Here is a 124,654-nt window from a genome sequence, read left to right as displayed (position 1 = left end):
CATCCCGAGCTTCCAGCCTGCTGCAATCTCCTAGAGAAAGGAAAGCTGTGGAAGAGGAGATAATGTCACTGTCAGTTTTAATCAAGACTGTAATTTGCCATGTGCATTTTAGCTCTTTAATGGAGCTCTAATTGTAACTGCTCTCCAGCTCTGATCCTCCCCAGCTGGCCTCTAGCAACCACTGTATGAGCAGTGCAGATGTCTAACCATAGGCATCCAGTGTCATTTCAGGTGCCCTAGGGTATCCAAGGCACAGGGCTAGCAGATATGGCATGGGATATAAGTTACTATACCATATGACATCTAAAATGCCACCAGACATCTGTTTCCAGGCACCTGACTTGCTCCCTAAAATATTCTCTGTTGACCCAGTGTACTCAGGAGTTACTCCAAGATCTGCTCTCCGATGCATGGCTGTATTTCCCCTTTCCCCCTCCCTCATGTCAGTTAATGTCCTCACTTGATCTAACCCTCATTCTATGCAAAAGCTACTTTTTTCACCTGAAAAAATTCTAAGCTCTAAAATAAGCTTTGGACTCAATCTTAAAAAGGAAATGTGGTTATTACAAGAGGCTTTCAAAAACTTGTAAAAATGCAACAAAAGTTGTTAATTATGAAGCATGGGATTCTAGTACACTATCTTAAAATTATTCCCTGAACAGCTATTTGATAATCAATATTTTGCATTAATATAGTGCTTATTGCTCCAAAACTCAATTAACATTTGTCAATGAAGTAAGCTATACAGCACCTGCAGGAACCAACTTAATATTCACCTACTTCATATGGGTATTATTAAATAGTTTGTAAATAATTATATTATGATCTTCAAAGATGTTTCATATTATTATAAGTTTATTCTATTAGATATTTAAAGATTATTGCATCCATTTTACTCAAGGCAAATGGAGTCAAAGGAAACTGAAAATGAAAGAGGCAGACCATCCTGGTGAAGTAGCAGAGAAATATACAGCAAGCATGTGTGCCAGCTGGCTGGAGAAGTTACACACGTGCCAGGCAGGTACACGTTATGTGAACACAGAAGCTGCAGATGCTCTCTGAGGATTCGTGATGTGCTGCTGAAATGGGATGCTGGTGGTGAAGATTTAAAAATGCTGACATCTGCTAAAAGGGCTAGTTCAGATTATACAATTCTGAAATGTAGAAATACCTAAATCTGATACCATGGTAACTTGGAAGAACAGTTCTTACAACTTATTTTCCAGCTGTCTACAAACATGAAAAACAAGCTGCTTCAGATATTATCTTGTTTTCTTTATTTGCCAAAACTCTATTCATATCTTCATCTCATCTTTATTTGACTGCATAATTTTTCAAGACCACCATATGTCTTTGAGTATTCTCTAAACATTTTTTTTCTCCTCAAAATATAGTTATTCAGGCCCTTACCTATACCTTCACTGAGACATAGCCACCACACGCAAAAGACAATACTAGAAGCACCACAGGGAATTCTGAATTTACTATCTGTAATTTTAATCCATGAATTTATAGCTTGTAAGAGGGTGTCAGAAGTATCTGGGATAATTATAAGATAATCCGCATTTACTTTGACAAGAAAAAATACCACCCACACTACAACTAACAATAGCCCAGCCAGCTCGTAAGAAATCATTGTTGAGTGTAGCTGTCCTCACAAATTGCCACCTTTATTACAGCAGGGCGTTGGAGAAGTTCACACAGAACTAGGCACATTTCACTGCCTGCCGCCAGTATCCTGGATCCTTTCAGCATCTCATTTCAGATGGGATCCAGAGCAGATCCTACAATGCTTACACTGATGCATATCTTGTTTAAGAACATGGGCTGTGCAACCATACTCATAGCTGGATCTCACCTGGATGCCAGTTACTGGCAGTCATGACATGCTGTTGTACCGTCTTGAAGAAGCAGCAGGAATTTCCTTTCAGATAGAATTTCATCAATTATACCTCTTACATTCCTGTTAGCAACAAGACCCAGGCCATTAGTTATACGAAGTTTTCAAATGGTTCTGCATTTTTTTAACTGCTTTTTTTTTTTTGTCATTTCCAGGATGTATCCATTATTCCACTTGACAATTAAGAGTGTCCAGAATATAGGTTTTAGTACTTATCCTGCGATATCTTCAAGGGACTGGACACTACATTTATGCCTGCCCACTTCCAAAGGTAACTTTCTATCATATTTCCAGTGTTTTAAGGAACATAACTGTTCAACTTCAAAAAAAGAAATTGTGCGAACAGACTTTCTGAACAGGTGAGCCACAACATAGCCCAGCCCTTGAAAACTTTAGAAAAAAATTCTCCTTGCTTATTTACTGTTATGAAGTGGCCATCTGAAAGAAAACAAAAAGATTCCTGAAAACTGATGGGGAAGAGGAAAGAGTAATTTTGTTGCTCTATGAAACCTTGGCACCACCACATCTTGCTTACAAGAGGGACAGGTCTGTACACCTCAAGAAGAATATAACAAAATTGGGGAAGGTAAAGAGAAGGGCAGACACAATGACCAACAGGGTGGAATAGTGCCATATTAAGAGAGACTAAAATGGCTTGGGCTCTTCCACCTGTAGAGAAGGTGGCTGAGAAAAGGTATGATCAAGGCTTACAAAATCATAAAGGCAGTGGCTAAGGTGAATACGAAGCTGTTATTTATCAGATCTTACAATACTAGAACGAAGGTGCACACAGTGAGACTAATCGGGCATTGCTAACAGCCAAAAGACAGTACCTTTTTTCACAGCAGGTAATTAATGTCTGCAACTCCCTACCACAGGCTGTACTAAAGGCAATAGTCAGCAGGTTCAAAAAGAAACTAGTCAAACTGGGTAACAGGTCTATAAACACCTAAAAAAAGAGAATAGGCATGGAATCATCATCTAACATCTCTAATTGATGCCCACTCATAATTATGGATGCTTGGGAGTACGAGATGAACAGACTGTGGGCTTTCATGCTGGTCCCTGAACAGAGCATCCCTTACTGCCATGGACAGGGAGTAGTGGGCTGGATGAACCTCTGTTCTGGTCCAGCAGGACACTCCTTACGTTCAAGATTCCTTGGATATGCTGGTTTGCAGAATATAGACAGAATTCAGATTTCAAACTGATTCTAATTCACTCAAAACACATTAAAGGGATCTACCTGTAATCCACAAGGGCAAAGCTCACCTCCAGGAGCAACTAAGATAAAAAGTTATAAAAATAATTAATGCCTTAAATCATTATATGACTCTCCATTGGAACTGTTAAAGGTAAAATGGATTTTTAAAAAAAAAAAAGGACATGCTGAATTTATTTTTTGTTGACAACTCTCCATCCTATATTCCTGTAAAATTGTCAACAAATTAAAGTTTTTATATAGCTTTTCTTATTCCTTCAGTTTCTTAGCTCTCGAATGACAAGCATTTTAAAGCAATTAATTATGTGTGATGATTGTTATCTGACATTTGTTCTATCAGGTAAGTATCAAGTGTAGAATTATAAGCTCATTTTCTTCTTCCTGCATTTTGTATGTAAACGTAGTTTATTAAAGTGATTCTGTCCTACACAGGCTCCTTTCCCCTTGAATGCAGTATTTCTTAACTGTTTAGGAAAAACTAAATACATTAGGTCCCCTTTGCCTCAAAAAGAGTTCTGTTGATTTCCTTTGTACTAACAGTAAATGTATAACAGACCCCAGCTCAGGTCAACACTGCACAAGCCCTAGTAGATTCTCAAGCTTTTTTAGTACTATGGATATACCAGCTCATAACTGGTTTCTTTCATTCCTGACTTTGTGAACTGCTTCACCCTCCATCCATGATCACATAACACCTAACGGACTATGTTGGAATTTGCTTATGTAGAAAAGTTATGCCTATCACTCTGTTTTTAGCTGCCTTGTAATGAAACACAGCAGCATGAAAGAAAGGATGAGCCTACACAGAGGCCCTGGTCAGCACTGCATGAACAGGCACAAAGCAGAGCAAACACGGAGAATTGCTCAGCAGGTGAGAGCTCAGCTCAGACCTCACCTGGGCCCAGCGTCTCCACAGTTCCTCAGTGCTACAAAACAATTTGAAAAACATTCTCTCATAACTGTGCTAACAAGATTTTGGTAGAAAAACATTTAAAAATAGCTTTAATAAAATCATTGCCAAATTACACTGTGTTTCAACAGCAAATGTTTAAACGTGCTGCTGGAAACTGATGTACAGATGGTGAGGGGAATGTACAGAGTATTACAGCAGCTACACTACAAACTTTACGCTGCAAGTATGTGAGTTTTCTATTCATGCTGCATTAGCTTCTACCAGCCTGAACCAGAGATAGGGTCCCACAGTGCTAGAAACTCTGAATATCACATTGAAAAAGACTGTCTCTTGCTGAAGAAAACTGAGAAGCCAGCGGTGCATCCCTCTCAGAATAACCCAGGAGACAGGACAGCAGCCAGATCAAGCCTCAGTCTTCCCAGTCAGTGCTACAGAAAATACTGCCTTTCCCCACCCCGAAAGCCACAGTGCAGAGCAGCAGAAAACCTGCAAGGGTTTAAAAGATGCTCACCTCCAGGAGGAAGGGAACAGCATGGAGTTTCTGCCAGAGACTGTGGGTGTAGCATGGCTTGGACTCCCTGCCAGAAGTAAGGGTGGGCAGTGGTGGGTCTGTGGGAGAGAGCAGTATGCAGACAGCGGGGCAGCAAGAGGACTGGGTGCCTGGCAGCAGGGACAGCCACCCACAGAGTGCCCTAAAGGGCCTGGAGAGACTATGCAAAGTCCTTCAAAATAAGAACTGCCTTCTGAGGAAGGGAAGCTCTCTGGCAGTGTGGCAGGAGACAAAGCAGCTCAAGCAGAAGAATGGTAATTGCTTCCACTATCAAGCAACTGGAAGAAAGATCCAGGCAACTACACAAGACCACTTTCAAGGCAATCAGGTCGTGACTTCTTTCAGATGAGGACACTAAATGAGACACAGGAATCAGTAACAGACAAATGTTCCTTAATCCTAGAGTCTCCAAGACAACAACCTGCAAAATTTAGACTATTCTTAGCTCGATATACCTGTGACCCTTTTGATGGTCCTAATAAGCACCCTGAAGTACAGCTTCCTCTAACTACTGGAGAATATGGTTTATATCTTTTGAGACATGGATGAGGATGGTTTCTTTGAGGAAGAACTGATTGATGGCAGAGGAGGACAGGTCCCCTCTAATGTGATAGAGGTTTCAAAGGATGACATGACAACAACTGAGCCTCCAGAACCAAGTGAGCTCTTGCAGAATGCAGATCACAAAGTGAGATTTTTCAGCAGAAGCGTTAGCAATGGAGGAAAAAGGGACGGTCTTGACAAAGCAATCTGTGTCATTTTGTTGGCTGATAGACTAGGAGACACAGAGATTCCTTGTAATCATGCAGCAGTACCTTATCCAAGAAATCTCACTGTAATCAAACAATTTGCAAGAAGTATTATTATTGGCCAGGAGCCTCCACTTGTGCTAGCTGTGTGGGAGGAGGTGCAGAACTATAACACTTATGTAGATACCAAATGTAGTTTACAGAGCCAGAACGTGAGATTTAGCTCAGAGACTCAAGCAGGGATTGAAGACTTGGATTTAAAAAAAAATCAGACCTTATTGCTTATTCTTACTTATTGCTAGATGTCTTAGTAGTAGTCTATAACCCCCTCCTCTAACATAATTGATCCCCTCTGTGATTAGAAGAAATAGTATTTCTTTCCAACATTCAGTCATTTGCTAGACTTCTGTAATGAGGAAAGAAAAAAAAAAAAAAAAGAAAAAGAAACACTTGCTGTTAAAGTAGTGCGGCCCACGCCGAAAGCAAACAGTTCCCAGGGACCGCCCGGAGAAGTGCAGCTGAACCCACGCGATGGCAGCAGAGCCCACGGAACGCGACTGGCCGGGCACCGCTAAACACCGCTTCTGTCCTCAACGGCTCCAGGGCTGCCTTCGGTGTATTTTAAAAACAACTGTAATAAAAACATTTGCTTTTCATCTATGTGTTACATTACTTTTTGTATTTCTCACAGCTGCAATAATCTGAGCAGTAATCAGATTTCTGGTTTACCAGAAGTGATTTTTTCTTTTAGTTTATGCACATCTTTATATCTGCCTCCAGTTTGGAAAAGCTTGTTTAAAAGCAAGCCTCAGTTTTGAGCCAAACTTGACTTTCTAGTGTTCATTCCTCAGACAAGTCTATTTAGGAATACTTCATTACAGAAATGTTACTGTACTTAAAAGGTTAATTTTGGTTTGTTTTGGGTTTTTTTGTTTGTTTGTTTGTTTCAGTGTGGTTGTTTTTTGTGTTTTTGCTTGTTTTTGTTTGTTTGTTTTTTAATACCTGCAATGTTACAATGAAATATCTAAACTTGAACACAATGGAAGGGTCCAGATTACAAGACTCAAGGCACTTAAAAGCAAAAGTGAAGCTCTTTTTACAGCAAAAACTCTAGAGAGATTTTTTCCAGTCCATAAAACACTCTGATACTTCCCCCTGCTACTATAAAGTATGTTTCACTGTGACTGAAAAGTTTAAATTTCACTGCCCTAATTCAAAAAAAGGTGTAGAGACATTATCTTTTACCACAATAAACTTTACTAAAGATAGTATGAGCTCAAGCGATATAAAGGGTTGAGGGAACAATCAAAAGGCTGTTTCTCTAGTTGTTTAGATAGAAGTTTGGGAACCAACAGATAAAGGAATAATCTAGTGGCCTAGAGCTAGGAAGGGTCCTGAGGTTGCGCTTGGTGAAGTCAGGGTGGAAGAACAGCGAGGGCAGTATCAGGGACAGCTTGGAGGTGGCTTCTGTGAGATTTTCAGGGAAGCCACAGGGACGGCTGGAGCTGACATGTTTAGCAGCAGCCGCTGGGAAGGAGGGAGGGCATTGTACAGTGGCTGAAAGCCTGGATCAGCCATAACCTTATGGATCATCAGCCACAAATCAGGTTAGATACCAGCTTGCAGCAACTAGTAGGAAAGTGAGCCAGGCTCTATTCTGTCGAGTATTAGCTACTCACTGGGCTGCCTGCCATTGTGGAGGGCACATCGTGGCTCATCAGACAGAGATCACACAGAGCGGTGCTGAGCCAGGCTGAAACAGAAAGTAATACAGTAATAGATGTAACACTGGACTTTTCTGTGGCATCATAAATATCCCTAAGTACAGTTGTCTTGGATATCACCATCCACACGTGACCTGCAAATTAGGCAGACGAAGGACAAAGATGATATCACTTAGCAATGGACTTCAAGGGTGTTGAAAGGATAACTGGCAGGTCTTACACCCCAGGAGGTGTTGCTTTTAATTAAAACAACTGAGATTTCCTCAAGATGCACAAAGCCAGGCTAGTCAAAAGGACTCAAAATACTACAAAAGCAACTGCCTGTTCACAGGGAGATGGCATTAGATGACTGATTATTATTTTAATGTCTAATTTCTATGTTTAAATAGGCCCATAAACCCCCAATTTTATATTAAAGGGATATTTCATTCACATCCAGGTTTTAACTTGAAGAACTATAGAGGGGTAATAGAATGAGCCAGAATGCTGAACATAGTTTTTAATAAGTCAACTTTGAAGAAAGGCATCACCTCTCAGGAACCACACTTCCTGCACAAAATTAGAGAAAATAGTCCAGACTTCTGAGTTGAGGCTTTGCCAATAGCTGTGCCCCCAAGACTAGATTCCCTTATTGTACAGGCTGTGAGCTTCTGAGCATAGGCTCAGGCCGGGGTGAAATTCAGGCTTCGAGCACACAGGTATGCAAAATGACTGGTGGATGAGTGGCTCTGCCAGGCACGTGCAGAGCAGTTCACAGGGTGGTCCACCAGGTAACCCCAGAAAATGGAGCCAGAACACTTGGCTTCCCTCGCTGCAAGAAATACTCTTTTAGAGCAAAGCTGACACAGGCTGGAGATGCACCAATAGGTGCCCTTCCCAAGCAAGGCTTGCAATGCTCCTCTGTTCTTAGCTCAGTTACCTCCGCACACATTTGATGGAACAGATTCTGTGGAACAACATAGCATTGAGCCAAGTCTAGTTTTATTAGACTTCAGTATTTCAAAAACCCTAATATTCTTCTAACCAATGAAAAGCAGGAGTGTCATCCACTTGAAGGGGATATATTTTGCTATGACTTTTAGCCCTGACCTTTCCTGCACAGCACATTTCATTCTTATGACCCAAGCACAACTGGTGCTTGCTATTTAAGCTGTCACATCCCTGCAGAAGGAAGAAGCAGGGCTGGCATTAGCGACTTGCTGCTTATTCATAGAGTCATGCATGTGACAAGACGACAGATTCCAAAAGTAGGCTCCAGCCCTTGAGGCTGGCACATTTAAAGCATGCTGCTTGACAAAAAGATTCATCTGTATTAGACATGCACCTTCTTCATCATGTTCCACAGATATGTCTTCACCCCTTGGCACCCACAGGTGAAGATGTGATGAATGTGGTTTGGCAGGGAAGGTTTAGAATTGGGATCTTCTTATGATAAATCACTAAAGAAAATCATTCCTTATGTCACTTATTCCCCCACCATATGACCAAAAGTATATCCCCAGCCAAAATGCTGGCACCCTCCATTATATAATGGGTTCACTTCTGGTTACATGCTAAGGGACAAATGCCTTCAGCCCATGCCTCCATGGGTGCCTGTCCAGTCACAGGAAAGCCCATCCTTTCATGTATTAAGAGATTAACAGATATGACGGTTGAACCACAAGTGGACTTTTGTCCACATGATGGAGAAAGCAGGAGAGTGAGCCAGAGGAATTGTTCTGCTACCTTGGAGCTAGCTCCCAGTCCGTGGTTCTTCACACTCACTTTACTGAAAAGATCTTTTCTAAAATAGGCGGAATAACCGTGTTTCTCACTCGGTTATTGACTGTCCCTCCTGCATTCCCCCATTCAGCTACCCTTCAGAAAAATAGAGAAGTGGCAGGAACATTGCTAGTGCAAGAGATAACTATCAACTTCTGCTGTCACTTCTTCTCATAGTTCACAGAAATTCAATTATTAAAAATTCAAGAATACTCTATATTTTAGGTCACCTTCATTTCTGTTTCTTCATCACTAAATGTGTCATAATTTTCCCTCAGATCACACTAGTAACTTAGTTCAGAAAGCTCCAGCACAACAGGGTTTATAACAGATCTGTGAAACTTGAGGACCAAAAAGTTGCCCTAGTTTTTAACTAATGCTATACATCCCAAGATATAAGCACATGAAGAAAGTTCTTAATGTTTTGAATAATCAAATAACAAAGTAGGAAACACATCTGAGTTTTAAAACAAACTCATCACACATTACTGATGCTCTCTGAAAGGGCTCCCGTGTGATAAAAAACATAGTAAAGACAAAAATATTTTTTCATCAACATTTACATTGCATTCTATATTGCAAAATACCCCTCCAAATTCTAACAGAAATCACTATTACTTACCTTACCCTGCTAAAGAAAGACAAAGAATCCAGGGAGAACAGAGCTTCCATGGCTTATGGCTTTTAGAAATTACCTGCCAAGTGTGTAATTTTAAAGTGATTGTCTTCCATTAGGGCTACAATAAACAGCATGGTGGAAAATTCAATCTGATTAGCTTTTCTAATGAGCTGCAGGAGGTTGTGGAGGCCAGAGCAGAAGAATCTTAAACATTTCATCACTGATTACAAACCTGCCTCTGAATTAATCAGATAATGAAGTGCATAGATTTAATGAACCTAATGCTGATCAACAAATTATCAGTGATCCTTGTAGATTTTTAGCAGGCTAAACACCTTTTTTCTAAGATTTCCTAAAGCAGGAAGGTTACAAAAAGTAAGTGCTCTATATGTTGTTTTTTATGCAATAACCAGTAAATGTAAACTTTATAATTTACACAATTATTTAATTTACTCACAATGTGTTCAAGTTCCTGTTGGGTCTCCAGGAGGGCTGTTGTTATCACAGATGCAATTTAATTGAGACAGCAGCAATTAAAAAGATGAGCTAAACCCTGAAAACTCTTAACTACAATCTCACTGGAACAAATGAAGGTCTTATTCTGTAAATGAGAGCAGAACAGGTTTGAGATATTGCCAATGTACTATGTGCAAGCCCAAATTTCTAAATGCAGACTATCCCTTTTGGTAGAACTACTCACAGCTACCATTCAAACTGCACCTGCCCTGACCAGGTGTCCACTCTGCATTTTTCCCTGTTCCAGCCATTACTTTTCCCTCCATGTTTCATTCATGTTGCTAGAGTTTAATGATGTACTTCCATTCTGCAACAGAAAAATTGGCCATAGCACTCCAAAGCAGTTGTATCTAGCTGGGCAAGAGAACAAAACAAATAAATGCTGTTGGTACACAACACTGTTTAAATTTCAGCAACTCCAGTGCTCCCTATGTGGGACCTTTGCTGTGGCTGATCAGCCTGATACCTATTTCTTGTGAGACAGAGATCTTGGGCTGGCTTTGAGGCACAGAGAGGTTTCACTTGCTGTTTCTTCTGAGTTTTGGAACACTCTGCTCTTGGGTTTTCTTTTCATTTTCTGCTTAGTCACCAACTTAATACTCACTGAAAGATCAAAGCCATTACCGTTAAAATCTAATATACTGCTCTTGGCTACTGCCAGAATCAGGCTATGGACTAGATAGACCTTTGCTCTGATCCAGTATGGCAGGTCTTATGTTCTTATTATGACTTAAAATTTACTTTCCCCAAAGGGATGTGCTTGTAGAAGTCCATCTGTCAAGTGATTCATGAGAAGTGGACATAAAAGAGAACTGAATATGACTAACTGAATACATTAAAAAATTTAAATGAATATTCCTGGCAAATGAATACTTGGAAGATCTTAAATAAAAACACTAAGAACTTGAATTTGTCACCTCTCTAGTGTCTGTTTTGCATTTTAAACGATTGCACCTTTGATGAAACATTTTTTTAACATTATGTATTGCCTTTTTCTTATAAAAACATATGTGGCTTTTCCTTTCTATCTCAGTTGTTTCGGATTAAAGAAGAAGAGGCAATTACAGCAATATCAAAGAAAGAGACAGAAGCAATCTCATGGATCAAATTATTATCTCACTGAAATCCAGGGGCCTGTTACTTGCAAATACAACCAGACCAGGATTCATCCTCAGTGCTTGGAACAGTGGCAAATTCGTTTTAATCCTCATGCATTACTCATCTGTGCTCAGTATGATTTATCCTGCAATGTTAGGTTTTTGGTATTTGTCTGAATGGCTTTTAATAAAGATAGCTCTGGAAATCAAAGATACTCTGAATAAAAATGCTAAACTCCATTTGTAAAGTGAATTTTGTATGAAATTTCATTTTTACTTTAATTACTGACTTCAAATGTTCAGAGCCACTGTGAAAGTAGAGCTGATTGATAGACTACTTGAAAATACTTTCTACAACAATCTTTGTTATCAAGGAGTGGAAATAAGCTCAATTTTATGGCAATAACCATTTTATAGATTATTCTGAACATCAGTGTGTATGCTTTCAAGTGGTGGCATGCATGTGTTGTAAATACGGTATCTTTATGATTCTGATAGGGCATAATCAGAAAAGATCAGCCAAGCCAATAGATATGTGACTGCATCTAGAGGTGGAACAGCATAACACTGACACTCATATGAAATAATCTCATTTTTCTGCCAACTGCAGACAAAGCATTATTCACTGTGGTTTTGAGGATGACACGTGTCTCTAAAATGTCTTTTTCTAAGCACAATTTCAAACATCAACTGTCTCATTGCTTTGGAGTTTTCATGACAGGCTTCATTTATAATGTTAGCAAACAGGACGCTGGAGCATCAGCAAGCTTTTCAAAACCCCTAAAAGAATAGGAATTCTGCTGGATGCCATCCTAAGTGAAATGGAAGGATGGTGACATCCAAAAATAAACAAAGATGAAAACTGTGAAGTGCTTCACATCCCACTCTCTGCTGGCGATGCTCAGCTTTTCTGGATATCAAGCCCTACACATGTAAACTGAAAATAACCCAGAGAACCAAATTAACAAACCTGAGAGCCAAAAAGTAAAAATTAATTTAACTGTGTTATTCATGGTAGATTCAGAATATTACTATTTGTTTACCAAAGAGAAATTAATCTGAAACATTTCTCACTGGAATTTGCACACTTTGGAATGGTTTCTTGCCGTACTGACTTACCTATTCTCCCCCACGTCTCTTCACAGGAATTCTGTCATGGATGTGAAACAGCTTTTAAAAACCCCACAATTAATTGGTTATTTATCAACATAAAATACTTGAAGATTTGTGGTAGAACCTCTGAATTTCCGAAGTATTTTTAATATTGAAACTATGACTAGCATTTATATTTGTTGTGTCTGACGCCGTTTATTCTCATTCTAGATCACTTGAGGATATTTGATTAACTAATTTCTAGTTATTTTGGGGTAGTCCATGAAGGCTGAGGCCACTCGTAGGAAGTCCATTAATAAGCCACCAAGACCTCACCAGTTTCATGAGGCGAAGATACATACAGAAATAGGAGATTGTGTTTATCTTCTGCAAATCATAGAACGGACTGTGTCTAAATTCAGGCTCAAGGAGGCAGTTTGGGTTTATTTATTTGTTTTTGCTTTCTGTCTTCTTCTTGAGAGGAAAAGCAATGGCAGCTATATGTATTCAAATCTTAGTCTCACCGAGTTTTTTCTTTAATTTTAGGGAGGCTAGATTTGGTCATGAAACTTCAGTCTTCCCAACAGTACAATTTAAATAACTATTTTAGTACTAAACAATCAGCAAATTTTCTACAGACCTCTGTTGATTCTTCCACATATCCCCTCCTGTGAGTCACAAGTACTTCTGTCTGGGCATTTTTCAAAGACTTCTAAAAATGTAGGGCTGGATGGATCCTCAAGATACCAATGACCTGAGCAATCTGTAAGCTCTGATCAGCGGTGATTCTTGAGACACAAGCAGAGGTTTTGCATATCCCACCTACCTGTACAAACAGAGAAAGAGAGTGGGAGAAACAGGGTAATAAAAATAGTAGTTAGATCAGACCTGGAAAATGATTGGTTTAGTCTAAAAATTTTCCCTCTCTGGGATTCCCCATCTTCCCCTGATAACTTGTTCCACTGCTCAGTGTGCTATCCACACACTCAGAAAAGAAGCCCTACTATTTAACCTAATACCCCTTGCTGTAAATTAACCAACTATCTCTTATTCTATAGAACTATAGAAGTATAGAATATCTTGAGTTGGAAGGGACCCATAAGGATCATCAATTCTGTGTTAGTGAACCTAAGGAGTGACTGATTGACATATTAAAATATAAAATAAAACCACTATTTAAATTTTTGGACACTTGTAGCTTCCCTCATTACTTTTCTAAATGTAAGGAAAACAGTTCTCTTCAACCTTTCCTCCCAGGTCATGTTTCCTAAACATCTTATTGCTTTAGATCTCCCTCTCTTTCTCTCCCCCCTCCACTTGCTCTCCCCAGTTTTGCTCTTTTCAAACTGCAGACTCCAGAACTAGATACAGCAGCCTGGCTCAAGTCTCAGAAGCACTAAACTGAGCAGAGCAATCGCCCTCTGTTTCCATATGTGCTTTCTGCAGACACAGTCCGTCTGTGATAGATGACAACTCTTCATGCCATCCAGCTACTTACCCACTACATTCCTGGGCATTTATCTCATGGAGAACTGAAGTGTTGGCACAAGTAACCAAGAGGAAAAATCATTCTTGATTTTAAAGTTAATTAAATGGCTGAGAGTTAGCAAATCTCCATGTGTCCCAACCCTGAGTAGGCTCAGCATCATTCCAGCTGTGTACTATGGTAAGTGTAAGAAGGCAGTCCAGAGAAGTCTGTTTACTAGAGCATTATGATGGGTCAAAGAAAGTTCTTGGCAGGCTACATAAGCTCATGGGTCAGATGTTATGCAGTCCTGTTTTATGTCTTGTCTTTTATGTATGAAATTCTTGGGAAGTTCTTCAATAACAAAACTTCTGTAGTTCTACATGTTGTTCCAATGTTTGAAAGTCTACAGACTGAAAATCTAGGTGCATGCTTTTGTTTACAGATGCTTGAATTCACACATTTGCTATTGAAACTTACTGCCAGTAATTCCACTCCATTGAACAAATCCAACATTTCCACATGGCTCCCAAAGTCCTGCACCTCAAGGTCCTTCAGGGTGCATAGTTAAAATTGGATGGGAAGTCAGTAAATGATGCAGACAGATACTGCATTTATCTGTAAGAGTAGATCTTTAAACAACAGAAGATATGCAGAACACTAATGGATCAATGTATATTCTTTATATGAAGCTGAGAATGCAGGCAAGTCTATAAAGTTGGTTTTCTTTGTAATTCTCTCAATTTTTGCAGAACCCTGTAAAAAGCAACATCATAAATAGTGGTTGCTGATAGGAGAAAACCCCATTACCAAAGATTTAAACTGTGCAGGAGCAAGAACAACTTTCAGGTCAGTAATGGATTTTAATGAAATATTTTTATAATATCCATATGCTTTCAAAGTTGTAAAAACTTTTTTTTAATATCTGCAAGAAAATGAGAGGTTTGCATTTTCAAATACAGTGCAGGTGTATTAAGTTAGAGCAATGTAATGTAGGGCCAAGTCCAGCAGTCTTTGCTCAGTTCTTACTTTGTCAAAGCTTCCATAGGTCTCTGAATGAGTGTAAAGTGGGCAATGACTTCAGGATATGGCTTACAGATGGTGCTTCATCCAGAGGCTTCAAGCACAAACACACTTGTTAAGGTTACTATAGAATGAGTCTTTCGGTATGAATTCCCTTCATTAAAGGCTCAACGGTGTCCCTCATAAAATCAGTGGAAATTTTCCTACTGTCTTCAGAGAAAGCATTTTGGGGCATTCAATGGACATTCACAAGCAAAAGCTATTGCTACGGAAGTGTGTTAGACCTTGTGTGAGGCTTCAAATGGAGTAAGAATAGGATAGGATGGAACAGAATAAACAGAAATAGAATAGAAAAGAAGAAAGAGAGATGCTCTTTGGACAACGTAAGAGCAGTTTATAATAATAATAAATGCACGGAGAGGGCCAAATTCACTGCTGTCATCAGCTGCTCTGACTCTCTTAATTTAAATGAATGTCTGTTCTTTTACTCCAACCTGACCAGATCTCCTGGCCAAATACTTTTGAAAGCTTCCAGAATATCTAGTCACACAACTGAGGACTTGCTAGATTAACTGCTTGTACAAACTTGAGTGACCCAACTGCCACACGTTCACTAATCACTCGGGCCTGCTGGCACCCTGGACCTGTGGCTGCTTTTTCAGTCGTGCAGAACTGTGAAGGCTGCAAGTCAAAACCACTTTAGCTGAGCAAAGCGACTCGTATGCCATCTTTTGAATATATAGCTCTATAAATCTCAGTATGGCCTTTTGGACTGTACATTACTACAGAACTATGGGAAACCCCTTTTGGGAGAGAAGTGGCACAGTTGATATTTATCACTACAAAGTCTATTGCAACACACTGTCTCTTTCCTTTGAAATAAAAGCTTTTGAATTACAGATGATCAAATATATTCACACCCCAAGCGAAACCAGAATATTTCTGGCTTTCTGCCAGTATCGGCTTGGGTGTGAAATATTTGACATTTTGCATTAATTTTTTACAGTAATAAAAGCACTTTCTCAGCTAAAATTTCCTTTGCCATCCAGCAAGTGCCACTGGGCTTGCAGCTAGTTTAGACGCATACAAGTAAATCTATAGGTCCCATGACTGGAGAGAACCTGGAGAGTCCTGGGCATTGTGCCACATGACTGTTTATAGATGCCACCATGGGACAATCATTGACCACATCTAGAATTTGACAGATTAGCAACAAGCAATACTTTGGGATATATTTTAATAAAGGTAATTACATTAATCTATGCATGTGACCAATGAAGCAAGGAGGCTATACTGTCTGTGTGCAATGTGGCTGAGTTAGCACTGATACAGGCATCTTACCTCAGCATTTCCAAAATCTCTAGCTCTGCAACCTGAATGTTGCATTAACTTGTCTTCCTCTTTCATGTATTGACATTTCTTTCCTTTGGGGAAGTAGGCACAAGATTTTAACGAACTGAGAAAGAAAGTGTTAACCTTGTAAGAGGGATCAGTCTCAGAGTGAGTTCTGAGTTCATCTCTAACACCTGCGGCCATTTCAGATTTGCTGCTAACAGGGTAAGTATTCCTCTCTCCAGGAAACGAGGAGTCACCCCGTTAAACCCCGCTCTTGTACAGTTAGGGGAACAGAGGCTGGCGAATCTGCGAGGACCCGCAGAGCAGAGGCTGACAGAGTTCAGACTGTTGAGCTGCCCAGCTCCTGTTGAGACGCAGTGAGGGAACAGATCACACCGTCTCTGCAGGACCTAGGAGACATTCGCTTTCTCTTTTCTTCCTGAGAAAGCATAGCTGTCAGTCCTACTTCCAATGTCTGAACTAAATTGTCTTAGCTGTAATTAAATAGAAATAGAGAGGAAGAATAAATATTTCTTTTCCTGCTACAACAGTCACTTCTAGCATTCGATTCATCTCCGAGCAGAGATCTGTCACTTGGAACTTCACGGGACAGAAGGGATGCTGCCACTTGTGGGTCTGCATTTTTAAAAGGGAACATTTCTATGTATGAGGTTTAGACTCTCTTTCTGGCTCATTTGAAGACAGCCACCCTGGGCCTGATTGACAAAGGTATCAAGGCCCCTCAGGATGCAGACAGGAATCCAAGGCCCTTGAGTCATTTAAGCCTCTAAAGCCACGATTGGAACAGGATTTTTGTACTTAAACTGCTTAGAAATTTTTTTAATCCCTTCTGGACTTCTATCCTCTTCCCATAGGTACTTAAGTGCCATTGTGAATCAGGAATGGTTTCATTCTTCAAATGCTCTCTTTCCTGAAGGGAGTAAATAACTGGGTTTTGCCTCTTTACACAGGAAAAATTGCATCATGAGGCCCAGTCCTACAAGCTCTCCAAATTATGGGAGCTTCCCATATGGTCAGTGGACACTGTGAACAGCAGGACTGCAGTCTGCAAAAGTTTGGTGTTTGGAAGCTACCTAACTTCCACCTAACCCCCTTTTACAAATATATTTCTACCAAAAAAAAGGTAAAAAGAAAAAAAAGCACTTATATCTTAAAAGTGTTTAATTATATGTGAATGGATCTACATAGGCATCTGCTGGCCAGCAGAATTTCCTGCTCATTTATGATGTTAAGGGTTGGGATACATGACCCAGTGGGCAGGAAATTAGGCGCGCACACACACACACAAGTTTCCCTCTTTCTGCCTCACATAGAAATGGGATAAAGAAAAATTGGGGGGGAAGGGGAGGGAGCAAGGAGAGTGAGAGACAGAATGATCACAGTTGTTCCAGCTCTTCATTGCACAGTTTTTGCCAGCTGCCACCTCCAGCCATGCACGTTTCGCATGGGCTGAGGATGCTACAAGAGAGCTCCAGCCCGTGTGAACACCCATGCGCGTGTGATGCCCAAATGAGAACAAAAAGCACTGTGAAGCCCGTATATGCTCCACGCTGCCTGAAATGCTGAAAGCCACTTTTAGGAGACAATTTACAGAAAAATAAAAAAGTTTACAAACTGGTTTACGAGACAGTTAAGTGGTTCTTGAGGGGGGGTCTTTATAATTGAATTATGAGAACAAAAGAAATCTGAGGAGCAGGCAGAGGCCTTAAGGCCCAACATGCTTGACCTCATTTGGTTTAATTGCACTGCTGGCTCTCTCACTATAACCTTCACTTGGAGAACAGTCTCTGGAAATCATTTAAACTCCTTGCTTCAGTTGCCTTTGTTAGTGATTTAGTCAATAATTTTATTACCTCTTTGGTAAGATAGCTCTGAGTACCCCAGTCTTTAATTAAAAGCCTCTTAGGTTTGAATCTTTTAGCAATATGAACATATCTATCCAAGATCTTTATCAGAACCTCCCATAAATTTTATAACTTCCTCCTAGTCATCTTGAAGATGCTGTTTTCCATTGCGAACAAACCCAGCTCCCTTTGCATTGTCAATCTGTCAGGAGCACGGCGCAGAGCTGATGGCAAGCTGAGCTCTGCAGACCTTCTCAAGCGACAGTGCAGTGCCAGAGGGAGGGTGGCCAGGGCTGCAGACGTCATTCGGCAGGGAGATCGAAGAAGTGTCTGCAGCCAGGGCCAGATGGGGCCAACAGAGGTACTGCAGCACTGTTGAATCAGGATTTGGTCCTACCCCTGCCACCTTTAATACTATAGCCTGGGGCTAACAGAGCGCAGATGTTGCCTTCCTGTGTGCTGCCTGTCGTTATAGCAGCGTCGATGCCACAGTCCCCAAGACTTTTCCCTCTCTTTGTACATAACAAGTGTTAAAATTTGAGCAAGCCTTTCCTGGAAGTCTGCTTCCTGTTCCAGGGAGGAACAGCTCCTGTTTTTCAGGATGGTTTCTGTTCAGCCAGTGATCCCCCAGAATCACAAATTCAGTGCAACATTTTCAACTCCAAGCGATCTGAAAGCGAATGCTTGCAAAGCTGGAAACAGTCCTTACCCCGCTGCACATGGCTGTAGTGTTCAGTTTTCTGGGAGCAGAGCAAGGGGTAATAATGAAATGGGCACTATTAAGGCACTAAAACACCTGGTAACCTGAATCCATCAGGGCTTGGTCCTGCTGTGAGAGGGCTGCGGAGGGTGGCCTCCTTGGGAGCGTGTTTTGCAAACTTTTGGGTCTGATCCTGGCCTGTCTCGTGCTCTGAATCCTTGTGCAAAGTGGGCCCGCTGTGCTCCCTGAGCAGAGCTGCTAACCACTAACTGTAAGGATGGAGTTAGGCAAAGATATGAGCAGTGTTAAGTGGGTCGGGTCCATCCTGATGGTGTCAAGTAAGGCTGCCAGGGAAGCTCAAGTTGCAGAAGATACTAGAAGGCAGCACTTTTTTCACCTGTCCAGAGTGCTTCCAGCATCCTCCCAGCTCAGGATCCACCCAGGCAGACCCGCAGAGGGGCTCACGCAGGCTGCAGCACTCTGCAGCAGGCTGCTTTGGCTCCTCACGGCCTGCAGGGACCGGGAACGCTCAGCAGCTCCCTGCACAGGTTCTCCAGGGCTGGAGGAAGGCTCCTTGTACCTCCGTCCCCACATTGAATTTGAGAACAATCTGCTTCCTAACATCAGAAGTTCATCCAGCTCTCCCATAAAGAACCACCTGAGCATTAGTGTCAGCTGTAACGTTGTCCTCTAGCCCCAGGCTAAGTCACAACCTTTCTGCCTCAGTTTCCCTTTCTGCAAAATTAGGGTAATTGTGCTGGACACCTCAAAGGGGAGGGGGTTCAGAGAGATTAATGAGCTCTTTGTAAAGTGCTTTGAATATGAATGCTGCTACGGATAGTAAGTGCTAACTATCAATTATTAAGTGGGATTCAGGTTTCAGGATCTTTATAACAGGGAAAGGTTAAGCAAGTGTAATAGCAGAAGACATGTAATGAAATGCAGTACTGCCCTGTAGCACTGGCTATGAAAAGCTAATATCCACAGGAAAAATTCCAGCTCTGTGGCCTATGCAGAGTATTTTGCTTTGCTGCTATAATGATGACACTTAGAATTAGACCGACATAACCTAGAGAGCTCTGGGGACTCATCATCTCTGAGATTTCACTTAATTATTGGCAAACTCTGTCATTTAGTATCCCGAGCAGGCTGCGCTATGTATAACCAACACATCTAATTTGATTTCATCTTGAATTGCTCCTATGAGTGGTCTTGAATGGAACCGCATCTGGTATCTTGGCAACATCTCTTCTTCTCTTGGAGAGAGCTGTCCTTGAATCTATAAAATGCATCTCTTACGGTGGGGGGGGGGTGTGTGCATGCGTGCATGTGTTGGAGGGGATAAACCCTCTGAAAGCACACAAAGGGAGGCTTTGCTTACATGCACGTTTGATGTGTTTCGGTTTTTAATATTTTTTCCCAGATAAATAATATACATGAATCTTGGTATAAATCTTTTTTGAGTTAGGGCAGTGGATTTAAGAAGCACTCAGGCTACTTCACCCTTAATTGGAGCTTTCAAGAAGGGATTGGTTACTGGTCTGTATGGACAAAACATTATTGCCTTCCCCTCTCTATGATATACAATTAGAGTTGGGGGAGGATCAAGTGTACATTTCAAGGAGAAAAAAAATGGTAATCATAAAAGTATAGTCAGAAATTGGTTTTCTTGTGTAACCTGATGAGGTTCAGAATCTTCGCATGTGGGACATAAGGATCGCTCAGCTTCCCACTAACTCGAGATTTCTCCATCCAGCCGGCTCTAACTCCTGGCAGCTGGCTGGTGGAGAAGAAAACTCACCCCAACTTTCACGTACAGCATAGAAATGGGAGACAATTCACAACCCATTACCTTCATCAGGGCTTTGGATCTTGTACTTTACATGGGGATAAGCCCAGATAAATGAATGAGTGGTTTCCTCAGAGAAGATGTGCCTTCCACTGCTCTTATGGGGAAACACGGGGGTAATGTGCAGACAGAGTGTGTACATTCATGTGTGACACAATTTCAGTAACTTCTCTCAGTTTCTGTTAAGCCTTGACAAAATGACATTTTCTGAATTACAGGAACTTCATCTGCCACTTAAGACTTGTCCCCTTTTCCTATAGCAAACTTAAATCACTGGAGTTATTCCCGGTGCTGCAGTATCTTACTTGTCAGTAAGCCTCAATCCTGCAAAGTTGAAAGCACAAGGACTTTTTTCTATTTGTTTCCAGAGGTGGAGTATCTTGTAACATTTGAAATATAAACAGCTATAGAGACTACTCTCCTGTTGCGTCATAAATTGAACATACTTAGGAGTCACATTTTGGAAGAAGTATGGCTCTTTCAGCTATGAAAAACAGAGGTTCCTCAGGGAAGCTCAGGACAAAAATGAAGTAAGAACTCAGATTTATTTTTATGCTCTGTAACTCAGAAACTATCTGACACTTTTTTCATTCTTCTCTTGGTCATTCCCAGACTATCAAGTTAAAGTTTTAGTGGGACTAAAATATAAATTAGGATCCTGAACATTATCAACTACTTGGTAACTTGATTAACTACTTGCTTATTTGACAAACTGATATTCATACAACTTTTTTTTTTCCCACATGAGGATCCAGTCTTTTTCTATTCAAAAGAAATCTGTAGTTATTTTTTGCTTTAAAACCAGATCTTTTACCAGAATCTAGGATGGCACAAGCTGCCTATGTGCAACACATATTGTCTGTTTACCCCTTTACCTTTCCCTTACTCACAGTGAAAGCACACTAACACATGCATTTGTGAACATACTGTGTTTGAGTGATCAATGTACATTCATCAGCTCTAATAAAATGCTCAGTGCTTCCTGGATGTACAGGATATGAATCAGTTAATGTGAAGAAGATGACCACATAGCATCATCATTACAAAACTGTATTAGTGTTCTGCTGCCTGTGGAGCAGCTGTGGTGGTGTGTCACTCTGCACATTTCAACAGACTGAGCCAAAGAGAGGTAGATGAATGCAATCCTCTGCTCAGGCACGTAGGAGTTAATTATGCAAAGGTGTGATCTTTGATTGGTATTTTCTTCTGTAATTATATCCCTCACTCAAGAGGGCTTCTTTCTGACTGTTCCTCCAGTCAGAATGCTTTTAAGTACAGAGTGATAATTGCTATTGTTATTTGCACTGCAGGTTTGGTCAGATGGAGGAACTTTGTATGACCTTCCAAATAAACGGAGAAAAAAATGATGCTAACATCATGATATTTTGTGTGATTAATAAGGGAAGCAATGTTTGGAATCAGGATGGAGTTGGTAGTGTTGCTGGGAGATCTCTACGTAACCCCGCTGAGGTATGGTTCCTGCAGCCTGAGAGCTACACTGCGTGTGACGCTTCCAGTTCATGCATTGATTCCACTACATTTCAACAAAGTTGGACTAACTAGCAAAGAAAATTTTATAAGCATCTATGAGAATAAGTCGTGTCAGGATAAAACTAACCAGAACAAAGGGACTTATGCCTATTTTAAAGTATGAGTAGATCTGGCTTTAATTTTTTTTGAAAACTTTTGCTCAACACGGGCCTTCCTCCAACTTAAAGAATAAAATACAATTTTTGGTTACTTTTAGATTCAAACCATTGTGCTGGCACTGTGCAATGGAACAGGTTTTTTTTTTTTAAATTCCAGGGCAGTCTTTGATTAAAAAATATTGATGACTGCCAGACTAGACAATCTCTCAAGGTCTCTGCCAGCCTTATGGTTCTATGATTTGTCATCGGTCTGGAAAAGTCTCTGCTCTCATTCCTATCCACGTGGTTGCACTGTCTTCATTTTACACAAAGGAGTGGTGCCATAGAGAGGCTGAAGTAGCTTGCCAAGAATCAAAAAAGGGATCAGTGATCAAGTCTGTGCAGAAATCAGACTTCTTATTTTCCACTGTATAACGAAAGAGCATGGCCTCTGACGGAACTGCTCAGCTGTCAGATCTACCCCACAGAGCTACATTCCCTACAGCCCTTGGCGCCTGATCCTTCCAGTCAAATGTCAAACCCACAAACAATTGTTGTCATCAATTTCTTTAACATTTCTTCACCCTCCTTCCTCCTTCCCATCTCTTTCTTACTTCCATCTCTTCACATACCCACGACATCACCTGCATGCCCTCCCAGGCTCCCATTGCTGCTCTGTTCTCCGGGTCTGTGTTCCCATCACTTCCTTCCCAACAGCAGGAGTGAACACATCTGCAGAGGTGGGGAGAAGAACTGGAGACAGGTTTGACTTGTGGGAAGGGAGAATGGACTGAAGAAGGGGATCCAGGCTGTGCTGGCCATAAACTGGAGCATAAACTGAAGTTTGTGAAAACACTCATGGGAGAATTTAACACAGAATTACCAGGAAATGCCAAGAACGTTTCAGACTCCTTCCTCCCTGCCATCAGCAGGTATAACATGCCAGTGCTTATGACACTCAGAGCCACAAGACTGAAGAGTTCCCGTCCTTATTTAAATCAAACCTGCAATGACCCCTCTGTATTTTGCTTCCAAAGAAAATGAGGATTGTGCAGTCCTGTTGTTTGTCTGTTCCCTGATCCAGTAGTGTTTGAACTGGATGGCCAGTTTCAAGGAAAACTGTTTCAAAGCTATTAAGTTCCCATATGTTTCATGAAAGTGAGTGTCTGGACAGAACATGAAAGCTTTTGCCATAAAAAGTTCCTACGCCTCGTAACAAAGATCTGGAAGAGGACGTGCGGTTGCCCATCTTGCTATGAGTTAGACTCAAATGTATCTACATTTTCCTCAGGGAATGATTTTTGAGTCTGAATATGTCCTTGAAAACCTCTAGCAAGGGGATGCCTCAGCACCCCCTGGCAAACCCAGAGCTGCCACCTAAGCCTTGCCTTCCTCCACACACTGCTGCCGCATCAGCTTGGTACGGAAGACAGTTTTAGAGAAACGTAAATAAAGACGCTTAAAAGGAAAGAGAAAAAGGAAAATACTTCTGAGTAACAATGCCAGATATCAGCTCCGTATCCTGAGATAACTGCTTCAAAACACAGCAGCTGTCTATAAAGGCAGGCCCTTTCAAAATGTAAAAGACTATTTGGAAGAACCACTCCCAATAGTCCCATAAGCCCAGATCAAAACACAGCGGTGCTGGATGTTGCCGATTTGTTGCTGACAGTGCTTTGTGTCACTGTGCTCATTTAGGAACATGAGATGGAAAACACAGTCCTAATACCTACTTATCTCCAGTAGCCTCTGCTCCTTGTGTCATTTCATTTTTGGTATAAATCTACTCTACATGCCATATCCTTTTGTGAGAGGCAGGGACCTGGGGCTAAATGTATATAAGTATCACTGAGATGCGTCCCTTAGCCTTGAATCCAAGCGAGGAAGTATTACTCCATTTTGAAGTGCAGCGAGATAAGAGCACACAGCCAAATGCCATCTCCATTAACAGCCCTGCGAAAAGCATAATGGTGCACAAAGCACAAAGGCACTCGAGCCTGCAGTGCAGCAACCTCCCGCGCACTTGCAGGGCAGAAGACTGAAGCTCTGCAGCATCTCAGCGTGTTGCTAACCTGTACCATGGCTCCCAGCCCCAGGCCAGCCCTGGGCCCCTTTGGGAACCCAGCAGAGCACACTCCTAAACAAGGGCCAGGAGAAGGTGTCCTGGGCGACTGGGGCAAAGCTGCGTTGGGATCTCGCTCTGGGTTTGTGGTTCAAAGACTGGCCTGCTCGCCTTCCACTCACGCAGGGACATTCAGTGACAGAGGAAATCCTGATAGAAAATGAGCTTTCTGGGAAAAAAACAGAGACATTCACTGGCACGTTGCTCCCCCAATGTGTGCTTGGTTTGCCAGGGGAAAAAAACGATTGCTTGCCATATCCTCCAGCTCGTGGCTGTGGCTCCAACTGCAGTATTTCTGCCAGGTTTGCTGGCAGTGCCTACGAGCTAGGGATTGTATTTCAATATTTATTGAAAAGAAAGAATATAGGGAAGGGTAAAAAATCTGGTTTTAATGGGAAAGGAGAAGGCAAATGAGGAATCTGCAGTCTTTGCTTTCCTTTACATTTCTGTGCAACCTGGTCGCTTACTGGTTGATCTTCCCCTCTCTCTGCCATCCTGCCAGACCAGCTCATGTTGCCCTTCCAAACAAGCTGCTCCGCAAAGGAGGTTTAAAAATCCATCAGCACTCCCAGAAAGCATTCAGCAGTGCTGCTCAGTCACCCTGTGCCTGGACTGTGCTGTCCCTCATCCATAGCTTGTGCACTTTGATTCCAAGCTCCACGGCCCATAGCTGCCCCTAAATAATTAGGACTACTGAGGGGATTTAGTTCTGCCTTTCCCATTTCAGAGCTGTCCTTTTCTCTGCTTTCAACATCATATTTTATTTACTTTATGCTGAATACTCTGACCTTCCACCTTTCCAGGAAAGTTCCTTTAGGATTTTGCCAAACATGCCAGGGTAGGGCAGAGGCCGGGCAGGGAGGAAGGCAGGCATTGCACCTTCTTCCCAGCACCCGTGGCTCTGAAGTGTGCCAGCTCACAATAAATCTTCCTGCTGCTTGCCAGTGAGCTAACTGCCTCTCCACACTCAAACGTCACAACAAAGAGGCAAGAAAGACTTTGTTAAACATTTTGGGAAATAGGGTGCTATTTAGAAGTTAATCCCAAAGATTCAGGGAGGGTCTGAGCCAGCAGGAGGGTCTGGGAAAGTGGGTGGGAGACACGTGCTTACTTCTGAATCCAGCCTGAGTAACGTGGGGGCCTGGCTCCGTGTGCAGGACTGTGCTGCAGGATGGGGATGCACGTACGATCTCCATTCCACCTTGATGATTTTATGCCTGCAAGAAGAGCTGAAAAGCTTTCCTTCCCCTCGCCCACAGGAGAGAAGTGACAGGTATGAAACAAACCCCAGCTGACTTTGGGGAAATAAAGGCACTAAAAATCAGCTCTACATATGCTCCTTTGGCTTCAAATTTCAGTTAAAATGACTCTTTCTACCGATAGGTTTTGTTCTCGTTTAAGTGACAGCAATGTCTATTGGGCCAGTAGCTCAGATTGTGGCTCAGCCTCCCTGCACGAAGGCCTGTCCATCTTTTGCTGGGTGTTTAAGTTCTCAGGTTTTAAATTCTTGCAGGTGACTCAAGGAAATAAATCTGATTTAGTGACTTTTAAAAAAATTATTGCTTGTAAGAAACACAGACAGATTGCAAACAAAGGGCTGGTTCCTGCTCCTGTTGAAGGCATGGAGTTGAGGCACCAGAGTTCATTCCTGACTGCTTTAGGTTTTCAGGGACAAAGAATGAAGTAAGAGCCAGCTGTAAGGCCAAAAGCGAGTGCTGACTTGCTATCAGACCCTCATGATTACCTCTGAGGGGAGAAATGCAGCTTGTAAAAAAAATTATAAGAGGATAACTGCACCTTCTCCTTCATGAAAATGAGCAAATTCCAGCGTGCTTCTCCTGCCTGCTATGCGATTTGCTTCAGCTTCATTTCACATGCTGTCTCACACAATAGCCTCCAGGGATTCTCAGGGAAAAAAATTTAGCTGCCTCCCTTCTATACCCAACTCCTGCCTTCCTGCAACAAAATTATTTGCTGCTTTCCTAACAAACCAGCTTCAGTTGTCACTGTAGTTAAGGTTATGTCAACACTTCTATTATAAACTCCTCTTGTCAGGAATTTACAAGTTGGCTGTAAAAATTCCCTTTGCACTTAATTCTGGCATAGATGAAAAAGCCCCAGGAGCACATTAAAAAAAAATCAACATTTACGTATTAGATTTTAACACTTTCCAAGAAATGAAAATTTCAACACTAATGCAGACACTGTATCATAAGACAAAGACCTAAACCAATGGCTCCAGTCAGTGCATGAATCCTCTACTGAAATAAGTCACCTTGGAGTGCCCTGCATCCAGTGTTGCAAATATGGAAACGTCACTCTGAGTGCTACCACAGGAATAAGAACAAAACTGCCCTGAAAAAAACTAATCTACTTATACTGCAATAATTAAAATGCAAGCCATCCTGTTTATTGAGGGATACATCCTGTCTCTCATACCAAGAAGCTGAGTTTAATGTATGAAGGTTTCACGGGAGTTGAGGAAGGATTATTTTTATCTGTCTAAAATATTTATCTCACCTTCATCCTCATCTGAGCCCCTCATAATCACCAGCACATTTAGCTTTTCTGGTGCATTACTGCCGTTTATTTTCATTTCAGAAACAGAACAGTGATACGGAGAGACGTTAAATGATTTGCCCAAGGTCGCGGAGGACAAGCCTCTGCTCTGGGAAAGGCACCCACACCCATGCCTGGGATCCACCCCAGCAGACTCTCCATCCTCTCAAGGCTTGCTAAGGAGTATCAGCCATTTATCGTCCTTAATACAGCCCTGAGCCTGCAGCTTCTTCTGTCTTCCCTGGGCTACTACTTGGCAGGATTTAACAGTTATTAGCTTCATCCTCCCCCTCCACTTCCACCCTTGCTTTTTACAGGTTTAAGAGGAGCCTGAAAAGGTCTGGGTTTGGCTCTGGGGAAGCCTAGAAGCCCATGTATGGGCTTCCCAAATCCTTTGCCTATCAGAAATTTTGCTGCTTACAGGTTGAAACAGAGACAGGGCAGGATTTGCTGTGTACACAGAGGTGTGTGCTTTTGCATTTTGTCCAGTCCCATATTGAAACTAAGGAGTACATGGCATTAAGCTAAACTCTGAATATCTTGAGGAAAAAAAAGGGGAAGGCCAGGAGAAGGAAAAATAAGATACGGAACAGGCACACGTATTGTCGAGACAGTCTTTAGTTCATTTTCAAATGCTACAGGAAATCAACAACTGAAAGAATTTATAAATACTCCAGTCAGAACTAGTGCAGCTTCAATAAGACCACATTTTTAAAAGTATGATTCCAGCTCTCTAAACTCTTCCACATATTTAATGCATGCAAATATTTACACCCATGCGTATGACTTGGCTTACCTTTGCAAAGTTATGCTCATGTCTGCAGCATTGCAAGACACATTCTAAACAAAGACTCAATCTCTCTCTTTTACCTCCCTTTAACTCTACTAGTACATGGCCAAGGAACGCTGCTTACTCCAGTGACAGCTGAGGACAAGTAGTAACCCTGGGACAATCCAGGTCCAGTCTTGAGCAAACGATAGTGTAAGTGTGGAGAAAAAGGCACTGAACTCTGTGTAATAGAATCAGGCCCAAGAAGCACAAAAGGAATCTACAAAGCAAGATTTTCTGTAATATGGTCCATTGGCTTTTGATAATAAAAACCACATTGTAAATGGCCAAGAAATTAATCTTTAAAAGGCAGCTGTAGCCCATGTGTATTAACTATTTTTTCAAAGACATTTTCTCTGTATTTTTGTTACCTTCTTTAATACACATTTCCAGCCAGCAGAGATGTTATGCTCTGTGGGCGAAATTTAATATGCATTTTTAAAACATTTATAAATATGTATACACCCTATGGATTCACATGGCACTGTAGGAGCTGTGTTCTGGTCTGCCTTGAAATGAAGGCAGTCTTTAAAAAATAATTACAAATATACTAAGGTGTACGTTCAACACAATGCACGGGGATTTAGCCACATAAATTTCATTAGCGTTAATGAGAGGTGTGCAGCTAAAGCCCTGAATATCAAGACATCATGCATAAAGAAAAGCTTGTCTAATGATGTATTTACTTATTAAACCAGAACAGCTCTGAAGGGCATGCATGTTTATCTATTTTTATTTATTCCTTTTCAAAAGAAAAGAAATGAAATGCACACAGGCACGCACGCACACACACACATCTATATTCTGTAGAACACAGAATTTCTAAATTTTGATAAATTAATATATTGAAAAATCACTTAAAATGATTCTTCAGCTATTATTATTTTTTGCAACAGGCAAGATTAAAATGTCCCTTGAGGTCGCAAACCAGAAACACGCAAATAATTTGACTATGTGGCACAGCACTTTTGTGCTAGAATAAACAGGTGTGACAATAAAGGCAGTGATGGTACATTTTAGTAGAGTTGAGATTGTGACATGCCGTACTCAAAGCTGGGAAATTCTCAGTTCCCTTACCTCGTTTTCTCAGCTCTCACTTTCATATTTATAAAACTTCCTTCCTTTTCTCAACAGTGGGGCATGCAGAGGGCACACAGTCTGTGTTAAGGGAAAGCCCTGTTTTTAGTGCACATATGTGGGTCAGAAACAAGGTATTTCTCATCAGTTTTTTTAATTTCTGGATGTGAAAGAACGCATTTTATGTTAGTCGAACTACCCAAAGCAATTGTTTATTTTCTTCTCTAGTTTACAAGTGAGCTCCTTTGCTGAACAGATACAACATGCGTTTGCTGCCAAGTTCAGGGTCCGAAGATGTTTCTCCAATGTATCATTTGAACACTTCGATGCCATCTACTAGATCATTGTGTTATGGGGCCAAGTGAGGGCCAGCAGGGTAAAGGCAATTTATAACCCACATAGTGACATCAGTCTAACCTAGCAACCTCCCTAGCAACACTGCCAAAGCATCACAATGTGGCCCCTACAGCTCAGATGATATGAAGATAGTAGCATTGTTAGGGTGGGAGGTTGCCACTTTGGCCTAGCAACAAATAACAGCCTGACCTTGGGATCTATTGAAAGCTGAGAAGCCAAGCAGAACAGAGCGAGAACCACCAAATGAAAACCCACGGGTTCCTGCCTGTTTCTTTTATGTAACCTAAACAAATTCTTCAGATGAAAATATGGCAATGCTTCCAGACACACTGCATGCATATATATTCAACATTGCTTTTCCACATGGCTGGTTAAGAGCTGTACAGCTTTTACGTTGTAGTTTGGAAATCATAAAACCTGAGTGCAGAAAAAGGAAGAATATAGAAATCACTACAGCCAATTCAGAGCGGTGACAAACAGGTTGCATGTCGCTATCAAAATGCACCAATACGTGAGGGCTCACGCACGCAGGTATCGCACGTGGGAATCGGGGAGCTACAAACCTGCTGGGGTTTTGGTTCACTCAAGAAATCCAGCTGTAGCTGGCTTATATGCAGCATTTTGTCACTGAAAATAATGAAATGGATATAAATCACATTCCCCCCTCCCTTCTCTTGTTACCCATTCAAATGAGCCCCCTACACATGCCATTGTGCCAGTTCTCCACATGCAGCTGCTGAAGCAAGGTAACATTTCTCTCTCCCATATACACACCAAGTGTAGGGCATCCTCTAAAGACACTCTGGAGCTATAAGGTGTTGGACCTGACCTGCTTGATGTTTCCAGTTTCTAACGATGATCCCATACTCCTGGTGTTTGTAACTGAATACCACTTACAGCATCTTGACAGTTACAGTGATTCAAAGACAACTGAGAGAAACAAATGGGAAGTGTGGAAAAAGTAAGCGATGCATTCATTGCTGTGCAGGTGGCCCTGAATCACTGTGTGCTGCTGGAGGTTACGTGATGCTGAGCTTCCAGCTCAAAAAAATTCGGTCTCAAAAAAATATGTAACAATATTAGCCCGGCAGTTCCTATGTGAATCATAACCCCGGTAATTTCAAAGCTATCCTGTACAGCGACCACTTCTAAGACCAACCAGTGGGGTAATTCACCTCCCCCTCCCTGTTTGCTGCCTTTAAGCTACCAGCTGGCCAGTGCAGAGAAGCTCAAATTGCAGCTGCCTTCACCCTCTTTAGCATTCAAGATAAACAGATGACTTTGGTTTGCAGCAATAAAATATTGCACATATATTTTAAAAAATGTAATTTATTTTGCTAAGTGAAACACATTTGCATGTATATGTAGTTCTGCATGTGGGTGTGTGTATACACACACATTATATATAATTATATATATTTAAAAGGGGATTTTTTAGGTTTTTAATGCCTTCCATTTTGTGTCGTTTCCCCCTTGTATAACACTTGGTATCACTTTCAGTTTATAACTTCTCTTGAGAGAGGAGCCACAAGCCACAAACAGTCAATTGTCTACTTGCAGCAGACTTTAACAAAGGGACTGATAGAGCTGAACTGGAAATGGGATGTCTATACTGCAGGCACTGCTACAGTAACCACAACCGTCAGTTTGGTAACACAAAGTCAGGGGCAATTTATCTTATAAAACCTTAGTGCAAGTTTCATCACAGAATATAGCATCTGTCCATTAGACCTCTTTCTGTTTTCAGCCAAGACCATGACAAATTCAAAGACATTGTACAAAGTGTGTGAAAGTTGGTCCTCTTGCATGTTTGTTAAACGACAAGCTTTAAGTGCATTGAAAAATAGTGACGACTGGGAGAAACCTCTCGTGTTAGTGCCACTTCATCCACTCCATACTTTTTAAAACTGAAACTGGCCAGCTGGATTTTTTTAATACCTTGAATTTCCCATAACAGCCCTTGTTGGAGATGTGTGTCTAAGCGGAAGGGCACAGTGGTAACCGAAGCAGTATGCCTACCTCCCTACGATGCCGATCTGCTGGGATTCCCACTGACACCAACAAAAATGAAATTTCAGCTCCCCAAAGGGCTTCCCAGCCACTCTGCTCTGTCTCCTCCCGCTGCCATCCCTGCAGCACGGTCTCCTCAGAGGGTAACTTCCAGACTGTGAAAGAATGGAAGAAGAATGGGAACATGGATGAATTCTTACAAACTGACCATATGTCTTTCTCCATGTATTTCCTGCTAAGCTTCTTGGTAAACAGTGATAATCTTCCTCTAGCCCTAATGCTGGCCACAGTTTTCCTCTTGGAGAACTGCTGCACATCAGTAAGTGAGCCCTCTCTACCCATTTTCCATCTCATTTCCTTACCCCTTTGAACCACACTTCCTGAAGGAGGTAAGGGAGCGGAGTGTGGAAGTTACTCCTCCACGCAGGCCTGCCAGAGAACGAATGGTCACTACTAGCTGTCTGTCTTTTCCTTGGCACCATATTTTGCCAATCTGTGGAACATAATCAATCTGTGTGAAATACACTTGCTCATTTCCTCCTCCTTCCTCATCCCTCATCCCCTCTAAAACTCCATCCTGAGCTCTCACCAGTCCCAGCCATGGCGTGTGAAAGCTCCAGCTCCAGCTCCAGCTCCAGCTCCAGCTCTGACTGTCCTCTGCCCTCCCACTGCAAATTCAGCCCAGAGCAAGAGCCCAGTGTAATAAGTAACCTGAGGGAGATTCAATGGGACCCAACACTAGGAAAATGACTTGATTTCTCTGCTTACAAAATTCAGTGTAGTTCAGCATTTTCCCAGTTCTGAAACTAAGTAATTGAGGCAAATACCAGAGTCAGTCTCAGCTACTTACAGGAGACAAAAGACTCTTCCATTGATGTTCCAAGAACCAAGCAATACTTTAGATGATAGAGGTTAGGACTGCATTGCATGGATTTCTGTATGTGTGTAAATTTAACAACAGCCATGTTTTTCAAAAATGAAATCAGTGTTTAAAAATAAATACACCTTATTAAATACTTAAAACGCCTGTTCTTTCCTCTAGAGATCATGCATGACTAGCCTTGAGGCTGGGCCATCGCAACTAAAAGAAATGACTGATTTGATCAGCAGACCTTGATCTGAGCTTCAGGGAGCCGGTGGGGCTGCGGGAGAGTATAGCCAACTTGGGATGTTTGGATCTGGGTTTTGTTCCACCTGTTAAAGGGAGGATGCCAGATGCAGAATCTGAGATCCAGTTTATGTAGAGTTCATCTGTGTTCAATGTAAATTTAGGTGCCTCTTTGGTGTAAATCAGGGTAAAGCTCATACACAAGCGCTCGGGAAAACACAGGCTGACCCGAACACATTAATTCTTGCACAGGAGGGAAAAGGAAGTGGCCCTGCATTTGTGAGAGGAATGTAGCTATATATAAGGATCTCCAGTGCCTGCGGTTAATGCCAAGGTCAGCTCCAGCTGACACCCGTGCCTGAGGCTGTGGGGGAAGGGATGGCTGTACTCTGCAGCGAGGCCACAAGATGTCAGGAGACCGCTGCGGGGCTGCTGCGGGGCTGGGGCTGCTGCGGGGCTGCTGCTGCAGGGCTGCTGTGCTGCGGGGCTGCTGCTGCTGCTGCGGAGCTGGTGTGCTGCTGCGGGGCTGGGGCTGCTGCTGCTGCGGGGCTGGGGCTGCTGTGCTGCTCTGCTGCGGGGCCGCACTGCTACACTGGCAGGGCACTCAACATTGGGGCCCGGGAGCAGCCTGGAAGCTCCTGCCATCACTTTTCAGGCCAGCTCGCCTCTCCCCTGTGCCATCCTGCCTCCTTCCCTTGCCACGCCATTTCTTGAGGAAAAGGTGTGAGCAAGAAAATGAAGAATTCTCTCCCTTCTGATGGCTTTTCCCAAGTCCCCATTTCACAGCTTGCTAACTCCCTTGCCGTATATCTACATGCAGCTTTCTCTATTATATCTCACGTTATATAGTTAATTGTGTTCGTATTCTCCACAGGGTTCTTGGCAGTTACAGCATACTACGAGGTCACTGATTCTCCTCCGTGTTTTCAGAAACCCGCCTCACAGTCCCCCCACGTAAAACTGAGAACTAGTCATACGTGAGAAAACAGCAGTTTGCAAGAATGCTCATGATAAAAGGGTAAACAAGATCTTACACAGAACCGTGCCCGGGCTTGCGTCCAAACACATTGTGTTATATCTTTAATATAAAGGGATGTTTGTAATACGCATTTCATTCTCGCTGCATGCACTCTGCTAGTGAGTGCTCTAATCACCAGGCACTTGCTGGGTGCTATGCACAAATCCTGCAGGAACCTGCTGGTGGAATAAATCCTCTTCCCACACTTAAAAGTATACCCCTGTGCTAGTTTTTGCATGTCAAGCAGCCAGAGCACAGCTGTGCATGTTTCTAAACCAGCTATGGCCGTTCCATGTGGTTCGGTTCCAGCAGGTGGTATTTGGGGTGTACACGATTGCTGGGAAATTGCACCTAATTGCAATTCTTTAAAATATTCCTTCAGATCCAGTCTGGTCTGTAGCCAATATCTATCTGATAGATTGATGGAGCACTGTTCAAGTGACTCCCATTTTGTTGCTGCTGTCAGATCAAACCCAAAATGGTGTCCTAAGGAAACCTGCTGCATCCCTTGCCCTCTCACACCAACACACTGACACTTACTTGCCTATACTTGCAAAATGAAACTCTTTTATGGACAAGTAATTTTTTCCAAGTGCAAAGCTGGCATAAGTAGAGGATATGTGTAGCCAAGATTTGCACAGTGCACAAACTAAACTGGGAATTTCAGGGCACAGTCCTTTTGTTACTGTCATACCCTTGCTTTGTCTGTAAGCTACCGCTCATCTGAATCGGTAACTCTGATCCCTCTCTGCTTGCAGGTGTAAACAGAAACACAAGCCACTTACCTGCAAGGAAGACTCAGTCCCTTATTTTTCCACACTAGAAACTGTATCTGCCTATATGGAAAGTGCTGCAAAAGCTCAATGGCTTTAGACAACTTTCATCTTAAGATACTTTCTAGTGTATGTTAATGTCTGATTTCCCAAATGGTTACACCACTTCACACCAGTATACCTCCAGTGACTTTGGTGAGACCTGCTAACCTACATTACATGACAGCACCACTGGTGCCATGAAAGGATGAATCAGGGCCACTGAGTGTCTGGAAACTCTGCTGTGAAGCCAAAAGTGCTGTGTATTGCCATCTTTCATGAAACCTGGTGTTCTGCTCAGCAGTCTCGGCAGCAAGAGGTGTACTGTTTCTTCAGCACTGCATCACCTGTGTCATACAACTGCTTCTTCTTGGGTTACTTTTTCAAGGTGTGAAAAAAGCATTTAGAAAACACTACAATTGTCTGCTACTGTTACTAAAATATGAAAAACAGTTTTCTAAGTCTCCTGGCTGCTAACATCAGCTCTGGTCCAGCAGGCACCCCATCCTGTTCACTATCTTGTCTTGCTTCTGTACCCAAGTTACTGAGCTTCTGGATACTAAATGGATGCAATGAAGCCTCTCTTTTCACATTAAGTGGCATCTGCACACCCAGGTCTTGGGTGTCATGCTAAGATCTGAGAAAATCAAAAGACACTAGAGAAAAATGAAGAGTATTAACACAGTTAGGGTGATAGCTCGTTTGCCAGAGCAACATCAAGAAATACAACACACACACCAGCGTGTCTTGCTCCAGTTTCAGGAAGAGTCATTGCCATGGATGTTGAGGTGGCATGCAAAAATGTTAGATACCTTGAATGCAAAGCGCGGGTACTGGCATACAGGATATTTTTACTCATTGAACATTGAAACGTTCAGTTTGGTAGTGACTGGGAATTTTCATTCCACAGATTTTGAGTCACTATGTGAAATGACACGAAAACCACAAAGTTTATGTTCACATCAAAAAAAAAATACAAGCACAGATGGTACCTTGTCTTTCTGGTAGCGTCAGCTGGTTGAATGAGGATTAAGCAGGTAAGAAGGGTGAAACACAGGCTCCATGCGTGCCTCTCACAGAGCTCCACTGCTGGAACTGATTTCAACAGAACTAAGATTCTTTCTGAACAAGAAACAGTCCCGTGTTGTCCCCTACATGCCTACCCTCTCTGTCAGGGCTGAAGCTCATCAGTGGAGCAGCACGGGAATGCTTGCATCGTCACTCTGCATTTGGCACGTTGTAATTAGAAAATTTCCTGTTTTCAGCTCTGTCAACCTAGTGACCAGCTAGCAAGGCAGTTGTGAAAACGAGTTCTTTTGGAAAGCCGGTGTGGGGATGAGAGAAGGCAGGAAATTAATGAGCGATGAGCACTGAGTGCAGGTGGGGAAGGAGAATGTTTACATGTATGATCCTACAACCCGGTAAATCAAGTTTGCTGTTCAACTTGCTACTGTAACTGTGAATTCTGGGTTCAGCACGGGTGTGTAAGAATGAGTACAAGCTCAGCAGGACAAGGCTGCAAATTCTGAGCTTCTGTGCAATGGCTTTTACCCTGCATTTGATATCATAATCAAATAATCATATTTTAATGAGGGAATAAAGCATGAAGATTCTTTTTCTTGTGCTATTCTACACTGCTGCAAATTAAAGGAACACCAGGGAAGCAAGAATTACAGCCCTCTCTTTTAGGGATGGTGCACACTGCTTAATATACAGCTTGACTGTTTTGTCAGAGCCACTTCATTTGTATGATTTGCTCTGTAGCCCATGGCTCATAACAAAAAAACAGATGGCATTGGTTTTGTCATCGTGCCATCTCACTGGTGAGGGAAATACTAATGTATTTCACATTTTAGACTGAGTGTATATCAGGAAATTATGGTACTTTCGTTTTATCTTAACAGTGCGTTTCCCAGAACTATATGGAGAAAAGCTGCTAGATACCAACTGACACTCTCCTGTATTTTAAAAAGATTTGTAAGAAAGTAAAAATAATGATAACAAGAGTTGCTAGGTACAATTCTTGAGCATAATCTAATGTGAATTTGTTTTCTGTTATAAGTATTTGATTCTGTAAATATGGACCCCTGTTTCACCAGGTCTACAGTTTATATTCTGGGATACATTTTAGCTTCGTCCAAAAAAAAACTGCTTGGAGTTTGGTAAATTTATAGTTTTTTACAAAGTCAAGGAAGAAAGATGAAGTCTTAATAATCCTGACAATTAACTAAATTCTTGTATTTATTTCAACTAAGACCTTCCTTCCACTGAGCCGAGCTCTCAGCACACTGCACTGCACATCTCAGGCACTGCACCACCTTGTCGTCAGGACTGTCTTTTTCTTGCAGAGCTCTTAAAAAATGGATTCCAGCTTGAAGCAAAATTTCTGGTGACTAGTAACTACATGGTGATGGTATCTTGTCTGAAGTGAAAACTGAGGGCTGACTACTTGCAGGGCTGCAAGCAGGTGAAAAAATGACATTAATTTCAGTTAAGTTTAGTTCTATGTCCAGGATAAGACAAGGGAAAGAGACAGCAGATTTGGACAGCTGAATAAAACTTCCCTATAAATATTTGCAATTAGTCAAGAAAATTATTCTTATTACCCAGTAATATCTTGCTGTCATATATGACACTAAACGTTTGAATAAGTGAATTTTTGCACAGGGTAGAATGATTTAGCACTTCCTTGCTTTCTGGGAAAGTTTTTTAGCAAAACCAGAAGACTCAAGCTGAGTACTGGCATGATGGATCTTTTTAGAAATAAATGTTAAAAGAACCTGTGTTCCGCAAGTCCAACCCTTTCACAGGGAAACAAGGACAGCAATGTGTGAGGACTGCTACATGGTGCAGTGTGGTTTTGTACCTCACGTTGGCGGAAAAAACAAGTCGACGGCAGCACAATTTGTAAACCAATTACTGCTTCTGGAATTGATAGTCTCGCGCTGCTAACTGGGGGTCTAATGGAATTGGGTGTTTGACCGCAGCAATGGCCAAACAAGGACAGGCAGCAAATTAAGTGCTATCCTGAACAGCAAAGAAAATATTACATTTCTTGCTCTAAATTAGCAACACTGAAGTTTTTTATTTAGACTTCAAAGGCTTACATAGAGACCAAAGCAGTATGTTGCTCTGTGGTCAGTTTACATTTTAAAAAGTAACAATGCTAGATTGAAAAGAAAACAGAAAGTCACAGAATTTGCTCTTGCATGGAAAAGACCACAAACTCTGGGAGCGTTTGCCACTGTGCCATGTGACCGACCTTCCCCTGCCCGTGGATGGTGGATTATCGTCAAAACTATTTGGACACACGCATGTGACCTCACAAAAATGTGCACTAGCAAAAATATACTTTTTCTCAAGCCAAAAAGGGGAACAAAATTTTTCATAAGAGAGCCCTAAGCCTTGCTCTTGTGCTAGTGATTGGATTAGGTAATGACTGATTAGATGAGGTCATCACTTTCTATGTCATATATATACAGTATTTATGGAGAATTTGCTCATTCTAATTAACAGAGTAGAAATAGTTTCTTGACAAACTTCATTTTCCTGAAACTAAGAGCCTTGAATTTGTTCCACTTTTGATCTTTCTTCAGTGGCTATGTTTGCTTTACATTAAAATAACTTCTAACATTCCCATTAAGGATAATCCCTCCAGCAGCCACAGTATGACATTTCTATATTAATCTTTTAAGCATTTTAGAAAAGCAAGGTTTCATGTTTTAATAATCACAGTGTTTTTCTCCGAGGAGTTGTAAAAATTTATGGGGCCTTTCTATCCTATTTGACTTCTACATCTTTAGAGTTTGGTGCTAATGGCCCATTCAGCCTGCTTACTCTTTGACTCCTTTTTTATTTCTTTTTCATCTTCTTACAAAAGAAAAATTGCTTCCGTGCCTTATGCTGTTGCAGATGCTATTCAAGTGGTAAGTAATTTCAATCCAACTAGCTGAAAAAGCCCCACAGTTTACCCTCATCTTGGAATCACTTGGGGGTCTCCGCTGTAGACATGTGCATACAAACCCTTTAATTCTTAATTAAGAACAAAATATAGCCACTTGTTTAAAGCAGCAAAAGCAGCAACAACAATATACATACATGTATTTTTAACAGGTTATCAGCCCGTCTGAAAAAAAATACTTTTCCTGCTTTAATATTTTATCCCATTCTTGCTTTTTTAGCAGAAAAAGAAAAGTAATAGATTAACTATTTATGTTTATTATAATTTTAAGATTGCCATAAAAGTGGCTCTCCAGTGCCCCTGGGAGCATTCTTGTCCCACACTACTGACACTTTCTTCTATGCAGAGCCAGGAAAGCCATTGCAACTAATAAAAATCCAGCCACACAATCACAGTAACAAAACAAGCAAATTCCTCGTGCTATCACCGAGACCTCTCTCACTGCTCACGGCTTCACTTTCTGAGAGCCAACAAATCTCGTCCCTTTTGGACAAAGTAATTTCCAAAGTGGAGAGAAAACAATATGCCCACTTTAAATCAAGATTGCCTCTGTTGATTTCTGTTGCTGAAATCCCTGCAGAAGAGGAGATATAACGTCTCAACTAGGCAAGTCTCAAAGCATTTGTGGTTACAGAGAACAAAACCAATATTCTCTGTTCCAATGCAAATGGAAGACACTTAGTGGGATCAATTTCTTGTGAGATGTTTCACTCAAGAAATAGATTGATGTGATTGGCACAAACAGCATTACTGTCAGAAACAGGGTCTTACCCTTGCTGAAGCCACCACAAGTCAAGTCTCACCTGACTGCCCTGTAGAGGACCAAGAGGATCAAAAAGTTTTGCAGTGGCTTATATAGAAACAATAAGCTGTTTCTTGATACAGTCCACTGTGGCCCTGCAAAGAGCCTGGGACAGAGAGAATAAAGAACAGAGCAGTCAGCAGCACTTTGGAATAAGTTTGATAATGAAGGAGACAGGAGTTTCAGGGGCTGGGAACACTCACCAAGGAAACTGCAGTAACTAGAGAGGAGTGGGAAAATCTAGTTTCTCTTCCATATTCAGGACTGTAATCAAAGAGATAAGTGCCAAGAAGATCTGCAGCATCCAGAAATTGTCAGGGTTGTCTTGCCATAGCTTCCTCAGTGATCTTATCCTAAGACAAGTGTTTCATAACAGATTGAATGATAGCTAGAATGCACGTTTAAGAATAGACAAGGAAGAAGCAACCCTTTTCTGCACCAGAAGACTCCATGCCTATTTAAAAATAAAGGGCATGGTGGCAACTCAGTCACCACCACCAGAGTCAGCACTGCCTCAATGCCGCCGGCAGCCAGCAGGCAGATGGGTCTTCCCTCACTACAGCCTCTGTGATTTACTGCATGCACATAAAGCCTGAGTAACATGAGTGCCTCCTGTATGATTTATAGAGGCGTGGGTTGCTCATCTAAGCAGAGGAGTGGGATGCAGAAATGTTTGTGCTCTAACCAGTTTCTGACATGGGCTCCTGCGGCCCAAGGCACGTCATGTTGTTTCTCAGCCTCTGGGCAAGTTCTCAATTCTTAAAACAAACCCAAGCATTTTTTGATGTGCTGTTAAAAGTTCCAGGAGAATGGGGAGAGCTTGCAGAAGTGCTCAGCTGATCCACTCCAGTCCCCTTCCTTCCGTATATCCAGCTCTCCTCTCATTCAGCCCTCAAGAGCGAGTACTGCTGACTCGCTTGATATGAAAGAAGGTGCAACGATTTTCTTCAGGAGCCATCCCTTGTCTCCTGCCTCTGGGAGAGCAAATGCAGCATATCTGTTGTGCTTCATCTGTTTCACAACCACATAATTCTGGTCCTTCACTATTCCAGAATTTTCCTTTGGCCTTTGTTTGGCTGAGCACTTAGAAGAAAGATTTGCCCCTTTGCTTCTCTATTTGTACAGTTACAAGTGTAAAATTTATTGCTCTGTATCCTTCTCTCGTGTTTGTAAAGCCACTGAAAAATGTAATGTCCTAAATGCTGCATTTTTACTGACAAGCTAAAGGTATTTTTCAGCAAATATTGTTGATGATATATATTGTTTTGCTCTCTACATCAAGTTTGATCTTTAGTGCACGTTTTGGACAAGTAGACTATTACGTGGCAACACATCACACAGTTTGAAAATGTTACACCAAGGAGTGGGGCCAGCATCACAATTTATAACATCAAATTTGTCACCAGAAGTTAAGCAAAAGTTGAAGATATTTTGCTCTGATTCAGCCCAGAGTCCTGCTAGGGACCTCCTTAGCCTGTGAACACTACATGGGTGGTACTAGGTGGCCATTATGGTGTCCTTGGTGTTCCCAGTCAATGATACCTGTAGTTGCCTGTTCCTGCACCATCCTGTCACCCAGCATTGGTTAGAGCAGGCTAAAAGCTGCTGTAAATGACACTCTGGCCCAGGGGCAATAGCAGAGCACCAGGAATTCTGTCTTTATCTGAGTTTCTAGTATGTTGCTTTTTACATGCATTGTCCTTAAGCTAAAACAATGTGAGAACATTGCCAGAGATTTTGTGCCTCCAGAGAAATAGACGGAAAAAACCAATGCAAGTATTAAAAAGAGGAAGGAGAAGCAGAGGGTCTGCATTCCCATGCATAACCCCTAAACTGGTACTACAACTAGAAATCTGCAAGAAAGTGCCTCTCAGCCCTCAGTGCTGATACAGAAAACCATGAAACTAAATCGCCCCAAACATTCATAACCAGACTTCTGTCTGCTCCTGAAAAAAACCCCCAATCTGTTGTTCTTTGTCCTCTGAACTATAGTCACCTTGCATTACACGGTATGAAATGACTAGCCAGGCTTCCCTTTGTCATTGGTGTTAATCACAGAAGATGAATATGAACTGACCAATGGTGTTTATAACCTTGTTTAACAATGTCAGGCACTGGGCTGGAGTCTCCTCTCCCTTTCACCCATATCACTCCAGTGCCATCAGTGTAGTTATTTCAGATTTATACCAGCACCAGTGAAGTCAGACTCAAACAGAAAGGCACTTTTAGGATTAAAAAATCCAACAACACTTTTGAAAAATAAAAAGAATGAAAAGTATCAGAACCCAGTGAATTTCTTTGCTTTGCAGCTCAGGTGCACACAAAAGCCATTTTCCATGAAAACAGCATAGCGTATGCTAGAGTAGGAGAGGCTGGCGTCTGAAGCAGATCCCCTGCCAGCATAAAGCAAAGCATGTTTCACACCCATATATTTTCACTGGTACGTGAAAAATCACAGTAAATACAGTACACATTGGTACCAAACAACAAAATGTCTCTCTGATGGTAGAGAAACTTTTATCTTGAATCACCAGTGCCCTCCTGGCACTGCAACGTATTTATTTTTTAGCATTCAATGACCTTTGATACCAGTAACTACAGAGGGCTGCCAAGCTGCCCATGGGCAATTCCATGCCAGCCTTTATCTGCTTTCTATGCTGGGCAGTTTGAAAATGAGCTCTGCTTGTTTGTGAAGAGGTAGGTAGGAAGCTAGCAAACCCTATAGGGACTGTGCCGGAGTGTGGGAGTGTGTACGTGTATGTTATGTACATGCCTGTGTGTGTGACAGATTCTGAGGGCACCGATACTCAGTTAATACACACCTATGTATGTGTGCATGCAACCAAAGGAACTGTAGTTTCTTTCTCTTATACAATATAAAAAGTGGTATCTGCATGGCCATTGGCTTTAAAGGGCTGGGCTACATCAGCTGGGCTACAACATACCTAATATTCTGGTGTCCACTTTGTACGTAAATGAGCCTTTTTGTTGTCCTGTATCTTGTGATTATCTTCTCTACCACATTAATTAAAAACACTGCTGTGACCTGACCAAACCTGGAGTACTCCCCAGGCTTGTACTTTACCCTGGGCACTGCCAGCTTTGGGGAGTTTGCACAGCCCAGTTGCTCTACGACAGTTCCATGTTTTTCAGCTAAGTTCCCAGCTGCAGAGGCACGTGTCGCCCTGAGCTAGCTGTCCCAGCAATGACAGCGCATGGCCCATGCTCACCCAGATGTAACTCACAGAGAAAACGCCAAGTTAGGGAGGGAGGAAAAGGTGGCTTTTAGTTAGACCTCCACCAACTAAATCAAGCTAAAATTACCTATGCCCTTTGCTTAAGTGCCACTGCTTGGGAAGCAATCTCATTACGTGTGGCAAACACGTAAGCTTAAAAGCATTCAGCTAAAACCAATCCTTCTGCTGTCCACTGGACACCAACTGGCAACAAAGCTCCACATCGACACCGATCTGGCAACCTGTAGAGTTTGCCCTCTATTACATTTTGCTTCTATAAGCACAGCTATTATTGGAACTGCTTACTTGACCATATTGTATGCTTTACCTCCATCTGACAATAATTCATTCTTCCAGCTTGCAACATTAATTACTTATGCATACTATATACACTGCCACTCAAAGTACATATACACAAAGAAAGCAAAAAGAGTTTATGCACAGTTGAATTCAGTGTTTTTTTCCTATTATTTTTATCTAATGTGAGGACAAGAAGAGATTTTTAGGTTACCTGTACTTGCAAGTCAACACCAGAAATACTCAGAAATGTAGTATATTAACAAATACTGGCTGGCTCTGTGGGTTATTACAGACAATATAAAATATAGCTCAGTATCTCTACACTACCCAATAAGCAATAGAACCAAAACTTCACTTAAATATATATTTATGGATGGATGTGTGTGTACACACACATATACGTACTTACATGTAAACACAGAAAAATAAAAACAGGACCAAAAAAAGCTGGTCAAAATATACACATGCTTTTGATGATTAATAGTTTCCTATGTGTAACATTAGAAACATAAGACTGGAAGAGATCCTGGCACCTCAGAAATTCCCAGCCACTACCAGCAATGTATCGTACATCTGTCATACCCATGGATCTACATTAGTCTGTAAAGTAGTTGCAGTTTTCAGTTCTCTGCTCTTGTTGGAAAGTGAGTGTCTCTTACAATTACACTGGGCATCCTGATAGACTAATACGTGTCCTAATACCTGGGATGAGATCCTACACAACAACAGACATGAGGGTCCAGCAGTGCCTTCCTATTGCTACTGGAAGAGCCTTCTCTAGGATCACATTTGTCATTTCTATCACTGCCTCATGTACTCACGGTTCACAGTCATCCACAGACAAACATGCATTTTTTTTCCTTTTGGTAGTCATTTTTCTACCTTCAAGAGTCTATTTTTCTGCATAGGGTTCTTTGTAGTTAATAGAGAGACAGACACATCCACAGAACAGTTCCTCTTATCCTAAATTAAGAATCCAGAAGAGGCAGGATAGACCTTCATTCTCGAGGTATCTTCCTGTTTTCATTGGCTGCAAAGGAAGCCCTGACGACCAGCTTGAAGAAGACGCCTAATTTTCGATGGCTAATGGTGAAGTGCATCCCAAATGTATGTTTGGTTTTGTATGGAATTGGACCCCATTTCCATTGCTCATTGCTTTCACTGTCTTCCAGCTCACCAGCCGTGATACCCTGATCCTGTTAACGACACTGCCTCTTGATGTTTCATCAGAAAATGTCTTTAGGATACTCCAGCTTAAATGACAATAGATCATTATAGTGAATATTAAACAAGTTCAGTCTTGAATCACTAGTAATCTCTCTATCCCAACAGTAATCTATTGGCATCTCTTCTTCAGACAATTCCTTACGCATTTTACTGCTCTTGTACTAATCCCCATCTTCTTCATCTTAATTAATAACTTCCCATGTGGCATCATATCAAATGCTTGACTAAAATCCACATAGATTAGATCTACTACATTTCCCCTTGCTTAGAAAATCAGTTATCTCAGCAAATAAATAGTTCAGGATACTTGGCAAAACCAACGTTGTGGTTGCATTTTATCCTGTTTATCTTCTCTTTTGCTCTCACTTTCTTTTTTTTCTGGTTAACCATATTTTCCTTTAAAACTCTTCTGAAAGCCTGAAATGGTCTCAAAATCAATGAGCTCAGTGGCTACTTAGGTAACTTTCTAATAATTTTAAAAATAAAAGTATTATATCTACCCTTTTCAAATCATGGAAGAACAGCCTTCAAGTCAAAAATTTATTTCAAATCCTTGCTGTGAATCTGGTACTTGTTCCTTTGCAATTCTGGGATGGAAATTACCTGGTCTCCCTTGCTTGAAAATGTTGAGCTCTTTTAGATTTGCTTTCATCTTTACTGTGGTAATTTCCATTTTCATCCCCTCATTCCAACTAATCATGCCGGTTTTGCTCCCTTCTGCAACTTCATTCTTAATCTTAAAAGCTATAGCAAAGCTTTCATTTAGATTTAGGGTGCAAAAGTATTTTTATTCTTTTCCTTGTCCACACACTTCATATTAGCACCAGTTCTTTTCTGGTTCCCTGTTTATTTACATGGCTGAAGAAATGTTTCCTTTCTGTTTTAATTTCCTTCTGACATCTATTTCAGGTTATTTTCAGCAACTCTCACTTTATTCTCAGCACACATAGGTAGTGGTTTTGTTCATCACTTGTTTTCCTTTTTATTGCTCTCCCATAGTCCAGTGAAATTATGCCATTGCACAGACTCTATTAACTAATAGGGCAGACATAGTTAAATACAGATGTTTTGTAGATAGGTACAGAGTGAACATATTTGCAACGAAATTCACAGGCCAACAGAAATCAAAGATCTTGTTAAAATGGAAGCAATGTTTTTATCTGATTAGAGTTGCAAAACCCCTTGCATCAGCCCCGAGGATGCCAGAATGCCTAGCAAAAAGCTTCAGCTTGTAGCAATAAAAATATTGTATGTTTCTTCTCTTCCAAGGAAATTAAAACTTTCTATCACTAAGAACACAAGAGCAGCAGAAGTGTGCAAAACAGTACCTTGTACAAGCTCTAACTGATCAGCCTAATTTTTCCAACTGTTACCTTCTGTTTATTTTTCAATTGAGTTTCTAACCCCATGATTTTGAACAGAGCCCTTAAAATGCAAACCAGTGCAGAGCTGAGTGAATCTGTGAGCCACTGCAGCACAAAACTAGCTCTGAATTGGGGACTTTTGTGGCTACTTTTGATACTAAGGATTCAGATTACATTTACAGTTTCTGATTTTCCTTGATTACATATGATTTTCCTAAAAGATTGTATTGTGATTTCCAGCTGTGGAAAAATTATTTGTAGAATTTGTGCACTACCAAGTTTTGAATTAGTAAAAATAGGAGCAGATACGACAAATTAAGGTATCTTTACACAAAGATCAAAATCTAATGTTCATTATGTCCATCCACCAACTGCAGTCAAAAGACCGTAGACAACAGTGGGGGAACCAACTACTCCAGCTAATTACACAGGAGCTTTACTGAGGATAGTATATTCATGTATACAGCATTTGCAGCTAAGAGACAAAAGATTCTCAAAACCCATCTTAGCATAAAATTGGAGTCTCCTCCACAGACCCTTTGGAATCTGTTGGAAAAGACCTTCCAGACACATATGTCTGACTGTAGAGGGATATTTCTATTGAGGGCACAGTAAAATAACTTTTTAATTTCGTGAGCTATCACCAGCTGTTCTGTTACCATTCAAGCACAGTTTTCCTGGCTCACTGCAATGCCTCAGAGGATGCCTGTTTCAGCTCCAGTCTGATGTTTTAGTGACACTGTCAGGACCACCCCACTGGAGAGGCAATGACTGCAAACCTCTGCTAAGAAACTTTCTTTTTTTTAAATTATTTTTAGGGCTAAATCCTTTTTTATTCTTGAGGAGCAGTCTGGTTAGCCCTCGCCTTCACTTTGCTTTCAGACATACACCCTACACTGGCATTCTCTCCCCTGTATGTTTTGCTTAGTTCCTTGAATCATATTTTTTTTTCCTTTTCGCTTCAACTTTCCCACCCAGCTTCACCCATCAGTTTACTACTGTAAACAACTGTTTTGCCTGCTAGATGGCACTGGACATCCACTAGCGCTGGGACTGAAGGCAGGTGGCACTGAAGAGCTGTAGGGGCACATGGCCACCCTTTGGTCCTTATTCTATTTACTTTCTGCAATGGCATTTTCTTTGCTCAGATTACTTCATTCCTCTCCCACAGCATTGGCTTGCCACTATAACAATTCTACCCGTGTCCTCTTCCTTTTCTATGATGAGTTTAAACTTGCTATTAGCACAGCTATAAAGGACTGGAGCTGCTTCTGAACCCATCGCTTGGTTGAGAACGACTGAAAACAAACTGAAGCCCTGGAATTCCTCACAGTTGCAGCCACTGACTTGATCTGAGTCCTAAGTATTTTGCAAACAATAACTTATTTTGGGGGGATACAATTAATTAAACTTTTCTGCCTGAAAGCAGTATTACAGAGCTATTTGTGAATAGATACTAAGGGCTAATATACAAGGATGGTGGGAAATCTGCTCGTTCTTTGGATTCAGTTCTGAATTCTTCGTATGCTGTTAGGACAAAAATCTGTTCATCACGGCTGCCTTGGATGTGTTGTATTCAACATATTCATCAAGACACCGAGGAGGACGTTGAAGCTTTCATTTGTGTCTGCAGAGCACCCAGCACAATCCACTGCTGCTGTCCTGACTGTGCTCTTTTCAAAATAAATATTACAGAACACAGTAAAAAAAATTAGAAAACAAAGTTAATCACAAGTATCTGGCTGGAAATAAAAGAACCTCTTTCTTCCAAGTATCCACTAGCCCAAACCATCCTTCAGAATGTGCTTGTTGTGCCACAGCATTTGTAACCAGAGTGCCACCATTACCCTTCTAGTCCAGTCTTTCACCTGAGAATGCTGTTCTCTGCACCTGAGTAACGCGTTTGCTTTTCATGTACACGGGCACATGTTTCACCCAGTGCCAGACGTGCCCACAGTGGGTGTGATTTCTTGGAACTCGAGGGTGTACCCTCTGTTTGGATGGCAAGTTCTCTGGCTGTGGTTGCTTGGAGACATTATAGGTATCATGGTATCTGCCTTGCATGCCTGTAGATGTTTTCCAGGTAGGTGTGGTCATACTTCTACTTGGCTCATCAGATTCTCCACAGATGTCCACTGTTCTAGTGACAGCGCCAGGTCTAGCTTTCTCATTAATTCTTTTTCAACCTTACAATTATCATGTATACATGAAGCTGAATGCAGTGTTGCATCCTACCATATAATTTCTAGGTGCCAGACACCTAATTTCTATCTTTTTTTGTCTCCTCTCCACTGAGAATGTGTCTATCTCTCAGTTTCCTTAGGGATGCTCAGAACTGATCATCCCCAAACCTAGAGAAGATTCAAATAGAAGTAAAGCTTTTTGCAGACTAAATATTGTGGTGGCGTTTTAGGATTTCTCCCCTTCTTTCCAACCTTCTTCACTCCCTTCTCTCTCAAAAGTTATCACCTGCCTAGCAAAGTTGGCAGACAGACTGAAATCCTTCTGCCTCAAGACATTCCTGTGCAAAGCCTGGCACCTTCCTTCAAATGTCTGATGAAAGTGGGTTTGAACCAGTCTGTGAACTGGCAGGGGCACACACAGACTGGTCTGCTGACTGTTTCTAGGGCAGCAAGCTTCAGTAGAAGGAAGGAAGATTGAGGGCAGATGGTGGCATTGTTGAGGTCTTGAGATGCCACACAGAGATTCACAAAAGTGGGTCTTTCTAAACCCAAAAGTCTAAACCTGCCTGAAATAACTCCAGGATGCATTTTTGCCCTGTTTAGGTAACATAGCACACGGGCTTCTGTGTATTTGCTTACCAGTTCCTCTGGCACAGCATGAAGCAAATGGCTACCTACACCTCCCTGCCTATTTGCAAGGCCACTTAGCTTTAAGATACAGCTAAGAGCAGCACCACCAATCTTAAATTAACTTTCCCGGTGGGGGAAGAGTATTGAATTGATCCTTATCTACTTCACTGGGTCTTGTGCTGACAGTCAGGTTTGCTGTTCTCACCACTGTTAAAGTGTTCTGCTCTTTATTGGGTGTACTGTGAACAAACCACCAGTCCAGACCTTTCTGATATGGCTGTTGTGATTTGTCTTATCTTTATTTGCTCCTCAAGCCACTTTGGTAGGGCTGAAGAAAGCATCTCCTGCAAAAACTTTGAACTCTGGATGAGCAACTAGAAAATATCTTTATTATCAGGGAAGGAGAGCTTAGGCTGCAGCTGGGATCCAGCTGAAGTGCATGCGAACCGCAGGGATCTGCACAGGAAGTGGCTGAGAGAGTCGCCGGCGTGGAGGCTATTAGGGAATTCTTAGAGATGTGTTAAACGGTAGGCTCAGCTTCACTAATGAATCCCCTTGCTCAGGCTACAGAGAGTTTTGGTTATGGGTGGCTCTGAGGGCACAGAAGAAAATGTCATCTCACACTTGCAGCTCATACAGTGATTCCTACATGGGATAGTGGAAGAACTGCGCACAGTTACAATAAAAATGTTTATATGCATTGCTCCTGTTATTATAGATTAATTAGCTACTGAAGGAAGAAAGTGCTACAAGGGTATAATTCAGATTTCTGCACAGTTGTACTTTGTGGCAATAGTCAGTAAAATTAAGATGATATCAGTTCACTTAACATTTTACAAAATAATAGCTTGAGCTTGCAGGCTGTGCACACGCTTAGTGTAAGCATCTGAACAGCCCCTGCTTGCTCAGTGTGATTACTGATGTGCTTAAAGTTAAGCATGCATGAAAGTCTTTACAGGACCAGGGATGCAAAACAGCAATAACTTTCCCCCTCTATATACTTCCAATAGGTAAATAACTAAAAAAAAATGCACAAACCAAACCTTCAGATTTCTATGGATTCTATGGGTGCAAAGGCCATGTCTGCATCTGTGTCTTGAATGGTGCAAAATGCACTGTCAGTCCTTAACAAATAGACAGGAGTGATGAAAAGCTAATATGCAAATTGGGTTATACATGAGGATGTTTTCTTAATTTGTGTATAAAGCTCATTTCAGATTCCAATACATGTACAAGCTATAATCTATATAATTTCTCTTAACACACACTTGAGACCTCATCAGTGATGGGAGAAATAATCTTAACAAATGCCTTTTTCATTGCTCAAAACCTGGGAGGGAGCAGCAGTGTTTGGGTTGCCGGGAGGTAGTGGTCGGGCTCCGGGCTGGGTTTCGGGGTGTGGGTGGCAGGGAAGGGGGGGCGGCTCGGGGTGGGGGAAGCCCTGGTCCCTCGGTGGGAATTACCAGCTCCCGGTCCCTCTCCCAGCCCCGCCGCGGCAACATTTATTGCAAAAGCAGGAAATTGCTTATTACCAAACTAGCTGGCAAGGGAGCGGGAGCCGATGCTGTTCCACACTGGCACAGCACTTGCTTAGCTGCTGCTTTCCCTGCCTCTCCTTGTGCCGCTCTTTCTTTTTCTTCTCCCCCTCTTTCTCTCCTCTCTCCCTCTCTCTCTCCTCTTCTTTTTTTCATTTTGGCTTCTATTCAAATGTGGGTCAGGGGTGAGCGGCTCCCAACGTCACAAGCTTGCAAGATGGCGCTGGGAGGAAGGCTGTGAGATGAGGAACAGGCTGGTATAAACCGAGAGGACAGGAGAGGGAGAGGAGGAGGAGGAGGAGAGGGGAAGGGGAAGAAAAGCTGCTGCTCCAGATGCAATAAGAAGGTAACGCGGAGCGGGGCGCGGGCGCGGGCGGGGGCGCGGGGCCGCGCGTCCCGCTGGGGCGGCCGGGCGCTGCCGGGCTCCGCGGTGCAGCCCAGCCCCGCTCCCCCGCTCTTTATTTGCAGCCCCGGTTATTTGCCCATCTGCCCGGGTCCACTCGGGAGAGTCGCCGGGGTGGCGGGGGTGTCCCCTTGTTCCCTGCCCTGCAGCAGCCGTGCCCGGCACCGGCGGTAGTTCCATTGAAAAAAATGCAGATCATGTTCTTTCCCCTCTTGCCCCCCTCTCCCCGTGCCCCGGGCCCCCTCCCCTCGCCCGCCCGGCGCGCTGCCCCGTTGCTTTCGGGGCCGGGGCGTGCGTACGGTGTATTGGCCACCGTGCCTGCCTGGGGATTGCAAACGTTGGCTATTTGGTTGAAGCGGCTGGAAACTTTCCCCCTCCTCCCGTGCCATTTGTGCGTGTGTGTGTGTGTGTGTGCGCTGCCCCTTCCCCGGCGGCGGTGGGAGCGGGGCGGGGGGCCGCAGCTGCTGCCCGCCGGGGCTGGCCGGCGCGGGGGTGACCGCCGGGGCGGGCAGGCAGCCCCGGAGCAGCAGCCTTCTCCCCATCCCCACTCGCTCCCTGCAAGTGAGCCGTATTTTATTTTTTTTTCCCCCAAAGGAGGGAGCGGAGCCTCGGGGTGCCGGGGAGGCGTGTTTGTGCCGGGGATCCGGCCGCATTGTGGAGGAGAGGGGAGGGAAGGGGCTCCCGGGACTCGCATCGCCTCCTTCCCCCCCGCAGTCCATCCGCGGGGCTGCAAGGCGACGAGCCAGGCCGGCATCCCCCAGCCCCAGCGCCGGCCCCTGCCCCACCGGGCACCCCCTGCCCTACCGGGACCGCGGTGAACTTTTGCCCTGGCTCCCCCTTTCCCCGCCGCCCCCCTCGGCCGTTCGGGATCGCGGAGGGAAGGACCCGCCGGCATCGCTCGCTCTGCCCGTCGCTGCGGGTCTCTGGCTTTTGTTACGACACCGTCTCGGATGCAATGGACGGAGCGCAGGATCGCGCACCCTCCCGCGGCCGGGGGCTCGCAGGACCCTGCCCGCCCGGCTTTGTGCCCCGGAGGAAATGCCGCTTCCCCGGCCGCGCCAGCCGGGCGCAGAGCTGTCCACCCCGTTAAGAAAAAAAAAAAAAAAAGGAAAAAAATTGGATTGTCCGTCCAGGCTGGCAATATTGCTGCCGAGGCGCGTAACACGGTAATTCAGGGAGCCGGGAGCGCCGATCGCTGCCCGCGGCTGCCCGGTCCCGGGTGAACGGCGCGGCGGAGCCGGGCCGGGCTCTGCATCCTCAGCCGCGCCGGTGCCGGTGCCAGCTCGGCGGCGGGGGGAGCCGGGCTTTTTTGTTTATCTGGTTGCATTTAAAAGGAAAGCCAAGCCGGCGGGGGGAGCGGCGGGGGGAGGCTGTGTGCGCGGCCCCCTGCGCGGTGCGCGGCCCGGGGAGCCCCGCGGGCGCGCAGGGTGGCCGCGGTGCCCGCAGCGCCCTGCCTGCTCCCTGCCTGCTCCCGGCCCCTTTTGTATGGGGCGAGAGAAGTCAATCATTGACTTCTGCTTGGACTGGTCCCAGGTGGCAGCGGGCACCGGGGCGAGCGGGCGGCTCTCGGCGCGCCCCCCGCGCTCCCCGTTATCGCGGCCGCCAGCCGCGCTCCTCCCGGGCGCTCCGCGGCCGCTGGACACCGCGCCCGGCCCCGCCGCCGCCCGGGCGCTGCTCCCCGGCCGCTCGGCTGAACGCGTATTTACACACGGGGATCTGGTGACTCGAAACTTTCTGCTGCGAAATCCGCAGCCTTTGAAAACTGGGGCTGCCCCGGCGCTTCCAGAGGCGGGTAACGTCGCGTTTATCTGCGAGCGGGGCGGGTGTATACCTTTACATCACATTAATGAATTATATATGAAACCGAGTGTTTTAGCAGACGGCTACCGAAATCACCCTGGACGTTACTTAGTTGTTAGAATAAATCTCAGAGAGCAGCCAGAAACCAGTTAAGAACAGCATCAAAATTACATTCTGCTGATAAACTGTCCTTTCACCAAAACTGGTTTAAATTTGTTGCGGAATGCTGTTTATATTTGAATGGCTTCCATGTTTTTCCACAGATTAAAGGGGAAAACAATATGCAATAGTCACTTTCAATGGAAAATGTCAGAACTATGAGCAGATGTTTGCTGTGCTTGATAAATACAGTGTATGAACAACTAGTTATTCAAGATGACTTATTACTATTTTTTATGACTCAGAACTATTGTATATACTCCAGCAGCTCTGGAGAGAAAGCTGTAAATGACTCCTTAGGATTTCACAGCAAATCTACATGGAGAAAATCACATACGGAAAGAAAATTGACTTATTTCCACAACTGCAAGTGGCCTCCTTTTTGCGTCTTTTCATTAGCAATCTAATCCTAAAAGCATTAGGAGCAATTATTTGCAGTGGTGCCTGACATACTAGGTCTAATTATTTAAATCAGTTTAACTTTTGATGGTTGACCCATTAGGTCAAATCTGTGTGCCCTTTGTTATATTTATTAAAAAAAAAAAAAGGAGGGGAGGGGGGTCTTCAAACTTGCCACCTGCTACTGACATATCATTTTAGCTCCGGAGGAGATCAGCATTAAGAATAAGCAACCTCTTACATTTGTTACTTTCCATTCTATTACGGGTAAGGAAACCCCGCAGAAGTGCCTTGTTCTTTCGTGTCTAAAAGCCATTGCTTAATCATGGCAGACTTGCGTGGCCGCAGGGGTGTAAGCAGGAGGAATAGGAGAATCCGAGGATATAGCAGGTTTTTCTTGTGTCATGCTTCCTAATCTATGTGAAATGTAGACAAGATGCACATACATAAAAGGGATGATTTTTCAGTGTTTGGGGCAAAAGCTTCTTCCAAGGATGTGGGAGAGCTCTAAATCTTTAATGCATAAAGAAATAGCTCATGTTAGTATTCACATACGTTGCTGGGCAGAATGACTTATGGATGTGTAGATAGTAATAAGTATTGCAAGATGCTTGAAGCACTTGGTATCACGTGATACATCGTAGTGTCAGTGCTGAATTGTTTGGCAGAAGCCAATGTGTGACAAGCGGTGGGGGGAGAGAGAGAGAAAGAGAAGGTGAGAGGCCTTATTCCAGGAGGGTACATGTTCAGTTTACTTTGATTAGTTGTTTAAAACAACTAGAACGCAACCTAATGCTAATCAGTTGGCTGTGTAATAGATTGAAACTCCCCAAAACATCCACCGCAGCCCAAAATTGGTGGTCACAGCATGAAATTTGAAGTTGTGAACAGCAGATCTTGAAATGAGAGTTCTCGTTTTCTAGCATCTTTACAGCTTATAGTAATTAAGAACTGTCAAACATAAACTGTACGTTGTGTGTTCCTTTGACCTTGTATAGAAAATAGTATGTGGCTTTTCTTTGAGCTCCTGCTACCTTCTTTGTTGACAGATGTAGGGAAATAGGATAATGTTTGAAAATCGAGGTGCGTTTGCCTTCACATCAGAACTCCCGTTTGTGCTGACTGCAGCGTTTAACCCTCTCAACCAGCCTGGTGAACATATCGTAGCTTGATAGGTAGAGGTATTGGTATGACAAGGTTGTTATGTTTTCTCTACAGAAAACCGAGTTTCTCGTCCCCTAAACAAATCTGACTGATAAAGTGTATGAACAAAACTGCAGTTTCTGACAGCATCCGGAGAAGAACGTTGCCACAAAGCAGCATTTCAGTGCAGCAGCAAATGTGGTCTTGGGGTGGGAGAAAGCAGAATCACATTTGTGACATAGCCATTATATTGGCTGTATTGTGACAGGCGAAGCTCAATGGGAACGGGGACCATTCCAGCATCAGTGGACATGCCTGCCCTGCTGGGCTTGGAGAAAAATTAACAGGGCTCAGCTGTGGGGTTGCAACAACAGAGTGTTGACCCAACCATAAGCAGCAGCATATTTTTTAAAAAGCACAGATGATTTCTCCTTTGGTTTGGTGTGGACTGAACACCAGTGATTAAACCACTAGGGCTGCTTAAATTGGTTTTTATCTTGCTGTAGTATCAGGATCAAGGACAATGCATTGCAATAGAGATTTTGCTCTGCTGTGCAGTAGCTCATTGGCAAAGCGACTGCATTGGTTTGTTTAGGTCTTTTTAAATCATCAGTGACAGTGTGCTTAGTTCTCTCAAAAGCAGCAGAAACAATGTGAAAAAACAAGTGTTCCTGAGAGTTGTATTTTCTTGTTCAGTTAGCATCTCCAGGTTCCAACAGGATGCCAATTTTAAGCTGGGTTTCTTTCCTTGAAGTGTATGCGTATTACAAGCTAGCTGTCCAAACTTGTAAGTTACTCATGCTTCTTGTTTGTAATTCCTGGAAAGAAAATTCACCCTCCAGTGCTGGCTCCCACAAAACAAGGAAGAAATGAAACAGCGAGGTCAATCCTGAATTTTAAGCTGATACAAAATGGGTTGTTACAATAGCTGTAGGGAGGAGACTACAGCACTGCAATAGCTGTACCTGGTGTAAGTGACAGGTGGGAGAAATTTTGTTCTTTTTCATTTGTGTTTGGATGACGGCCCAGTGCTGGCCACAAACTGCAATCTAGGATTAATCCTCACATAGTGTTTTCTTTCTATATATCAGATTTCTCATTTTGTTAATGAGCACAGCCTCGCATGCACTTGAAATCAGCTGTTCTGCAGTGGAAGCAACAGGGTTTTGCATTATTGAAATGACGGCTCTCATGCTTTCCTAGAGCCCATATTGTTTGACCAGGGCGGAGGGTGATCCTTGTAATCACAGTCCTGAACAGGGATTCTAGTTACTGATTTTACTTAATGGAAGGGGGTGGGAAATCTAGTTTATCCAGGATCACATATGTACTATATCACATTTTCTGATGTGCACATTGTGGATTTGAAGGGGCCGAAGAGTGATCTTTTAAACAGAAAACCTCAAGCAGGCATTTGGAAATGGACCTATTGTGGGAAACCTCCTTCAGCACTGTCTCTCTTGCTAATGTAGAAAAGACAAACTGCTGAGCTGTCCTGCAGAAAGAGTCAGAAGACACATGCACTCACAGCTAAGCTGGGAGAGGAAGGGTCCTGGTCTTCAGCTGGCAATAAGAAGAGTTTAGAGAAGTGCAGGGAGTTCCCTGCTCGAAACTGTCATCAGGGACTGCTCTCCCAATAAAAACTGCTCTGAAAACAGGGTGTATTTCTTGCTTCTGTTGCTAAATGTTCTGAGAGATTCCATGCAGGAACTAGGAACGACTCCCTCTTGTTCTTCCAGCTTTGGATACTGGATGGAAAAACTTGCCAAAGCTGTCCCTGCCCAGGTTCTGGGTGGGAGGTAGAAAGCATTTCATGTAGGATGCCAGCCTGAGGCATTTGCTGTCCTTCAGTCCCTTGGGTAAAGGAAGAGGGGGTAGCTTTCAATAATGTATCAGATTGCCCTATCCACTCCCTTCCCCCACTGAACCAAACACTACGCAGATAAAATTGTCTTCAAATCAGTCTTTTGCCATGAGTTCTAAAAGAGACACACGACAGACTGACTGGGGAAGAGGCTCACATGGTAAAGAACCTTACTCTGCTCTTCGTGCTGGGCTAGTCCCATTCGATCCTGGACTAGTTTAAGATGACAGGGGTGTACAGCGGATTCCTTCCCCTAAATGTGTGCTCATTTCCCGTTGTATAAAGAACCATTCAGTGTGTGGATTCAGTTTTCCAGGAGTCGAATAAAGACACTGCCATGTAGGACTCCACTTACTGCATTTCCATGTGCTGCCAAGATGCCACCAGCCAGTTTGACAGTTTAGAAATATTTTCTCTTATCTGATAAATAGCAGAATAGAGTAATTTACATTGCCAGTTTTAACTGAGAATTGAAATCAGCCGACAAGAAAGCTTATTTTAAAGCTTGCTTGTTTGTCTATGTGGTAGTTACTCTCCAGCGGAAAGACTGGATCTCACTGGTTTGTATCTATTCAAACATGTTGACGTGCAACTGAAAATAACTTTAATATAAATTTGGTATTATTTTCTGTTAAGCAGGAGGACAGGGTTTAACACATTCAAGCTATGATTTAACATGCAAATCAGAAACAAAATTAATTTATTATGTTATTGTTTCTGAGAAATGTATCAAGCAACTTCTTATATAGCATTAAATTGAATGAAATGCTAAACCTGAGTATTTTGAAGTGTTAAATAAAAATAATTGGAAAATATTTTCTCATCAAAATACTGTCTGACAACCTCCTGAGATCCCTTCCTATGTGACTTATTCTGTGATTCTTATTCAGCTCCATTTTAAATGCAAAGCAAAGAAAATGTTCTTCGAGGAAAGGGGAACTGATTATTTTCTAGTTATGCTGCTCTTTCATGAGTTTAGAACTAGCAGATTAGTCTCTAACACCTAGTTTTAATTTGGAGGGAAGTAAGCTTCCCTGCCCTTCTGCCCCTCCTCAAATCTCAGTTGCTTTCTCCAGTCTGAAAGAACCAGTCATTGAACTAAAACCGAACAAACCATCCTCTCTGTCCCTTTACAAGAGGCTCCTGATGCAAAAGGTTAGTTAACTGCCCAGGATTGGATGAAACAATAAAGAAGTGGCTTTCTCTGTTTAGGGACTGACTTTCCTCAAAACTTCACTAGCAAACACATACAATTGAAGAACGACTTTTTTTTTAAACAAGACCTATTTAAAAGAAGGTTGGAAATTATGCCAGTGTATAGTGAGACTTGAACTTGTGCTGTTTTTATTTAATGTTGTTTCCCCTATCCCTGGAAGGTGCTTTGTTATTCCTAGTTTCTGTTTACCCTTATAAAGCATTCAGAATGGTCCTCATGTGGAACTTTTGGCATCAAACTTCTCGAGTCCTTGAAAAAGGCTCTTTGTTCGTTTTCTAGGCAGTTCAAATGCTCTTTGATAATGTGATATTAGTGACATGATTATGCCCAGTCTTCAAAGAAAAATGTGGATGTCCTTCTAGGCAGGAAAAATACCTACCAAAATTGTAGATGGCAGAGAATCCACTAAAAAATGTAAATGTGCGTGCACATCTATGAAGTGTACATAGCCAGAACTGTAATGCCTAAATGCTCAATAAAAGGAATTTTGGCATGAGAGAGAGAGTTGTCTTGTAATTCTTCAGATGTCAGCAGACTGATGTTTGGCTGAACGTGTTTTAAAACTAATGTAGCTTACGACTCGAAAAGTTTTACCCAGAAAACTTGGTTATAAGTACTTACTGTTATGAATTGGTGCAGTAGTTGAACGTATGCACACATTTAGTTCTTCTGGGTGAGCTTGTGGTCTAGGGAACTCTGGGTTCAGTTTCTATCACTGATTTAAATTTTCCATGCTATGGTCATGAAGGAAGTTAAGCAACTTAAGTTTTCTTCATGTTTAAAGTGTGGAGAATACAATGTCCTTGGTTTGTCTTGTATGTTTATCTTATAAATGCTCATCATATTTAAAAGTTTGCACAATGGGACCCTGACCTTAGCAAGGGCCTGTAAATGCTGTCATCATACACATAATTCTAATAAAGCTTCAAAATGGTAAAGTTGCCAAAGGACTAAAGCTATAGTATTACGCAAAACCCACAGTGGAGGAAGAAGAATAGAGAAGATTGCTCTCCAGTCCTTCAGAAATGCCACCTTTCTTAGTCCGCACTGTACTTTATCAAACAAGGCTTTCAAAATCCTAATGAAAATTGAAACATGCCAGCTATAAAAATTATTCACTTTTTGCTACAGCATTGAAAATATTAACGAGACTATATTCCCCTGCGGTGAACACTGGGTTTTTTTGGAAGGTCTGTTTTGCACTGCCAGTCTCTTCCTGGGAATAAAGAAACGCCTCTAAATAATCCCTTTCAGGATGCGCGGAGCAGCAGCTTGTATTTTTTTGTCTTTCCTCCCTGGGTTGCATGGTGCAGTGCCAGCATACCGCATGACACAACAGTCTTGGAAATTCTTGGAAAAGCACTTCCGTTTGCTCTAGGTAAAAATTGTGTTGGCAGCAAAACCGACTCTGCTGTTTACAAGCTGGCAGCATTCTTAAGTGAACTCCAAGAAAAGTAGTTTAATGTATGCGGTTCTGCATATCCATCCAAGATGCAGAGGTGTTTGAGACTGTTGGCCTCTTTTATGGGTGGTGCCTCTGGAAAAGGAATGTCTTGAGTATTTCCCCAAGCGTGGACCTCTTTTTTTTAGTAGTTGTAGTCAGCTGGCTTGTCCCAGTTGTGCTGGGTCTCCCAGTTTCTGATTGCTACTTGTAAATGATGGGTTTAATTGCCATAGTGATATTCCTTAGCTCCTGAGTGAAGGAAAAAGTGACCTGAGTGAGGGGAGAGGACTATAAGCTGTTATCTTCATTCTGACAATCTCTATTTTGGTGGCTAAAACAAAGAGTTGAGTATGAGAATTTGTTTGCCACGGATTTGTTGTTTGATTCTGGAAAAATAATTTAATCTGCCTGTACTGCCTGTACCTCTCTATCTCTACCTGTGTAAGGGCATGATATTTTGAAGATGGGCTGAATTTCCATTTGCAGTAAATAACAGTAGCAGCTCCTATTGTCCAATATTTCACCCTGTTAATGGTGCAAAAGGATTTCAAGCTGAATGCTCTACTAATAATTCAGTGCCTTGTAAGTGGAACCAAATGCAGAGAAAACTAGTACATTTGATAGTGCTGTAGTACTGGAAATCATGCTGTTATTTAAAAGCACATGGAGGTGTTAACTAACAACAGAGGACAGTCATGGAAGGAAAATATATTTTAAGGGTCCTGCTGGAAGAGTGATCATTGGAGTATGGAATTAAAATATTTGCCTATCCAGCAAAGAGATCCTTCCCACCCAAGGATATCAAAATGCTTTCATAATTAGTAACCTGTGACTTACAGCTGTGTCTCTGGCATCTTCATATAACCTTTTTTGAGATGTTTGTATGACTTTCTGAAAGCTGCACAGAGGTTCCTCCCTAACAGAACAGAAGCCATGGCCATAGCCAGACAAACCAGCTTCCACTCCCAGTAGACACAAATGACTGATTAAGCACCCCAGTTTCTCTCTTTCACTTGTCATTAATAAATAAACAAAATCTCCCCCTCCGTTCCAAATTTTGAGAGTTCATATGAAAGGGGACCTGGGCTACATGACACCAGCTGTACCGTCTCAAAAGACTTATCAGTAGTTTTCTACCTAATACCCAGAGCATCTAATACCATATGCCAGAGGCTTAGGATGTTCCCCATCCATGAACTGGTTGGACAAGAAAGGGGGGATGGAGTCCAGGTGAGTCCAAGCAAGTTTCCATTTGCATCTACTCTGCCATTATTCAGAATATTTGCCTATTTGTGCTTGCTTCCTCCATGGCTACACATGGACCTATGCTATCTCTGTGTTTGTCTAAAACAGCTTGGGTTGTACCCTCACCAAAAAGCAAAAAAAAAACCCCAAAGCACCCCCCCTAAACCTTCTTGGAGCAAAAGCAAAGCACATCCCCTTCTGAGGTGGAGGGGAAGCTGCTTCATTACAATGGCTTTGACCATCAAAAGTGGTGAGTGGGAGGGTATCTGACAGCGTTAGCTCTGTAGATTGACTGGCTGGGGTCACGTTTTTGTAAGTGAGAAGGTAGCAGCTGTCCTTTGTGGCATGCAGGACGCAGCATTTCAGGGGAACTTGCAGATTTTTTTTCCAGAAGAACCGCTCCATGCTGCGCCATGCTCTGTCCCACCCCTCCCTCTTCTGTGCCTTGGGAGGGGGGAAGGGGCTGGGTGCCCGTCAGGAATGCTTGCACTGGCATGGGGAAAGCAACACTGCTTCTACTAAACTTTCACATTACTGGAGACTAATCAGTCAAATTTGTTACTTTAATTTTGTTTTTGATTCCCAGTTTTTTAAATCTTCAAGGAAGAAAGGATGGCAGTATCTCAAGTGAAGTCAGTGTAATGCCAGGGTGTGGGATTTCCATAATTCATTGCCTGTCTTACTACTTTTTAACAAAAATGCTTGAAATTAAAGAAGTGGAGAAGTAGTATGAACATGGTGGTTTTGCAATAAAATAAAAAAATGAACAGCGCAAACTGATTGTTGGTCAGATCACAGCCTTCAGGGGAAACTGTCCTTAATAGATGTCATTGTAAGGGTAATGCTGCACTTGGCACCAAAAATTAGATTTAATGCCGTAAATGGAGATAAAGCACATTGCAGCTGACAATATACTTCCAGACGATGTCCCTGGCTAAAGGGCTTGCAATGCAAGGCACAAATAGGTGCAGTATAGATAACTGGCTGGGGGGGTCAGATTCTGCAAATGCTTACTCAGGCACTTTGCTTGAACTCCGTGTGACTGCTGGAGTAAGAGCTTGCACAATCCAGCCTGAGGAGTGAGGCTGGAGCCTTGTAGCTGTTGAGTAAAACAGAACTGCTTGGGGGTTTTATTTATTTTTCAAGTGCCTGGTGAGGCGGGCTTTAAGTAAATGCCCGCTTCCGACCCTGACTTGTATGCCTGTTTATTTGCTGTAATCACCTGTAACCTAGAATTGCAAAACTCCTGTGGATACACTACTGATGCCTTTGTAAAGTTTCCCTAGCAAGAATTCAACTGGATTTTAAAAGCGCATGCTTCTTTCAAAACGCTTAGCTATAAAGTTCAGCCCTGCCAGCCTGGTGGGCTGAGAACGTTTCGGAAAAGGTCAGAGGGCCACAGCGAATACTATGGGTCCAATTTCCCAGGCTGATTCGTTGCCTGAACGCTTTGAAGGGAGCGGAGCACCTGCAGATCCCCTTCTGGGGATTCCCTTAAAATGTGGGGAAGCCTCCAACAGGTGTGTGGAGCTGGCATGGCCTTGGCCCAAGGTGGGGAGAGGTGTGGCTGGGACACGTCTGAACCTGCACTTGGGCTGGAGCAGGGAATCAAAGAGGCTGCAAGTGGTAGCTGTTCTCAGCTCCTCTTGTTCCCCTGAGCGTCGGGAAGGGATGCTAACCTTCGGCAGGCAGAGTTCAGTGAGCTATTCTCCACTTTTCTGCAGCCTGTTAGGAGGTAGGCAGTGGGCAAGGGAGTTGCAGCTGCTTGTCCCCCTCTCTGAGAGGCAGCGGGTTGGCTGCCGGGGCAGATGCTGACTAATTGTATCAGGAAAGAAGTGGGAGGCGATAGAGCTGATTCAGATCCCTGGTTCAAAAACCCTGAGCCTGGCTGAATGAATGCCTGATTAATGTATTTTCTTCTCAGATTCATTTGCTTTGAGGTCACAGTTCAGAGGCTCAAGAGAAAACAGGCAAGACATTACGAGTCTCGCTGGATGCGTGTCACACGCTCACTGCCTAGGTGCTCTCCGTGTAAAAGGCTTTGACAAAGCGCAGTCCCAGATAGGCTGCGGTACTACCGTGTCAGAGAAGGCTCTGGCTGGGATGTCTGCTTGGGCAGGGGTTTGAATCTTTCTTTTAGGAGGCAGTTCAATGGCTGGCATTGAAAAGTTACTCCTTCTGATGGGTCATTGGATCTTCTTCATAAGACCTTTCTGGCTTATTTTAAAAACTTAATGTTTAAGGGATAAACAAAGCATTTCTTTTGCTTTCATTGAAACGAGTGTAAGCACTTCATCTGAGTAGGAAAGGAAAGCATTATTATTCATATAAAGTCAGTCTCTGCAGCGAATGACTGAACAAAAAACGTGCACTGGAAGAGTACATCAGTTCTACGGCGGGCAACAGACTTTTAAATTCTGTTCATCCCCAGAAGTCTTAGAGAATAATCTGTTTTCTCCCTCCTGCTTCTTGTCAGAGGATTTGGCAGAAAGAAATCTACCTCCTTCCCAATCTAGTTTTTAGAATGTATTTGCTCTTTAAGAACAAGTCAGCACAGTAATCCTGTTTCATGTTAACTGCTATGAAATATGGTGTTAACTTTTTAGCCCTATAATGGCAGGAAATGGGATTTAAGATTTTTTTCCTTGAGTATAGAAGAGTTTAGGAGCAGGATTTATAAAAAAAATTTCTTACAATCCTCTCTCTGAATCTATTTCCATAGACTAATCTTTCAATTAATCTCATTTGTCTATTATGCAATTTGGTGTATGATTTTAACCACGATAGTCTTTAAATGCAAGTTGACACTTCAGATCCCTGTGCTGGCTTCAACTCAGCCCATAGTGTCTGCTTATTTCGATTTATGCTTTGGTTATCTAACCTGTTGGATTCTTTGCTTCCTCCAGAATCCTCAGTTGTGCACATACTTGCTTTTTCCAACCACTTCTACATATTTGCTGTATCACTGTAATCTCTTCATTCTCTGGGCTGTGCCTGTTCCTATCTGTTTTCTCTGTCTCTTTCCGCACAAACTTTGCACCATATTTTGGGCTGTCTGTAAATGTAACAGCAATTTCTTCACTGTAAGCTACTCCAGAACTTCATAGAGTCATCAACGTCAAATAGTCTAGGGTTACATCCATGCAAGTGTTGGTGTAGCATCTGTTTGTGCATGAAGACTCTCTTCAGAATAAGATCTGTGTTTCAAAACTCTCTGCAATCATCCTTCCTATTATAATACTTGAAGGCCACTCAGCACAAATCTTTTTTTTCCTGATTTGTATAGAACTGATATCTCACTAAATAAGAAAGTATCATTGCAGATGCTTTTAGGGACAGGGAAAATGAGGAACATCTACTGTGACCTGCAGGAAAATCTTCTGGCTGTTCTACTGACAATGTCCTTCCGCTTCCCTTAGTATACTTTTTAATGTCTGATTAATTCTTCTGGAGCAGAAGAGTCATATGATAAAGTTCTAAGGCATACTCCAAAAGAGACAAACTTGAATGTGTTGCTGCTTTGTTTTGCTAGATACTACTGGCTACATTGAAGCCTCTGGTTGTACAATTCCCACTTGTTCTTGACCTCAAGTCTCCAGCCTATGTCAAAGTCTTGCTTTCCAGAACTGCATACCCTTATGTCTAGGGCAAACTTGTGACTGATGGAAGGTTTGATATCAAATGCTCTCAAATCCTGTTGAAATCAGTAGGTTGAGGGTGGTCATTGCTAAGATCAGGCCCAACAGCTAAGATGCCATTTGCAGATCGGGTCACTCGTGCAGCTGGGTCAGACAGCCTTGGAGAGAAGCAGTAGATGATAGTCTCATTCCCTGCCATGGACAGTCTTGAGCCTTCTCATTAAACTGATCATTATATATTATACACACACACATATGCACCCTTTCTCTAATTTAAATATATGTGAATAATACCAGACATGAGTGTTCCTGTGTGGAATAACTGAACTCAGTTACGCTTGGCATTCATTTACAAGAGGAAAAAATGGGGTTTGGTGCTTAGTGCTGAATAGCAGAGGCCAACTCATCAAGTTTTTTCCATTGCAAAAATGCTATGTCTGAGTCTCTTAAACAGTGTGTGTCTATAATAGACCCAGAGACATGACAGCACACGTGGAGCACATGAAGGGGAAGACACAGGACATGAATTTTTCTGCAGGTTTTAACAAAGCCAGAATCTTCCGTGCCCTCTCTGCTCTGCCACTCAGAACAAAAGCCCCGAGGGGGTTTGTTTCTAAAGTCATCTGAGAGCTGCCAGCACAAAATGAAAGCCCAAGGGTTTCTCCAGCCATTGAAGGGGCATCCACAGCCTATAAATGTGAAAATGCAACTGAGCTGCACTTTGAAAGTGAGAGGACAGCGGCTGGGCACAGTCACTGGGGAGTCACTGAACAGTCAAGACTGACACAATGTGGAACTCATGAACTTGTGCTTCAACAAGTCATTTTGTTTAACCAGTATGTGACTTACTGCATGCTGGTGGCTGTTGGGACCCACATCCTGAATGCTCCTCTACCGCCTTCCCTGTGTCTGTTCATAAATAGGCTCCCCTTTGGGAGGGGAAGGATACTTGATGTGGCACAAAGCCTGCTGGAAAATGCCAAGGTCACACTTCCTTTCACACCTGGGTGTGTGGGATGCCTGGCTCTAACAAGTAACATGAGTTTTCCTCTGCTGTCTTTTAAGAGGGACTGCCCACCTCTGTGTCTGGAGGCAAGGGTCTGCATGGCTTGTGTGAGGAGCAGCATGAGTCTGCTCCCGTTTCTGGCTCCATCATACAGATAGGCAAGCCTTGGAAGTGAGTGATGCTGTTGCTTTCCCCGGAGGCCTCAGCGTGCAGCTCACACTGAGCGTGCGGGGCAGAAAGCGCTGTAGGAGGGAGCTGGAGGGCTGCGTGGGCAACGCAGCAGTTCTTGCTCCAGCCCTTGGCTGTCAGAATCCCCCGCAGGCAGAGCTGCTGCATGGCCACCGTCATGGACAGTTGCACCTGATACGTGGGAGTTTCTTGGCACCTTGTGGATGTAGCTTCCCATTGATTTTTAGTGGAATTGATTTATAGAGCTATTTAATGGAATTGATTCTTTTTACAACTTTTTTCCCCTCTTAAAGACCAATTGTTTTTCTTGAGTGATGGCTACAAGTTTGTGTTTATGTATTAATATGCTCATGCACCCGCAGTCTCGACTATGTTCTTTCTACTCGCACTGCAAAAGAAAGTCCCAATCTCAAATGCCATCTTAAATTTTAATATTATATTTGATGTATGACCTGGAATAAATTAAATGTGCTAGAACTTGCAAGATGAAATCCTAGTGGTGGGTATAACCACAAAGCAGTGTTCTATTAAGCCAAGGACTGTCGAGAATGTCTGTTGTGGTTGTGTCTGGGTTACGAGTGGCTCCCTTTGGTTTAGTGTAGGTGGATATTTTTATTCTGCCTGGCTTGTGAACAAGGGCATGAAAATTCAGGATTTACCTACAAGAAGTGTAAGACTCTGCTGAGTTTTCCTTTACAAGCCCATAGGTAGGAACCACATTTTTATCCTAAAACCAATATTTTTATTGTACTTAATGTCTTTCATTGATTGTCACTCGAAAGTGGCTTGTATTAAGAAAATATGATATTCTGTACCTGGAGGAATACTATGAGAAAGGGTGAATATCATAATTCTCTGTTATTGTTTTGCACTTTGCAGGTCAGTTCTGTCAGTAAGTTTAACTTGCAAATTTGTGTTGTGGTTTTGGGCTTCTTTCTTATTTCCTTCCTTTCAGTCTGTCTTCTTTCAAGAAGCACCAAAATAAATTTGGGCAGGATCATAGCCTTGGGTGGGACTCCTGAGCAGATATTATGCCACCCAAACTTCCAGATCAGAAAGACTTAAACATGTGTGCTGAGGGCTTAGGATCCAGCTAACAACTGCCTGTCAGGATACAATGGAATAAATAATCTCTGAAATAGCCAGCACCCAAGTCATACAAGGTATTAGTAATCCAAAAGTACCTCCTTAAATGGCAATGTGAAACAAACAGGACATCAACCATCACCGTTGTTCTTTGCGATCCCTGTGTGAAATTTAGCGAAGCAATTTGGCAGCTGTATGTAGTACTAACTGGAGCTTCCAAGTGGTGGTCTGATGTAGCCCTAAGCATAGTACATTTGGGTAATCTAGTTATCAGCAGAGAAGTGACAGAGATAGAGTCAGCACTAGTCAACATCCTATTTGAATAGAATAGCTCTCAACTTCATGACTGCTTATCAAAACTTCCACCTTGGCCAGCTATAATCTGTAGCCATCTAAAAACTGTTGAGAATCCAGCAGGGCCCCCTACTGTGCATTTAACTTATACTGTGAGTTTAACAGGATGGCCAAGAATAATATTATTAGTATGCTGAATGTGCAACTGCTGAAGAAGTGGGTTGTACATGTGAACAAAGCTTAGCAGGAAAACTGTAGATGGTACATGCATGATGCAGAACAGATAATAGCAGTTTATCTCGTTGTCTTATATCTACAACTCTAAATGCCACATATCATTAATTTTGGAAAAGGACTCCAAATGTAAGCAAATTGCTCTGACCCAGATTTTAAACTGGTAAAGGAACTTGAATTCACATGCAAGACAATATGGGCCCTTTTGCAAAACATGGTATTTAAATGTGGCTTGCTTAGAGAAGCTTCCAGCAACAATCAGCCTTCACCATGCGTCCCAGAAGACAGCGAAGACTTTATTCAACATCTTAGTGATCCTAAGTGGCAGTCTTTGAGAGGGAAAACTGTATCATTACTTTGTAAATTAAACCTGCAGCAGTTGAATTATACTGTAGTTTTACAGAGGTGTTTTATATACCACAGCCACATTGTAAACTACATTTTGTTTGCTTGGCATTATACTAGTGATTTGTAGTCTGTCTCTGACAGACGTGTATGTGTCTCTCTCTAACCATCACATGCCCTAAGCAATTATGCAGAGTTAACAAAACCTAGAGAAGGCAACTGCTCTTATCTGTCTTGCCCCATGCCAAGTCTTTGCCTTCCAGTCTCTGCTGGGAAATAGTAGAAATTCCAGGCATTCTTTGGAAGGGAGAGGGTTAAGTTTAAAGAGAAGGGTATCTTGTCTTTCACCACTACTGGGGTGGAAAGATTTTAACTGTGCTTGCTCCCTAGAGGTGCTTCGTTATGGGTGTGATGATATGGCCTTGGCATGTCCTTGTGGGATAGGTTGGACATTAAGGATCTGTACTGCCAAGGTTCTTCCTTGTCATATGGACAGATTCTGGCATCATGATTCTCAGGACATGAGAAAAAGCATTTACATGAGAATATGAGATTTCATAGTTGGTGTTACGTAAATTGGTCTATAGCAAGGTCTTTATATAAAAACATTGTTTGGCTTAGGAACTGCAGAGCCCTAAGGCTGTTGCTGGGTGCTGTACAAGCACAATCTCTTCCCTGAAGAATGTCACAGTCTAAATGGACAATATAGGCAAAAGGTGAGAAAGGAAGCAGAGACATGAAGAGATGCATTATTCAGCCAAGGTGGTGTGACAGATGGAGAGAACTAGGAGAACCTAAATTCCATCAGCTCCAGTTTACTTTGCTACCAGAAGAGACCTCTGTTATTATAGCACTCTTTTTTGCATCCTTGCTCTTCCAACTAAATTAACTTTCCTTGCCTCAAGGACTGACACAGTCCCTGAACAGTCTTCTGGTGTATTTTAGCTATTCCAGAGAACTGGAACAACAAGCACACAAACAAGTTACTGCACACTGATGGATCATTGCTTACTCTCTGTATGTGAGGCTTTAGCTCATGGCAGTGAAAGGTAACCAGATAAAACAGCTTTGTGCCCAGGACAAAGCCAGCCACACAAGTAGAAGTTGCTTCTGGATTTGCACAGCTACAAGTGACTCTTGCTAGCTCTGGAGATACCTACCTTCTGTTTCCATTTCTGGGTTCCTGGTGCTGTGCACAAGCGGGTGTAAGGCTAGGCAGTGCTAATGCCACATCAGTCTGCCCTAGCTCCATTTTGGGCATGCATGTGCATCTTACCTGGACTGTGTCTGAGCTGTAGCCAGCTCCTGTTAAGTCATAGTAGTGTAAGTTGTTCTTGACTGTGCAACTTAAAAAGAGCAACATCTAAGTCCAACCAGACTGGCCACCTACTCTCAGAACACACCCCGTTTTTATGAGTCTCCTTGAGACAAAGTGGTAGTAAGAGGAAACAAATGCAACTTCTTGCTGCCCTGTACTCTGTGCTGGCTCCATAGGATGGTTTTATCAGAAAGCTCCTGTGGTTGCCCACTCTAATCTTGCTAGTGTTTTAAATTCCTTGCCAGACTCCTGCCTTAGTAAGAGTTCGAGGGATTGCATTTATGTAGTGCTTGGACTCGGAAAGCTATGAGATGGAAACAAATATTCTTGCTCCAGAAGATGGTAAACAGGACCATACAGTTACTTACTCTTTGTGTGTTGCCTTGGTAAATTTAAAGACTTCCGTGTATTAAATGATGCAATAGCAAATTCTTTACAAAAAATAAAATGCCTGTAATCAGATAATGGTTGCTCTGGTGCTAGCAGTAACATGGCATTCAATATCTCTTGGTTTGGCTTCTACAGTTCAGGGGTGAGGGGAACTGGAATGGTGTTTACTGAGCCAATAAACTTCTCACTAAACATAATTCATGGGCTCTAGCTGGCTAATAACCAGGACCTCAATGCTCTAACAGTTGGCCCCATACATTTTAAAACAAAGCTTTATTTGAAGTGAAAACTTTAAGAAAAATAAACTTTAGGATTTAGTGGCCTCTAATATTATCCGCCTCCACAAGCCATGGGAGATCTCATAACTAGAGAGTGCATTTTTACATATTTCTGTTGCAGTCTCTTTGACCAATGCTAAAAGACTGCTTGCTCCAGAGATTGCCTCAGCATCATTTTTTGTTTGTTGTTTTCAAACTTACAGGAATCCATACACTTCTTTTAAAATAGCACTGTGCAGGGATTTTTTTCCCTATTTATGTTCAAAAGGAGTTTCTGCTGACCATTTGAGTGCTCTAGGCAGTCAGCGTTTCTTCAGTTATAAGACTAAGGTGAAGAGCTGAAACAAGGCTTACTCTCTTTAAGACGGCATTTTAAAAATTATTTCCATAACCTTTCTTACAGTCCTAGTTTTTCTCTGGAGAGGAGCGATCTTCATCTGAACAAGTTTGTTTAAACACTTGCTAGGTTATGTAGCAGGATTTCCCTTCCTGTCCTCATGAATGCAGACCTGTGCTTCTGCAGGTTCACTCAAGGAGCGCTCCTCCTCAGAGCACTACAGAACTTAAGATTTGGATTGGTTTCAGATACCCATCATTTCCCTGTGTGTAGAATAGTATTCTTGTGTTCCGTGTTTGTTTAGTTTCTCATGAATGAAATTTAAATTCCTAAGGAATCCCTAGCAATTCTCAGAGGGGTGTGGGTGAGTGGTGGTTCTGCTCTCTGGTGCATGTGTAATTTGTACTGGAAGCAAAGTAGTTCATTTTTAAGGACCGGGAATCAGTTAATTTAGATCTTACCTTCTCTGGGAGACCTTGCCACTTTGTGCTTCATCTTCTTCCTTGGACAGATGAAGAAACAACGCTTGCCAGCCTCCTGTCAGATGCTTTGAAGTCTGTAGATGAAAGATACTGTATGAATGCAAAGTACTTGCCAGTTAATGTCAGCAAGTCATTTTGCTTGTACCTTGATGGAAAAAGCTTTATTGTAGGCTTACAATGAATGGATCTGCATATGCACCAGTAGTTCTTTCGCTTTTACTTAAGTCTTTTGGAGAATTATATTGACTACCTCTCAGAAAGACAGAGCGAGGTTAAATAACAAGCAATAAAGAGGAAATTTCTTGTCATGCAATACCTTAAAGATAATACGTAGTAATATTTTGAAAAGGAAAGAGAATAATGACTATGCACCCAGTCACAAGGAGTTTCTGCTAAATACTGTCTCCTTCTCTGTCTTTCAGGGATTATTTTCTGATGCAGAGCTAAGCCTAGTTCCATCAATGCATAGAGTAGTTCTATTATTACACACTGATTTGATAACATAATATAATTAGTGTCTTGGTCCATTGATGCAGACCTCTACTGTCCAAAACCAACATTAGGTTATGAAATCAATTCTCGTATTTGTTACAGTAATAAGTTAAAATAGTGTTATTTAGATACCACTTGTCTAAACTTAGATAAGTCATTCAACTGTATCTGTGTTTGCTTATCCACATTCTTCTTCTGCTTTTAGAAACCAGCGCAAGTTCACTAGTTAGGTGTAGGCTTTGGATTTCCTGGCTTTTCTTGTTTGGTGTGGCAAGGTCTTCCCTGCCAGTTACTTGTGTCTTGTCTGTGTGGCTCTGCCTCCCCTGCAGCAGATGGGCAGTAAGGAAACGAGGGCTCCAGTGGATAAATGCAGCAGCAGCAGCTGCTTTCAAGAAGGGTATCCATGAAGCAGGTCGCAAGTGAGATAGTGTCCGGGCAGCTAATCTGGGCAGATATCTACTAGCAATTTCTGCTGACACACAGATGGAGAGACCTGGAACTGAAGGCTAAACTGGCACAGAGCCAAAGTCAACAGAGAACAGAATTTTTAGGTAGAAAGGCAGGTCTAAGTTTCCCCAGATTACAGTTGTCTTGGAGAGCTTGGGAGCCTTCTGGCTCCAGAGAAGGAAGAAAGAGGCCTTGCCAAGTGCCTATTTCAAGTATAAATGCTATCCCAAGCCCCTAGTTCATAGGCTGATACAGCTATTTACTATCCTGCTTGAAGTGGGTTGACTTACTCAAAGGTTGCAGGGAATTGGTTTTGCATGTAAATTTTGATGTGTTTTGCTTTTTTTTAGCTCTAGAGGCACAGATCCTATAGGACAATGACTGATTTAGCTTGATGCTGAGGGACCGTTGTGTCTAGTGAGATCTGGGTTTTTTTTAAAGATCACATTTTGTATTAACTGGGGCTGCAGACCACAATTCTGCTTTGTCCCCTGGTTTTGTAACACATTTACTTGCATGGGAACATCCTGCTTCTTGCATGTGTGAGGACTTCCAGGGTGAGAGCTGGGCCCTGCTCAGCTTTGTTCCCAAATTCTGCAGTGGAACACAGGACTCTTTGAGAATGCAGAGGGCCAAGTTGTGCTGCTGTGTGCTCCTGGCGTGCTGCTGGCATGACTGTGCAGGGCCAGATGGAGAGGAAAGGCTATTTAACGGGGCCGTGTGTTATTGGAACTTGCCATCTAACATTCCTCGCTTTCCCCAGTGTGTTCTCCCCCTTCCAGGGTGGAATGCAGTAATTGCCATACCAGAAAGAAGCCATGATCTGTCTGTCTAATCTGGTATCCTTTCTCCAAGAGAGGCAAACACCAGATGCTTGAGGGAAAGGTACAAGAACTCCTAAAACAAACAACTATGGAATAACTTGCCCATAGAGGAAGTTAGTGGTTGGCTTATGCCTTAAGGCAAGAGAGTTTCTAGCCTCTACACGAGTGTTCTGTGTACCTGGGTATTCTCTATCATGTACAACATACTTGCACTTAAGCCATTCTTGATGACTCCCTGCCTCTTGAATCAGGGTCCAAGGAACTCCACAGGTCAGCTGCACCACTGCACACTGTGTTTGAGTGGTCCCCAGCCTTGAACTTCTGGAGGGACAGGGATAGCAAGGTGTGATACTGCTCCATAGTGTGTCGCTGATATCGTTGCCTGTAGACCAGTCAGCACTCTGGGCAGCTATCAATCATTCACACCTCCTGATTATTTTGTTTGCTAGTTTTGATTGTCTGCTGGCTTTTCTCTATTGCCTCTTGTCAGCAACCCCTGTTTCTTGTGCTAAAGACATAAACTGTGTTTGCCTGTGTGCTTTTTTCTGTAGTGCTCCATTTTGCATACCTCTGTCCTCTGCTCTCAGTCCCTTCTACCTCTACCTGTACAGAAGCCTTTCTACGCTGTACACGGCTTCGTGCTGTGTCTCATGTCTTCCCTGTGTGTTAGGCCTGATGAATGTACTAGACATTCCTGGTCTTTCAGTAGCTCCTCCTGGAGGGGGTCCTGAGAGACTGTGTTCCAGGTGGTATTACCAAATGACAGGGTTTACTCCTTCAGTAAAGTGTGATCTGAGCTCTTCCGTACTCCTCTCTTCTAAACACAAGAGCAGGAGGGTTGGCTCCATTGGTGCTCAATCAAGGCCACTACTAAGGGACCACTGAACCTCTATTGCAAGTCAAGATAAGAACTACTATCTAGCTCCCTCCCTCCTGGTGTTCTCCAGTGGCTAAATCTTTCATCACAAGGTGCACGTAAGAACGGCGTGTCCTGCCGCATAGGAACATTGCTGGTAACTGGTGTGAAATAGCCTCCAGCAAATGAAAGCAAGAGGGAGAGAGGTCTGGCTAGAAATAAGAAAGACATCAGGTGATAGCTTCATTCTCTGGTGCTGATGTAGAAGTCAATATTATGCAGGACCTGTGTTCACCTCAGGGACAAGGAAGGGGAGAGTGTTTTTTTAATTATGTATTGCTAATTCTTTCCCCACGAGCCAGCCTAGGATTTCCTTGCATTCTGAGGCAATGCTTTCATCTATCTCCTGTTTAACAATCTTGACTTGCTTGAGAAGTTGGTTTTCCTTCTTCTGGAAGATTGCATTGGAGCCAGAGTGTTGTTTACTTCATAGCTATAATAAAAATTCTTTATCCTTTTTTCCTTCCTCCCCTACTCAAAATGGGGTGGCATAGAAAGTAGCAGGTATTCTGTGGGGGAAGATCTTTTGGGTTCAGCCTATGATGTAGTAACGACAGTTACCAGACCACTCTCACTTCAAGCATTTGGTCAGTCTCCCTTGTGCTAGCTGGACTCCTATAGTCTATGGTTCTGATTTGCCACAAGCTCTCCCAGCAACCCTAGGTGAACTGAAGCGGAGAGGTTAAGCCTCTTTTCCTAAATGGCAGCTAGAAGTTTACCATTACTTGCCATTTCTCCTCTGTGAAATGATTTTTGCTGAGCTCTTTTGATGAAAAAATGTTGTGTCCGTGCAACTTGCTGAGTTGTGGTGTTGTATGGCCCTTGATGAAGCAGTAAGAGGTCTGTACTGCTTAGGTAAGCTGGAAAGTAATGCCATGAATGTTTCTTATGTGCTGTTGTCTTTTCCCATTTTTTATGATATATATTTTTAAACAACACATATGCTCTGGAGATTGAAACAAAAGGCAAATGAAGAGCCATATGTAGTTTTTTTTTAATGCAGCTTGAGATTTGTAGGCATGGATAATTAGAAAAATTGAATTTATAATTTTAGTCAGCTTATTTTTAAGTAGGGGGGAAAGGAACATTCTTTAGCATGGAAGTGGGGAGACTTCCTATGCCACATTCGACTCCAGCATAGCATGTAACTTCATCCTTTGTTCAACCCACTAATCTCTCCATGGGCATTCTTAGAATTAAAATGCTCTTAATTCAGTCAAATGAGATAAACCAAATTAAAGTTCCTTTTAATACTGAATGAGTGTGTCTGTATAGAGATATAATGTGGTTTAGCTAATTCACTTTAAATTCACAACTGTAGTTGATCTGAATTAAGTTTCCCAAGTCCTGCGTGTAAAGACCTCTTTATTTAGAAAAAGCTGCTCTTGTGGAAAGAGCAATGGACTCAGCCCTGTCCTGAGGCATTCTGGCGTGCAGCTAGCTTTTTCAGAGAGAGAGTTTCTGGGCATTAGCAAATTGTCTACCACATCCTTTTCTTCTCCTCTCAGAACACCTCTATGCCACCTCTTAATATTGAAGTTTCTGAGCCATTACTCTAAGTAACTTGCTCTGTTTTTATTTGCTGTGCAGCTGAGGAAACAATATTTCAGCAATTTGCATCATTTCAGAACAGGGAAAGTTAAACTCATCCTAAAACCAGCCATGAACATACCCTTTGATTTGAAAGGCCTGTCCAGTGGATGTTCACTGTCCAGGCCAGATATCGAGCAGGAAGCAGAATGTGGGCTCTCTACAATGGCAAAGGTTTGTGCAGTAAAACACAACTTGTGCTGCATTTAGATGGGAAAGCCAAACCATTAGCACAACTGTCTTCTAGGGTCAGAACTTGAGCTCAGAGATTTGCTCCTGGAAATATGTGCTTTTCTGCTTGGAAATGATCTTGTGGTCATGTTACACTTTCCTTATGAAAGGAGAAACTGATTACATGGGTCAAGTATAACCATTTAGAACAAACAGAGCTTAATGAAACTTGCTGCTTGGCAGATGCAAGGAGTGCTGGATCATGTGAACTTTGACTGCAAGTTTCTCCCAGTTCTGTTTACTGGACTGTTTTCTGACTCTTGCCCTAATGGGAAATTGTTCATAGAATCATTGCATTGTCTCATGGGCTGCTGTTTTTGCCAAAAGATCAGCTGGGGGGCATCAGTTGGCTTCCTCTAAAATTTTTCAGTTGTAATTCCCAGTATGTTGAACATGGATGTTATGAATAATTGGTAGGAGATAACAGAGCAAAAATTATTTTCTTTCAGTCCAACTTTGAGTTGGAGTACAGACGCAGATCGACACAGGGGAGGTGGTTTTCTGTGGGTCAGCTGATGAATTTGTGTTCCTTCCACCTGGCAAAGTCATGCCTGACATGCTGAAGTCTCCAGAAGCCCTGAAAGCATCATGCACTGTGCGTGTGTACTACAAATAAACTTTTAAAAACATAATTTAAAAACACCTCCGGCAAAGCACATGCTTAACTGAAACTTGCCTGGTGAAGGTTGACTCAGGGGTGTAGGAAGGAGATGGGGAAAGAGCAAGTGGGAGGAAATAAATGGAACCTGCTGTCAGAGAAAAGCCACTTGTTTGTAATTTTCAGGCTGTCCAAGCTCTTGGCATGTCAGCTTTGGGAGATCCCTAGTGACTTTCTGGATATTTGCCCTTGGCATGCATGTGTGTGCGTGAACTGAGAATTCAAGTACTAACAAAGCTGCATGAGCAGGTTTAGTCAACCTACTAGAAAAGGATCACATGTCTTGGAATTATGGTTGATTCTCCAGTTTTAGGAATCCAAATAGCTCCAGCTGACAGTCTCCAATTAATTAGACAGAATAATTTCAATAAGTCCTCTTAATGAATTTTCATGTGTTCAGCCTGCAATTTAGATAGCTGCATCCTTTTATTTTAAATGGACAATACTTCTGGTGTGCAGAGAAACAGAGGCTGTTTGGGGAGATGGAACTCTCTTAGGGTAAATTCCCCTGGTAGTATCTGTGTAGGTATATAATCTGGACTGCTGCTGTCTCAAAGCAGGGCTGGCTTACTTGTTTTTTAAAATGTATGAAAACATGATGCATCTTCGAGCAGGAAAAAGAAGCCTTCTACACCAAGGCCTCTTTAGATTAGCTGCTAAGGGGTTAAATGCATTGCCCAGTTCTGAGGAAGCCTGTTCCAAGGAGGGCATTGACTGGAATAAGGTTTTGCTGCAGACACATGCTGATGTGCTTGCAGCAAAGATTGCAGGCTTATCAGTGAAGATAAACACGCAAGGGCTTCCAAAACCGTGTGTCCCTGCCACTTGTTTGGGATCCTTTTTCAGAGACCAAGAGAAAATACAAGATCTTCTCCAAGATAGGTGCTACTTCGAAGAGGGCAGCCAGCAGAATTTGTAGGAACAGAGACCATGTATTACTGTGTGGTTTGGAACAGGTACAGGAGATATTAGTTTACCTGATTCAAAATAGTACTTGAGACCTTGCAGTATCATGTGGGGTTGGCTCTTTCCACTCAATGATCAGCCTTTTGCTGAGTGCCCAAACGCTGGACAATGCTGGGTTTTGTTGGCCTCACTTAGTTACTTGCCATAGGTAACTTCTGCATGTGGCTTTCTGCTGCCCAGCAATCTCCAGGCTTTACTACCCATTTGTTTGCCATTTCCCACAAATACTTTGAATGTTATTTTATTTTAATCCTGGTGCTGAGAGGAGGGGAATGGAGATAATGTTTCTTTAAAAGAATGGAATAAAAATGCACAGGATCAGCTACAGAATTTCTGGGCACAGAACAGACCTCTTGAGTTGCCTGCAAAAACAGTCACAATGGTAATATTAGGTATAATTACGGTATAGCCTTGTTAATAATACATTTTTCTTTATTTCCCTCTCTTCCTGCTTCTGTCACCAAACACTGCAAAGCAAGAGATGCAGAAATCAAGCACCTGGCTTCTTGAGGTCAAATTCCAAAAGTCTGCTTTGAAAAATGCAGAAATTATTCCAGATGGGTGAGGACTGGCACTTTCTTTCTGTCCAGGGAAGTCTGTGCCATTCTGAAATCTCAGCCTGGGTCCCTCTGTTTTGCCACCAAGTCTGATTGACACCTACATGTGTGTGGCCCTTTTACACAGGGGTGGACTTAAGTTTGAAAATCCGGACATTTTTGGACTGTGACAACAGTTGGTATGGTGTTTCAATCTGTATTTTAGTTTTTTTAAATTATATACATTATTTAAAAAGGGAGTGTAGCAACTTATTGCAAAAATCAGAGAGGAGAACAGTTTATAAAAACAATTTAAAAGTTTCTCTCGGTGGAGTGAGTCTTTGAATGTGGAAAGAGGGACTTGTACAATTTCAAAAAAATTCTCTTAAACTTGCAATGTGATAGATAAAGCCAGTTCTGAGAATGTGAAAATGTGGGCTCCATGTGCTAAAGCTATTTGAAAAGAGGTGTGAGTGAAGGGGCTGGGGTTGGTGTGAACGTCAGACTTCCTGCCTTCTGCACTTTCTGTGTCGCAGCTGTAGCACGTTCATAGTGTGGCACTTCTTTTAAAAGGGACTCTGAACTAACCCAGCCTTTCAGGAAAAGACTAGCTGCAGCCCGAAATTCGGGCCCATCGCAGGATGACAAGAGGAAGAGCTTTGTTACTAGCTTGTGTTTGATCTTAGCTGCCTTTTTTTCTGCTCTCAGTAGCATGCTAATGATACCTGTGGGAGGTGAAAAATGGGTGAATTCCTGCTAGGGTGCGGACAAGTTCGCAGTTTAGTTCTTGTCCTCTTCTTCCCCTCTGGTAAAAAATTTGGGGGCTGTCCCAGATACATAAAAAGGAACTTTTTCAGAGAATAATTTTCTGTCTTACATCTGCTGAGGACTCTGAATCAGAAAGGCAGTAAGCAGTTGACTCAGTTTGTTTTGTCTCCTGTCCCCCTTTCTTATGTTTAAAATTATGAGTATTTATGGGAAATGACTGGCTTGAAAGCCTAGGACAAGTCTGAGCTGCCCATAAGCCATTCCTTTGCTACAGTTCAGTTTTGCCTTGTTTATTTTAAAGTTTAATGCTGAAATGCCAAGTGCATCCTGAATTCCCATTCTGTTTCAAATGCCAGAGTTGCCAGTTTCACATTTCTTACATGTGATTCTCTACATACTACCCCACTCTCGGTATCAGAGAATCCAGCAGGGTGGGTAAGCTGCACCCTGGGTCAGAACAGGGTGATGGTGAAACAGAAGGGTGCCAAACATGGAGGCAAATATGCCCCAGTCTCTGCTGCTGCCCAGGGAGAGGGTCTGCAAGTCTGCGATAAGGAATGGAAAGAGACCGAAAGGGATGGGTGGGCCCCCAAAGGCAGCGATCTGGATGCCAAAATATCTTGCTCCAGCTTTGCAAGGAGCAGCATGCAAGTGCTTCAGAGGGAGGGCTAGCTGTGGTTTGTGGTTTAGGGAGTTGACACAAATAGTCTCTGGACCCTTTTTTATGGGCCTGCAAAGCAGTGTTCTGCCCGCGGAACGGGAGCCTGTCCTCCTTGGTGTAATCCTTTCTTGCTTAGCAGGTTCGAGGCTGTGCTCAGAGCAAGCAGTCATGGCTGTCTGTCAGAAAGGCTCCTAGTTTAAGAAGTAGGGTTTAGCATCCTACATAGTTTATGCTATGTTAGAGTTAGATTAGGATGGACATGTCTGTAATTAAACACTTGGGTTTGGGTTTCTGTTTTTAAACTCCTGTTGTAAACCAGCAGTAAGTACTGTGGCAGGCAACCTGTGACAATGTTTCTATGCCCAAGAACTGTATGGACTAGGCTATTTTTTCCTTCTTTCAGTAAGTGAACTGTGTAACTTTTTTTTTGGACAGAAAATACAGAACAGCATGTTGATCATTGCTGATCAAACTTCAGTTGCACCCAGGTATAACTAATAGCAGGTCTTACCTGGATTTACTTTCTCTCAATGCACGCAGCTTGTCACATGGAGGGGAAGTGAAATACTTCGACAATATATACAGCACAAACGCCTGGATGGAATAAGCAGAAACAAAGTGTGTCAGAGGGGAGAATGCAAATCTTTCAAATTCAATAAGAAAACACTTCCATAGTTCAAATACTTCATTCTGCATGAGAGGCTGATGCTGAACCTGATAAAAGTCATCCAGATGGAGAGAGATTGCTACCTAGTACTGAAATACCAGTGTGCCTGTTGACCTGTACTGTGCTCCCCGTACCTGGCAAAGCACTGGTTACGCTAATCTCCCAGTCTGCTTCCCTTCCAGTTGAGAGTTCTTCTGCAGTGATGACCAGAGGGAATCTTAGTGATACTACAAAGCAGCCTGTTTGCTTAAGAGGGCATATGTACATCTTTTAACAATCTGGTTGTGTACCTCCTTTGTGGGAGGATCCCTGACCTTATACAGAGAGGGACAAGTGCTAATTAACTTAATTCTGGGAACAGGAGGTGGTATGACCTTTTCCAAAGTGATTCTTTTGGGCTAGAGTTTACAGAGAGGTATTTGCTAGGACTGATGCCTGGGTTTGCTATAAAAACATTATTCATAGAAAGGTGTAAAATTCCCTGATGTGGCCGGGGGAAGAAATTAACGTCCCATCCCTCTGGTTTGGGTTCATGGTTCCTTGCCTACAAATTGTTGGCACTGTGGCCAGTTTTATGTTATTTAGTATGAAAATACAGTTATGTTTTCTGTCTTATCTTTTAGCACTGAACACAGCAAGAAGATCCAAGTTATTAGACCATTGTTTTGGCCACCACTCACTGTATGTTGTGAACATCCTGTCTTTTATTGGCACTCCAGGAGGTAATTCATTTCTGGGGTGTTTTTTTTTCTAGCTATCAAGATTTTGTCTGTCCTGAGCATCTTCCAAATTTCTCCCTCTTTTGCCAAAGAAGTGGTAAGGATTCTTAGTGCCATCTCTTTGCTGTACTCCCTCCGAGCAGCTCAGGGACACAATTGCAACCACCCTGAGTGTGCCTATGCTGTTTGATTTTTGTTCTTGCTACCAGCACTAAGCAATCAGTCCCAGTTGCCCCAGTGCAGACAAAACCAGAGGCAGCTACAGCACTGCCTTAACAGCAACTGCAGAAAGCAGAGCTTGAGATGTGCCTGAGGTGAGCAGGACAGAGGGTCATTGGTCTAACTCTGCCGAGGAAATGAAATGCAGCCCCCACGAAGGAGGCAAGTCGCTGAAGACCCCCTGGCTGGCCACGTGTCAGGCTCACAAAGCATCTAGGAAGCCCTGGCTGCTGAGAAGTGGGCAGAAAGCTCGACATGGGGTCTTACAGCTTGAGAGAGGTAAGAAGGCAGCTGATGAGACTGAATTTTCCTCAGGGAAAGAAGGATCTTTGGTCCCTGCTCCCTGTTGTCTTCTAATGTTTTTTAAAAAAACCCAACAAAGCAACTCTTCCTCATTCCCCACCACCACCCCCAAAAACAAAGCAGCACAGGTTTGCTGGACCCTAAGAGAAACAAATGCAAGCACCTCTTTGGAAAACACTCCTGAGGCCTGCGGCCATCCCGCATTCCTGAGGAGGCCGCGAGCCTCCTCCCCAGCGTGCCTGCCCAGCGGGGCGGCCGCTGCAGGGCTGCCCCTCGCGCTGCACCACCGTACCCGCTCAGAGCCCGACCAGGGGCCCAGGCCTCTCTCAGGCCTGTCTGTAGCTGTGTTTTGTGCTCGGGAGACGACTGCTCAGGAGAACAGCAGCAGCATCTTTGCCATGTGGCGTTTTCTGCCGTGTTCATACACAGGACGGCTCCGTGTCTGACGTGTTGCCAGACTGATCTATGAACACTGCGAAGCAAACAGTCTGCCACGTCCTCATCCTACTTCTTGTCACGGCATCGCCAGTAGAGCAGGAAGTTTTTCAGAAATGCAGCTAGGTAAGGGGTAGTTATTTAGATGAAAATGAAGGTAAAATCCCTATCTCCCAGTTGGTTTGACCCCTATTTACAAAGATCTAATAATGTGTGTATGTAGAAGAAATATCTACATGAGTGAAAATGTGCCCTGCTAATATTAAAAGGTACACTGTGGAATTTTGCCTAAGGATAAAATGTAATTTTAATTGAAGGCTGCTGTAACTTGATAGGGAATATCCACAACAGTCTTGAGGATCTACTTTAAAATATAGTTAAACACAGAGCCAACTCCCACCACTCTCTTAGAGCTACACGTCCTCTTTGATCCATCCATGGTGCTTACGATTCCCAAGAGACACGCATGCTGCCAGTAGCCAGAGCTTATTAATATTCAGATGATACCGTCCATCTGAAGATGTGTGCTTTGCAATTATTAATTAAAACAATTTCACAAACCCCTAAAATTTAGCTCCATTTCAGAGCTTACAAAACTGAGACCCAGAAAGTTTGTGTGTCCTTGCATGAGGCAGAATGAGATCAGGAACGTGGAAGCTTGCCTGCATGGACGCCTATTACGCTGTATTTCTTTATCTTTCCTTCACTGGTAACTTTTGAAAAGGCAGCACAGGTTTCCTTTGGCAATAAGATGCACCATGAGCCTGTGCTACCTAGGCAATACTGAGAAGAGGTGAGTGAAGGGAACCTACTCTTTCATTGTGGTTCTTCACAGAGCGTTTGCTTGCTTTTTAGAAAGCCTCTTTAAAAATACAACCTGGAAACGGCTTGTCAGCCCTGCAGAAAAGACCCTGAATGAATCTTCACTTGAACTGTTAAACCCTTCCCTAGCATACTGTATTTTAGTTCCCATATAAGAGTAGACAGAAGGGATGGTGGGTTATAATCCACGCCAGACGTGGGCTCTCTCCTCTGAGTCCTTCCTGGTGCATATGGAATGAAGGAGCTTGGCTCAGTGTGAGACTGATAACGGGAGGGAGGGCTTGCCATGCAATTAGACCAGTTCACTGTAAACACCTAAGTTGCACAAGCCGCTCAAACTTTGATCTTTTTGTTGTGGAAAAGAAATCTGAGACTGTGAAACCTACCCTCAGTCACAAACAAGGAGGTGGACATTACTCAAACCCAACTGTGGAAATGTAAATACAGGTACATGTGATCAAAATGGAGAAAGCACTTCTTCCTTCCCCATCCCTTGCTCCTGGCATACAGAGTCTGCTTTCACCAGGGGCTCCTATTCTGACTTGCCTAGCTCTGTTTGTGAGTGCAGGCCCCAGTCCCACACCTGAAACGCCCAAATCCAAATGCTCCCCAGTGCTGTCTGGGATAAGGTTTAAGCCACAGGTGCAATTAAGCTTTTAAGTGGTAAGCCTATTTGGTTAGGGGCACACCTAGAGCCTGCAACAAGCTGAGAGAAAAACGATCAGTCTTTCAAACTGACAGGCGGTTCCTGAAATACTGCTGGAAGGGTTAAGAAGAAGCTACAACATTCGTAATTCTCCTGGTATTTATTGTAAAAACTCTCTGAACAAGTTCTCTGTGGATGCATCTGGCTGCCCTAGTGAGGTGGGACTTGATTTTAATTACAAATCTGGTAATGGATTATCAAAATGATGGTGTTGCTAAGGCCCTGGGCACACTTTTCTTAGTTCTCTCTTCTTTTCCCTCTACCCCCTCCTTCCCAAATCTGCCCGAGCAAACACTGGAGCAAAAGGAGAAGTTTCACAAGAGTGTAGGCTGTTAGCTTGTGGTCTCTTTTCCTATCGGCATTTGGAGCTTTGATTAGATTTTTAGAGGAAAAATGTCATATAACAGGTTGTCTAGTAAAACACTGGTGAGTATTTTAAGATGCAAATGTTCATAGGCATTCAATGAGCGCATGAAAAATGCCGGATGTGAGACTTCAGTGATTCCTCGACATTCTGATTTCTTTGCACTGTGTCATAGCTTTGCTTTTATAATCATTAGGACAACATCAGAGACCTTTGCTTTGCATAGCCTTGAGTTCTTGGGCAAGGATTTAAAAGAGGAACATTAGGATGTGTTAGCGAACACGTCCTAATTAGTCTCTACCTTGGCTACCACATGCTCAGAGGCCATGAGCCTTACCTATGCTATGCCTCTCAAACGCCTTCAACAGCACAGCATTTTATCCTAGTCTAGGCAAAGTCTTAAGGGTTACGTTATCTAGTCAACTAATCGCTCCTTTTAGTGGGAAAACTGCTTTCCTTCAGGATTGTTTCTCTGCCTGCTTTTTCCTCCTTGCTGTCTCTTTTCTCCTCCTTCCCTTGCATACCTTCCCTGCAGCAACTCCTGTTCCATCTGCTGTAATGTAAGCATTAACTATTTAATTGCTGATTAGGAAAATCTCATCACTTGGGCTTTGGAACAATATTGGAGTGGGAACAGAGGAGTGGGAGGCAGAGGAAGATGTGCGTGTTCCCAGTTCTCTATCACAGGCTGACCTAGGAGGGCATTAGTCATTCTTGACGCCATGAGGGTGTTTAATGTCTCTTCAATCTAATGGGTAGAACAGTTGAATGGGATTTGGATGTAACTGAGTACTAGTCAACTGGCTATTTGACCTTGAGCGAGCTAGGCCTGGCCTTTCATCCCTTAAGTGGATAGAGGGCAAGTACTGTAGCTAAGTGCTTTGAGGTTCTTGAATGCAGAAAACATACTCATGCAAAGAACTGCTTGCTTTTCCTGTATAATAAAATACTGTGGGGTTTTGGAATTTTTTCTTTACGTTTCTGCACTAAGTTGCACAGAGTGAGATGAGAACCTGGAGGTCTGCAGTTCTCCAAGCAGTGAAAGCCCTTTTAGCTCCATGTTCCCAAGCAGCCGTATGGGGGCTTTTACCCAACGGACTTATTTCCTTGTGTGATGCAAATTCAGCTGGTGGCCCCCTTCTCTCCCCCTGGCATCAGCTATTCTAAGCACTCTCGCATTATCAGCAGTTTGGCTCCTCTTTGCACTTGCAGTACCTAGTTGCCACAGTCAGATGTAGTCTGTAGTATAATACTTGTGAAAATTCGGCAGACTCCTGGGGGACTGTGGGTGATGTGGGGAGAGAAGGTGTGCAGGTGGACTCTGCAACCCATGCCGTCAGTCTCTGCCCCAAGGATGTTTTGTGGCTAGTCATAATTGCCAGTTTCTCACTTGGTTTTGCAGGACCCTGAAAGTTGAGTTGGAGATGGGAATTGTACTGTTTCCTTTCTGTCATGAAAGAGAAAGGACTGAATATTCTGATAATTGGAGAACTAATGAAATGGCCATTGTAAAATACAAGAAAATGGTATTCTTAGCAATTAGCAAGGGAAAGCATTTTAGTCAGACTGAAACTATCTTCTCATTTGTATGGGGAGTTTATTGTTAGCAGATGTTTAATTTCCATAAGCAATTAATATGTGGACAGCTTAAAAATTATTTATATACATGTAAAAAACCCTTGTATTTTACTTCAGTCAGGGAGTAAGCACTCACACGATGTCTCCTCAAAGACCCCACAAAGACCAGAACTGGCATCTTGATACTTTCAAAGAATAGATGGGTCTACATGTAGGAGAGCACAGAGGAGAGGGTAAGTGTATATATGGGCAGGGAATGGAAATAAAGAAAAAAACACCTTTGAGGAAAGGCACAAGAAATGCCAATATACTTCTCATGCTGTCTGCCTTCATCACAAACAGCTCCCACCTCCTCTCCCCCATCCCCACTGCAAAAAAAACCACAAAAAACAAAAAAACCCCCCAAAAACAACAACCAAAACCCAATCCATTTAGAAAACATCCTTGCAGATCACGTGGCAGCTGGCAAAGGCTGCTAGCCCTTCTGCCAAAGACAGCTTAGGCTCCTGAAACAAAGCAAACTGGGTTGAAATTCTAGGCATTAAAAAACTAACGCAGCTGCCTCCCTGACATCCTGGGTCAGACTCTGATTTCAGTTTTGCTTCTGCTAGATCTTAGGTAATGTCATTGCTATGGTGTAACTGAAATGAGAACTGGGTCTGCTAATCTTGACATTGGGTCACTCATTGGTAATCCATTTGTTATCTCTGTTACATTTGTGGGAGCACACGCACCCACTCCCTTTAGACTGCAGTAATTTATTTGGCCTATTTTATGTCTGATGGTCACTTGAAACTGTACCTCTTGCCTGTCAGCAGCTGTAGTTGTTTTGCTAAGTGACTATCTAAAGTGAGACTTCCTTGTGCAAATGTGTATTTTAGACACTGTCACCAGAAATCCAGTGGTTCTCCTCTCTCCCTACCCCTCCCGTCCCCTTCAGCTGTTTAGATTTCAGGACACATGGCTTAAATGAACGTATGCTTGGAGTTTGCAAAATGGCTTGGATGACAGGAGAAATCGGATCACACAATGAGAGTTCAGAACCCAGCCACCAATTGGTACAACAGGAGTCTGCAACTCCCCTACGCTCATTATTGTCTCTGCATAACATCTAGCAATCTGAGTTTCTCACGTCCCCCTCTGAAAAATGGTAATGCAATTGAAATGAGCAGGCGGAGGAATGTCACCACCTCCCTCTGAGCGGCTGGGCTGTCAGCTCTGCTTTCTGTGGTACCCCCAAGGGCTGCGGGTATCGGGGTGGAGAAGGGCCTGCGCACCTTATTGTGCCTTCTTGCTTACGCTGGAGAATCTCCAGCTTATCCTGCCAGTGCAGTGACTGCATGTGGAGGAGGGGGAGAGGTGGTGTTGCAACCTCTGAGAAAATTAGTTGTCTCTATTTTATCTTTTGCAGCTGCAGCACTTTTTTTTCCCCCTCATCACCCGCCCCCCGCTCCCCGATGCGAGTGGTTTGTCTGAACCATATCCTTCAAAACCAGTTTTCTAAGCAGATTAGATGGGTAGCAGAGACAGCTATGCAATCAGGCAAAAATGTGCACTCAAGCCTTCATTTTGTGCCGTGGCCAGAGCAGTAAGTGTCTACCACCTGGATTTTTTTTTTCTTCATTCTCTCCCTTTCCTGTTATTCTGCAGTGCTGTGGTCTGTTGCTGTTGTAGATTGAAACGAAATGCTCATTCTGGTCCTTAATTATATCAAAAATAGGGAGGGGAAGGAAGCTGGGTTCCATGCTAATGCTCATTAACATGAAACATAAAGCATGCTCCCTGGCTGGCATGCTTCACCATGCAAAGTGACATTTGCTCCCTGTGAGCGTGTTGGAGGGTAATCTGGGGATTACTCTTGGGTCCTCCAACACCAATCCTCCCCTGACCGGTCTGGAAAACCAGCGTCTAAGTTTACTGCCTCTCTGAATTCAGTATACTCTCCTGGACTGCCACTGCGTGTGAATTTGGTCTCCTGCTGCCCCATATCTTTCAGTGCTCCCTATCAGCCTTGCTGCATGCTAGGAATCCGACAATAATGGTCTTCACCTGCTTTGAGATATCACGAGAACTCTTGAGCATCGGTGTTGGTTTCATGTCTGATCTTTTATAGGACAACGAGCTGAATTTAGGATTAAGCTCTACAGACGAGTTTGGAAACCTTACCGCTTTTTCACTGTGGGTGGAAAATGGGGATACGTTAGTGGCTGAGTGGCAGACCTGAGGAAAAGAGAGTTGAGTAAGCGTTGGCTTTCTTCCAAGAGAGGAAACGGAGGAAAGTGTCCCAGGAGCCATTTGTTGCTCCTCTGGAGGAGAGGAAGGAACCCAGAGCAAAGCAATCCAGAAATGCTTTTCCCTCTGAGTCTGGAGAAACACAGGGGATAAGAGAAGGAGGGAGAGAACTCGTATGAGAAAACTAGAAAAGAGAAGTTGGGGATTGAGGTTTGAGGGAAGAAGAGAGAAGGAGAGAAAATAAACCCTCTATTTTCCATATAAGGTATGGAGAACGAAAGAAAAGAGAAACTAACTTGAAGGTTTTAAGGGGTAAGAAAGAAGCTACTAGACGCCCGGGCAAACAAAGTTATATTTGAAATATTGATAGAAAACTGTGCTTTAACATGTTGGCACAACGCTCTTGATTATCTTCTGCTGGTCCCTCAAAAGTAAAGAATTACTCTGAGAAGAGGAAAAAAATTGCAAACAAAAGAAAGACTCAATCTTACTGACATAAAGAGGGTGAAAAAGTGGGTGGAAAGCTGGTTGGATGTGTCAACCACAAAAGCGGTGAGATATGATCATAGAGAATTCAGGTTTTAAAACACAAGGAAATCATGCAGAGATATTTTTCACACTGACTCGTAAACAGAGTCTTTGGTTGTGCAGCATTGCCAAATTTACCCTTGTTACAGGGGCAACTTACAGTAAGTTCCCACCAAAGCCATATGCCATCTGTTTGAATTACTGAGAGGAAAGGTTCATCTCCTTATTCCCCTTCTATTAGATGTGACAGATTAATGTCTTTGAGGGCAGATCACCGTTAGGCTAAATCTTTCTCTGGTTATGATTCCTTATAACTGTAAAACAGTCACAAGGTTATGGGGTTTAAAAAGAGAGGTTTATTGCAGTTTCCAACACTGAAACTGCAGGCTAAGTGTCTCTCCTTTTTCTTTTTTTCTAAAGTAAATCAAAACCATACATGCACATGCACTCTACCTTCTCTCAGATGTACAGACCTCGGAGTAAGAACACACATTACAAGAGAAGCATTATCGAGTCTACAGGAAAACTACTGAAATAGCTTTCTGGGAATACATCCTAATCCTCCCACTGAGTCCTCTCCACTTGTTTTAAGAGCTGCTTGTTGAGCATGAGTTGGTGGCACCCCTAACGTTTGGGGCAGAACTTGGAGCCTTCAGCAGCTCCACTAGCAGTTGCTTCTACCTGACTCCATGCCTTGGCTAGAAGCAATAAGGGATTGACCATTCAGACATCTGTTGCAAACCCTCCAGTTCAATGCTTGTCAGACTCTCTCTATGCTAGTCGTTATATTCGGTTGATGAACTCAATCCTACAGTCCTTGGATCACAACAGGAGCTATGCAGGAGGTGGAGGGGTGCCTATATTACTAGAATTTAAGTTCCTTGCTGGGGAAATTTCTGTAAGAGTGATCTTTCTTCACTGGGTTATTTTTAAGACAGTTTGTAAGAATGCGGCTGTGGTCAGTATGAGCCTGATTTGAGTTTTTCTTTGGAGTGGCTTTTTCAGGGAAAAACACTGTTTCTTTAAAATAGAAACTTTTTTCCTAGAAAAGCCCAATTCTAGATTTCTGATCACCTGTAAAATTAATAAACTAGCTTTTTACCAGAAATACTACATTGACCTGTCTATACTACCTGAATGGGAATACCTCTTTGCTTTGCTTTTCTTTAACTGGTCTGAAAGGCTTCACTCAGAATTGGTTCAAAACATTGTGTTGGATTCCAGGTAGTCGTCGGCTGCTCAGAGAGCTGTTGTCTGATGTACCTGTCCTCTTCTGCTAGACTCCAAGGGCCTTGGCCTTCCCATGTGGCATTACAGCTCTCCTGGAGACCGTGCTGTGCCATGGGACACCTCGGTGTGTGCTACGGGAACTGCCTTCCAGCCAGGCAGTCTGACCCAGAAGTGAGACCAGGGTTATAAACCGGCAGTGTCTGAGGCAATGCAACATTGTGGGAATAAAAGCAGTTCAATAGTGTACTGACTCAGAACACAATTTCTCGGGTCAGGTCACCAAACCAAAATGAGCCCACTTTGGTTTCAGTAATGTAAAAATATTCCATTTCAAATGACACAAAATGCACTGATGTTCACAAACAGGTTTCTTTCTTTCCTTTTTTTTTTTTTTAAACTTGTGAACTTCCGTTCCACAAAGACTCTCTAATTTCATTTTTTTTCCCCGAATTGGGATGAGAGCGAATGTTGAAATACTGGAATTTCTTCCTTCCTAGGGAGGAGGCAGCTGATGAGTATGAGCAGCCAGTTTCAGGGTTAGGACAGCTGACTCTGAAGACCTGTACACTGGAGCAGAGCAGGCGATGGTGGGGCAGATAGGTGATGGAGGGGAGGGGAACAGACAGGCAGGAGGAGAGAAGTAGGAGACAGGAATGAGAAGCAGCAATGAGGGCTAGAACAGAAGAATAAGCAGGAGAGAGCAGAGGTTTCTGCTTGGCTCCCTGGGCCATAGGAACTGTTAGGTATTTGTGCTGTGCTATCCTGTTGGCCGTGCCTAGTTCAGCACCTTCTGCTTTGCTGAGTGACCAGCAGACATGCAAGCTGGTGCTGCTCTGAGAGCTCCTGCATAGAGAGGACGAGAGCTGGGTGAGGTAGAGCTGGAAGTTCACACCAGTGCGCAACTAGGCAGTGCTGCATGGTTTCACTTCTGCTCACTGAGCAGTTGAGCGCTTTCGTGCTAACCAAATAGGGGTGAATGCAGGACCAAAAGATGAGTGTTTCTCAGTTCCCACGCAGGCTCTGAGCAGGGCACTGCAGCCCTTGCAAGTTAGGGAATCTCTCTGCCACTAAGTCTTTTTCTGTAAAGTGGAAAGAACAGGAATACTCTTTCCTGGTGTGACTGGGAAGAAGCACTAGTGACTGTTCCTAACACACTGCAGTGTTTATTATGCTGATGCTTTTATTATTTAACAAGTTTCTTAACTTTTTTTAAAAAAAATACTAAATTGATACACTCCATCCATCAGCAATGCCCTCCAGGAACAAGTAGCTAATTAGAGAGCAGGACTTGTGAAAAGACAAACCCGGGTTATGCACAGAACAGGTTTCTCCAGTATTTATTGCCTGCATTACTGGCCAAGCTTCCTTGTAAGTAATAGTCAAATAATCGGCCTGGGTCCTTTTGTGAATGGTTTGAGTCTGTGTGGTCCTCCTTTGTTAGAGCAGCTCATGGTTTCTGAACGCTTCTGCACCCCCTGTTCTGAACAGCAGAGCCTGGTGGCACCAGCTGCTTCTGCCTGGAACAAACATTTGCATGTGACATACATTTTGAAATTGGCTTTTTTTTTCTATTTGCTTTTCCTCATCCCCTCATTTTTCAGCCCTTCTTAAAACTCTAGAAATATTTAAAAGATTAATATATTTAGCTTTTGCTACAAGCATCTTTTAAACAAGTAAAGCTTGAAGAGGAAGGAGAAATCTTTCCTTCAGAAATAAAACAGCAGCCAGTGTTTGGAAATATTTTAACAATAGACCATATGGGAGTCTCAAACTATTAAGCTTTATTATTCAGAAGGCGGAAAATGTGGTTTGATATTCAATTGATATACAGCATAAATGAGAGCCGCAAACTCGGCTCCCTTGAGCTGGGATTCAGATGTTCTCTTGAATATAATAACTAACACTTTGGCCTAGTTCCACAGAATGCATCCAGCCTGCTGATCACAAGCCAAGAAACTGTAGGCTTTTTTTTTTCCCCTTCCTCTCTCTTCTCCAAAGTACTTTCCTCTCCTGCCAGCGTGAGCTTTTGGCCTGAATATAAATCTCCTGATATTAGATGTGTATAGAAAATGAGGAGGATGCTAATAGTGCACAGCAGTAGAGCTGTGTGTGTGTGCATGTGTGTTTGTTTTTCTTCTGCTTTAATGATAAGGTTTTCCCTCTGTGATGCGCTGTCAGGGGATTACGTTGGTCGTCCTAGGTGGGAGCTTCTTTGTTCCTGTTTCACTGTTTGTTTCTTAGTGCTGTGGGAGCAGGTGAACATCTTTTGGGGTTACTGTGAAGTGGTGCCAGAGACCACGAGAGTGTGGAATTTGTTGGAGAGAAAGACTGGAAGTGGTTTCAGTTTTTGTTTCCCCCCTGATTTGACTTGCATATATCTATAATTGCCCTTTCCCCTTTCTATCACATCCCTCAACTTCCTCTCCTACGGGGAAAAGAATCCCTAAAAGTTGCTTATAACATATTACATACATGGACTAAGATTGCCTATATGCAAAGGGAGACGGATAGTTACACAGATACTGTGATCAAGTAATGGCAGGCTGGGTCACCTGCTGGTTTTTGACACAGGATCCCTGATTCACTCCAGTACGGGATGGACCAGCTTTGTCAGTGTGAATGTGGGAGGTGTGGTATGGATAAGGAGTTGCAAGGACATAAGAAAAGGTCTCGTGGGTCTGGCAGTTGAATGCTGCCCCAAAATACTGAGTTCTGTGCTGTGCTTGTCGGAGAGCTCCTTTGAGATGCCAGTGTCATCCTTGGAAGTGACTGAACTATGGCCACTGAAACTTTCTGCCCTATGCCCCTCACCAGAACCCAACTGCCTGGGCACAGACCTCAGGCATGGAAAATCATGCAGATGGTGATATTTAACAGTCAGGTATACCAAATCAAGTCATACTCTGACAGCCTGGAAGCAACCTTAACAGTATGTTTTGTTTCTGTTCCCTCCCTATAACACATGCAACATGAGGTGGCTTTGTATATATTTTGAGTTGTAGGTGTTCAAGATTTTTCTCAGATTTTTGTGCTGCAGGACTTGACGCATATCTACAAGTAACTCCCCCCCCCCCCGCCCCGTTTTGTGACAGACATCCTCAGCTATATGGGATCCTATCTTTTGTAGCCTCTCAGAATCTGAAATCAACCAAAGAACCTTCTCTCTGGTCTGTGATTTCCCCTGAGTAGGCTAGGAGACTCCAGCATTAAGCTATCTGGCATTTTTCTCTAGAAGTGATGAGCCTGAGGAAAAGACTTTCACTTTACGTGTAAGTCCAGGAATGCCTATAATACAGAACACTGTAGAGAATATAAATTATGCACTCTGAATGTGAAGTTCAGTTTTGGCTTCTGTCTTCCCTCCGTTTCTCTTTTCAGTTGTTCATGATAGCTGAAATTTTCCATGTTTTTGTCTCAACCCACACACAAATTTTTTCCTTTGGGGAAAACTGGAGCAAAATCAATTTTAGTGCAATTTTTCAAGCCTCTTTGACTTGCACCTACATCTGTTTGGTGTGGGGGAGTGGAATTTTATCATAAAACGTTTGATTTATTTAATGTATTCAATAAGCATCCAAGATGTGCCAGGTACTTTCTCAGCCCTTTTTGGATGAGAAATCTTGCAAGCTCAGAACTTAATAAACAAAGAAGCTACAGAACTCAAAATTTCCATGCTGTTAAGGTCTCCCTATATCTAAGGAATAAACCAAGTTTGAATAAAGCAGATCCAGAGACTTGTAAAGCACAAAACGTCACATGCAGTACTGATGAGATCTAACACTATAGCAACAACTGTTGTTTTACATATTTCTTGATCCTGTTATCTGCCCAGTTTACAACAAACTCAGCTGAGATGTGTTCATGCAGCAGCTCTACTTTCATGGCAACTATGGGTCCATCTTTATTGATGAAGCCATTGCTATGATTGTATGACGCTGTGTAAAGGGCTCATCTAAACAGGGTCATTGATTCAGACCAAGGTAAGTTACAAATCTGAGCGGAAGAGCTATTCCCAATTAACTTCATCATCCTAACAAAGAGGTGATTGGGAATAGTCAATAAGGAATAGCTGTTCTGGAATAATCCCTTTTTAAGACAAACCCTTACTCTTTCTATAATTGCATTCTAGGAAGCTATTCTGTACTGAATCAGCATGGGATAGAGTGCCTAGAAGACGTTCAGACCAAGCACAGCTAGCGGTGAGTGGGGCAATATACCCTGGGATGCCCTATTGCAACTATTACGAGTGAGCAGAAGAATGGCAAAATTGGTTGCCTGTGCATCTCTCTAGAAGGCAACAGAAAGTATTATATCAAAATCACTGTACAAAGGGCTCTCTTTTAGCAGGGATGAAGTATGAGCTGCCTGTTACTGTCTGAGTATTAACCATGTTATGGACAGAATGCATGTTTCAACTTGTAACTGATTACAATTTGATTAAATGTTGGGGTGTGGAAGGACTTGTGTGCTTTTTTTCAGTGTGTATATTTACATTATTATGTGGGGAGCAATCAATTTATCAAACCCATCTGATTATTCAATAGTGGGGAAAGACAATTGGTTGGAGGAAAACTTGTATTGTTTCTAAGGTGGACAGAAAATTAGTTTAAAAGAAATTTGCACAATCTTTTTTTGAGGAGAACCTGCACTAACAAACTCATCAAATAAAGGAAAAGCCAATAATTTATAATGCCATGAAAATTTTCCTGCAGCATACGATTTTGTGCTTGACCTTGCCAAGGAGGACGGGCTGGAGTAGAGATGGTGCTCTTGTGCTTTAATGCATTGTAGTTGTGATATAGTTGCTGTTAATTCATAGTTCTCCTGACTTTTGGAATTCGTCCCTTCCCTTAAAAGGGAAGGTGGCAGCGTGGAGTGGAGAAGCTCCAACTGCAGCCCTTTGGATGTTAATCCACCCTGACTTTCTTAAGCCTCCTACTTAAATCATTATCTTAATGAATCACCATTGCTGCTATCTTCACTGCTAGACAGGAACATGCAAATTTTAAACACCCTGGGGGAAAGACCTTTTTGTCTGTAAAGTGCTCTGATACTTGCATTTAGATGTTGCCATGATAGGTACCTTGGATACTACTTTCTGCCTAACCCCATAGATAGATCATGGGGTATAGCGTATCCCCAGTGCACGCCTGCTAGGCGGCTCTCAGGGCTTGCCCCTGAGAGGAGCTGGATGTGATTCTGCTACTCACTGTAAGAAGCAGCTTTAGCTCAAGTGGTTGAAGCCAGATCGCTGTGTGGGTTTGTCATTCGTCTAACTGCCTGTTGGCTATGCTTTAGTTGCAAAATGACAAGGAGTTAAGAGAGTGAGGATAGGGGTCCTCCCTCAGTTCTGCAGCTGCCATGGTGACGTTGGGGCAAGTTTCTTCACCTCTTCACTTGACTTGTTTTCCCAGCACAAAGTATGCCATGCAAATGTTAATGTATCAACTAAATTTTCTCCCAAGTAGGTATCAAGAAATTTGATACAGCAGGAAAAATTACCAGCTTGCTAGAAAATCTTAAGAACATAGGTTTGAGGAAAAACTGAACATATCGAAGCAACTGCAAAGTATCTCCAAGACTTTCAGCATTGTATTGTCCAAATTTTTCTTTGAAGAGTCAAGTTGGCTAGGCATTGAGCTCTGCCCACTTTGAGCTCTCCCAGATAATCACTTGAGAAATGTTTACTTGTAGATGGTGGGTGTGGAGAGATCCATGTATAGCTGTTTCAGATGGCAAATCTTTGTGGTTATTTGCGATATGCAAATTGCAAATAACATATTGAGAGATTTGATTCCGTTATTCATTAAACCAAGAGCAGAGGAAGCTGTTTTATGCAAATGTCCTAGATGATAAGAAGTACTCTTCTCAAATTGCAAAGTAAATTCACCAATTGTCCGCTTTCTGTGGCTTAGAAGAAGAGCCCGTTCCCTTAATATGGGTAACTTTTCCTTACCAGTAATAGTTCTGCTTCTGGAACAATGGCAAGATAAATGCAGAAGATACCAGGTGAACAGAGATCCTCTAGTCTCAACTGGGAGAGGACTGTACTAACAGAACTGAGCTTAAATGCATTTTCTGCAATCACATCGTCAAGTCCTGCTGGGAGAGTTATGCCCATAAGCAGCCAGAACATCTATGCCAAGGAGAGCATCCTCATTCTTAGCTAAATCTTCTCTGAAACCAGTTGAGCTGGAACTAGCTGTTTTTAGACTAAGAAATGCATTTTCTTGGCTTGTGCTAAAGCTAAGTAACATGTTCTCAATGGGTTACCAAAGAAAGGGGATGTGAGCGAACAGTACGTGCTGACTTCTTGCAGCTCAAGGCCTGGACAGGAGTCCAGTGTGAGGCAGGAGATAATAACTGCTTCCTTACCTCTTTGTGCACACCTTCCTGGACAGCACCAAGTAGCTAGTCCTGTGCCTCAGACTCTTTTTCCTGCCTGCTGTAGCTCTGAACAGATTGCCACTTTCTTGCAATAGTGTTTAAGACACTTTTTGTGAACTGCTTTGCAATGATAATTTTTCTGCTCATTGTGAGCAGACTGTTGTGGTTTTGGTATTCAAGCTCCTGATCCCTTGCTGGATGGCAGCATTTTATAATACAGGGGGTAAATTAACTGTGGAAGCCATCCATTAGGTTCAGCACTTCAACAACAGTCAGACAAGGGATTTCGGAAGAAATACCAGAAGTGATTTTTGTGTGTGTGTGTGTATAAATACGTGGGGTGTGTGTATATATTGTGTGTATATTTCAAAAGAGACAATTGATGTGACTGACATTTGAGGCTGAGTGCAAAACTTAAACGCAACTTTTTCTCATTCCAGTCATGGAAAGTAACGGTGACGGGTGTGGGCAGGTCTCTGGCTGACTTTCTGAATCGCCTTTATGTCAGAGCTCCAGCGTGGGGTTTGGTGGGAATTTCTCATCCTATTGAGTAAAAGTGATGTTCTATCCCTCATTAGTTTCCTTAGGAAACATAAGGAAAGGGACTCTTGTCCCCAGCACTTAACACATCCAGTGTTATTTTTGCAGGCACTGTATGAAAAATGTTCAGAAAATGAGATATTCAGAAGGAAGGTTTAGATTTCAATATGCTGAACCGGCTTATGTTACTCGCCCAGCTTTTGTATGCTGTCTTATGTCATGGGTAGTAGTAGAGTTTTGTTGATGTACAAAGGTTTTTGTTCCTGTAGTTTGCTCATTCAAATTCAGAGGTTTGTAACTACGGAAGTAAAATGTGTCTGTGCTATTATTTTGTTAAGCTGTCTTGAGCTACTTGTGTTAACCACATGTTCGCAGGAGTCTCTGCTCAAATTACCTGCTTAGTGTAAATCTGGGCAGGTATGCTGAGATGCCATGTTTCAGCTCATAACTTCCTGTTTGCTGTTATCTTTCTCATGGTGTATTACAACTGCTTCCCAGAAATTCTGAAATTGGGGTCAAACAAACTGCTCTGATGTTTCTCCCAGCATTTGCTAATTTGGCAGTATTTGAGCTGCTACTGAGAAGCACAGAGAAACTGCAGCTGAGCGCTGTGACTGACAGTGCTGTTAGGAACAAGGGATGCACATAGCATTACCCAAGTAGATGGATTTTATCTGCAAACATATCTATCATTAATTTTAAGGGCTTTTGGAACCATGGTAGTTCAGCTAAAAGAGGGGAGATAAGCCAAGCAATTATATGGAGCAGCTATATGTGGTGAAGCACGTCCCTTGGGGTGAGCAGGAGCTCATGAGGCAGGGCAGTGAGTTGTGCATCACGGTGCCAAGTCTGCCTGATCCTTCAGGACAGACTCATTATATGGGGACACCTGGGAAACTTCTTAAGCTTATCCCAGCGAATATCCCAGTCTTAAGAAAGTTTTCTTGGTTGGTCAGTATAGATTTTAATGCAACAATGCACTTCTGGCTTGTTGGGGAGAACCATGTACTTCCTGCGTCTCTGGCTTGTGGGATTTCTCACTGGGTGTAGAGGTGAAAGAAAGTAGCTGTGAGCTCTGAGCGGCTGCAAGCTGCCATGCTTTGGGGGAGGACTTTGAGGGGGGGTGAAAAATGGCAGGGATTTGAAAGCTGTGAGTTTGATTGGCTTGAACTGGGTAAAAAAAATGAGAGGTCTGTGGCAACAGTTGTTGAGAGATTAAAAATTTCACCTGTCACCTCGGCGGGCTACTTAAGAGCACTATCTGAAGTGAGTCCCCAAAAAGTTCTTGCAGAGAGACTGATGGCCAACTGTGAGGAAATGCTACACTCCCTGAAGAATCAACGAAACCCTCTGGATGTTTATGCAAGCTGGTAAACCAGACAGAAACCATCAGTATGCTGCTATGTAAATTCACAGTGTGCCAGTTATCTTAAACACTATGCAATTCTGATTAGCGGGTAGGGAAGGTCCAGAGAAGGCCATCAAAGATGGGCCTCAGGTCAGTCAACGTGACTTCTCTCTTTGCCATAGAGAAGAGATGACTTATTACAGAAATAGCAGAGGTTTTACACTGCCATGAATGGGGTGGGGAAGGGGAGTAGGGAGTGATTCTTCACGGTTCTTGTGTTAACTAAATTGATTCAAAGCAGGCAAAGAGGAGGCACTATGTCAAGCAGCAGTTACCATGTGAAACTCATTGCCAAAGGGTGTTATGGATAGCAGAAGTCTAAACAGATTGAAAAATCGATGAAGGATAGATAAGTTCTTATTAAAAGTGATGGCCTGGATGCAACCTCTGGATCAGGAGATCTTTAACAATTGCACAGGGTATAAGAAGGGAAAAGACTGCCTGTGCTCTATTTCACTGCTTTTTGGCCCCATTATGGCTACTCCTGAGGAAGAGACAGAGCACTAGACATTTGCTCTTATAATATGGCTATTTTTATAGTTCAAAACTAGAAAGGAAACTAGCTACATGCAGTGCAGGGAACTAGTTTTGCCTTGTAGCCTACAAGTAATGTAAAGCACACTGAAATGAAGAGAATTAGGAGTCAAATGCCTCCTAATACCTTAAAAATGTGTGCGTTATAAAATGCCTCTGTAGCCTTCTTTCCTTAAAATTCTGACTTATGAAAAAGTTGAGCTTGTTAATGAAGCTGTGAGTCACTACAATGTTTCTAGTTATTTTTCTCACTTTCTGTGTTTGGTGCGACAGTCGGTTGGGTTGCCTGATAACGCCCCTAATGAGCTGGCTTAGGCATTTTAACTCGAGTAATAGTGACACTTTGGGCTGGAAGCCTCCATGGAAAGGACTGGGGAGCACAACAGGGAGGGAAGGAGTGGCAAGTCGGAAAGGAAGCTGAAGAGGAGGCACGATACTAAAATCTCTTGTATATGCATAAAAGCAGGAAAGTCTAATAGAGAGCAGGGCTTATAGTTGTGACTGCAGTGGCAACAGTCAGCTGGTATTTGGGAGGTGAAAAACTCAGTTTCACATTTTGCTAGACAATTGTACTGTAATACAGCAGTGCCTCCTGGCAGGGAAAGCAATGTAATGTAAAGCAATACAGCGTGGAAGAGCATTGGAGAGCTGTCAGAAGCTGAGTAGCTTGGAATGCTTCCACGTGAACCTGGGAGCAAGCAAGCTCGCTGCGGCGTGGCGTTCCCCTGCCCTGGGGAGGAGTAGGGACTGCAGCACGAGCGTGAATCACGCACCTTACAAACCACGCAGCTCAGCTCTCCGGAGGAGGGCTACAAAAGGCTTTTCTAGGCAAAATAGTGAGAGTTTCTTTCTTCTCTTGGGAGATTTCTCTTCCAGCTCATAGAGCCCTTTTGAGTTCATATACCAGGCAGCCCTGGGGCAAATGAGTTTGTACCTGTCAGCTGTCATTGCCTGGCACACCTGAGTACTCAAGGGCATAAGGCTGCCAAAGGGGTAGCAAAAGGCTGGAGCTCTCTAAAGTGCAGGCTGCAGGAAGGCTGCTGGGTCTGATCTGATTGGGCAAATAAGGAAGTAATGACTTTTTTTTTTTTTAACAGTTTGTATTTCCAGAGGGCTTTGGTGCATGGCATTGGCTTTTATTCTAGTTTTTAGATGTTGGATATACTTAGCAATCTTACTTGTGGTTTTTAACCCTCCTGCCTCTCCCTGCCCCCAGCGTTTTCCTCCCCTTCAAATCCTCTGCCTTACTCTACTACATATTGCTACTATAAATTGCTTGGGATGATGGGTCCTGCTTCTTACTTGGAGCCTCTGGATGCTATTAACAAGTAATTGCTGGAAAAACTTATTTAAACATCAAAACCTTACATAATTTTTTAAATTGCCCTTTGAGGTGGCTGAAATGCTACTGAAAGATTACTTTCCTTTAATACTGGACAAGGAACTTCGTTAGGTAAGGGAAATAGTATTCTTACTAGACTATTACTGAGGTACCAAGTTATCTTATCTTCCTTTTAAAGAAGGGATGAGTAGTTGTACTCCCCCTGCTTGCTTCTCCCTCCACACCAGCAAAACAACTGACGTTTATAGCAAGCAGCAAAGAGTTTTTATTGGCTTTATCCCTTCAACGCATCCAGATTTTCTTTTTTCAAAAACCTGTAAGAATGCAACAATTCATTCTGCATCTTTGCTATCTAGCTACAACTTGAAATCCAGCAATACTGGTAAATTACCTGGGGAGATTATCTCAACGTCCAAGCTACATATACGAGGGTTGTCCAGCATGATGTAGGACCTGGGCACTGTGTCTAATACACTACTACTTTTCCTGTTGTAATCACGTCAGTCGGATTACTGGACGGTTAACCTGCAGTCATGGATGAGCTTGAACAGGATCCTCCATCATTCAGAAACCAGTAGCTACATGCAAGATGCACCTCTCCAGGTTAAGACTGTTGTTACATTAGCTGAAGCGCAACAGGTCTTGCTCAAAATGTAACTGAGGTGTGTTCTGTCAGTGGCAATATGAGTCACCATTAGCAACCATCGGATAATCAGGTGAAATTTGGATTTATTTTACATACTGCAAACTGTTAGGCAGACCTCCTCACAGAATGAGTGTCTCCTGACTTTAAGAACAAATGGTTCATTTTGCTTTGACATCCATGCAGCCACAGGGACGCAGTAAATGTATTGACTTTTTATTCCTTTTCACTCTTTCATGTAAGTGTACAGACATTATTGCAAGAAAGCAGCATGTGAGCTCATAGCTGTGCCTCATCACTTAATGAAGCGTTTGCTGTAAAGAAATGACATGGACCTTCTGTGGAGGCTGTAGGAGCAGTAGCTAGGCTGCCCAGGTCTGAGCCCCAGCAGCCAAAAGGAAAGACTTAATTTCAGGTTTCCTAAGCTTGACAGGCAGCCAGGTCTGTGCTAGCAATTAAGGTATGAATTTTATAAATGGAAATGTTACCTTGGGAAGGAATAAACAAATAAGGAACTTAGCGCAGAAATGGTTTGAGAAATTTCCTGGGTTGTGAAGACAAACATGAATTTGGAAGTAGCATGAGAGGGTTTAATGAATACCTGTTTCTTCTACACTTTTCGCATAACATTGTGTCTGATCAGGTGAAGATCTGTCTTCTGTTCCTCTGCCATCTTCCTGATATCAAATTAAGATTTATCATTTTACATTTGGCACGTGTATTAAGATTTTCGGGGGAAAAAAGATTTCTCTCTAATATAAATTGCTAAACAAAATGTGGACAGACACAATCACAGCCTCTCAGGACGTATGCCACAGGATGGGAGGCAGAATGCGTATCGTAGGAAATTGATGCGTACTTCTTGCTTTTGTGGTGTGTGAGTGTTTCTCTTTCCCCATTGTTGTTTATTTCAGTTGGTGTCTCAGTAGTCTTTGTGAGGCATTTGTGGGAGATTGAGCAAAAGTCAAGTGCATCATAGATGTAGTGGCTAAAAGCTACTGAATCGAACAATCTTTTTAATACCTAGGAAAAAATACTTGCTTGAAATTACGATAGCTGCCTTAAACAATTTTCATAGATCTTAGTGCGTTTGGGTCTGTCTGTATTCTGGCACTACTTGTCTTCTGCCAAAGGTTTAAGGAAAGACAGAATGCTCAGCTCAGAAAGTCTGTCCCTAAGCATGAGGAACAAGAGTTTGTAAGGAAGTACTGGGCTTTTGATAGATGTAGCTGCTTTTGCAGGGAGACCTTGAGGCTGGTTTTGCCAAAATAATATTTTTTTAAAAAAAGTTGAGTTTATTTAATGCAGTAAAGGATTTCAGTTGAGAAAATAATGAAAGCTTAAGAAACTTAGGATGCTTTTTTTCCTTTTCTAAGCTGGTGAATAAGAACTAGACACAATGGGAGGCAAATATCTCATAGTTCTAGATTTTGAAGGACAAGGCAATGAGAATTCATTTTTAAATCATCAGTTACAGCTCACTTCTCTTAAAGAGTTTGTTTTAAATGTTAAATATGTTTGGACTTAAACATTTAGTATGCTTGGTAAGAAAATGAAGTCAGAAAATTTTCAACGGATGGTTACTTTTTGAATTTTCAGGCAGTGTGATTCAAATAAAAAAAATAAAATGTCTAATAAAACTCATTGGCTGTTTATTGAAATAATAAAAGGAGGAAAAATGTCATCTGGATAAATATATGTAAAATGGAATAAACATTTCGGCTGGAGATAGTGCAGCGCTCTGGTTAGCAAAAAAATAACACCAAATTGAGAGCAGACTATATTTACTTGCAAATCAATATGGCTTAGTAGTTACCAGTCACTGATCAGCCTTTTTGAAAATAACTAGAGTGTAAATGTAAAACAAGATTAAAATTGGTAGCTTTAAATTACTTTGATTTAAATCCACCCGTCCTTTACCATTGGATGCTATCTGAATAAATAAATAAGTAAAAGCACATTTAGCTGCTGGCATGGCAGTGCCATGGCTCTTCCTGTACTTGCTATGACGTGATACACAGACAAAGGAAACTCCCTCTGTGTGTTCATATATTAAGTCACTAACGTAACACTTGGTCACTTTTTTCCACCCCCTTCCTCTGTCTCTCATCTCCATTACCTTCCCCCAAAATTTAAATGGGCAAGTGAATTTTGAATTTGTCGTGGTTTACATACTTCTCAAGGTGTGTGAGCTGCCTCTGAAGATAAGTGCACCTGGCCTCCTACTTCCCTGTCTTCTGTATGTTTGGTACAAACTGAAGGAGAGCCCTAAAGAGGTTTTTCTTATTTTACTCCTGGTCACATGTTTGGTACCGTAACTTCTGTAAATTAAATTAATTATGACCTTAGAGGCAGACAGTCCAACAGTGAAATAGCTTGTAAATTATTTGAACTCTGAAATTCCACTGGTTAAAATTGTGTAAAACTTTCCAATAATTTGTTTATATATTATTTTAAGAAAAATACACCTTAATTATGAGTCTGGTTCCTCAGTAAAAAAGGATAGCTATCTGGTTAATCATTGCTATGCACTAGATCGCTAACTTAATGACAGTAGGAATTTTGCCATTTTCCCCCATAAAACTTCTTCAATTATATAACGAATGCATTTGGTTTAAGGGGATGCTGTCTAGGATTTTATGCCTCAAGACAGGCATGTCACAAAGTAGCTGTAGGTTGGTGAAGAACCTCTGTTGGATTAAATGCTTGCAAGTACTGACAAGAGTGGGAGTTGAGCATTTGGATGGAGGCCTGCACAGAGGCTCACAGGCAGCTCTGTTCTCAGCTAGTCCTACTTGAAACGAGTTATTTTGTTTAGCTCTCACCAAGAATTTCAGACTTTCTGAGTCTTCCAAGAAAATGCGCATGCTGCTGTCTCCCTATGGGAACACACAGCTCCATCTGGGCATACATAGAGGTTGCCTATAAGAAGACCTGTTATTCCCAAAGACTGAAAATTTTGCTGATGGAAAAATGAAGTGAATGATTGCACTCCGATTCTAAATGTGGGGATTTTATTTAGTGGCTTCTTAATTAATTGTTTCTGCATTAGATGCGTCACTAAGTGATTTGGTTTCAAGTTGCTCGAGAAAGGCGTGACAGTGTATGTTCTAAGATCTCATGACAAATATGTAAAGTTCAGTGCTCTTACCAGCCTGACTGCTAACTGGCCAGGAAGTCGCTAACACCGTGGCTGTCAAAGAATAAAGAAAATGTAAAGATGCTAAGTCTTGGTTATGGGAAACTGCTCAACATTTAAACTCCTGGTGTCTGAGAACATGGGGTGGCATTTGCAACAGATGTTTGCCTGGCAATCAAAGACCCAGTGTAATAAACAGTTGGTTAAAGAGTAAGAGTTCACCTGGTGGTTAATGCTGATTTTTATGGCTATGGACTTGAGACCTCTTGAAAATGAGAAATGCCAGCAGTATGAAGTGTACGTGTTTCTAGGGGTAGATGGATTTTGGGGTCCTGTTCATTTGTTTGAGAATGAAGTATCATGGAATGGCCTTATTCTGGATTCACTTGAACAGAGATGGCCAATGAGATGAACAGATGACTGGGATGTAGAGTATGTGAGAATTTCCCTTTGCTTCTGACCTGCCCTGGACTGATGAGTTGGGTTCATTGAACCCACTGTATCACCCAGCCCTTGAGGGTTTATAAAGCAGCGGTGGACTGAAAAAGCTCTACCTACGCCACTTCAGAAGAACGTTTAGCTTGGCACTGCGTTCATCCCTGATGGCTGCTTACGATGCCTGGGGGCATTTACCGTAGGGATGAACAGACAAACCTGATGTGTGTTCAAACCTGGAAATCTGAATTAATTAACCAGTAGAATAACTTACGGATGTGGTAGATTCCTCATAAATTCGACTTCTCATCAAGATTGGTGCGTGCATTCTTGCTCGTGCGCTCTCTCTCCCCTAAAAACTGCTGCCTGAATGCAACAATTGCTCACTGGAAAATGAAAGCTCTTGTGCTGTTACGGAGGAATAAGAAAGGAAGATCCTACAGGGCCCTGTGGTCCTCCACCTCGGAGTCCGTGCATGCTGGCCAGCAGCTTCACGCCCATCGGACCTCTGGCTCCCTGTTAAGTACTACAAGATGCTTTTCATTGGATGGGTGGCATGGGGGCAGTTCTTATTCATGCTGAAGAATACTTTTGTATTGTGATGCAGAGCTATAGCTCAACCAAGTAGCTCTTCTCTTTTTAGTATCTGTGCCAGTCATGAAGATATGACACAGAAAATGCCATTAATGCATTTGCTGCCCTAAAATTTTTCTTGTTGGCTCTTTCAGCTGCTTAGGCCATCAGCTAGTATCCTCCAAGGCTTAGTGAAGAATTAGGTTGAAATTGCCAAGGGGTGGCTCTTCCTGAGGTGACTTAGAGATGTATGAGGCCCACTCTCCTTTGTCCTTCCTTCATCCTGCACTAGCCATATCTGTCTTGTGCCCTGTCAGCATTTTCTGCTTGGGAATGGCTGAGTGGACTTTGCTCTGTTTTTATTTAAAGGAGATCTTCAGAGTGTCTGGCATAAATCGGTTGAGGATTTGCTGGCAATAAGTGCAGAGGAGGGAACGAAAACAATACTTGGAGCCCTTCATTCACTTTCTCGTTGCAGCGCCTTGTTCCTGCTCTTGGAGGTCTTTTGCTTGTCCCTAAATTGATTCAGCCCCCAGAGCACAAGTGCTTCGAAGCTGCAGTCGCAGGATTGCTGTCTGTCTCCAGAAAGTCATGCGGCAACGGGCTCTGCATGCTGTGGAGAGCAGCTCCCCCCGTCCAAGGAGTTACAGGATACTGCTGGGGGTAGCTACAGCTGGTCTGCACTGGTACTAATATAATCCCGCAGGACTGTATCCATGAGACACAAGTGTGACATGTGAGGTATTTAAGGAGACACACCTGTTCTAGGCACAGGCCCGGGCACTGCATGCCTTGGAAATGGACGGTTTTGGTGGAGCAGGAGACTCCCATTTCATCCACAGGACGGCTTTGCTTTCTTCTTTCTTCCCAGTTTCACATTATTTTATAATTCCCTAATATTATGCAATCCTGTGGCCTGTTAGCATCGGGCTGTTTCAAAGGCCGTGCTACTGTTTGCATTTGAACTTTTTTTACCTTAGTGTGTGATTCCAGAGTGATTAGCAGGAGAACAGCTTCTGGGCTGAGTGATGGTTTGGGTGTAACTGCTCCCAAGAAAGGGCAGAGAATTCGGAGAATGTCATCTATGTGCGGGGTTGGGTTTTTCCATCCTTTAGATAATTTAGATTTTATGTTGTGTTTACCTGTATTTTTATTATAAGGCCTCTGTCTTGCAATTTGGAGCAGTAAATCACATAAGGATATCATCTTACCAAATTTTGTGCAAAAAAAATTTGGCCCCTTTGGTGTGAAATCTCTGAGTCTCTTTCCCTCTCTTCTACTTCCTGTCTGCCCCCTACCCCAAAAATTGTTGTGAAATGGCTACTCTCCACACAGAAGAAAAAGCAAGCAAATACAAAATAAATCTAATGGTTGGGTCATATAAAGAAATTAACTTGCTTAGATTTTTATCTCTTTCTTAAGGTAATCTGACACTTGTTTGGCAGAAGATAATTTTTTTGCCATTGAAAGGGGATGTATTAAGACGGAGGAAAAAAATCGCAGTGTCTGTCATATGACTTGATTGCATCTGTCTGACTGTCTTGTCTTTCAAGTAGAATGGAAATTTTCTCTGAGTTGTTTTTTTATGTGCCTTTTTTTGATGTTAATGTGGAATCTCCTAGTTTGCTTTGGTCTCGCTCCACATGCCCCTTCTTTCCATGGATTCCTGATCTTGGTGAGGTTTTAAGTGCATGTTGGTTTGGGACAGTTACCCCAGGCTTGGGGCCAAGATTTCTGCTGTACCTGACTGATAGATTGTTGTGTGAAAATAGTAGCAACTGGACAGTCTTTCCCTCCCATCTGTATTTTGAATAGAATTTGCTAAGGAAGATCCAGTATGCCAATTGTTTGTAGAACTAATAATGACTGGTGGAAATAAGGAAGAGAGGGTGAGAGGCATGTTTTTTCCTCTGGGACATGGTTAGTTTGGACAGTTAGGTATTTAGGGGGGGAAGGTGGTTATTGTGACCTTCTATAACAGGTCTGAATTCTGAGTGGGGTGGACTGGAATAACCAGACCTTGAGGGGACAAGAGATTCTCCTTCTCAGAAATGAAATGTTGTTGGCAGGGGAGAAGATCCTGGGAATGGAGACTCCTCGGCTCCAGCTTCACCTGGCCCATGGTGTAGGCTCACTGTGAGCAGGTCGTTGACACTTATGGCAAAGGGATATAAATGCGAATCTTGTAATCCTAACCTGAAAGATGGCTGCAGTGTGGCAAGAGCCCCACGTGGGTGAGCAGAGGTGCTGACCAAAACCCACGGTCCTTTTTGGTTCCTGTATGCTGGCATTCACAGTTTGACCAGCCCCAAAGCCGCAAATCATTCTGCTTCCTTGTGGGCAGACTCATTTTTGTACATATGATGTGAAAATACCTTTGATTATGATATTAAGAAGCAGAATATCTCATTGTAAGGGAAGCATCACCCTCATCTAGCTGTGGTGCCTCCCAGGCTAGCTTTGTTATCTCTGCACTTCACCATATTCTGCTGCACAGACACAGCCTAAGGCAGACATGGCCCCACTATCCTTGCTAGCTGGTAATGGTGGACTCTCCCACCCCTGTCCCTACTGGATTCTCCCAGAGTTAATCAATTTCCAACGAAAAACTGAAGAGATTTATTGTGGGGATTTTTGAGGGGAGGTGGTTGGGTTTAGTGGGGTTTTTTGTTCCTTAACTGCACCCTGCAAAATGTCCTGGCTGAGTTGTTTCCAAATACTGGCATCTCTAGGGAAGGGGTTATAAATTGCTAATTTAAAGCCTGCAACAGGATAATTAACTAACCAGTTTGATGTAAATGGCTTAATGGGGCTTTACTAGCCCCTTTGAACTTAAAGTAGCACTAAAAAGTAAACTGTAAATACCTTCAAGGAAAGTACTGGCATGCTTGAATGTGGGGCTGCTTGGTTGTAAGGAGCAAGTCTGCTCGACTTGCCAGGAATCCAGTGGCCTGTGTGACAGCAAACATGTCAAGGGGGTGAGGGGACCAACCAGGCACCCCTTGGGGAAGGCTCTGCAGCTACCCCAGTTCTTCAGGAAGCACATAAACTCTTGATATATCAGGCTTTCAAACCTGCCCTGCTTGCTTTGGAAAAATTAAATCACAACCTCAGTTTAAATGCACCTGTAATGAATTTCATCAGGATTGAAGAAAAAAAAACCCTGAGGGGGAGGCAGCCACTGCAGTCCACCCTAATTTTCCTGGGGTTGTATTTGCATTAAGGTCTTTTGGCAAGTCCAGGCAGAAGCACTTATTACACTTTGTTTCAGAAGACCTCGTTACCCACTGAATCTGCTGAGACAACGTACTGCAGCCCTGCAGCAGATTCCAGTTTCCGATGCATCTTGGGGACTTTGGGGAGAACCTCTAAACTTTCATTCTTGCTGGGCTGTTCCAAAATTCCAAGGGCAGAAGTCAACAACTAGTAAGCATCTAGAAATGAAGATCACTACAAAGTGGAAGCATCTTGGGTAGTTAGGCATTGATCTCGCTTCTGACTATGCAAACTGGGGTGTCAGAGGGGAGAATTTCAGACCCAAAGGCACACAGGAGTATTCCCCTCTGTCCCTCCCTCTATGGGAGAGAAGCTCCTCCTGGTCCGAGTGCTGCTCTGCTCTATCTTTTCATTGCACATGCACCACGCAGTGCCAGCAATAATTCGCAAGAACTTTCTTCTCTTCATTGTTCCTCTGTCTCACCATCATCTTCCATCTATTGCCAGCAGCCTTCCTGGGTAGTGGAGGATGTTTTGGAGTTTGCAGCACAATCCTCAATAACTACCGTGACCTCTGACACATGGGATTTGGCTTTACAGCCAGCTTTGCTGATGAGTGTTCCTGGTCCTTGGCTGTGCTCTCCTCCCTGCTCTGTGGCACTACCCATGAAGACCATGAGGCTGTAAGGCTGAGCAGACCAGGATTAATGCAGGAAGAGGGCAAGACCTAACCTTTTCAGTGGCGGCCCTGACTTGGATGCTAAAACAGATCATGATGTCTCATCATCTGTAATGATGGATCTATTTCTCTGTGGTTTGTTTTTTTGTTTCTTTTTTTCCAGCTGGGAAAATAATGGGGAATAATGTACCACTGGCAACGTTAATGCTGGCTTTAGAAAAAAGAAACATAGAAGCACTGAGGTCTGCTGTAGAGGGCAATGATGCAGAAGTGCTACATCTTATTTTAAAAACCGTGTCTGACAAAGGATTCAGTCCTGCACTCTAATTCCGTTCAGATGCCTACGGGCTTATTGTATGCAAAGATCAAAATGCCCTACTGTGGCCTTTAGAAGAAGAGGTAATAATAACATGGCACTTCTTTGCTCCTACATGTTGACTGAAGAAGTTGGCACCATGGCACTACCTGCTTGCTGTGTGTGGGTGGGAGCACAGTGCAGGATTAATTTGGGGTTGATTGTGTTGGCAAGGATCTGTCAGCAGAGCTAGCCCAGCTGCCTGTGTTACGCTGTAGCTGTTAATCCTTCACTTTTATGAGCACTAACCTAGATCATGTATTTAAAAAAATTAAAAATGCATGCACTATTAGAGAGAGAGATACTCACAAGCAGGAGAGCTCTGTACCCAGGCAGTGTTGACGGCTGGAGACTCCCTTCGAGGAACGCCAGAACACCTTGGCATGCCAGCTTTGATATCTTGGCATCTGACTGGGAAATGCAAATACTCAATCTTAATCCACCATTCCCACATGCTGACATGTATCCAAGGGGAACTTCCGTGAATGTTGTTGTTATTCCCATATAATTCCAGCTGCTTCTTTGCTTCCCAGCACCACCCCACCATGTGTCCAACTGAGTGCAGTGTCTTCCAGGCCTTTTATGCCAGATCTTTTGGATTTGTTTCTCTCAGGGGGAGGCAAAAGGGTGCTAGGGTGCATGTGCAGCAGAGGAACAAACTCTGTGTGTGGAGGGGATGGGGTTGTTTTTAGGAGGCTTTTCTCTTTCTAATCCCCCCCCAACAAACTCTTGTGCAGATTTTTCGATTCCTCACTAAGTCCTTTAAATAACATGATAATTAAAAGCCAAAGGAACAAACCAAGCTTTTTCACACTTCTGAGGAAAATAAAAATTAAGTTAAAGCAAAAAGTGAATTGTAATAATTGCCCTTTCTTGCACATGTGAGATGGTCAGAGCTGGGGCTTCTTTCTGAAGTTCTGGTGTGCTTTACGTATCTTCTAATAGTCCTAAGTTTGTCTCATAATGAAAGTTTTACATGAATAATAATGAAAAATACATATGAATAAAAGCTGGTATGACTAAGAATTTCTACTGTGCCACTCATCAGTCATTTTTGGGCACCTCAGTAAATTTCAGCACAGCTGTTAGTCCTGTCTGAAGCTTTGCACATCTCTCAGTGACCCAGTCTCTTCTGGAGGGGGAAGAAGTAATATTTGCAAGATGGCAAAGCAGAATTTATTTTCTCAGCAATTTCACTATTGGTTAAGAAGAACTGTCTTTAAAAAAACCCACAATAATCCCCCTTCCAATACACCTTTTGTTTTGAAACCCACCGAACCTGACACCCCTATTTGACTTGTTGGTTCAAGAGTAACAGGGGAAAATGTGAGCAGTAAAACCCGGCCCAGCACACTCGACGGCGGCTGCTGCTGGAGAAAGAACAAATTATGCTTAACAGTGCTTTCCTGACCTTTCCTCTGTTTTTAGAAACGTGAGAAATTTAATCAGCACTTTTTTTCTGGCTATTGCAAATAGTAGAAAGTTGCGTGAAAATTAGAACATAATGAAGACAAATTTTGGAGTGGTGTCTGCTGCAAGTCTTGGGTGTGTTCGCTGAATTGCCTCCTGCTTAGAGAGCAGCTGGAAAATCCAAGTCCTTTCCCAACATGTTAAAACCAACTTTTTCAAAGGATGCAGCAGCTGTGCCAAAGTACCTTGCCTATTCGTAAGCAAATGCATACTATTGGGACTATCTCTGCCTGGGCCAGCATGCTCACATGCAGCTGGTTGTATTAAATCAATTTGATGAATTACTATATACTTTTAAATTTTTCTACAGGCAGGTCCCTGCTATTTCTTGCCTGCACAAGATTAAAAGAGCTTTTACATTACATAGCCTGTTATAAGACTTTAATTGTCTGGAATGGGTCTGCATGTGCAAAGACTGGTCCTGGAAGGGTCTGGGGATTTGGGATTATTGTTAGGCTTCTTACACTGAGGTAGCAGAGAAAGAAGGTGTGTGAAAGCTGTGTTAGCATCCATGATGGAGGATACTCCATGATAAGAAGGATGCCACCTATGCCACTCACTGACTGTTGTTTAGTTTTGGATTTTGGGGCGGTTTTCCTGCTGTTAAAACACATTCTTTGAGTGAGGTGTCTGCCAAGAAGATGCCTGGAGAAGGGAACAGATTAACCCTGGATGGACTGACTTGATGGGTCAGAGAAAGCTGGATGGCATCAGAACATCCCTATGGCAGAGGAGGCATATCTCTTCTCAAGTTCACAAGCCTCAGGATGTGTGTGTTTTGAAGCACCTGCACTGTGGCATAACAACGCTACAATTTGTTCAGCCCTTCTCCGTGACAGAACTGTGTGTGGCTCAATAATGTGTGACTGAAAGCAGCTAGATACTAGATACGGGTGTTCGGGAATGCACAATGCCAAGAGAGAGATTTTAGTCCTAAACCTACTTTTTGCATCCTCGGGGAGTCTCTTGATGCTGTTTTATTAGTGGGCTCTGCTGGAAGTGGTAAGGATACAAGAGTTTTATTTTTTCCTTCCAGTCCAAGGTGTAGTATCAATGTTTGTTGTGGCTGGTAGCAGTAGTTTGTACATGTATTACTCCTTTGGCCAGATTCTGATCCTATTTGTATAGCTATAAAACTGCTGAGTTGTTTCATCTGTGTAACGGAGGTTTCAGTCCCTCTGGCTGTTTTGGTTTTTCTGTTTTCGTTCTGTTTGGGTTTTTGTTTTTTTCTTTAACCGCTTTCCTTGCTGAGAGGGGAGAGCTCTATGGGAAGTGATCCAGAAACTTTTAAAATAGCCTTTTAGTGTGTTTTGTTTTTTTTAATTCTTGCTCAAGCTTTTAAATCTGTGAATTGTCTCTGTGAATTCTCATCTGAGTGCCTATGAAACCTGCCAGCCAAGCCTAAATCTTGCAGGAGGTGCGGCCACATTCGTGTCTCAGAGCTCTGGCACAGACACCTGGTACACCTGTGTCTCCTGCTAGTTTCAGTACTGTCACAACTTCACCCCTCATGCCTGTTTCTCTGGTACCTCCTGTTTTTCCCAAGGTTATCTTCTATAAATAGAATCTGCTCCAGCTTTTCACTCCCCCACACCCATCTTGAGGAGGATAATTACCAATGAGATGGTTTTAATAGTGCTGAAAGAAGGAGGGTGATCCATTCTGCTGTGCTCTTTGAGGCTTTTTTCTGACAGGAAATAAATGCATAAATTGCTTAGCAATTTCCTTAGGTGACAAATGTAAAGTGAGTAGCTTTTGAAATACTTAGGCTTGAGTATTTAAACATTTGATAAACCATGGGTTATCAGAAGAATAAAATGGTAATTGTTTTGGCTCCCACAGAATTCCATGCAAAGGTCTCAGTCTGAGTATAAAATCTAGTAATTTCCTTAATTGTTGCTAGACTGGTGGAGGTAACTGGTATCTAGTGTTCACCTGTCCAGAAACCAAAACTGGCTCAACCCAGGCTAGCAGAGATGCTTTGGATGATGCAGCTATCTGTACAGCAGCCAGAAGATACAAACATTTAGAGCATTCATAAACCAGAAAAATTTCTCTAAAATGAAAAAAATAACTGAATGAAAGTATGTAAGGGTTTGAGGTGATGATGCTGACTTTACTGTCCTTTAAACTATGCCTGCAGCAGCCCAGAGCTGAATGTTGTGTACACCAAGAGAAATGAAAGAGAAGCTGTCTCTGTAGGCTACATGATGCAACTGGTGAGCAGTCGCTCAGATAGCAGGGAGCCCTGCGTGGAGTAAGTGCCTACAGATAGAAATGCTTTGTAAAGGAATCACTGCTGGCACACAGATACATGCTGGCATATTAGACTGTATTTGGTGGAAGGATAAGAATCTACTACAGCTTTTTAAAATCACCTGTGTCATAATCACCTCATGATAAACAATAGTCTCTCCAATGTAAATAAAAGCATACACGTTTCCTAAATAATATCTTAAAATAAAAACAGATTGGTGCATAAGAGTAAACTAAGTTGTAACAACCAGTGAACCTACAGTATTGCTACCCAGAGCTCAGAATGAAAGGGGAACGGCGGTACTTTTTCAGGTTTTACAGCCACCTCTTTGCTCTACTTTGACAATTATTTATTACCACTAATATTGCGCTTTGTAAACTTATACAGTGCTTTATGAAGTAAGACATGTTTCCTATTTTAAAGATCTTATAATCTTGTGGGCTTATAAGGAGTCCAGATTATCCCTTGGATGTTCATAAATAGCATTAGCACTAAGAGTTTTATTAGTGCTGGGTCTTTTCAAGCCTGTGGCTCTTTCTTTTTTTTGACACCACTTTCCCAGTCAAGTGCCGAAATAAGGATTTTGACGCCTTGATCTTCCAGGCTGGAACAATGTGGCCATCCTGTTGTTTGGCTTGTAGTGAAAGAGCAAAACCCAGGCAGAGTCCCAGTGCAGCGACTGTTGTTCTGCGTGGGTTTAATCCATCGCCTTTGCTTGCCTCTCTCTCTGAGACTACAAATCTGGAGTTTGGGGGATGGCAGCAGAGAGCAAGCTTGGGAGGTTTGTGTGTGTGTGTGTGTGTGTGTGCGCGCGTGTTTTAAATAAACAATGGAACAGCAGCTTCAACAAATAGTGAGTGGTGCTAATTTGTTATAGTGCTGTCTTGCCTTCTGGCGGTGTTGATTTAGGAGAAGCTGAGCAGACTGGAACGGATGCGGGGAGCCGCTGGTTCATTTGCTGTGGGGTGTGTGTATAGTTCAGTATAAAAATGCTTCTAGGGGTTCTGTCCTGAGGAGCTTTCAGATTACAGGGTAAAGCACATGCATAGACTGCCAATCCCCTTTTCAAAACCAAATCTGGGGCAGAAGTACCTTCCCCTCTGCCTTGCTCCTCCCCTTCCACTTTTTCTTTAAATGGAGAGATGTTTTAAGTCTCGATTCATGATAAGAGCCTATAATTTGTGTGTTTTGAGGACTGCCAGAAAATCCTTGACTTTGACAAGAACAGTGTGTAGGGAAGGAAAGGAGGAAGATCCTTTGCTTTGGATTGTAGCAAAGTTTTCAACACCCCATGACCTTGCTGGGCTGCCTTTCATAACGCACCTGGGGCTGTAATCCCCAAAGCTGAGAAATGGTCTGACAGAGAAGGCTGGCCAAACGCGCGTGAGAGATCTGCAGCCCTGGACCACTGTTAGGCAGTGGCGCAGGATAAGGATGGCAGACAGGAGCCTTGCTGGGAAGAGGTGGATTTTGGAAGCATATGTGGAGTGACCTCCTTGCAGCCTGTAAACTGAGTTTAAAAAAAGTCTGAAGTCTCAAGTGAAGAAGACAGAGGAATGAAAAAACAGTCAAAATGAGAAGTCATGGTTGAGGAGAGGCAGCCAAAGAAATGAAGAATTTTGAAAATGAGTAAACCCTGCTTTACCCTTAGGTTATCTTCAGCTTGGACAGATTAAATGCAATGCAAATAGTTTGAAAAACTTTGTTAGTCCTTCTGCTTTTACAAGCAATAGTGGCTTTGTGGCATCCGCTCGTTTGCCAGGCTCAGAGTTGCAGAAATGCTTTTTGGTGGTTGCAAAGAACCAAATGTATGAGGGAGGGTTCAGGATGATCAGTTAAGCATCTGACTGGGGGGGACATTTGGCAGGCAGTACAGTCTTGATAGTGCCAGGACTGATTCTTCAACAGTGGTTTGCCTGAAAGGCTTCACAGGAGTGGAGCTTAGAGACAAAGATTTGTCTGGGAGGTACAGGGATGAGTACATGGTCAGTTCTTGGCAAAAAAAAAAAGAAAAATGGTGGATAAAGTGCAAAAGGTGCTGTATTTAAGGCATTGTTTATTTGTGTTAAGAACTGCTGCTGCTGCCTTTGCAGGTATGTATGAGATAAGGAATGAGATTTGGTCTTGAGTAGAAGAAAATGAGACAGCAAAGTTTGTTTCTGTGCTCACTGGTATCTGGCATGTGGTGAGAGAGATGACATTTTGGTCCAAGGCTGTTACTACCCATGTCCTTCCCGCAACCCTCAGCATGAAGCTCAGTGTTAACTCCTGCAACAAGTTGACGATATTCGCAGTATTCTGTATGCAGATACTCCTGTGCAGACTGCTTCTCTCTGCAGAAAAGTTTGCTGAGTCCACACAAGAAATAAAAATAAGCAAGCCAATTGGAAGGATCCTTATCAAACCCTCTCCCATTTCTCCCAGTACTCCGAGGCCTTGTTTGCTCTAACAAACCCTGTAACTAAGGGGTCTGAGTCACAATCGCTCGTGGATTTAACACTCCCAGCTGCCTGCCTCATCCTTGTCCTGGAGATCCCTCCCCAGTTGCAGGGACAGCTGAAAGGGTCATGAATTTTCTCCAGTATTGCTGCATTTCGCAACCCAGCTATCAGCTTGTACCTGTGGTGACTCAGAGCCCTAAAGCTGTGCTGCAGCTGGGAGGGTGCTGTAAGACAGCTGGGAAAAGTTGGAAAAGGGTCACGACGTTCCTTCTTCTCCATGGTGCTCTGTGCTCTTGCCCCCAGAGCGATGCTCAGCGTAAAGCTGCCACCCTGTGCACCCCCTGCCAACTCTGGCCTACCATACTGAAGGACAGGCCCCTTGCTTTTAGGACCAGAAGCATCTTCTCACTGCATGTAATTCATAGGGTTGTTGATTCTGCCTAACACTCTCTAGGATTAGCTGGGAGGTAGCAACAATCCTTTAGTCATGTCCTAAATTCTTGCATTGTAAAGGAAGAATTCTATACATCAAGGCTCAAAGGTAGCTGGGAAAGAGAGGAATTTTGCATACCAAAGGGGCATTAACTGGTGGATGGGTAGAGGGTATCCTTCCTCCTGTGGGAGCTGAGCTACTCCACTGAATAGGTGGGCACTTAGCGCAAGAAGGAGTCGTCAGATTAGCATGGGACATCAGAGCTGCCTTTACCACTTGCAATGCAGGTACCGTTGGAGCTGAGCTTGGTCAGTTGTTGCAGGGCTGCAGGAGAGCCCAACATCTATCGCTGCTCACTGGCTTCTGAGGCTTTATTTGTTTTGTGCCACTGCTGTGTTCCTGAGATCAGCTGTGCTCTGCAGATATGCAGGAACTTTAGTGCCTGGCTCTGCTTGACAAGACCTGCAATGTCCATGCCTCTTCTCCTCTCACTAAAGGGTTTGGGTAGTCTTAGGCTCCTTCATGTCAGCAGTGAAAATAAATGTATAATATACAAGGGCTCTGTTTAGGAATTGGCAGGAAGCTTCATTTCTGACGGCAGTGTGGTGTTCTAAGAGTAGGAAACACCTTTGTTTTAAGCAGTTCTCTGCTAATTTCTGCCCTAGAGGGGAAATACGGCTATGGAGAAGAGCTTCTTGCTTCACAGTAGCAAGAGGCAAATTGCTGTAATCTGGGTGTAAATCTGCATTTGAGCTGCTGTCTCAAAACCTGTCCAAGAAATACCTTCATGCAGCATTCAGTCTTTCTTAAACTGAGTATTGCTGGTATCGCTGAGTGTTTTGCAGAGTCCCGGTGCTGACAGATGCAGCCAGTAGTATGTTGCTTGTATGCAGTCTAGAGTGTGTGGCCTCTCGGAGAGGGGGGAGCTCCAAATCCCTGGGGCTCTGGCCCATTATGCTTGAAGTTGCATGCTTTGTAAATGCGGGTTAGCCTGTTCATGCTGGCAGTGGTCCGTTCAGACTAGTTCGGCCATTGCTCTTGGCACAGCATAGCCCAGGTCAGTAAGCAAACACTTGCTTACGTTTCACTTCTTCATTGTATTGACAAGATCTAAAAATCTTCAGTCTATAGAAGTCAAAACAGTGCGATCTGAATACAAAAGACCTATTAGTTCAGTGTGAAAGTGATTTCGTTACAGAATTGTGGGGATAAGAATGCAGGTGGGAATGATGGGAACACTGTCCTGGGCCTGAGCCTAGCAGATGTCCAGGAAGAATGAAGAACTATCTCCTTACGTCCAGTGTCCTTTCCACGAAGACACTTTCTATTTGCCAGGCCGGTGTCCTCCTTTATGTCCTCTCATCCAACTACATTAACTATTTTAAGTCTTTTTCATTTGGCCTCTTATCTTTTAAGATTGAAATGATAATCAATATTCTTCTAACTTTTTAAATGTAAGATTTCTATCTCCAGCAGCACAGCTGGAGACATGCAGCCATCCTGTGACAAGAGCTATGCAGGAGTTTCACTTCACCATGACGGTCTAAAAACCTGTTTTAAATCCCTGCAAGGCTGCAGGCTTATTTCTGTTCTGTTTTTTTTGTTTGTTTGTTTTGTTTTTTTGACTGGGGCAGCATCATCACTTGTAGAGAGGGACCTGTGCTTAGCATCTATCATGAGACTACCCTCCTTGATAGGCCTGCTGGAGCTGATCACAGGAACTCTGAGGCAAGGAGGACACGCACTGCAGAGGATATCCTAAGCTTGACAAGCTGTGTAGCTGTGCAATGTGCCTTTCCCTGACATGGAAAAGATGTTGTTGCTTTTTCCTTTGGGCAGGGAATGGTGGAATCATAGATCTTCAGGTTTGCGACACTCGTACCAGCTGCAGTTCACCATGAATCAACTTGATCTCCAGTCTCCAAGAACATAGATTAAATTATCAGTGAAGCATCATGATAAACAGGAGAGGGTATACAGTGTTTTCTTTTCCTGTCTTGCACCACAGATGCAACAAAAGCCAAAGGACCCAGCCTGGCTCAATGCCATAACATGTCTAGAAGAGCAGGATTTCAAAGGCTTGGGAAGGGGGACAGGGAACTGGGGACAACACAGAAGATCAGCATTTAAGTGTGTCTTCTATTGCCTATACTGTGTGAGGAACCAGACCATGAAGCTCTGGGGCCAGGCGTTTCTTGTTGTAGTGGCATTTCTAAATGGTGATATTTAGTTGCCTGAATTTCCGGGCAGAAGGAAGCTGGTGCAGACATCCTGGGATCTGCTGTTCTTGGATATATGTGGACTGGTCTCCCTGAAGCTCAGTGCTGTTGAGAGTCCTAAATGGAGGTGGCCAGAAAGAGCCATCAAGAAACTTGCAGAGGCTGCCTGCTCTGTTTCCGTCGCAGTTCAGCAGTTCTGGGGAGATGGGTGGAGGGGAGGTTGTTCTAGTAGTTACATATTTAAGGCAGGTGGCCGTTTTAAAATGTACATTTCAATTTTGATTGCAGTTTTTTAATTGCATTTAACAGCGTCCCTGCTGGTTCTCCATTCTGCATCCGTGCAGCCACGTTCTATTGATGGCCTGTTGTGATTTCAATGGAACATCATGGGATGTACCTGGCACGTCGGGCAGCACTGGATGGAGGTGCCTTTAGCCCAATGTACCTGGCATGGTAAGCGGCAACCAAGTGGTTAATGTGCATTCTACTGCTCGTAGTCTCAGCTTGTATAGCAAGGTGTTCCTGCTTTGCTGCAGCCTTGCACTGACTGGGAATCACTTTGCTCTCCTGATGTTAGTGCTTTCATGCACACAGGGCCCCTACCCTTTTCACCCATGGAGATTCCCCTTCCCTGGGCAGTTTGCCATGCAGTAGAGAAGGGCGTAGCCATGTCAGGCTCTCCTTGTTCTTCTAGAACAGGAAAGAAAAGGGACTGGGGAAATCATCTGACTCTCTTTCTTCTCTCCTTTTTGGGCCAGGAGCTGGTAGCAGTTGAGCATGTATTGCCCACGTACCTAATGTCCAAACGTTGCCGCACAGAGGTACCCAGCAGGTGCTTGTGTCCATAAGCAAAGCTATACTGTTCCTGCGGGAGTCCTGCAAGAGCTGCTTCAGGGAGCCGGGAGGGCAGTTCTGCCTGGCACCAATTGGAATGTAACAAACTAAACAAGGGCCACTTTAAGTTTGCTGATGTGGTATCCTCTGTGAAATGATCCTTCATTCTCCCTCTCCTTTCCATGTCCACACCTGCAACATCAGCTGCACATCCTGCTCTGTCCTGCATGTTGCTTTCTCTCCCGTCCCCAGCTTTGCAGGCCTCTCCCCGACTAACTTGACACATTGGTCTTACCTATTTTGAAGTGAGAGATATTCCTTTGAGACTCAAACAAGGGTGCTGCATCCTGTTTTCTGCTTGAGCCCACCTCACAGAGCTTTTGCTGCTCCACTGACAATGATGAAAATGCATGTTCTTGCCTCTGTTTCTGAGTTCTGCTGTCTGCCTGCTCACAGGGGCTGGGGATAGGGAACCATTTGGGCTAACACAGTTCCTGCATTCCTCCCTATGCCTCTGCTGCTCTGGAATGTGAACACCTTTAGGAGGCATGGGCTAATGACCTGCCAACTGCAGCTCCTGAGGGGGGAAGGTTAGTGGCCATGAAAGCCCACCTCACCGATCGTGAGAGTCCTGGAAATAGGTTCTGTTGGGATGTGGGGAGAGGAAGATCAGAAGAGCCAGTGAGCAACAGGAAAGCTCTCTTCCCAGTGGGATCTTCAAGTGCTCTAAAAAAGTTAGGTCATCTGAAACTGAAGGGTGCAGAAATCATCTGATTCAGTTTCACCCAGATCCAGTGGCAGCTGGACACGGCATTTTTAATGTCAGAAGTAAACTGGTGGGAAAGAGCAATGTAGGAAACGATTTAATTTTGTCATGTTCTTCCCTATGCTCATGGCTGCAGTGTCTGCTCAGTGCAGCACAACTGCTTGGGAAGGTGAAGAAATAAGTAAGCAGGCCACTATCTTTTCCTAGTTATAACATGCACAGTAGGCTAATGCTTTAACGGCATCTAATTTGATACATCACATCTAATCTGTTTGTTGATTTTTATCTACAGTATTGTTAGTTCACTGTTCAGGTGCTCGGTGTCTAGCCTCCTCATCCATCCACAAATCCTCTACGTGAAATGAGTGATTCCTTAGATCTGTTTTTGATTGATTCTTTGCTTCACTGGTGTTGCTTCTTAAAAGGTAAACAATATTCATGTGCTGCAATCTATAACTCAGAGATGAAATCAAATAGCATCTCCTGCCAGAGGCTGCTAAGATAACACGTTTAATATTCATTCAGCATTTACTTTTAGGAAGAGATTTAGTGACATTAAAGAGAATCAAATCTGTAGTGAATATGTAGATTTTATACTATTTAAAGGGGTGAAGGGATTCTTCTTCTCCTGTACTTTGGCAATCTAATTTTCTGTGACGTCCAGAGTCTTCATGGAAATTGAGAGAAAATTAAGTTTTTCCTGGTTTGTAGTGAGAGCAGCACAGCTCTTGGAGCAGTCTGTGTGTTCTGCACAATCTTCATGCCCACAGGATCACTGTGTGTCCCAGAGTGGGCACAGCAGCTCGCAGTTACCCAGCTCCTTGGGCAGTATTGTTTATGAAGGCGCTATCAGCTCTTAGCTTGCGAAGCTTTGTTTGATGTGTGGCATCTGCTTGCAGCATTACTGTATTCTGTGATTTGTGCCCTGTATTTTCACGTCTTTGCATGCGCTGTGTCTCAGTGTCATGGATATGGTGGAGGTAGTGGAGAGCCTCAGTCTTGCTTCGTTCCCTACTTGCACAAGAATATTTGAGCAGGTTCATTGCTCTGAAAACTATGTGCCTTGAGTGACTAGGAAGCAACCTGAATCTGAAAAAAGAGGATCTCTAATGCTATTTGTCCAAAGCCTTCTGTGATCCTGTTTTAAATGCAAAGGACTGAAATTTTGCACACCAAATTCAATGATAAAAGACTGTGGCCCCAGTGAGACATCTACATATTCTTGAGGTCTGGGGTTTGGTTTTTTTCTAGAAATGCATCTGAGCCTTTTCTGAGCCAGGGTTCCTCTGAACTGGGAGTATGTTTTTTCTATCTTTTTTCAGAAAACGGAAAAGGAAGGGTTCTTAAAAATGATACTGAGATACAAGTATACTGATAAACCATTGTGATTTTTCAGGGCTTTTCTTGTCATTATTGGTGGTGGTGATGTTATCCAAATGTTCAGGGTTTGTTAAGAGCCAGTCTCTGCAAACTAATTGATAGTAAGGCCTTTGTAAGGCTGCACCTGCCTTGTTGCTAACAAGTTATCCAACACACCCCTCTTCCCCCACCTCTGAAATGCATAATTGCTAAAGAAGGGTTTGTAACTGGTCAGCTCTGGAAAATACCTGGAATTAATTTATTTTTGTTCAGGACTGCACAAGATACACAAGCCAGGCTGATGCCATAAAGTTCTTGTCAACAAAGGTACGTCAGTCAAAGGTGTGTTCTCTGACCTGTGTTGCTCTCCTGGCAAAAGCCCTCAGTGGGCAATTCAGGCAAAATTTTAAACATGGGGCTCTAAACTTGGCTGAAGGTTTTTCTGTCTTGCCTCATTACATTCATTTTGTTGGGGTTGCTAAATCCATGTTAGACTTCAGCTAACAAATTCAAATTTGATAGGCAGTGTTATAGTGCTTAAACCTGACCACTGCTTTTAAAATCTACTAAAGGTAATAACCTGCCTCATACTTATGTCCTACTGAACATGAATACTTCTGTAGACTTTGACACGTGAGATAAATAGAGGTAATTTAAACAACTTGTGCTATGCTAATTTTTGTGCTGCAGAACATATGAGGTTTAATAATAACATTATCTTCCTCATGAAGGTCAGTAAAAAGCAGAACTATAATTCTACCCCTGTTTCCAGGGCTTTCCCTGCAGGCTCATTACCTGGTTTCAATATCATTTAAGGCAGAAAGAAAAAAAAAAAAGTAGTAAAAATCTAAAAATATTTCCCATTAGTAGCTGCAGCAAGCCTTGACTCTATGCAAAGGCTTAGACAAACACGTACACAGAGATTTCTAGACCTCCGCTTCAAGTGCCACATGAATGGGAAATAAGCTCGCTTCAGTAACATACTTTTATTTTTATTAGTCTGTTTAGGCAAAAAATATTGGCTGTGCTGTTTCCTTTCCTTTCCCATATTTGTCCTTCATGGAACACTTAAAAATCACATTCAAGGATTTTGTGTGTTATATGTATGGAAAAGCACTATTATGTTTGTAGTGAAAACAGTGTAGTAGTGGGCTGTCTCTTGCTATTCTTGAGCAGGATGCATTTTTATATATAGATACTATGTTACACTGCAAGCCATGTTTTTGGTCTTCCCTATCAATATATCTCGGTGACCCAGAAGTAAGTGCTTTTACTGGCCTGGCTAGATAAAAGTGGTTATTTGGTGCCTCTGTGCTGTTGCTTCTTCCTCTTAATCAGCAATTCTGGAAGCAAGCCACTAGAACCAGACACATTGCCTGCGTGCTGCAACTCTGACGTAACTAATTACAACAAAACTTGTTTTTAAAGTGCTCAACACTGTTCAGTGGTGGTAATCCCTGTCTCTGTCACGTTTTTGTGATGCTGAAGGGTGAGTTTCTGTGACAGAAACGCTATAGATGGAGAAGAAATAACCGGCTAGCACGATGGCAAGCCTATATTTTCTCCTTTTGGCTGCCACCCTTTCTAAAGCCAGCCACCTCTGGGAACAACATTAATGTGCACAAAGGCACGGTGGTGAATCCACCGTCTTCTTGGATTCCCATCCATTGCTGAAACAATATGGAACAGAAAAGCAAAACAGCCATTTTAGCTGTGGGTCAAGGTGACGAGCCACTGAGATGTGTGTGGATGCTGAATTAGGTGCTGGTGCACCGAACAGGGGCCACAAAATTCTACCAAATGTGTAACCAAGTGCCAGGCTGACCAGCTAACCAAGTGAAGAAGAAATGCGTCCTGTGGAAGAAGGGAGGCACCTGCTTGGCAGATCTGTTGGTAAAAGTATAAGTACCAGGCTAGTTAGGCAGCAACAGTGGAGGAAAAATTGCATTCATTTACTTTTTGGTAGCTTTTTTTCATATAGTAAAATTTTTTGTTGTGCAGAAATGGAAGATGTAAATTTACCACCTTTCTGCCAAATTAAATCTTCCTATTTATTACCAGGCAGTGAGAATCAGATTTGAGGGAGGTTATTTTTAATACAGAGTATCACTCCTTATTTCTTTTTCTTGTGTACACGTACTTGACACAGAGGGAAGATAATGCAGTCTAATGCTTCATCATTTGAAATCTGATGGGACAGAATGTGGTAATGGGACTCACAAGCAGTAAAAACATTAACTGATGATGATTTTAAGAGAAAATTTAAGCTCTTCATTTCTATGGACTTATGGTCTACTCCTTCAATAACAGAAGTCTGTTTCAATAATATGATGAACTGGGAAAGGAAGGAAGGAAGTGGAAGGCTAAAGGTGGCTGTTGTATGTTTGGTATTTAATTCCTACATTTGAACCTCAGAAACTATTTTAAATCAACTTTAACAGATAAATGCCCATTACAAGTAGTAGTTGGCACTTTCAAACCAAAAACTTAAGAAAAAAAAGTTTTAAAGTTGATCCTGGATTCCTGAATGCAGCCCCAGATTTAAATTCTAGTTTTTATGCATTGTATTATCTACCAAAAGTGCAATTGCAATTAGTTCTGATACATCTCAAACCAGGTATTTCATACAGTCCATACTACTGGGAAAGCCAATATAAATATCCAAACTAAAATACATAGTGAATACTGTTTGTGAAATACATTACACAGAGGTAACCACAATTTTCCTCTCTTCCCAGTATTTCAGGGTAGAGGGACTGTGACTTGAGGTAGGTTACTTTATCAGTTAAACAAAATTCGTTCAAAACTAAAGGCAGGGTGGAATTAACTCAAGAAAACAGTTTCAGATTGTTGAAGACATTTGGTGGCATTCAGCTAGCTCAGCATCCTGAATTTCAGCCAGTTCAGGGTTGATGTCAATGCATTAGGATATGGACATTGCCAGAGGGGTGGTTTTTAAAGCAGCCTTCCATACTCTCAAGGAGATTTCCCATTCACACCTCAGTGCCATTAATTCCATCTTCAATGGATTTAGTTGCTACATGTGATTTTCTCAACCCCAGAGCAGCTGGGTGTTGTAAGATTTCACCATGTAAGAACCAAGAAACAAACTACATGTTAAAGCAGGGAAGCTGCAGCTTATGCTAATTATTTTACATGCTCAGATATGCAAATGGCAGTGAAGTAGATGCTTCTTTTTTCTTCCTTTTTTTCTTGCTCCTCATCCTCCCTTCACATTTGTGTCAGGAGAGGGAAACCACTTTCCCCTGTACCTAACTGTTATTTTCCTCCTGGTATCTTTTGAATATTAATTCCAGCCAACAATGATTGCTTTTGTAAAAAGATATTTTTTGAAAGACTTGAATCAAATCTTAGCATGAGAAATACTTCTCTCTGTATTCCAAGCAGGATCACAGCTTGCAGGGCTGAACGTACCCAGAGCTCCTCAGTCAGTGTCAAGCCTAACATAGACTGCACCGTGTTAAGCCAGTCTATTAAATGTAGACTTGTTCGAGTGGAAACAGCAGGTTCACACCTCTCATCCTCCTGTTTTGCAGGTGGTAAGGTGAAGGTGAAAGGAAGAGAAGGTGGAGATGGAACTGCCAAATCATGCCAAACAACTGCTACTGCAGCTGAACCAGCAACGAGCCAAAGGTTTCCTCTGTGATGTGATCATTGTGGTAGAAAATGCCCTGTTCCGTGCCCATAAAAACATCCTGGCAGCCAGCAGCATGTATTTCAAATCCCTTGTCCTGCATGACAACCTGATTAACTTAGACACGGACATGGTGAATCCCACTGTGTTCCGGCAGATCTTGGACTTTATTTATACTGGTAAGCTCTTAACGACTGACCAGCCCGGTGAACAGAACTTTAATGCTCTCCTCACCGCAGCAAGCTACCTCCAACTGCACGACCTGGCAGCTCTCTGCAGAAAGAAGCTGAAGCGGAGCAGCAAGTCCTTTGCTGGCAAGGCCGGTGGCCTTGGTGTCGGGAGATCCGCCAGGAGTCAGAGACTTTCCACTGCTTCGGTCATCCAAGCTCGCTATTCAGGGTCAAATGAGGGGTTGAAGGGCTCACACTCAAAGGAGCTGTCAAAGGGAAAGCTCTCTGATGACGAGGTCTTCATCAGCAGCTCCAACCAAGAGAACTGTCACTCCTTAAGCAGGGGAGCCAGTAAGAACGGCGGTGGGGGCAGCAGTGCGAATGGGAGCACTGGCGACCAGGAGCTAGGCCTTGACCTGTCCAAAAAAAGCCCATCGCTCCCTGTTGCAGCCTCCCACGATGACACGCAGCACAGCGAAAGCCAGCATGGCTCTCCCCAATCTGCCTCAGCCCCCGCAGCCAACAGTGCCTCATCGTTTGACGAGTCTGGAGTCGGAGCCCCTCACAGTATGGCAGACAGCAGCGACCCCATGGAGATGGATCTGAGTGAAGAGTGCCACCACTCATTGACGGAGAGCAGCCAGCGCAAGGCCCTCCGGCATTCGTCCCGCAAGAAGGAGTGGATCAAGAAAGACAACGCCTTTGACCGAAAGGACGGGGGCAAAGACAGGGACGAGGGTGAAGGGCTGCCCAACGGTATCCTGCTGGGGCCCTTGTCCAAGGCCGTGGAGCGGAGTCTGGCCGGGGCCTACGGCGCAGACCTACCCTACCCGTGTAAGGAGGAGGTGGAAAATGGTAAGGAGAACAGTGATGACAGTGGCCAGAGCGAGAGCGAGAGCGGCGGGCATACTAGTGCCAACTACGTCTACCGGCAAGAGGGGTTTGAGCCAGTGGCCTACGGTGACAACCTGTATGTCTGTATCCCCTGTGGCAAAGGCTTCCCCAGCTCCGAGCAGCTCAATGCCCATGTGGAGACGCACACCGAGGAAGACCTTTACATCAAGGAGGAAGGCACGTACGGCGGCAAGGATGAAGCCGAAGATTTGTCCAACCCCAACCAGGCCTACGCCGCGGAGTCTCGACCCTTCAAGTGTTCAGTGTGTGAGAAGAGCTACAAGGATCCAGCCACGCTGCGGCAGCATGAGAAGACTCACTGGCTGACGCGGCCCTTCCCTTGCAACATCTGCGGCAAGATGTTCACGCAGCGGGGCACCATGACACGGCACATGCGCAGCCACTTAGGGCTCAAGCCCTTTGCTTGCGAGGAATGCGGGATGCGCTTTACCCGGCAGTACCGACTGACAGAGCATATGCGTGTCCACTCAGGAGAAAAACCTTACGAATGTCAACTGTGTGGTGGGAAATTCACCCAGCAGCGCAATCTGATCAGCCACCTGCGAATGCATACCTCTCCCACATAAGCCAAAGACTCCAGAATGAGCTTCGAGCCCATCCGCAGTGATTTACCTTTCCGTAGACTTGCTGCTTAAAAAAAAAGAAAAAAGAAAAAAACAAACAAAAAAGGGGGCAACTCCCCATACTCTGTTCAGTCATGGGAGGCCTAAACAAATGTAGCTTTAACATTTAAAAAAAAAGTTCCTTTTTTCCCTTTTTTTAAAAAAAGAAAGGTCCACAGCCAAGCTGATGCATTTAGTCCAACTCTCCCTCCAAATCTTGGTGATCTGGCAAGAAATGCCACTTCTTTTTGCGCACATCGACTTCATTGCCATATTGATTATCTGGAGCAGGTGGGGGGCCATGGGGAACTTTCAGCCTCTGCTGGCTCCCCCATCTCTGCCTCTTTCCTTCATCTTACTGTCACCCTACTCACCCCTCCTGTCTTAAAACCAAACTCGGTAGGGGCATTTCTTGCAATTAAAATAAACTACACCTGTTCAGCGGCCTAAGTAGCTGTGAAATAACGTAGCGTTGCATTCACAAGCGCGGACGCTGTGTCTGTGGACCGTCTCCCAGGGCTGGCAGCCCCTTCAGATACTGTGGGAAAGCCATAGCCGTGGTGGAACCCACCACCCTCCCCCTGGGCCAGCGAGGGTGGGGAGGGCAGTCTGCCTAGGTGTGCACCAGCCCTACTACTTCACTTCCAGAAATGGCGATGCCTCCCTCACCACCCATCTCTTTTGGTTTTGATCTTTATCCTTGGGACACGTAACCACACGCCACCTTTTTCCACAAAACACGCAAACCTCTTCTGCCTTACCCATGACTGAACAGGGACTGGATGCCCTGGGAATTTCTTTCAGTGAGCAGGGGGTCGTCTTTACTTTTCTAGTAGTTTCGTATGAATATTCTTTGCTTAGAGGTACTTGTTTTATTAAAGGAAAAACCATTGTAACGTTTATGTGAATGTTTGAACTGGAAGGTCTGAGGTTAATTCTAGGGTGGGTGGGTGGGGAGGGGGTTTGATGTAGGCTGGACTTGCTACAAGTTCCTTAGGTACTTTTTTATTATTTTTTATTTTATTTTTTGTGTGTGTGTATGTTTTTAGCTTTCCTCCCTCACTAAAGAGCGAGTCTGTGTGGACAGACTCGTTACCTTTGCTACCTCTTGAATTCATGAGAACAATAAGATGGTTAGTGAAAGATTAGGCATTTTTTTTCTCTTATTGTAAGTAATTAAATGTATAAAAGTAGAAGCTAAATTAAAGTTAAGGGATTTTTACCACCCCATCCTTCCATCAAAAGTCAGCTAGAGAAATGTTAAAGCAAAGCTTGGCCAAAGACAAAGCAAAAAATACGTTGAGCCAGAGGCTGTGCTGGCTGCTTGGACTGGCTCATTCGCAGTCTCTTGGCTGTTTGTAGTCACTTTTAGATAAAAGAAGAAAACTTCTCTGAGCTTTTTGGGCCCTTTCCAGCTTTGTTTATTGAATCTGGATACTATGGGGAGGGGAAATGTCCCCCTCATCTTCCACTCCCCCAGCACATCTGGGTCAGTCAGTAAACACCTGGCAGGACAGAGGGTGAGGGCATAGCAGCCTATAATTTACTAGAATCCAGAGTGCAATAAGGTGGGGGAGAGGAGGAAAAAGCAAACCAAAGTGTTTCATATCCTCCCTTTTAGACAATTTAACACACGCACACAAAAAAAAAAAAAAAGAAAAATGAAAAGAAAAAGAAACAAAATGTTCTTGCAACATCTGCATAAGACATCACAGCCAACAGCTGCTATTGGTTTAGGAGAGAAGACAGAGAACTTAGCCCACCGATTCTTGGCCCCCTTGACTTTGTTGGCGTGACCTTGTGGAAAGCTATGGCTTATTTCAAGCCTCCCATGACTGTGGTGGTAAAAATTCACAGCCAGTAGAATCATCCCTTCTGAACTGAGTAAGGTTTACACTTGTGTTTTTCCATTTTTTTTTCCCACTCAAATCAGTATAGTCTCTATGCGTAAGGTTTACCAAACCTCACGTTTTGTCTTTTTT

At 43.0% G+C, this 124,654-nt stretch overlaps 1 protein-coding gene across 2 annotated transcripts; it reads left to right on the top strand.

Moving 5' to 3' along the window:
- The first annotated feature begins 51,249 nt into the window (after positions 1–51,249).
- HIC2 (HIC ZBTB transcriptional repressor 2) lies at positions 51,250–123,596 on the top strand. Of its 2 annotated transcripts, none has more exons than XM_068412798.1 (3): positions 51,250–51,333; positions 114,681–114,824; positions 120,888–123,596. In XM_068412798.1, exon 3 carries the CDS (start codon positions 120,924–120,926, stop codon positions 122,634–122,636), a length of 1,713 nt encoding a protein of 570 aa, XP_068268899.1. In that variant the 5' UTR covers positions 51,250–51,333; positions 114,681–114,824; positions 120,888–120,923; the 3' UTR covers positions 122,637–123,596. The 2 variants fall into 2 exon arrangements, with proteins under 2 accessions (XP_068268899.1, XP_068268898.1); XM_068412797.1 differs by lacking the exon at positions 51,250–51,333 and adding an exon at positions 90,438–90,499.
- Positions 123,597–124,654: the final 1,058 nt, after the last annotated feature.

The sequence above is a fragment of the Nyctibius grandis genome, chromosome 14, assembly GCF_013368605.1.
Source record: "Nyctibius grandis isolate bNycGra1 chromosome 14, bNycGra1.pri, whole genome shotgun sequence".
NCBI lineage: Eukaryota > Metazoa > Chordata > Aves > Nyctibiiformes > Nyctibiidae > Nyctibius > Nyctibius grandis.
The sequence above is the reverse complement of the archived record's forward strand: the minus strand, read 5'-3'. Positions and strand labels throughout refer to the sequence as shown.

Coding starts and splice junctions, on each gene's coding strand:
- HIC2 (XM_068412798.1), top strand. CDS start 120,924: ATGGAACTGCCAAATCATGCCAAACAACTGCTACTGCAGCTGAACCAG.